Source organism: Magnolia sinica, chromosome 15, assembly GCF_029962835.1.
Source record: "Magnolia sinica isolate HGM2019 chromosome 15, MsV1, whole genome shotgun sequence".
Classification (NCBI taxonomy): Eukaryota; Viridiplantae; Streptophyta; class Magnoliopsida; order Magnoliales; family Magnoliaceae; genus Magnolia; species Magnolia sinica.
This window is the reverse complement of record NC_080587.1, coordinates 61,708,677-61,852,855: the sequence shown is the minus strand read 5'-3', so window position 1 is coordinate 61,852,855 and position 144,179 is coordinate 61,708,677. Positions and strand designations below refer to the sequence as shown.

Genomic DNA, 144,179 nt, shown 5'->3' with positions numbered 1-144,179 from the left:
AATTGAGCGAACCTAGTATGATATTTATCGAGGCAAACATTAAATTGACCCTATCTACCATGAAATTAGGCTCAGCAAACATTAAATTGAGCGATCCTAGCATGAAATTGAGCAGGGTAAACATGGAATTCAGCGAGCATAGCATTAGATCAAGTAAACCGTAACATAGAATTGGGTGAGCTTCAAATTGAATTGAGCAAGTTTGACATGGATTCAATCGATCAACGCATAAAATTAGCTAAGCCTAATGCATGAAATTGACTAAGCCTAACATATGGAATTGACCAAACTTCGCATATAATGCTATTGTACGAGTGTAGCTTTTTTTTCAAGATCTATACCTCCGACTACCGCAGTACCGATCAAATGCAGGTTGAAGAGAGGTGCTTTGGAGTGAGAGAATATTTTAAACCTTTTCAAGGAGATGCAACCAGTTCGTTGGATTTCACATAACCCTAGCAAGATGAAATATGAAAAATGTAAAATAACGATATTTAGATGGATATCTAGATACTTCACGGAGATTTCGATCAAGAAAATGAGAAGAAAACCCTTCGTACTTCACTTCTTCATTCGAAGAGAGTGTACCTGTTTTTACGTGAAGGGGAGTGCAAGCAACGCTAAAAAGCAGCAACAGTGAAAAGAGTATGCAAAAGGGAGGAGTATTTTCGTCCCAAAATTTGTAATCGGCACGTGCAGGTCTAAGTAACAAAAGAAGGTTTGTCTTCTTTGAAAAAAACAGCTGGCTAAAAGGTGGGGCCAGTCCTAAATAACTTAAACAAAAACAATTAGCCGTCAGATCAGCAGCCGCATGACCCGTGGAAAAAGGGTAGGATCGGCTCATGGGTTGGATAATAGCCTAGTGGGCGAGGCCCTGATCTAAGCCCCACCACATTCTATGTGTTGTTAATCCAAGCTGTTCATTCTTTTTATCAGCTCATTTTTAAGGCATGGTCCCAAAAGACAGGCAGATCCAAATGTCAGGTCAACCACATGGTAGGGATTGAACTCCCACCGTTAAAAACTTCTCGAAAGTCATAAAAGTTTTGGATCAAGCTGCTATTTGTCTCTTCCCTTGATTCAGATCTGCGTGACCTTATTAACAGCTTGGATGGCAAATACACATTCCAGTGGGCCCAAAAAGTTTTTATTGGTGGGTGTTCAATCACCACTGTTTTTCTGAGGTGTGGTCCACCTGAGATTTAGATATTCCTATTTTTTTAGACCATGCGCTAAAATAATCCTATAAAACGGATAGACGGAGTGGATATACAACACATACATCTAGGTGGGCCCCACGGTCGGGACCCCACCCATTAAGCCATTACCCACCTAATACACACCCTCAATATCAACGCGTGGGCCACATGTGTATTTACGGCAATGGTAAAATTCAATGCACGCAAGTGTCCCATCTGATGATTAGACCGTCTGACATGGATCTGTACGGCGAGTGGACCCGAGGCCAAACTCGTGTGTCTTGCTTCACGTGCGATGCGAGTGGACAAACCTGGTTTGGTCTTTTCCGTTATTTGACGGCTAATATCTCGATATTATCTAACATGATATTCTGAATGAAATTATCGTGAGATAATAAGAAGATAACGTCAACATCTCGGGGCTCCCGAAATATCGTCCTAATCGGGTAGCTTCTTGCGCACCACACAACCCCTCATCGGCTACAGTAAAAGTGTGCGTTTACGTTTACCAATTTCCTGGAAGCTCATGCAACCCATGCATGTGCCATAAATGCATACGGAGCCTAAAATGTCCCTGACTCATCATCTTAACCGTTCAATTCGATGGCCCACCATCTTGTGATATTGATTCTAGAAATTGTACGGTTAGGATCTTCTGATCAATGTGATCTTAAGTTTTGCGCTGTACATGATAGGGACTATAATTTGAATGGTCTAGATAGGTGCCCGCTTGTGCACCGTTTGTAAGAGAATCGTTTGCCAATGGGACGCGGTTTCTGGGCTTAGAACCTAAAATAACATGGGAAAATGGGTGGACGGTGTGGATAAAAGCCGTACATTAGGGTGGCCCTCAGATGCCATCTTGTCCCTAGATGGGGACTGGCCGTACTGACCCGTCCAGTACGGACGCGGTGCTCGGTGAGCCTCATCACGATGTTTGTGTTTTATCCACGCCGTCCATCTATTTTAAAGGCTTATTATGATCGTTTATTTTAGGGCATTGGCAGATTCAAATATCAGGTGGACCACACCATAGAAAACAGTGGTGATTGAACACCGACCATTAAAAAATTTCTTGGGAAGACATATTTTGGATCAAATGTATATGTGACCTAATCAACAAGTTGACTGGAAAATCAGCATTTTAGTGGGCCCTCAGAAGTTTTTAATGGCCATCGTTCAATCACCACTGTCTCCCTGATGCCTTCCCCTTGAGATTTGGATCTGCTGTATCTTTTGGGATCATGCCTTAATATATATGAGCTGGAAAAATAAATGCACAGCGATAAAACGCGTTGTGGTTGCTTGGAGGGCATGGTTTGCTATATTAGTATTGGGTAAATTATGTGGGTCCCACCGTGATGTTTATGTTAATGTTGATTTCTTTTTACGGATCATTTTCAGACATGATTCCAAAATTAAATCATATCCAAAGTTCAAGTGGTGCATAACACAGAAAATGGTGAAAATTAAACATTTATTGTTTAAAATAGAACCCCCGGCTCGAATCGGATTCGGTTCAAGCCACTTGGGTCACTGCTTTATTTTGATATTGATGTTGCCCATCAAGTGTTTGGCGAAATGACTCAACGAGGTGTCAGTTGGTGGCAAGGACGGTATGTATATGAAACAAATATATTTTTTTTCTTGATTTTGATGTTGCCTACAAGGTGTTACGAAATACTTGTCAAACTGTTACTACCATTTTACATACAGTGAGGTGTTGAAGGTGCGGTTAATGTATTTGTGGAAATGTTGTACTAGCAAACTCGGCTCGATGTTGGCTTGAACTGGCCCAAGCTTCTAATCGAACTGAGCTAAGCTAGCCAGTCAGGCTCGAGGATCGAGCCGAGCCGAATTCGAGTTCGAGCTAAGGTCAACTAGTGGTTGAGCCGAGTCTAAGCTGTGTCAAGCTCAAATTGGATCAACTTGTGTACACCTCTAGACATCATTAAAAGGATAGATAATAGGCAAACATCACTGTAGGCCAGGAAGGTTTCAATGGTGGACATTATTATCCCTGTTGTTTCTTGTGGTGTGGTCCATTTGAGCTTCGGATATATATATATATATATAATATGGATATGAAGCATACATCATGGGGGCCTCAAGAGAGTTTACTATGATGACCAAACTCTGTGGGGTCACTGTGGTGTCTGTCTTTCATACATGCCGTCCATCCATTTTATAAGCTCATTTTAAGCATGATTTGAAAAATCAAGCAAATTAAAGCTTACATGGACCACACCAGGAAACAATAGGGATTGAATGCCCACCATTAAAATCTTCTCAAGCCCAAGCCAATATTTATGCTTTCCTTCGTCCAGGTCTGTCGGAACTTATGAAGAGGTTGGATGAAAAATAAACATCACGGTGTGGCCTAGGAAGGTTTCAATTGGTGGACATCATTAACCCCATTATTTCCAGTGGTGTGGTTTGCTTGAGCTTTTAATCTACTTCACTTTTGGTCTCATTCCCTAAAATGAAATGGAAAAATGGATAGACGGCGTCGATGAAACACATATATCACGGTGTGCCATACAGATGGTCACAAGGATAACGTGTAGAGCCATCTATCTACCGTGAACTTGGCAAGATGATTTTTTAATCGTGACCGTCCATCTGGTGGGCCAATCATGGATGTGAAATGATTAGAAAACTATACCAATCATGCAATCCTATCCCTTACTTTTGACACTTTCCATGACGCAATGTTGACCATCAGACATTTTGTTTTTAGAAGGATTATTAGATCTGTGTGTATCTTTAACTGTTGACCGCTCATAACAGCGCCCACTGAATGGAAGGTCTGGATTGAAACATTACTTTGGTCACGTATTTTGGAAAAATAGCTCAATCGATATTTCAATTCTTCCTACCCTATTAGGGCTGTCAATGGCCCAGATTCAGGCCTGCCAAAATCAGATTTTTGAATAGGCCCAGCAGGACAGTCTGGCCCGAAGAGTTCGAAATTCGGATCGTGTCTAAACCTAGGCCTGGCCCATTGACAGCCCAATACCCTACATGTGCTAACGTATACGTTCAAGTTTCCCACGTTTCCACTGTCAATTCACACGTGTGTCCACGTATATTTACATATGCCAATTACTGGTAGGGCTATTAATGGGCTGGGCTGGGCTGGGCTTCATAAATCAGGCCCGACCCAAAATAGGTCAAAATCCAGCCGAGCCCAACCTCTAGTGTTTACCCATTCATCGCAGCTCCGTTCTGTAGTGTTTGACAAACAACATAGTGTTGAGTGGGCGTTTTCATGCATGATGGTCCCTTTTGTTTGGAAGCTCTCTAGATTAGCTTATTAAAAACACATCTTTAATGGTCACTATCCTAACCCTTGGAAAATAATGCTATTGGTAATACTATTACCATTGTCTAATTTAACGGCATTACAAAGCGAAAAGAATAGAATAAAATGCAGAGTTGACTAAGAAAAAAGATGACCACCCTTTTTACCGGAAATAGCGATATCACCATTAGGAGTATGGCGCGTGACACACATGGAGAGAGAAAGGGAGTGGGAAATCGAGGTGAAATCATCTTGAAAGGAAAGGCTAAAGGATAATGGGTGTGGGCAAGATGATAAGGGGAGAGAGTGAGAGAGGTGTTGGGGTTTGAAAGGATCACATAAAGAGAAGGGGAGAGTGAGGGAACCATATCAATTGCTTCCCTTCTCGTGGCCCACTCGAGCCTATGATCTGCCTAATTTTTTGGCTAATGTCTTAACATGAGCCAATGAAAGAAATGTATGGAGTGGATTTCACACAATTATTAGGTGAGCCCTTATAGACACTCCACCCTGTATACATATCTTAAACCAAAATACATGATTTGACCTTGGTATCTTTAGGAAGCCTACCCATCCAACCTAAATCTATAATAAGGCTTGAGGCTCCACGGAGCCATTGAACTCCATATAGGAATTTGGAAGTCAAACTCCACCTAGGTGACAATAATATCGTTGCCCAAGGCTATTTTACAGTTTGAGGACACCACAAATCATCACGGAATTGCAACAAGCACAAAGGTAGCAATAATATCACTGACCATGCCCATTTCATCAAACCCGGGTATGCAGAGGGTCACCCCAGGGTCACTGCGCCCAAAAATGCACAAGTTACAAAAGGGAGGCAAAATCTTTGCAAATCTGGAAAGATCACCCTAGATAGCTGTAGGAAAAAAAATGGTTGGGTGGCAATATTATTACCACCCATTGGTAGAGCAACTATTTTACTTTCCTAAATAGGTGAAATTATTTATTTTACCACTTATCAAAGTAAATCCATGATGTCACGTGTTCCCTAGCCAATCAGATCACTTCGCATGGTATGTTTGCCCTCCAAGTTGCTACTAATTGTCAGAAAACTAAGCCAACCTCTATGAATAGACTCTCACCCCTCTCATATCAATGTAACAAAATTAGCTAGAACTAACAGCAACAAGACAAGAAGAAAGTGGGAGTGAATGTAGAGAGAGAGAGAGAGAGAGAGAGAGAGAGTCCCATACATCCAAGCCTTTCAACCCAACTTATACCAATTTTCAAATATAGTTCAAAATCAATGAAGTAGGGTTAAGATCCAAGATATATGATTATCTCATCCTGAGAGGAGTATCCTAGCTCTCCTTTCCTCCTCTCGCATCTCTACATGCACGGGTAGCGATCTGATTGTCAATTTTCTTGTCTTTACATTTGCATATCATCCCTCTCATATAGTCCATGCTGATAGTTTGAGCAACTATTGATTATATGCTCTACACCTTATCAAACTTTCAAATTCTGGTATATCAGAAATCAAGTCTTTGCTTAAACATTCTTATTTTTATTTGATCATTAGCACATCACATTTGCCTTTCTTTTTTTCCCCTTTTGTAACTATTATATCTTCAAATCCAACCTAGGCAAGACATTAGATCTTCTTAGTGTTAGCTCGGGTGAATAGTAGCTTACTAATTGATTTTTTATGTTATCACCAACTGACTAGTCAATTAGTATAAGGCCTTTTGGAACTCCAAAAAGTTAAAATAATAATAATAATCCTAAAATGCTATAAGGTAGACACCGCATGCAAGTGCGGGCATAGAATGGTGCGTAATCCCTTCATTCTTTGTCACCAAGGTCCTTACCTAGAATTATAAGACCCGTATCCTAGCTCATATTGTTCCATAGGCTTCCGCGGTCCTCCTGATCGAATTTTGGAGATCAGAAACGCGTAGACAGCAGTTACGCGTGATCCTGAGTTGTGTCCGGTATATCAGAGTCAGCTTGACTCGAGACTTGTACCATTGCGACCACACCGTCGCCACGATTCCAATGCCGTGACTCGCGGACCGATCCGATACCTTGGCAGGGAAATGTGGACCCGTGTTCAGTTCGAGGAAAAACACCACGCGTTCCAAATCTCAAGAGAATCTCTACAACATGTCTCATCAATCAATCACTCCATCAATCAATTACATCACATCATGTCAAGTACGAGAGCAACCCATGCTTCCTTTCTCCACAAGTCAAGCAAACTCCAAAGTCAACCAATCTCTCACCTTACATCCATCACTCACATCTCTCTTACAACCACCACACCTCTCTCTCTTTCTCAACACAAATTCCAAGCAACAATTCCAAGAGAGAAGAGAGGTGGAAGTCCATGCATTTCTAAGGAGAGAAGTGATTTTTGTGGCCCACTTTCTCATCCCATAAACCTTCATCCTACCCATTCACTTCTCATCTTCCACCGTTAAAGTGAAGCACAAGGAAATCGGCTTTCCAAAGGACCAAGAAGATCGAAGGTGGGTGCTTATTAGGCTAAATTTTTCATGTTTTGATGATGGGCGAAGTGAGGTCTACCGATTGATGGTATGGATCTCACTTTGGACCCTAGGTGTGGCCGATGGCCCACCTTGATGCTCATGATCATTCCATGATGGGGCCATTCTCCATGAACCCCATCATGATGTTTTTTTCCTTGCATGAAAAGAGGTCATCTAGACCGTCCATTTTGGGGTGGAAAAGGGATCTCCACCATTGATCTTTGATTTGGTAGGCCCACATGTATGAGGACCTACTTGATGTATGATTGAATGTAAGGGAGGACTCATAGTGGCGGAGCCCTCCATCACACGTGCCTATTTCTCTCTCTCTCTCTCTCTCTCTCTCTCTCTCTCTCTCTCTCTCTCTCTCCTTTTTTATGATGATATGGTTGTGTGGCCCACTTGGAGGGACCCCACCTTATATATGTGTTGTATCTACACCATCTACCATTTGGTGGCCCACCTAAGCAGGGCCCACCTCAACGCATGTGTTATGCCCAACTGTCAGGGACGCTGGACGTGAACTGGGAAAACACAAATATTAGCTTATTTCCAAGCTTATGGGGTGGCCCAATCATATAGGCCCCACCTTGATGTATGTATTCAATCCACGTCGTCCATCCTTTTCCTCAGACCATTTTAAGCGTTGAGCCGAAAAATGGGGCCAATCTAACCTTCTGGCGGGCTATAACATAGAAAATGGTGGTTTTCACCATTAAAAATCTACATGATGTGTTCACACACCAAAATATATTGAATATTGGGCTTGTTGGGCTTGTCTTGAGATATGAGAACCAATAGGCGGGGTGGATTCTTTCGATGCGAGCCCCACACTCGAAAAACCTCAGAAAATGCGATTTCAAAAAAAAAAAAAGAAGCAGCAGACGCTACTGCTGCCAGAGGTGCGCAGGCAGCGCTTGCCGCGTGGAGGCGGGCGGACGACTAGGCAGGGACCCACAGTCCCAGCCGTGGGCCCCACCATGATGTGTATTTGTCATCCAATCCGTTCATTTGGTGGGCCCCTTCCTAAAGTGAGCCCCCTCCAAATATCGGCCTGATCTGAAACTCATATGGCCCACATCATAGAAAACAGTGGTGATTGAACGGCTGCCATTGAACCCGTTTGGGCGTCCAGAAGTTTTGGGTCAATATGAAATTTGTTTTTACTCTTCGTCCAGGTCTCTGTGACCGTATGAACAGATTGGACGGCATATAAATAGTAGGGTGGGCCCCATGTGGGACCCACAAGGATGTATGCATTTTATTTGCACCGTCCACTGCTGTGGACGGTGGAACCCACCAGACTGTATGTGTTTTATCAATGCCGTCCAGCCATATGGCTGGCTGTTGGACGGCTAGTGGCCCCCACCATGATGCATGTGCTGCATCCAAACCGTCCACCCATTTTAAAAGCTCATTATATGATATGAGCTAAAGAATGAGTCAGGTCTATAGTTCATGTGGACCCCACCATGATGCATGGGTTGCATCCAAACCATCCACCATTTGGCAAGCTTGTATTACAGGCTTGAGACTAAAAATAAGACAGATCTATAGTTCAAGCGGACCCCACCTTAGTATATGTATGAGGCCCATCTTGATTTATTTGTGGTCGCCCATTGAGGCCCACCTTGGTATATGTATGGGGCCCATTTTGATTTATTTATGGCCATCCATTGAGGCCCACCTTGGCATGTGTATGAGGCCCATCTTGATTTATTTGTGGCCGTCAATTGAGGCCCATATGATATGCATATGGCTCATGTGATTAAGCTCATTTTGACATATTTTAAGGCCCATCTTGATGTGGTTATGGCCCATCCATTGGGGCCCACCTTTGATATCTATGAGACCCATCTGTGAGGCCCACCTTTGATTTATTTATGGCCCATCTGTGAGGCCCACCTTTGATATGTTTATGGCCCGTTATTGAGGCCCACTTGATGTATATGAGGCCCATATGATGTGGCCCATTTAATGTATTTGGAGCCCATGGGTTGAGGCTCATTGTGATGTATTAAGGCCCATGGGTTAAGGCCCATTGTGATGTATTAGGGCCCGTGGGTTGAGGCCCATTTGATGTATTTGAGGCCCATTGATTGAGGCCCAATGAGATGTATACAAGGTCTATTGCATTGTGTGATTCCACCATAGGTTATGTAATTACATTTATGGCGGGCCATGCCTTGAGAGCAATGTTGGTTTGATGTCCACATTGTAAGAATAATGTTAGTTAAATGTTCGCATTATAACTCTCCCTAGGGCCCATTGATAGGCCCATACTTGTTGTGTGTAGGCCATCAAAGCCCATCTTCTTTGTGAGGATAGTTCATCACCATATAAAATGCTTAGTATAACTCCATGATTCATGCCCATAAGCATCATATGTATGCTTGATATGAGGAATGTTTGATCATAGCATACGCCATTGGGCAAACTATTTAAGGGACACCTTATGAGACGGAGCGCCCACATTATCGCGCCGTACGCGTAGGATTGCCGCATGACTAGATAGTGTGACTCATGCATCTCACATATACGTGACTTGATCATTATACACCCTAGCGATATCAGGGTCGTGGCCTCCACAGACACATCGTGGATGGCCAGATGGGACACCAAAAATGCTTGGTTCTAGCACTGTGGGTACGTAGGATGTCCTTGGGTGAAAATCCCAAAACCTCCTTGGTACCAAGAGATTCTCCAACGTTTAGACCGAGTGGAATATGAGTGCTGGTGCCTATACCATAAGGTCGTGTCTCCCACTGTGTCGTGGTGAGTTGGAATGGAGTGTGGCCTTATCCGCCTGAGTGAGTGGGCTATAAGCTAGGCTGAGTATGACCAGCTCGTAAATGGGTCTGCTATCGACGAGCCGGGCTGGATATTGGCAGGCGGATAGTGAGGTCTCTTCCACTGTGAGACCCGACTCGAGTTCGCATGTGTGCAGGTGTGTGTGAGTATGCATTCCGTCCATCTTGATCCCGCGGTCCTACCGGTCGAATCTCGGCGACCCGTGAGTTTAGTCGTGAAGACCCGACTCAGATCGAGTTGAGACCTATGCCATTATGACCGCATCGTCGTCGCGGTTCCAACGACGCGTCTTGTGCGTCCATCCGATGTGTAGATCGTAAGTTGGGTGCATTTCATTTTCTAAGCCCTTGATCATGATCATGTGGCCCACCTAGGGGTGGTGTGCATGAATTTCTAGGTAGGTCCCATCTCTTGAAACTATTTCCAACACACACACACTACCTAGGCCTTATCCCTACACCACCCATCTCTAAAACACCACCCACTAACCTAAAAAGCCTACTAACCCTACAACATTGTTTCTAACTCCCTATTGCCATGATTTCTCTTCTCTATCCAAGGTAAGAAACTCATGATTACTTAGCTTAAAAGAGATTTTTCTCTCTTTCCCTCTCATTTCTCTCTCTTCTCTTCTTCCCTAGCAACCTTCCTCTAAAAATCTCTAAATTCTCCAACGCCTTCTCTTCCTTTTTCCTCTTAATCCATCTATTGAAAACCCATCTCATCCATCTATCTTGGTTCCTTGGAGTATTTGGAGCTTGGTGATCCAAGTTTTGGTGAAGATATTTAGGTGGGTGCTTCTTTATTCCATGCAATCTCCTTTTCATAGTATAGATCTTCTTCTTCTTTCATTCGAAAAGTGTAGGACCCACCAATCAATGGTGGAGATCCTACACAATTCCTTGGATGTGGCCAAATGGTCCATCTTATGCATGCATGTCCCATGTATGGGGTTTCCTCTTGATGAACCCCATCATGGAGGGTTCTCTACATTCCATAACATGATGGGTCATCTAGACCCTTACATCATGGTTGGGATAGTATCTCATCCATTCATCTCAAGTGTAGATCATGCATGATGAAGATCCATGGTGAAATATAGATGGAAATGCAATGTATGGGTGTGATTGTGTTGGGAAAGGCTCAATAGTGACGGAGCCTTCTCCCAATGGCCGGAATATTTTTTTCTCTTTTTCCACATTTTCTATGATTGTTGATGATGTGTGTGGTCCACTTAGTGGGCCTGGATAGTCCAGAAAAATTCAGCTAGGGTGGGACATCCATACCCACCTACACTATGGTTGGGTGTCCCATTTGCTAACCTTTATTGATGCATGCAAGTGCGGTAACCTTGGGATTTGTTTTGGACATTTGTGGGGCCCACTAGGGAGGGCCATTGCACCTAGTTCTTGGAGTATTTTCCCTTTTTATTTAACTTATATAATTAATTTTATCCAAGTACATGTTGCTCTCCAGAATTTTCTGGACAATTTTTGGTTGATTTTGGACCAGATTTTGGGACTATTTGGGGGACTATTCATAACCACCAAATATACTTTTCTGAAAGGTGGGGATCTCATCTTTATGTCTTCCAAATTTTAGCCCCATCTGACATTCATTGGGGTCCCAAAGGTGTGGTCCAAGTGAGGTGGACAGTCTGAATTTTCTACACTGATTCAGCAGCAATCCACCCTGGATAGGTTAGAATTCCAAAATTTATGAAAATAGTTTTGGGTGTGTAAAAATTATAAAAAATATACAGAAAGGTGGACCACCCATGGTGGGACCCAACTACAAAATTTTGGAGCCAATGGACACCTGTACACACCATAGTGGTGGCTGGACCAGCCCATTACAACATGGTGTCCAGATCAGTCCGATTTTTAGGACAGATTAATTTCTTTAAATTAATTAAAATATTTATAGATGACCAAAAATCCTAAAATTTTATGAGAGTGTGGCCCACCTATGGGAGTATCACTCTGTAAAATTTCAGCCCCAACTGACCTCATTTGGGCATCCAAAAGAATGGGCCAAGATAGTTGGACTACCAGATTTTCTGCTGTGCAGTCCGGAAATATGCCTTGATAAAACCATAATTCAAAAATATTTCATCTGATGGTGGGCCACCTTTTTGAGTCTCCTCTCATTTTATACATGATGAGAGGCCTTGACCCTCAATTTTTAAAGTTTTAGAGGCCCTGGACCCACTCCAATGGAGTGCCCAAATTTAGGACAGCAACATGTTATAATTATACTTAGCCTTTGGGCTGAAATTTTGAGTGAGGCCCACCACATTGTGAAGATCTTAGAGGGAATAATTTATGCCTTTAATTCCTTAAAGGTTGGGCTTAATAAATGCACTTTTTAGGCCCACCATAGTTGAATTTAATTGGGTCCACGAATGTAGCTAGTTGTTGAACTCTTTAGGCTCAAATGAACTGGAACTTTCCAGATAGGCCCATTGAACTCTTGAGTCATTTTACCATACTATTGTGTTGGGTTAGTGGGCTGAATTACACAAGTAGATGGGCCCTTGGTTGCCCACCAAATTAATTTTAATACTTGTGCCGGGTTGTAGACCCAACTTACTTGACTAAGAGCATGACATTTGCCCATGTGGTTTGAGCAATGGGCTGCCCACTAGGCCACCACAATATATAGGATTAGTGGCCTTTATTTTGGGCCTTAACCTTTTCCCTATGGGCCTATAGTGGTATATATGGGTTGGGCTATGTGTGTTTCCCTTGGACCCATGTTTTGGATAGGCCTTGGGCCGCATTTCTGAAGCCCAACATGAGTGTTTATGGTATGATTATGGCTGCCCGTTTCTTATTTCTGATGTTGCGTGGGCCTTGGGCCGCATTTCTAAAGCCCAACATGAGTGTTTATGGTATGATTATGGCTGCCCGTTTCTTATTTTTAATGTTGCGTGGGCCTTGGGCCTTGATCCATGATCAATTAGAGATGGGCTACCTCTTGGAGACCAATTGTAGTTAGATGCCCACATTGGTGGCCCTAAGGTAGGCCTATAGGCTTCTATGGGTGGTTAAAGGCCCACCATAGACCCTTGCTAGGCCCGTTTCATCTATTTAGGCCCATACCATTGTTATCCTTAGTCTCGTGGGCTACCCCAAGTATATGGGCCCCCACTAGAGGTTGTATTCCTTATGAGGAATTGGTTAAATACCTAGACCCTTCATGGTTAGGTAGAGAGTTCATCTTCACCTCATTGGCACCCCTATTCATCTTCATGGCCCACTCTCATACGCATCATATGCATGCTTGGTTGAGGTGTGATTGACCATGGTTGTGCCATTGTGTAGGACAGTTGGTATCTTCCCGAGAGATGGATGCTTGGGATTGATGCATGGGTGATTGTGTGATTCATGTATCTGGCATTACATAACTTGTGGATATCAGCCCTTACTTCATCAGGGTCTTACCTCCACAGGTGTATTCGTGGATGGTCGTATGTCTGGACACCAAAAATATTAGTTGAGCATACCGGATGCATAGGATGCCCATGGGTGAAATTTCTAAAACTTCCATGGTACCAAGGATCTGCTCCAACGCCGTGACCGGGTGGAATACATGAGCGCACGAGGGCCTTATATCGTTAGGCCACGACTCTCATTCTTGTGTAGTTATTTAGATAGGAGCGTCGCCTTACCTGCCTGGTGTGAGGAGGCATTACTAGGATGAGTCTGACCAGCTCGTAAATGGGTCCGCTACCTTCAGGCCTTATTGGTGATTGGTTGTCCACAAGCGGGTAGTGAGGTCTCTTACTCTCGTTTGACTGTGCGGGGTTTGCAAAGCGGCAGTCATTCAGTAGTGTAATGGACCCCAGTGATTTTCTTATAATTGGAAATGTACTTGACTTATGGTTTGGATATGAGCACTAACATTACTTGCATCGCATTAGCATTGGCTGTACAAGCCCCCTTCATGCATTGCCTTGGTATAGCACCCATTACTCATTACATCGCGTTCATGGTAAGCCTTAGTAAGGTTAGTGATATGCTCATTGATCATGCTTCTCTCCTTATACCTCCTACTATTCTTCTGTGTACCATTGTCACACACTTACACCACCCTCTAAGCTTCTATAAGCTTATACACGATTGATGCGTGCAGGAGACTCTAAGTAGGCGCCGCAGCAGCAAAGCGTGGAGTACAGTTGAGCAGTGAGGACTCCAATGTTGTTGATTTCTCTCTCTTTTCCTTTTATTCTCATGTATGTCCTTTTGGACCTTATGGATGATTTAAAAGTTTAAATTTATAGTGGATTTTGTGATGTGTGCCTTGTCATTCTCAGATGTACTTGCTGTGATCTTGGGTATGCTCGTATTGAAAATGATTATACTATTATGAAAATCCTCCCTGTAGGATCCCAGGATCGGAACCTGCTTCAGGAGCCAAGAATGGGGTACTATGGAGGCTGTTACGGCCAAAACCGGTCATCGGGTTCCTTGTGATTCCGGTTACCGAGTCTAGGGCGTGACATCTACTCACTGGGCTGTGCAGCTAGGAAGGAGGTAGTTGGAGTGGAGTGTAATAGACCCCGGTGATTTCTCCAGAGAGCAACCATACTGATATGTAGACTTATTGAGCAGGAATTGCATATCCATTCATTCATTCATTCACTATCCACTCAGGCTGGTGGTGTGTAACTATTTATCACGTATATCTTTGCATGGCCAGGATTTCGATTAGGCACGCGACTAACCTGAGATCAGGAGTTTACCACATTGAGTCGGACTATCCAAATTTAGGTATGGGACTGGTTTGGATAAAAGTCCCTTGTGGTGAACCCTGTAGCTTGCGATACTATGTACTATCATCCCGACTTCACATTCCAGCATGGCCATTTCATTCGCACCGCATATTACATTGCATCCGCAATACTTGGCATTTTGGGTTACTATATTTTTGCATGAGGTTGATGGTGTTCGTGGCTTGTCAGGATTTGTATATTGCATTGCATCCTCAGCATCTGTTATTGTCTTATTATGTTTTGCATCGCATAGCCTTGGTACGACTAATAGCACTCATGGACTTACCAGTATATTTCTACTTACTTTGATATGTATGATTCATGTCTTATCAGTATTTCCGCTTATTCCGATGATGTATGATTTATGGATTTTATGGTATACTTGGCACTTATCTTATGCATATACTTTCACCACCATCTAAGCTTTTATAAGCTTATGCACGATAGATGCGTGCAGGTGGCGTTATGTTGCAGCAGCATTGAGCTTAGAGTATGCAGCTATCCTCTGGAGCTTTGATTTCGATATATATGTATTTCCCTTTCTCCATTGTATCAAATGATTATATTAGTGGATATGTGATGATGATGTTGCCTTTATGATTTGGGTATACTTGTGGTTATGCTTCTCATGAGACAAATGTACGTTGAAAAATCCTCCTTGTAGGATCCCAGGATCGGAACCTGGCGTATGTACGCTGGGGGCTGAGAATGGGGTACTACGGAGGCTGTCGGCACCGGGTTCGGCGATCGGGATTCTTGTGAATCCGATTTTTGGGTTTGGGGCGTGACAAGAATCTTCATCCCAAACTTTATCTAGGAGTCTTCTTAATTTAGAGAGTCTCTGATTTCCCAACTTAAGGCGATTCTACGAGTCTAACTGATTGTAAATACTATACCTTTATCGGTTAATGATGACTCCCAGTCTTTCAAAATACATTATTTTGAGCCCATACCATACACATCCAAAACCAAGTCACAATGTAAGACACATTTTAGTGCATGCAACTGCCCGTGAGACGGCGTTACAGCCCAACAAAGACTTTATATCATGTTTTATATATATATATATATAATAAACTTTTTTGTAGGATTACATGCAAAGAAGATGAGAGGTCGGTGTAGACTATATATGTTAAAATAAGTGAAAGGAAATCGGTGAAACCCATGCCATCCCTTGTGCCGTAAAATCTCCACCGTTTCATGCCAAGCAGCTATAATTTTTGCCACAAATTTACCATCCTCAACCAATGTGGTGAAGACCAATTATAAGGGTAAAAATGTTCAAAGTTATTGAAATTATAAATCGGTCACTCATTCGATGTTGAATAAATTGTAATGCTTTTATTATTCAATTTAATGCCACGTGAAATTTTCGGCAACATCTCTCCTTATCTCTCTGGAATATATTAATCCTATATTTGATTTCCATGTCAACTATATACACAAAGTGTGAATATTTGATGAGAAAATAAATGCAAGAAATATATCCAGAGAGAATAGGAGAGATGAACCGAAACAGACATATACATTTAAATTAAAATAAATGAAAACATTCTTATCTATCCAATATTGAACTGTCCAAAATGGGATAATTTGAGAATTTCTGTGCATCCAAAAACACACTAAATCTATGTCTAGCAACATAGAAATTCTCAGATAGGAAATTAATTATTCTATACTACAACAATAAAATATGTAAAATAATAACAATGCTACTAATTAAATAATAAGAAATTAACAATAACATACTTTATAATATTATATATACATATATATATATATATATGTTTATATAATATTATAAAGTATGTATTATCCATCCACCACCCATCCAATTATCCATCACATCTTTGATCCATCCATCCGATCCATTTATGATTCAACCATCCAACCAATCATCCATCCATCCATCCCTCTCATCCAATCATCCAACAATCCAACCAATCATCCATTCATCCATATATTTATGTATAATATATAAATATAACGTAGGGTTTAATGTTTGAGATTTTTATTTAATAAGTAATATATAATTAATTAATTGTGTATATTATAATATATAAATATAATATTAATAGAATTTTTTTTATTTATTAATATAGGGTTTATAGTTTACTTATTTTTTTATTTAATAAATAATATATAATATATTTTTTAATTACATAATATATAATATATATTTATATATTTATAATATATAAATAATATTAATAATTTATATCATGCAATCAAAACTGGGTTCAATTGCTTACCGACAGGCAGGGCAGACAAGGGTAGGGTGACAGTTGGATTGGCGAGTGGCGAAAGGGGTAGGGCGAGCAGTAGAGATGATCGGGCAGCCGGGCAAGACAACGGCGATGGGCGAGCACCGAGTCAAGCCGGCAGAGAGAGAGAGAGAGAGAGAGAGGCAGGCTGGGTTGTGAGAAAGAGGGGTAAGGTAGGTTTAGGGTTTAAATTTTCTGTTTTTATACTACTTGACCGAGTCAAGCCGAGTCAAACCAAGTCGAGTTGAGCTCGGGCCAGCTCGAACTCAGCTCGAAATATTTTCAATCTAAAAAATTAAACTCGACTCGGCTCAAACTTAGTTTTGAACTGAGTCAAATCGAGTTTTTTCTAGCCAAGTCGAGCGAGTTGACCGAGCTAGCTCGATTCGTGTACAGCTTTATGACTCACCTCTCTAGCTCCTCTAGTAAGCCCATTTCAATCCCTGGATTCATTTATGTAGGCATCGTTGGTACTTTCGCCAGTTGTCAGATTTGAATTGAAAATGAAGACCATTTATGTGATGGATCATAGATCCACAGTTTTTTCTATGAGATTTCTAATAACCAAGGCCTAACTAGATTCATGGCATTTCCTATGTTGTAATTTTTTGAACTTTGTTTTGAACTGCAGTTGAACTCTTTGTAAAAGGGGAGATGTTCAAAGATCACTGGAGAGACGGAGGAGGGTTGAGTCGGCACCCCATATTGAACTGCCTGTTGATTAATTAGAATATTGGAAAATAAGTTTACTATAAAAAAGATCTTTTCTGATATTTGGTGAAGAAGAAAAAACGATTAAAAATTGGGCATATTGTACTAAATCATCAAAGTATTATTGTATTACACAGTGAACCGTACGCAGAATATCCCAAATCACAAGTCAAGTGCACTTACTTCCCAAGTTCTTTGGACTCTTCTCAAACTTTGTGTTCTCATCATCATCATCATCTGAACAAGCCACTCTATCATGCCACCCTATCACAAGCTAGATGATCTTGTTCCACCATGCCAACCCTATCACAAGCCACTCCTTCAATTAAGACTGATTACACCCCCAAACACTTTGCGTTATAAGTTTTTAATTAATATCAGCATTAGAAATAAAAATTCCATTCAATTATTTGGAAAATGATGGTATAGGTTAAACTCTATTGAGGAACTGTTGGTAGCCACAAAAGTTCTATAGTTGGTGATCATCTTTCAATTTTCCTCCTTTTTTTTTGTGGAGGTGTATTTGTAGGAGATCCCTTCTAATAAGCAAGTATAAAGAAGATGTTTATATCAATAACCACACAATTGTTTGGGGTTTGTGGTGGAAGGATAGTTAATGGAGCTACAAATGCTGCAAGCAAATGATCTAAAATAGCTTCTATATAGACTTTGTTGGAATTGAGGTGGGTTCTTGTGAATGAATCTTTCTTTAAAAAATAATAATTGGATGGCCCGTTAAGAAAAGGTGGTACAATGTAAATTTACTATTTGGTGTGTGCTTGTTTATTTCTAACCATAGGCTGAAAGACATGAATTCGAACCTGGATTTGATCTCAAGAGTATTTATTCTCAAGTAGGCATGGATTTTACATCAATTTTGTTTCTACAGTTATCTGTCGATTGTTTATACAAATAGCCTTAGATCAAGATCTAAATTAATGACAATTTTTTATTTTATTTGTTGTATTTGAGTTTTTGAAATTCATTCATTTGATTTATCTTGCCTCTCAACTCGTCCTTGACTTTTTTGGAGACTAAATCCAAATCTTATTCCAGGTAATTCATTGAAAACTCAAAAGTTTGATGGCTAGTTTCGCAGCTTAGGATTCAACTCCATTAATCATTTCAAATAGTTTAATCCAAACTGCCCAAAGTTTATTTCATGATCAAACTTTGGTTTATACATTAGTTTGAATGTAATTATTATCTTCACTAAGAAAGAGAAAATTAGCTTATAGTTTGAAAGATTTACCTTATATGATTTGTGAGATTTGGTATATATATTTTTTGTTAACATAGATTTAATTGTTGTATCAAGGTTCTTTCTAAGATTGCTTTTAGATGGATTTGTCATGATCCTTCATGGCCAAGTGGCAACCTCAGATTATCATATATACAATCAATTTTTTTTATGGAAATACAAATTTTATATGTTTGGGATTTGGATGGTAGATCTGATTTTAATTTCAATTTTGATTTATTTCTTTTCTTTTGTTTTGACTTACCTTTTCAAATAAGTTAGCTAGTTTGGGGCTTTCAAGAACATGTTTCTAAAATGGGTTTGTATTTAAGCTAGCTTTAGATGTGTGCATTGATTAGGCAATCCACTTTCATTAATTTTATTTTTTCCTTTAATGAGAAACTTCAATGGTTAAAAACCGTCGGCAAATGCCTTCATAGCACGGTTATGCCGTCGAAGAAGGAAAACACTGACGGTTTTTAGCTGTCGGTGTTTCCTTATTTTTTTTGGTAGTGCTTGGTTACTAATGACTCCAATGGATCTTAACAGCTATATGTTCGATCGAACTTAAGTAGGCTCGGTACGACCAAAAATACCCAGGGATAATCTAGATTGTTGCTAGATAGAATTGCCCGATTACGATCAGACTAAAATGCAAGTTCAGTCGGACCGAATCGAGCCAATGATTTATCATGTCGGACTGAAAACTGCTAAATTTTCAGATTTGCTTGTTGGACTCTTTTGATCACTTTCGGTCGAACTAAACTTGGCCTAGGTCAAACCAAAAATCCATCAAAAGCCTCTAAAGCCTATTGAAGTTGATCGATTGGATTCCTAAGGCTATGAGATTGTCAAATAAAGTTTTCCTATTAAGAATGAATCATTTAGAGCCATGTTATTTTGGAACTTAAAGGGGTTTATGGCTAGGATTATCAACGCACTTTAATTTACATGTTTTCTTTAGGCCTTGGTACTTCAAGTCTTTGAGTCTTTGGTTTTCAATGTCTTTCATTGAAAGCTCAACCAACTCATGACACCCTAGCTTATGTTATTGACAAATAAAGACACTAACAACATAGAGTTATAAAATTTAAAATTTGATTTTTAAATATTTATATTTTTCTCTACATTTATAAAATCATAATAACCTTTAGAGGCTACATACCCCGGATGCATAATCCTCAATCAAGTTGCATATCCCTGTTTAGAATGTGAGCAATGACCCATTCACACATCTAAGCTTTGTGTAGAAATTTTGAACTAGTTAAGGGTGGTTGTCACTTTTGTATCCCAAGTGATAAGAAATTCGAGAGAACTGTACTTAATTCATAATTACTGCGCACAATCCCAAGTGATCAGCACCCCTCGGACTAGTCCACGCTCTCCTTTAAAGGAGTCTCCCACCTTTGTCAAAATACTACCCAATGCATATTTTGATTCATTTCGGGAACCTTTGCCACAAAGCTACATGGCTATATTAAACCGATGCCTCTCAAGACACATGATACATATCATTTGCCACTATCTTAATGCCCAACTGCACATAGGAGATGCCTAAATGCAAAATGCTATCACTAGTTTTCTCAACGTGATCCATGGTATAGACACTCTAAAGGTGAAGGACAATAGGTTAAGGCCTTTATTTGCATATAAATATTTTGTACCATATAACATATTATTTTTCCTAATTGTTACCTTTTAACCAATGATTTTTTAAATCAAAGATAAATAGTGTATTCTAAACTATAGCCTAGAATATATTCTCTCAGAATAAATAATAGACTCTCAATATGACATATTTGGGTGCATATTGCTTAGAGTGGAGTTAGTAACAAAATAATATCAAATAAACACAATTGTAACGAGCAATGGTGATTAAAGATTTTCCATCGGGAGAGTGCTAATGGCTTCTACTTGCATTCAAGCTTTTGTTGCATATCAACTTCTTCATAGGAAATACCTATAGCATTAGGAAGAATCGGTTACATTTGGATTTTCATACATACACTCGACAAAGTTGGCCTTGTAAAAAGGACACATTCGCTCAATCTTGAATTGAGTCAGGACTTGAGCTAAGTCAACCTTGTTTCTAATTCTTACTTATAATAAATTGGATAAGACTCGATCTGAGTCCTAGTTGAGTTAGATGAAGCTGTTAGATCTCTATAAGGTGAGCCTTATTGATCAACGGTCTAAATTGGGCTAAAGGTTGGATAATGTGATAGGGTAAACCAGTGGACCCCACTACATTGTGATGCTTCCAGAAACATCTACGTAAAAGGGTTTGGGATGCTATAGCTGTGATATGCCCAGCTATTTGACTACTACTAGGATACGAATGTGTGGAGCCGTGGGAAGAGAGTTTTGATGGGTTTCAAACTCTTCACCCGATCTATATAATGAAGCTAGGTCCCTGATCCTACACCATCATAGAAACACAAGTCCCATCTATTCTTCTATATTCGGGTGTAAGGAGAGGAAGATCCTGGTATTCTATTTCTTTAGCTATGGCCTCTCAAATAGGTATGTCATCTTCTTCTTTTGGATGTTATGTTCTATACACGGCAAGGTCTTTGGGCTAATTTCGCAAATCAGAAATTCTAATAGTTGGTATCAGAGCCATGGTGCATAGGTATGGTTGATCGCATTCAGCCATTAGAGATTCAAATTCCAAAATTCAGCCATCAGGATTTTCGAATCCCAAATCAAAGAAATTGTATATATCTGGGATTCGATTTCCAAATTAATAATCAAGAATTGTTTCTCAAATCAGAGATTGGGATTTTAAATCCAGAGATTAGGGATTCCAACTCCCTCAATCATATTAGGGATTTCGAATCCCAAATTCAAATTGGGGATTTCAAATCTATACCCGTCAAATCCAGTATTATTAGGAATTTCGAATCCCAAATTCAAATTGAGGATTTCAGATCTATAGAATCCCAAATTCATATTAGGGATTTCAGATCTATACCCCTCAAATCCAGTATTATTAGGGATTTCGAATCCCAAATTCAGATTGAGGATTTCAGATCTATACCCCTCAAATCCAGTATTATTAGGGATTTCGAATCCCATATCCCTAATTAGGAATATCAAATTCTAGTTCCCAAATTCAAATTGGGAAATTTGCATTTCGAATCTCAAGATCAGCAATTAGGGATTTTCGATTCGAATCCCAAATCAGAGGATTAGGGATTTTGAATCCCAAATCCAGAGATTAGGGATTTTGGAACTCAGATGCCGCCATTGGGGATCTCAGACTCCAAAACCCCAAATACAGATAGCATATTTTTTGAAATCCCAAATTGGACCTTTTAAGATTTCTATACCCAATTCGTGCAAATTGATTAGGGATTCGAATCCTCAAATCCTTCACATTCGATCTCAAATAGCATAAGCTTCGCACCCTTTACTTGTATCCTCAGTGGAGCAAACATGGATTTCCAGTCTACCACCAGCATCTTTTGCTTACAGCAACGCCATCAGCCGCGAAACCCTTCATCAGGGATGGTAGTGCCATCTTGATCAGCACCGTGGAAGATGTCGGCAGCCGAGCTTTCGTCTGACTGCGAATACATCTATGACAGCTGGGGATTTCATGTCCCTCTCTTCAGTTGCTGCCTATAGTAGGTTGAAAATGACCTGGTTTCTCTTGCGGCAAGCATTAGGTCGAGAACCGACCTCATATATGATCGAGTCAGCAAACTCGATTTAAGAGTATTCAGGTTCGCACTCTAAACCCGCGAACAGGATCCACTAATATCCCTTCAGTTGGGCTTGATACTTGTATTAGGCCCATTCCATGAAACAAGATCCACTTAAATCCCTCTGTCGGACCTGATATTTGTACTAGGCCCATCACCATATCCTGGGACATTAGATCAATTTTCCCATATCACCCATGGGCCTCATCAATAGATCATACGCATGGATGTTTGTTGGGCCCATCTTTTTTAGACCATATAGTTCACATTCAATTTAGATCATATGTAGGCCCACATCTGATCCATGTGTTCGGTTCTCAATGAGCACTCAATCTGGTTCATTCGCTACCTAGATAGATAATAAAGAAAATAAACCTCCAATCATGTGGATTATTAGCATTAGGTCTAAACTATCAATCTTAAAGACTCATAATGCAAGGATCTATCCAGCCACCTATATTGTTCCATGCCAATCGTCTATCATATAAATGTTAAAAGCCAGAATTATAATGCTCATTAATGGTGAACATATCATACAGAGTCTTAATTCGGTTTTATTATGGGCCCATTAACCATCTTTGAGGAGTTGATATACACATTTTAGAATGAGGAAAAGTGATATATAACCGTCTGTTACACTTTAAAGTTCCTCATTTTCAAAGGTCAATACTAACCATTCTGTGAGCCGTATCAAACTAATTTAGATATAATCCATTGAAGGAAGGATTATTATTGCGATCCTAAGTCTGTGTTCGTTGAATTGGATTCTTTTGTGTTAGCCACCATAGTGACCTCAATTGGTGAAAATTTTACGAGTACAAACTTGAGAAATCGGGATTTAGTTAGAGGATTGCATGCAGTTGCGTTCACATTTCATGCGTATGGTGATGAAAACACAGACGATTGACAAGAACATGAACAAGTGAAGTAAATGGTGCTAGTAATATAAAGCTGAAAGACTCATTTTTACCCACAGGTATTGAGTATCTCATATTTACATTATTAACATTGCTTAGCTTCATGTTCAGGAGGATCACTAACACGGGTCCTTACTCTTGCTTGGGTGGTAGACTCTCGGGAGTTTCAACACTGGGTCAAGGATTCGAGTACCCATAGGTGGTGAAATTCCACTAAGGCGTGAGTATGTGGGGTGTGTGTGCATGCGTTTAAAAAAAAAAGGAAGATCACTAACATATTATCATTACCTCCCATAGGAGGAATGATGATGATGTAACATATCCTTGCCAAGATGTGATGGTGGGGCCCATCTTCACCCTAGATAATTCAGTTAATGCCTCTCTCAACAACTAAATTGATTAGCTTTGCCTGATATTTGTTTTTATTCATAAACTGCTTTATGAAATAATGCATTAATATGAGTATATATCTCTTTTAATTTTAGTCTCACTTCTAACTCATACGCACCACGTTTCTGCCATAAATGGATCTAATTATGCTCATTAGAAGGAATCCATTGAAGTTGTTTTGGGTTGCCTGCAATTAGACCTTGCCCTGGTACAACTAGAACCGCCAAAACCATCTGATGATGCCTCTGAATCAGAAATTAACTGTTACGAGGCATGGTTTAGATCAAATGAAACGTACCTCAAAATCATAAAGTGTGTGGTTTTTAAGTCTATGAGAGGTGTCATGTCTAAAATAGATAAGGCCAAAGCTTTCCTAACCGAAATGAGAAACCGATTTAAGAAATCGGATAAAGCTAAAGCAGGTTTTCTTTTAAATAAATTAACTCGTTCATCCTACAACAAAAAAGGAAATATTCGTGAATACATTATAGAGCAAATCGAAGTTGTATCTAAGATCTACTCTGTAGGCCTTATACTTGTTGATGACCAATTGATTCACTTGATCATGAATAACTTAGCTCCACAATACGATACGTTCCTGATAAACTATAACACTTTAAAAGACATGTAGACATTGGACGAACTGATTTCTTAGTTTGTTCAAGAGGAGGATAGGATCAGGCAGTTGGGCAAAGTATAAAATATAAATATGGTGACCTCAGGACAAGGGCATGGGCATAGGCACAAGGGGAAAAGGAAAAGAAACCAAGGTTCTAATAATAGATCCTCAGGTCCTCCAGGAGGAAACCATGAGAATCAATCTGATAATGGATCGAACCGCAAACGAGCTAAAAGCAATAAATGCTTCTTTTACAACAAGCAAGGCCATAAAAAAAAAGACCGCGAAAAGTATAAAAAATGGCTCATAAAGAAAGGTAATAATTTTGTTCTTGTCTGTTTTGAATCAAATCTAACCGATGTGTCGGTGGATAGATTCGGGAACTACTATTCACATATGTACTTCTATATATGACTTACTATAGGTCAGGCCACCAACTAATGTAGAGCACCCAGTATACGTGGGCAATGGTGTCAAGGTCGACGTAGAGGCAATTGGAGTTCATAAACTTAGGTTAGAGTCGAGTCATTTATTGGATTTAATAGATTCATTTTGTGTGCCTTCTATAAGCGTAATCTAGTTTTTATTTCTCGTTTGGATAAATTAGGATATTCATTTCAATTTGAGAATAAAGGACTAAGTATTTACTTTAATTCGATTAAAGTTAGCACCGGCTCTATGTGAACAACCTATACTACTTAAACTTGATTGCCTCACACGTCTATAATGTTAATACCTTGTGTGGAAATAAAACAGGATCTAAACGAAGACTAGACTATGAGAATTACTCCATGTTGTAGCATAAACAATTGTGTCATATATCTTGCGAGAGATTAGACGGACTTATACAAGAAGGATTTCTTTATTCTCTAGACTTCTCAGACTATAAAGTATGCATTGATTACATAAAAGGATAAGAGAACAGAACTAGAAAAAAGGTGTAACAAAGAATGTAGGACTCTTAGAGGTGATACATATGGACATTTGTGGACCATTTCCTACAACTTCATGGATTATACACAAATATTTTATTACCTTTATAGATGACTACTCTCGTTTCAAGTATCTCTACCTTATCAGTGAGAAATCAGATACCCTAAATGCTTTTAAAATCTATAAAGCTGAAGTTGAAAATTAACTCGATAAAAGGATTAAAGTTGTTAGATCTAACCATGGTGGTGAATATTATGGTACATATGACGAATCAAGTTGCAATCCAAGGCCATTCACTAGGTACCTACAAGATTGTGCCACTGTCGCCCAGTACATTATGCCTGGTACTACAGATCAGAATGGTGTAGCTGAAAGGTGTAATCACGCCCTTATGGATATGGTGCGAAGCATGATTAGTAATTCGATATTGTCAAAATCTCTATAAGGTAATACGATCAAAACCGTAGTTCATATCCTTAACAAGGTCCCTAGTAAGGTAGTAAGCAAAACCCCTTTTGAGTTATGGAATGGGAGAAACCAAGTCTCTGATATCCACACATTTTGAGATGTCCTGCTGAGGCCAAAATTTATAACCCGCATGAAAGGAAGCTCGATCATATACCCATAAGCTGTTTTTTTATTGGATATTCAGAAAGGTTAAAAGGCTTTTGATTCTACTGTCCTTCCTACTCTATCAGGATTGTTGAGACTTGGAATGCCAGATTCATTGAGAACATTGAAAATAGTGGAAGCACAAACATTAGAAACTTTGTCTTTTAGGAATAAAGGATTGGGACTCTAATCATAATCACTTAAGATCACATGGATGTAAATACTACAGTTGACCCTGCAATAACTGTAGAACACCACGTTGAGCCTCAAGTACAATCCATCTATGAGGAAAACCAAAATCACACCCAAGAGGCTGAGCTATGAAGAAGATTTGAAAGAGAGAGAAGACCTATATCTCGAGACGATTACATCGTATACTTGCAGGAGCACGATTTTGACATGGGGGTGAAAAGGCATCCTGAATCCTTTGCACAAGTCAAATAAAGTGTTGATCATTCTCGTTGGTTTGATGCCATGAAAGATGAGTTGAAATTCATGAGGGATAATAAAGTATGAGATCTTGTTGAGTTACCCTCTAAATAAGGTTGATTGGTTATAAATAGATATTTAAAACCAAGTGAGACTCCAAGAGTAATATCAAAAAATATAAAGCCAGACTTGTTACCAAGGGTTTTAACCAGCATAAGGGCATTGACTTTAAGGAGACTTTCTCACCATTATCTAAGAAAGACTCATTCATGATTATAATGGCTCTTGTAGCTCATATGGACTTAAAGTTACATCAAATGGATATAAAGACAGCATTTCTCAATGGGGATCTGAATGAGAATGTATACATATTATAACTTGAAGGTTTTATAGCTGATGACTCAGAACATTTGGCTTGTAGACTAAAGAAATCCATCTATGAGTTGAAACAGGCATCGCGCCAGTGGTACCTAAAGTTTCATGAAGTAATTTTCTCGTATAGTTTTATAGAAAACACTACAAATGAATGTATCTACAGTAAAATCAATGGGAGTAAGTTCGTTATGATGATTTTGTATATTGATGACATTTTATTGGATAACAGTGATATCAAGATGTTGAACAACACTAAGAAATTCTTATCTCAAATATTTGAAATGACTGATCATGGTGACGCCTCTTATGTCATCGGCATTGAGATTCACTGTGATAAATCACGTGGATTACTCATCCTGTCATAGAGGGCCTATATTACCAGGGTACTCGAAAGGTATGGTATCCAAAATTGTGCTTCCGGACAATCACTCATTGTAAAGGGTGACAAATTTGGCTTATTTCAGTATCCAAAGAATAATTTGGAAAAGAATCAAATGAAAGAATTACCATACGCATCAGTAGTAGGGAGCATCGTGTATGCTCAAGTCTATACGCGATCGGATATTACATTTGTTGTTGGAATGTTGGGCAGATACCTATCTAATACAGGAATGCAACATTGGATAGCTCACATACAAAAAATCTGATCATTTGGAGTTGATTTGATATTCAGACGTAGATTTTACAGGCTGCATTGACACTAAGAAGTCCACCTTAGGATACATCTTCATGATGGTTGAAGGAGCTATGTCTTGGAAAAGCGTGAAATAGTTTACCATAGCCTCATCCACCATGGAAGCTGAATTCATTGCCTGTTACAAGGCATTTAATCAGGCGTTATGGTTATAGAGTTTCTTCTCGGGTTTGCGGGTACTAGAGCATATCCCGAAACCATTGAGAATATTTTGCGATAATTCAGCTGCAATTTCATCTTCTAGCAACAACAAGCATTCATCAAGGTCGAGGCATATCAACATCAAATATCTTGTTGTAGAGAAAAGAGTTCGGAATCGTCAAGTGTCTGTAGAGTTCATCAGCACTAAGCAGATGATTGCAGATCCACTCACTAAAGAGCTTCCTATCACACCATTTCAGGAGCAAGTAACATTCATGAGAGTCATTGATCTCACAAATATTTTCAATTAGTAAGAGTTGATCGTGCTTTGATTTTCATAAACATTCAAGAGATTTCATTTAATACAGTTTTGATGATTTTGATATAAAGTTTAATTTTTCCTTCTCACTTAGTATCCGCAATCTAATTTAAGTAAGTAGAATTTAAGTCATGTCTCATTGGAGACATTTGAAAGCTTCAGGACCTCTTAAGGATAGACATACATCATCACACTATGTATATAATCCTTATACCGCACTTTCTAGTTTCTGATCTATGTTGTTAAGATTGAATACATTCGTGACGGCGCTTAGCCTCACTTCACTTAGATTAAATGTTGTGATGACTACCATGATTCGATGTTAATAATCTTAAATAGACCAGATTGAATAGCATTACCCGTATTATCCTATAATTACATTGGTTAACCATTTGGATATTTTCTCAAAATCAAAACAAATTTTTCAAAAGATCAATCATTGACATTGATCAATGTTTCCCAAGTGGGAAAATGTTAGATCTCCATAAGGTGGGCCTTATTGATTAATGGTCTGGATTGGGTTAAAGGTTGGATAATGTGATAGGGTAAACCAGTGGACCCCACTACATTGTGATGCTTCCAGAAACATCTGTGCAAAAGGGTTTGGGATGCTATAACTGTGATACGCACAGCTATTTGACTACTACTAGGATATGAATGTGTGGAGCCGTGGAAAGAGAGTTTTAATGGGTTTTAAACTCTCTTCACCCCATCATCTATATAATGAGGTGATGTAGAGCGGGTCGCGGACAGTTTCATAACCAAGATGGATCAGAAAAGATCCGGTCGACGACAGAAGTGATCCGGACCGTCGGACCTTAGATCAGGCGTATCTCGCAATCCGGAATGAGTTATCTGACGTAAAATATATGATTTTGGGGTAGAATGAGCTACTTTAGCCAACCAACCCCGCTATGCTGGGTTGCGCAACCCGGAATTGCGAAAAACCCCTGGATCGACGGTCATTTCCCTGTTTTAATTTCGTTTTTACTATAAATAGTAAGTTTTAGTTTGATTATAACTCTTCATCCGTCGGACTTTAGGAGTTGCGCCCAACGTGAAAAGAGCTTAGAATAATTAGGAGAACAGTTTGGTGAAACCAAATAGGACACTTACTATTTTTGGCCAAAAACCTTATGCACTAGTAGACATCACGACCGTCTATAAATAGTAAGTTTACTATTTATAGTAAGTCGCGGATTCTAGGAGTTTGAGTTGTAGTTTGATTGTGATTTCTTTCCCATTGCTTGGTACCCCTATTTAAAGGGTTGTGAGCTCGTTTTTATTCATCAATTAATCAATTTCGAATTTATTAGAATTTATTTCTATTTTCTGCTTTCTTTCCTCGTGGATTCGAGAAGTCTCTGTGAGGAGTCCAGAGAAGCTCCGTGGATTCGAAGTAGTTATCCTCATCACGTTCATCCTTGCGTCATGAGGTTAGGTCTCCAATCCTACACCATCATAGAAACACAAGTCCCATCTATTCTTCTACATTCGGGTGTTAGGAGAGGAAGATCCTGGTGTTCTATTTCTTCAGCTATGGCCTCTCAAATAGGTATGTCCTCTTCATTTTTTGGTCGTCATATTCTATGCACAGCAAGGTCTTTGGGCTAATTCAGCAAATCAGAAATTCTAACAGAAGCGTCAATCCATGGTTTGGATGGAAGCAGATTGCATATTGAGTTACATAAGCAAACTGAGTAAACCACACCACACAAAACGGTGAGAATAATGATGTCCACCGTTGAAACCTTTCTAGGGCCCACTGTGATGTTTATTTGTTATCCAACCTATTCATAAAGCCACACAGACACGGACAAAGGGAAAATACAAATATCAGCTTGATTCAAAACTTACGTGGCGCCCAAAATGTTTTCAATGCTAAGCGTTCATTTCACACTATTTCTTGTGGTGCGGTCCACTAAGCTTTGGATATGCTTCAATTTTCTGGTCATGCATTAAAATGATCAGATAAAATGGATAAAAGATGTAATTCAGGGTAGGCCCACGGAGTTTACTCAGTACGCTTACGGGTACTAAGTTACTCAGTACGTAATTCACTTCCGATTTGAACGGCCAAAACATGGACCCCACATCCAAAGAATCTAATCTCTAGCATAGTTCTAAAACTCGGTTGTGAGTCAACTCAAAACTTGCCCGAGTCAACTTGACTAAGCCAAATTTCGAGAGTCTTAATCACCCATTTCAAATAAAGAATTGATCGAGTCGTTGAGTCTACCCAACTCGGATGGATAACAAGTTGAGTTGGACTGTCGGGTTTTTAAACTATGATGTAGGTTTGCTGATGATTTCACCTTTTATCACTTACAGACAAGTGATCATCTTTAGAGGATTTTGGATTTGTAATTTAGCCGATTGAACAAGTCCTACTCATCTAAAGATAGAAAAAAAAAGTGATTCATGCACATCTCACCTCTTCTATAGAAGGAAAAGAACCAAAACTCCAACCCCTTTAAAAAAAGAGCCATAATACTATGATGATCTGGACGGATGGTTGTACACTACTATTCAGTTTTCTACTTTTGCATAATTGAGGCCCATGGTTCAATAATTTAAACCGTTGATTTGGTGGGCCTCACCTTAGATGAAATTGTGATGAACCCAAAACCCCAGATTATCCATGTTGAATAGGTTTTTGGCTTCTATTGAAGGGTTGGGATTCTTTTGATCTGGGGGATCTTTGGGTGGATGGGTCATCCGGACTGGGGCCCATCCTATCAACCGTTTGGATTGCTGAATCATGTCCCCATTTGCCGAGCGTGAATTGAAAACTCCAACCAAGCATACAATACTCACGAAAATGCCTACAATTTCTAGAACAGTGGCTGGCAATTGCAAAAGTTCATCAAACCAATGGTGGGCCATTGATATTAACGGCCTCCCAGCTTTATTTAAAAGCGGGCCCCACTATGATGGTTTTAATCCTTAAACCAATGGTTTAGATTCATTATAAGAGGTATTATACTTAGCACAAATTTTCGAAAATCATGCTTATCCGAAGGCCATATCCATCACTTCAAAACTTTCCAGCACAAATTTTTATTTGTAACCGTTGATTCAGAGGCCACTGTTTAGATGGCTTCAAACATCTGCTGTACGTGTGTTTTGAATCAATTTCCATCCATAGTGGGTCCCAGTAGATAGACAGTCCTGATTAAATAAAAGATAAACATGCTACGTGTAAGGTAGAATATGGCTCTACCCTAGCTATTCCGGTTCTCCCGGCGATAGGGTATCATCTCCTGTGATATTTGTGTTTTCAACTTGGACAAGTGGGACCCATGGTCTGGGAATCTAGACCATTGGTCGGTGACGTCCTACCATAGATGGCTTATGTCCAAAAATTTCCTTGCCGATCGTAGCTTTAATTTAAGATTACAAATAGATGGTTGAGAAAAGATATGTCCACATTCAATTACAAAAAGTTCCACTATGAGTATTTGGAATCATCCAGTTGGGAAGATTTTGAGGCATGGCCCATCCAAGATGGGAGGCAACATATGGTTGGTCTGGATTACTAAACCGTAGGCCCCTATTTCCAAGTGGGCCCCACCTTAGATGTTCTGCACCATAAAATCCCACTGTTGGGCGGAGCGCGCCTTGACTGCGACCCGGTGCCAGCGGTGTGGGTAAGACCCTGACTGTAGGGACCACTTAGATGTTTTTATTGTATATCCATGCCGTCTATCTGTTTTTTCAGATTATTTTAGCATTTAGTCCCAAAAATCAATAAGATAAAAATTTTAGGTGGACCACAATAAAGGAAACGGTGGTCATTGAACGGCCACCATTAAAAATTTTATTGTAATGTTTATTGACCATCCAACAAGTTGATAAGGTCACACAGACCTGGATGAAAGGAAAAAACACAATATCATCTTGATCTAAAGCTTATGTAGCCCACAAAAACTTTATAATTGTCAATAACCACTATTTTCTGTGGTGTGTGTACAAACAGATGAACGGCGTGGATTACAATACATAGATCAAGGTGGGCCCCTACGATCAGGGTCTCACGCGCAATTCTGAGGACGCAGCCAAGTCGCGCTCGATAGAGCGGGCTGGCTAGTGATGCTGCCACAAGCCAGGTGGCTAGTGGTCGGTGCCATGTGGACCTCACCATGATTTATATGTTTTATCTACGCTATTCATCCATTTTGAAAGATAATTTTAGGGATTGATCCTAAAAAATAGGTAGATCTACATCTCATGTGGATCACACCATGGAAAAAAAGTAGTGATTGAATGTCCACCATTAAAAACCTCCTATGACCCACTGTAATGTTTATTTGACATCTAACCTGTTGATTAGGTCAGAAAGACTTGGATGAAAGGAAAAAATATATATCAGCTTGATCAAAAATTTTGTGGCCTTCGAGAAGGTTTTAATGGTGGGCGTTCAATCAACACTGTGCGGTCCCTTTGAGATTTGACTCAACCTCATTTTTGGGCTCATACTATAAAATGATCTGGAAGAATATCTTGACGGCATGGATGAAACGCATGCATCATGGTTGGGCCCACAGAGAACCGACCATTAGCCTTTGGGTAGTGGCACGGTCAGTAGCTAATCCGTTTCCTGTAAAATGGATGTCGAAAACGGAAGAGCGAACGGTTCACATTCAACGACCAAGAGTCCGTTAGTTAGATGGTTGGGATTTTTCTACCCAATGGGATTTCCGTAATGTGGGCCATCTGTAGTAGGATCAGCCCTCTGAACAATCCGACCACGGAGGTCGGCCCTGCGGTATGATATCAAAACATACACCACTGAGTATACCACCCTCCTCCATTGTTCTCCGTCCTTTTGACCTACTGTCCATCAATTTGATAGGCTATCTCCTCATTGTTCAAGCTCAACGGAAGCGGATTGCGTGGTGTGCCACACACCACCGACCTTGATAGTGTGTTGACACCACCAAGCTCTGTGGCCCCACCATGATGTATGTGTTGTATCCACACCGTCTGTTCATTTTGTGAGATCATTTTAAGGCATGAGAGAAAAAAATTAAAAAATAAAAGCACATCCAAATCTCAAGTGGACCACACCACAAAAAGCATAGGAGACAATGATTCCCACTACCGTGTTGTTTGTTTGCCATCCAACCTATTCATAAGGTCACGCAGATTTGGATGAAGGAAAAGGCAAATATCATTTTCATTTCAATTAAACTCCTGTAACTGTTAAGAAATTTTCAATGATAGACTATTTAATCTTTGCTATTTTTTGTTATGTGGTCCACTTGAGCTTTGGATGTGACTCATTTTCTGGACACGGACAGTTTAGGTATAACACATGCATCATGGCGGGGCCTACTGAACTTGATGATGTCAACACAATGAAATTATCATAAGCCTTATACCTATGGACAAGGAAACTACCTAATTAATATATTACAAACGTACTACCTTTTTCGAAAAGGTTTGAATAAACTACTTCATTAATTTAAGTAATTACTATTAAAATATTTTCAATTGCATTTCAACGGCTGTTAGCATAGTGAGGGTGGGTGGTGAAATTTTATAAGAAACCACGTAATTAATATAAAATTAATATCCTACTACCTTTATTAAAAAAGGTCTTAGATAAACTTTTTCTTTAATCTAAATAATTATCATTAAAGTAACTTCCTTTCCATTCTCAACAAATGATAGGCCAAATCGAGAAAATGGGTGGCTGGTTTGGGTGGGATCTGCCATTATGTTTAAGTGAAATCCATCCCAACCATCATGTGAGTCACCCTTATTAGGCTAAACGCCCAAAAATCAGCCCTATCTACTATTTAGGTGGACTAGGCTGCTAGATACGGTGTACATGCAACGCTTACCCTCCCAAAGATTTCCTTTAGTGTGGCCAGTTGAATCATGAATGAGCTTTCCTTTAAGGTGCATTTAGTGCATGGTGGTAAATAGGATTAGGTGGGATGGGATTGTGATATCCACCATTCAATCCACCAGAGTGTTTGGATCAGCAGACCCAACAATCACTGCCAAACCCACCATTTAATTCCAAATTTATAGCTATCTTTTTGGAAAGCCCACCCGATGTAGTTGTATTCCTTGAGCCCATCCCTGGATTCGAAAGAGGGATTTGAGAGAGAAAATTAAATCCATCTCTCTTCCATCAGCATATCCCTTGTACAGTCGTAGGATTGACGTCGAGTCGAGTCGATATGCCACCATCTTCATTACTCCACCGGAGATGGCATCAATTTTGCTATATAGGGATGAATGGGGCTTCCTCGCACGGTAAGACTTGAGTTCGCAACAGGGGAAAGGGTTTGTCTTCTTCGTTGCAGGCGAGCAGGTTTGCGTGGTCTCCATCCTTGTATCTGTTTCGTTTTGTTCCATTTTACTCTTTATCATATGTTTTGCATAGGGCCTGCAATTTTTTCGTAGTGAAGAATTGAGTCACATTTAAGTGTTGGGGGGAAAGGGATCTTTTTAGCTGAATCTCAGCCTAACCCGAAAGGTCAATTGTGTGGCCCAAGTTCTTCAACCCAAAATGTTAAACATGCTAAGTGTGTCACAACCCTTAGAAGTGGGAAGGTGATTAAAAAAGAGATTCAAAATAAGGCTGACAAAAAGCCAAGGAGCCCACCCAATTTAAGAGTGATAATGAACCGAGCACAACTCCACATGACAAAGAGTGGGAGAATGAATATAAACCTGTGGCCCCATTTCCTCGACAGTTGATTTAATCCAAACAATTGACCAAAAATCAGGACATCTTAGAAGTTTTTAAGCAAGTAAAAAATACCATTCTCTTATTATAGGCTATTAAACAAATTCTCTCACATGCCAAATTTTTAAAGGACCTGTGTATGGTAAGGTGAAAGCTGAACGTAGAAAAGAAGGCATTTCTCAATGAACAAGCGAGTGCAATTATTACACAAGGCACTCCCCTAAAATACAAATACCCGGGTAGCTTGACTATCTTGTGCATTATTGGCAATTACCAGATTGAAAAATTATTACTTGATTTAGGGGCGAGTGTGAAATTGATACCCTACTCGGTGTATGAGCAACTTAGGCTTAGTGAAATATTAAAACCCACAAAACAACTTTACAACTAGTTGATCACTCAATACGAATACCAAAAGGGGTAGTTAAGGACGTCTTGGTCCAAGTCGATAAATTCTACATCCCAGTATATTTTATTATTTTGGATACGCGGCCAATTATGAATGTGAGCACTCAAACTCCGGTTATTCTAGGCCAACCATTCCCAACTACTTCCAATGCAATAACCAATTGTAAGAATTGGGTTCTTAAATTATCTTTTGAGAACATGACTGTGGAGTTGAATGTGTTCAACGTGGCCAAACAACAATGGGGTATTGAGGACATTCAAGAGGTTGACATGATGGATGTTATTGTTGGAGAAGACCTCTTTGTCAACATTTGCTTTAACCCTTTAGAAGTTTGCTTTTTCTCATTTTTCTCATTCTGAAGACAAGATGATCTTAGATATCATTAATGCATTGAGAGAGCCAAAATCTAAAAATTTAACTGCCAATGTTTATATTAAAGAAATACCAAAATACGATTTGGAAATATTTGTTGTGCAGGGAAGTTGAAAGCTTAGTGTTCGATTTGCCTGAGGAGAGACTTAGTTCTAAAAGTGTAGTGGTTGATGATTCGTTTTGCCCCACATCATATTTTATGGTGGAGATGAAACCTAATGAAAAAATAAAAATAAAAATTGGAATCTCCTTTTTGGAAAACCCTGATACATGAATGCTCTTAATGATCATGCTAATAGTTGAAATTTTGGAGTATTTGGCCATTGATGCATTGGATATCGGTTGACACTAATCGGTGAAGATGGTCCCAGAGGAGTTTATACCTCTGGATTTATCTCCTAGTCTAATGGAGATCTCTCATTTTTACTGTTTTTTTAGGAATAGGTTGCTTCCTTAGGATTAGTTTGCTTTAGTAGTTTAGGTAGTGATGTATTTTTGCACCAACTTAAAGAATTCAAGAGATTTTGCATGTTGTCATCTCAGGTACTCTCTACCCTCAATTTGTTATAATTTGATTGATCTTATGTGATTTTATTGTATATCTTTTAACATTGAGGACAATGTATCATTTAGGTTAGGGGTGGGTTTTCCTTTGAAAAATTCTTCAATTGTGCATAAAATTTGTTATTTTTTTCCTAGGAAAAAAAAAAAAGAAAGTTATATTATATGAGTTTGAATGATTTGAAAGTAATCTGAGTATTAAAATGAAAAGGCGCTTGGTTTGAGAAGTTTTTTAAGCCTATAATAGTAATTTGATAGATTTCAAAGTTAAATTTGCTTTGTTAATTTTCTTATTAAAAGGTTTTAAATATTGATTGAGTCATGAATTTTCACAATTCACATCTAGCTTACACTTTCAGAGATGAAGTTTGATATTGTAGTGTTAACCTGATAATTATCAAGAGAGCTAGGAACCAAGCCTGGGGAATTTGTCCATCATGTTCAATTAAAAAAAGAAAAAAGAAAACAAAAAAAAGTTTTGAAAGATCCAGTTAAAAAAGAGTGAACATCGAAAAGGGCTACCTATTGAATGAATGAAAAAAAGAAATAAAAAGAAGAAAAAAGAAAGAAAAGAGAAATATAGTGAAAGTCGTCGATGGAAAAAAGAAAAAGAAAAATGGAAGTATATCATTGAAATGTAAGTCAAATTTTGGTTTAAGCTTTGGTTGATCTTACCATTTTGTGTGATTATCAATGTTAACATGAATGTAGAAAAATCAAACCTTTAAATGCGTTAAGTCTAGATTTCACCGTGCACCATAGAACTCAATGTTTGGGATTTTTTTAGTTGAAGAATTAATTATTTGAAATCAATTAAGTTGTTTGCTAAGTATTAGAATCTAGGTGGATAATGAATTCAAAAACTTGTGTGCCTTGGAACTCTATTATTTGGATTATTTTAAGAATTATAGGAATTTACATAATGAACTTTTCTAAATAAAAATAAATAAATTTTGATTTAGATTCGAAATTTGTTTTGCACGTTTTGCTTGGGACTAGTAAAATGTTGGTTGGGGTGTGTTGAGACTCAAATACTGCATATTTAGCGCATATTTATGCATTGCTTTTTCATGCATTTATGTATTAAGTTAATATAATTAAATATGTTTTATACGTGCTACGTGATTTTGAAGTCTAAGTGGAATATGTGCTTAAAGAGACGATTTTAAGCCTAAAAGAAATCATGATGAATAATTGGAGAATTGAATATAGAAGTTAAAGATTTTAAGTGCTAAATATCTAAGGAAACAAAGCGCCAAAAGACGAAAAGTGAAGAAGATCAGCAGTTGTTGATAGGTCTTCGATCCCATTGACAAACCTTCGATAAGACCCCGATGACCCCGACGAGATTGAGCTCAAATCGAGAAATTTCAGGATTTTCATATTGGCTGCTGGACTGTTCCTTTGATCCCATTGAAGACCCTTTCGATTCCATCGAACAACTCTAGAATTTTGAAAGTTAGTTGCTAGACAGATTCCTTTTTATACTCAATCCATCAAGTAGATCTTCGATGCCATCAATAGACGTTCGATAGGTCTCAATCCTATCGAGGCACCTATCAAAGAAGGCAGTGACTGCGTAAGTTTTGAAAAAAATTATAAGTTGGTACAAAAGTTCAAGCCTCCTATATATATAAGGAGTAGTTTTAAACGTTCTTGTGCATTCTCTAGTGTTTAAAGAGGGAGGGAGGGAGGGAGAGAGGGAAAGCTCAGGTAGAGTGTCGACAACACCTTTCTATTGATTTCCTTCTGAGTTTTAGTATATGTTTTTGTTTTTCTTTTGCTTTAGAGTTAGCTATGTCTAAGTAATCTCTTAGCTAAGGCTAAGAGGTGAAGCTTCTAATTAATTGCAATTTTTTTAAATTTGTTTTAATTCATAGATCGGACTTCATGGTGATATATTAATTGAATTAGATTTAAATTTACTTTAAAGTTTTTAAATTGTTGATTTCTAGATCTGTTGTGAACTCTGAGTACATCAGATGCTTTGAAGTGCAATCGCTTAGCGTTTTTAGATAAGGAATCAATCTGTAAAATTCATTGATTTATTATATACTTCAGGCACAGTAGATATTTTGAATTCCTTGCGATTGATGTTCGAGCTCTTCATAATAGAATCGTTCAATTAATAACATACCTTGTTGTTCACAACCCCAAGTGTAAGGTCGCGATGTCATAATAACTCGTGAGAATGAGGTCGAATCGATAATGACTAAACTTGTATGTATTCTGAAAAGAACTAGAACTAAAACTAGAAAATATCTAAATCTAAATATGGAATAAAAGAGAGAAATTGTGAAAGATTTATCAGATATCTAAAGTGAACTAGAGCGCTAAGGATCCACTTGCAGTGATCAGGGAGCCCTCTTACTTGATTCAAGTACCAAAATTGAAATTGGAGTCATATCTTATCCAATTGAAAAATATAACAATTAAGATCAAATCTAAACTTTCCTTGACCTAATTCTCAATGGAGGAGAATTATGATAATTGGAAGGGGTTCCATTACCAAACCATGCCCATAGGACGATGGCCAACAACAAGATTTACCAATCCTATAATCTCAAAATCAGGAAAAGAAGATACTCAAAGCTATTACAGATTTACTACAATTTGAGTCACAATAAATCATTAAAAACTAAAAGTATTCCTTAGATATCAAATTAGAATCAAAGAAGGTTCAACATAAACATGAATCAAAGCAAGAGAAATATCTCATCACGTTATAAGCTTCACCTCTTAGCCCTATCTAAGAGGTTTAGCAAGCTATAGACATGATTGGACCAAAGTCTCTTAAGAAAAACATGAAAATAATTAAGGAAGAAGAAGAAAAACTCTTGGCGACGGCTTCTCCACCATTTTATTCCACTCCTTAAACCCTAGAAGATGCCTAAAAACATCCTAAGAAGTATCCTAAGGAGTCCTATTTATAGTTGTGGAACTCCAACTTTCGTACCTAGTTGGAAAACTTTAGAAACCGCCTCAAATTTATGTAGTTTTCCAAAATAGACTTCAATCTATGTAATTTCACAGAATAACCCAGAGTTTCAAAATATGCTTCTTCAGGACAATTTTAGAAATATGTTTGTTTTCAGGACAATTTCAGGATTCCTTTTCTTTACTTCAAATATTTAATTCTCTTCATTCCTCACTTGATTTTCTTTGATCTTTGGCATGTGAATTCTTCAATCTTCGTCTCCTAAGATTCATCCCTTACCTTGGTGATTCTTAAGCATCAAATCTATACTTTTAGCATATTTTTCAATCCAAGCTCTTAAATTCACCTTGCAACACAAACATGAGTAAAATAGAACATTAAGCATTATTATGTTCATAAAACCAAGATATAAATGGGGGATAATATGCAATATTTGACCCTCAACACAATCCTCAACCAACATTTTGCTAGTTTTGATCAAAGTATGCGTGAAATAAATCTCAATGCTTAATGTCCAAAACCTCTCTAGGAAAACAATACTTTGTACACCCAAGTATGAATGGGTAGAACTAAGATAAGAAAGTGGAGTTTTGAAAACTTAGAGTCGAACCACATAAGTAACCAATTAAGTAAATTTTTGTACACTCATTAAATCGAGCATAATTTGCATAATAAGTTTTTCAATGTGCTCAGTGAAAATCAACTTACTTCCTATATAAATACTATTAGTTCATCATATTAGCTATACTCATCACTTCAAGATTAGTTTGAAACTCAAGTACTGATTCCGAACTTATCCCCTTTTCATTCTTTTTCCAGTCTTTGATTTTATATCGATGATTAATTTTTTATTCATTCTTTTTATTTTTGCATTCTTTTCCATATTTTTCATTCTTTTTATTCTTTTTCATGACGTCTTTGTCGATCTCTTATTTTTTAAACTGGTTCTTTTCTTCTTTTAAGGTAAATAAAATTCTCCAAACTCGATTCTCACCATCTATCAATGATTCACATACTAAAAATCAGAACTTCTAGCATGTCTTCAGAAGATAAATTAAATGTGTCTTTTGATTTAGATTAACATGATATTCAAACTATCTCTTAATCAATTGAGCGCAAGAACTTAGTTGATCAAACTCCAACAATCTAAAATTCCATCTCTATTTTTATCATACCCAACGCATTCTTAAGTACACAATTCATCACTTCCCAAACTATTTCAACTTGAAACATTAAAAATTTTCAAATTTTAAAACTGAGAAAACACTGATTAGTTCACCTAATCCCCCATCCCCAATCGAAAAATCTACATTGTCCTTAATGTAAAAGAAATAAGCATGTGATGTAAAAGAGGCAATGAAAAGAGAAGGGTAGTGATGGAAAGGTAATACCTGAAGAAGGAATTTTGAGGCTTTTCAAATGGTCTTAGTGTGAAGATCGGTTAGCATAAAAAATAAACCAACAGAAAGCAAACTATCCTAAACAGTGGAAAGCAAACTATCCTAAACAGTGGAAAGCAAATTATCCTAAACAGCGAAAAATAAACTATCTTAATTCTAAATCATATGAAAGCAAATAAATCTACCTATAACTCCATCAGACTAGGAGGTCAATCCTGGTAAACATGGTCAATCAGAGGTATCGACATGTCCTCTGAATTAAATTTTTCAATAAATGACTTTAAATGATGTCTATTTACTTTAAATTTATTATCATTATTTAGATTCTGAATCTCGACAGCCGCATGAGGATAAACATTAGTAATAGTGAAAGGACTAGTCCAACGAGATCAAAGTTTACCCGGAAAAAGGTATAACCGAGAATTATACAAAGGGACTTTCTGACCTGGTGTGAATGATTTTTGAAGAATGTGTTGGTCATGAAACACCTTCATCCTATCCTTATAAATTCTCAAGTTCTCATATGCATCATTTCGGATTTCTTCTAGTTCATTCAACTGAAGTTTGCGCAGCGAGCCAGCGTTGTCCAAACTGAAGTTCAGATTTTTAATCGCCCAGTAGGCCCCATGTTCCAACTCTATAGGCAAGTGACAAACATTCGCATAGACAAGTCTAAAGAGAGACATTTCAATAAGGGTCTTAAATGCAGTACGGTTGCCCATAAAGCATCGGTCAATTGGATTGACCAGTTCTTACGGTCAGGGTTAACCATTTTTTTCAAAATATTTTTAATTTTCCTATTAAAAATTTTAGCTTTCTCACTTGTTTGTGGGTGGTATAGAGTGCTCACTTTGTGGGAGATGTCATATTTCTTCATTAAGTTCGCAAATGGCCTGTTATAGAAATGTGAACCTCCATCACTAATGATGGCTTGAGGCCTTCCGAACCGAAAAAGGATGTTCTCTTTTAAGAATTTAATGATCGTCTGCACGGGATTACTTCGATCCATTTAGTGACACAGTTTACTGCGAGCAATATATATAAATTTCTAAAAGATTGGGAAAATGGTCTCATGAAATCAATGCCCCAACAATCTAATGCTTCAATGATCAGAATGGGGTTCGAGGGCATCATATTTCGATAGGACAATGATCCTAATTTCTGACAACGCTCACAAGCTTTACAAAACTCATGAGTATCCTCGAATATAGTAGGCCAGTAAAAGCTGCATTGCAGAATTTTGGCCGTGATCTTTTTAACAGAAAAGTGACCACTATAGGCTTGAGAATGACAGAAGGAGATGATACTTTGGTGTTCATTATCTGACACACATCTCCTTAAGATTTGGTCTGGGCAATATTTGAATAAATACGGATCATCTCAGAAGAATTTGCACACCTCGGCAAAGAATTTCTTTTTATCTTACGCAGTCCAATGTGTCAGCGTAGAACCTGTGGCAAGATAATTAGTAATATCCGCGAACCAATGTGATTGAGAGACTTTAAAAAATTGCTCGTCAGGGAACATGTCATTTATATGTGTTGTCTCAAGGGAATCAGAGAGATCAAGGCGAGAAAGGTAGTCAACCACTATATTTGCTACTCCATTTTTATCTTTTATTTCTAAATCAAACTCTTGGAGTAGAAGGATCCATCTTATCAAGCGGGGCTTAGCATCATTCTTAGAAAGAAGATACTTGAACGCCGCATGATTCGTGTAGATAATGATCTTGTATCCAATTATATAGGACCTAAATTTGTCCAAAGCGAATACTGCGGCTAGGAGTTTCTTTTCCTTAGTAGTGTAATTCATTTGGGCAGGATTTAAGGTTCTACTTGCATGATATATAACGTAAGGCCTCTTATCTTTTCTCTGACCTAATACTGCCCCAAGAGCATAGTCGGACGCATCGCACATAAGTTCAAAAGGGATGATCCAATCGGGTGGCTGCATGATAGGTGCGGTGGTTAACATACCCTTGAGCTTAAAAAAAGCTTCCTGACATTGCTCAGTCTACTCGTAGGGTACATCCTTTTGAAGTAGATTGCACAAAGGACGAGAGAGGTGACTGAAGTCCTTAACGAATCTTCTGTAAAATTCGATGTGTCCTAAGAAGGATCGCACGTCACGTATGCTTTTGGGTGGAGATAAGTTAGAGATAAGATCAATCTTAGACTTATCTCCTTAATTCCTTTAGAAGAGATGATATGTCTCAAGACAATTCCCTTATGAACCATAAAGTGGCACTTCTCCCAATTAAGTACTAAATTCTTTTCCTCACATCGCTTCAGCACATTTTTTAAAATTTTCAAACATTCACTAAAGGATAGACCCAAGACTGAGAAGTCATCCATGAAGACCTCTAAATATTACCCCACCATATTAGAAAAATACTCAACATACATCACTAAAAAGTGGCGGAGCATTACATAGTCCGAATGACATCCTTCAGTAAGCAAAGGTGCCGTAAGGACATGTAAATGTCATCTTTTCTTGATCTTTAAGGGCTATCTCGATCTGATTGTATCCCGAATATCTGTCAAGGAAATAATAATAGGAATGATCAGATAGCTTTTTTAAAATTTGATCGATGAAGGGCAAAAGAAAGTGATCTTTCCTCGTGAAGGTATTTAACTTCCTGTAGTCAGTACACATTCTCCAACCGGTAGTGATCCTAGTTGGCACGAGTTCATTGTCGGCATTGGCTATGATGGTGATTCCTGATTTTATAGGAACCACTTAAGTTGGACTCACCCATTGACTATCAGATATTGGGTATATGATACCCACATCTAATAGCTTAAGAACCTCGACCTTAACCACTTCCTTTATATTTAGATTTAGTCTATGTTGTGGTTGTCAGGAGGTCTTCACATTATCCTCTAGATAAATGCGATGAGTACAAATCAAAGGGTCAATTCCCTTGAGGTCTACAATCGACCATCTAAGGGCTCCTTTGTGCTCAATGAGAGTAGAGATAAGCATACTCTCCTGTTCTTGCTCCAGGTGAGAAGAAATCACTATCAAGTATGTCTCATCTTGACCTAAATAGACATATTTCAAATCAGAAGGTAAAGGTTTTAGGCTAAGCTTCGGTGCCTTAAGGTTAGACGGTAGAGGCACTACATTAGTTTGGGGTAATTCTTCAAATTGTGGCCTTCATCGATTAACTTCAAGTACCGACACAATATCAAGCATCGCACCCGTCTCCCTAATTATATCATCATCTAAATCATGAGAGTAGGCCAAGCATGTCTCTAGAGGGTCAGATGATAAGGTCATCAGAGTTTTATCTTCCACGAAAGAATCGATCAAGTACACATCGTGGGCATCGTCATCATCCTTTGCTTTTTTGCTTATATTAAAAAAGATATTGAGCTCCAATGTCATATTCTCAAAAGAAAAATTCATGACTTCATTCTTACAATTAATGATTGCATTTGATGTAGAAAGGAATGGGCGACCAAGGATGACAAGAATTTGAGTACTCATGTCCACGATGGGTTGAGTATCCAGGATGATAAAATCTACTGGGTAGTAGAATTTGTCAACCTGGATCAACATATCCTCAATTATCCCTCTCGGTACACGAACTGAGTGATCAGCAAGTTGTAATGTAGTCTGATTTTAATTCACTTAGACCCAGTTGTTCATAGACTGAGTGTCACGCCCCGAACTCGGAAACCAGGCTCACAAAATTCCCGATCGCCGAATCCGGCGCTGACAGCCTCCGTAGAACCCCATTCTCGGCTCCCGGCACCCATTCACCAGGTTCCGATCCTGGGTACTACAAGGAGGATTTATAATCATCAGTCTGATTCATAATAAGCATAACAAAAGCATAACCCACGAACAATAAACACAAGAACACCACCACAAAATCCACTATGATAAAAAACTTTTGAGTATAATACGTCTGAAAGGGGAAATACAATGTAACGAAAGAAACAAAACTCCAGAAGCTAGGCTGCACGCTCCAACTACGGCGAGACTATGGCTGCGACTACATCCTGGCGTCACCTACGCGCATCAATCGTGCATAAGCTTATAGAAAGCTTAAAGGGTGGTGTAAATATGTGCGCAATATAAGCGTGCTCAGAATGCAACGTCAGAGTAATGCGAAATCATAGTGATGAGTACAAGAATGCGATCAGCCGTACCAAGGCTATGCGGTGAAAGGTATGAATGCTATCGGCCATAATACGGCCATTCAATGCGAGATGCAACTCAAGCATGCCAATCCTCATCATATATCAGTAGAGTTCTTATTCTAGATAATCACCGGAGTTCAATACACTCCAAATGACACTGTCGCTCTCCTAGCCGCACAGTCCAAGTAAGCGTAAGAAACCTCACTATCCGCCTGGCCAATAGTCTGCCAATACCTATCCGGCACGTCGATAGCGGACCCATTCACGAGCTGGTCAAACTCAGCCTAGTATTAGCCCCTACCCTCGGGCGAGTAAGGCCACACTCCTTTTCAACCGACCACGACACAGTGGGAGACGCGGCCTCCTGGTATTCGGCCCTCATGTGCTCAAATATTCACTCGGTCTCGACGTTAGAGTTATCCTCTGGTACTATCGGGTTTAGGAATTTTCACCCAGGGACATCTATGGCGCCCATATGCTAGAACCAAACATTTTCGGTATCCAACCCAGCCACCCACGATGTGTCTGTGGAGGCTATGGCACTGATGTTGCTAGGGCATACAATGATTATGATCACACGAATGCAAGTGCATGAATCACCCTACCAAACATGCAATAGTCCTGCGCATACCGAGCGCTCATGTGGGGTGACTCCGCCTATCCGGGAGCCCATAAACGATCTGCCTGAAGGCATATGCTATGATCAATCACTTCTCATATCAGGCATACATATGATGCGTATGATCATGAATCATGAATCTATACTAAGCATGTTATGTGGTGATGGGCTCTGATCAAAATGAAGATGGGCCTAGACGGCCTATATACTACAGGTATGGGCCTATTAATGGGCCCTAGGGAGAGAGTGACAATGCGGACATCTAACCAACATCATCCTCACAATGTGGACATCAAACCATCATTGCTCCCAAGGTATAGCCCATTATAAAATCAATATATATATATCATGGTGGAATCACACTACAATGGGCCTTATGTACGTCCTATTGGGCCTTGACCCATGGGCCTCCAGTACATCAAATGGGCCTCATAATATGGGCCTAATACAAATCAAGGTGGGCCTCAACAAGGACCACCAATACATGAAGATGGGCCTCAACAATGGGCCTTAAATTATCTCCAAAACGGTTGGACAGTTGGATGAAACACATGCATCATGATGGAGCCCACACTAATGGAGGGTGTGGATTACAATACATACATAGGTGGGTTCTAAGTAGGACTCACCATAATGCTTATTCTCCACCCAGCCTAGGGCCCAATATAATGTTTATTTTCCACCCAACTTAGGGCCCAACATAATGTTTATTTTCCACCCAACTGTTCATAAAACCACGTGGACCAAGGTAGGGCCCACTGTAATATTCATTTGCAATCCAATCTATTCATAAGGTCACGTGGACCTTGGGAAACTGGGGCCCACCTTAACGTTTATTTGCCATGCAACCCATTAACAGGGTCACACGGTCAGGGGGGGTCCCACTGTAATGTTTATTTTTCACCCAACCTGTTGATAGGGCCACGTGGACCAGGGGGCCCACCATACTATTTATTTTCCATCCAACCCGTTGATAGGGTCGCGTGGGGTCACGTGGACCAGGCCCACAGTAATGTTTATTTGTCATTCAAACGGTTGAGGAGCCACCCAAATCTGGGGCCCACCGTGATGTGGTCCACGATCCAGCCCACCCATTATGTGTGTCCCACTGGACTAACGGTCCAGACCAAATTTCAGCAACATCCAAAACTCAGGTAGGCCCCACCAAATGATTTTATATATTTTAGGCATGTCTTCACATGATTTTAGATGGTATGGCCCGCCTGAGTTCCTTTTATGGCTGATTTTTGAGATGGACGTCCCGTGGACAAAGGGGACCCATCAAATGCAAGGTGTTGATGTTCGAAACGCATCACGATGGGGGCCCACAGTTGGAGCCCTGAGGCCCAGTCGATCGCGCGCTGGCTGCATCTTCTGACAGCAGCAGTGCTGCTTGCTGCATTAATTTTTTTTTTAAATACCGTTTTCTCACAGTTTTTCACAGGTGGGGCCCTCATCAGAGAAATCCACTCCATTCATTGGCTTCCATATCTCAAGACCAACCAAACGAGCCTGATATGTAGCATATTTTTGGCGAATAAAAACATCAAAGCGGGTTTTAACGGTACACATTACTGTTTCCCATGGTATAGCCCGTATGATTGTCAGATTGATCTCAACTTTCGGCTCAACGCCTAAAATGATCTAAGGAAGAGGATGGACGGCTTGGATTTGACTTATACATCAAGGTGGGGCTTGCATGAGAGGCCCACAACTTCTTTCTCTCTTTTTTTTTAAAGCACACACCCATGCCAGTTAACACTTCACTGTCTGCCAACGTCCAGCGTCCAGGGACGCTGGACGGCATACATAAGCATATTATTGTGGTGGGTCCCACGTAGATGTGGCCCACCAACATATATACATATAATATATATATATTATATATAATACGTATTATATTATATATATATTATATAAGATATAACATATATATATTTATAAAAGATGCATTGGGCCCATCCAAACAGTGGATGGTGTGGATCATCACCTGCAATAGGGTGGGCCACACCGTCTGATGTAGATGGACGGGGTAGATATAACACATATTGGTGGGATCCACACCATCACAATGAAAGAGAGAGAGAGAGAGAGAGAGAGGGAGAAATAAACGGTGAGATAGAGAGGAGGGACCCCGCCACTATGGCCCCTCCATTGATACAACACATACATCAAATGGGTCCCACAACAAGTGGGCCCTAAAGATCAAGATTTTAATGGTGAATCACCCACCTTATCTTCCTTCTTCTTGGTCCCTTAGACTCCAATGCTCCTTAGCTTGCCTTTTGATGGAGGTTGATGGACTTTTGATGGTTGAGATGGAAGATGAGAAGGTGGACCACACTTGGGAGGGAGAGGAAAGCTTGGACGTTTGGGGGTTCTTAGTTGCTTGGAGAGATTTTTTTTTAGAGAAATGAGGGAGAGAGAGAAGATATGGATGGGTGAGGTGTGATGGGTGATGGGTTGGGTTGAAAATTTTGTAAAAGTGGTATGGTTGTATTTGAAATTTGGAAAAAGAGGAATGGTGAGATGAAAAGAGAGTGGACTTTTGGAAAAAGAGGGAATGGGTTGATGTATTTGGGGTAAGGGATGCATTTATGGTTGATTGATGAGACTAATTGTAGAGATTCCCTCGAAATCCGCAACGCGGTGTTTCTTCAGAATAAACATAGATCGACATCTTCTAGCCTAGCTATCGGTTCGATGCGCGAGTCACGGCGTTGGAACCGCGGCGACGACGCAGTCGCTATGATACAAGTTTCGGGTCGAGCCGACGTCGGTGTGCGGGACCTGGCTTAAGATCGAGCGCAAACGTCGGATATGGGGCGAAGGTTGCCAAAATTTGACTGGAAGGACTGCGGAAGCTAACAGAGCGGTACGGATTGGGACACGGGTTTTACAGCTCTTCCCTCCAAATAAAAATTTCATCCTCGAAATTTACACAATCATTGCAACCAGACTTAACTCATTATAGAAGAGGAAACAAGGTATCATCAATAAAATTGAAGGCAGCGTACAAGATACAACATATGATCAATCATTAAAGAGATGATGATAGCGCTCTCGAATCTCAGCCTCGGGCTCCCAAGATGCCTCATCCACAGAATGGTGACCCCACTAAACCTTCACTAAGGGAATGACCTTGTTTCGGAGGACCTGCTCCTTCCGATCAAGGATACGAACTGGCTACTCGATGTAAGAAGCGTCCTCACGAACCTCCAATGGCTGCCAATCAATAACAAGAACGATATTTGACCCACACTTCCTCAACAAAGAGACGTGGAAAACGTTGTGGACGCCAGACAACTGAGATGGTAAGGCAAGCCGATAGGCCACAGCGCCAATGCGCTCAGTGATCTTAAAAGGTCCTATGAATCTCGGGGCAAGCTTGCCCTTTCCTCTAAATCGAACAACGCCCTTCATGGGCGAGACCTTGAGATACACGTGGTCCCCCACATCAAACTCCAAAGGACGACGTCGGTGATCAGCAAAACTCTTCTGCCGGCTCTGAGCTGTGCGCATCCGCTGCCTGATGATATCGATAACCTCAGATGTCTCCTGCACATGCTCGGGACCTAGGAGACGCTGCTCTCCAACCTCGGTCCAACAACTCGGAGATCTGTATGGTCTGCCATATAATGCCTCAAAAGAAGCCATGCCAATGGTCGCCTGATAGCTGTTGTTGTATGCGAACTCAGCCAATCGCAAATGCTCATCCTAGCTACCACCGAAGTCAATCACGCAGGCTCGAAGCATATCCTCAAGGATCTGGTTGACCCTCTCGGTCTGGCCATCGGTCTGCTGATGATACGCAGTACTGAGCTGCAACTCAGTGCCCATAGCTCTCTGAAAGCTCATCCAGAACTGAGACGTGAATCTCAGGTCTCGGTCAGAAACGATCGAGACTGGAACACCGTGCAGTCTCACAATCTCCTCAATGAATAGCCTCACAAGCCGATCCAAAGGCCAACTCGCACGAATCGCAAGAAAATGTGCCGACTTCGTCAGACGGTCCACGACAACCCAGATGGCGTCATGACCGCGCTGAGTCCTCGGCAAACCCATAATAAAATCTGTAGATACGTGCTCCCACTTCCACGTCGGGACACTCAACGGCTGCAATAGACCAGGGGGTCTCTGATGATCAGCTTTGACACGCTGGCATGTGTCACACTCGGCCACAAAACTGATAATCTGGCGCTTCATCCCCGTCCAAAAATACTGTCTCCTCATATCACGGTACATCTTTGTAGAGCCAGGGTGGATAGAAAACCGTGATCGATGTGCCTCGGTCATAAGATCTCTACGCAACTCAGGAATATCCGGGACACACAATCGGCCTCTAAAGCGAAGTCCACCATCAGCACCAATCTGTCAATCTGTCTGACTTTCAGATGCCGCCTCTGCTCGGTAATCCTGTAATGACTCATCTGTCCGCTGAGCCTCGATCACCCTTGCCACAAGAGAGGGTTGAATCAACAGGCTCGAAAGTTGAACGATAGAAGACTGCAGACCAAAATCGAAGTTATAATCTGTTATATCCTCGAGCATCCTCCACTCCTGATTCACATATGTGCCACCAGGCCTCGTGGCTGACGGCTAAGGGCATCCGCCACCACATTCGCCTTGCCTGGGTGGTACTGGAGATCAAAATCATAATCCTTCAGAAGCTCCATCCAGCGTCTCTTTCTCATGTTCAGCTTAGACTGAGAAAATAGATACTTCAAGCTCTTGTGGTCAGAGAAGAGCTCAAACTTGACCCCATAGAGATAGTGTCTCCACACCTTCAGTGCGAAGACGACTGCTGCCAGCTCCAAATCGTGCGTGGGGTAGTTCAACTCATGAACCTTGAGCTGATGAGACGTAAATGCTACAGGTCTGCCGTGCTGCTTCAGGACAGCACCCAATCCAATACGCGAAGCATCAGTAAATACTACGAATCCATCACTCCCAGAGGGAAGAGTGAGGACAGGAGCGGATGTCAGGCGGTCCTTCAGCTCCATAAATGCTCACTCACAGGCGTCACTCCAAATAAACTCTGCGCCCTTCCAAGTCAACCTGGTCAACGGGGCTGCAATACGGGAGAAGCCCTCAATGAAACGTCGATAGTATCCCGCTAAACTAAGGAAACTGCGGATCTCGGACGCAGTCCTGGGCTGGCCCCACTGATGCACTGCCTCAACCTTCGAGGGGTCTACTGTGACACCCTCCCTCGTCAGCACGTGATCGAGGAATCTCACCTCCTCCTGCCAGAACTTACACTTCTCCAGCTTCGCATACAGCTGGTGGGCATGGAGGGTCTGTAAGGCGATCTCCAGATGTTGCATATGGTCCTCACGGGTCCTCGAATATATCAGAATGTCGTCGATGAAGACCACAATAAACTAATTGAGATATGGACGAAAGACCTCGTTCATCAACTGCATGAAGACCGCAGGTGCATTGGTCAGTCCGAAGGACATGACCTGAAACTCAAAATGACCATAACGCGTCCTGAAAGCCGCCTTCGGGACGTCCTCCTCTCGGACACGAATCTGATGATAACCAGAACGCAAGTCAATCTTTGAAAAGAACTATGCACCCTGCAGCTGATCAAATAAATCGTCTATCATAGGGAGAGGGTACTTGTTCTTAATCGTGACCCGGTTGAGCTCGCGGTAATCTACGCAGAGCCTCAACGAGCCATCCTTCTTCTTGACGAAGAGTACCGATGCTCCCCAAGGCGAACTGCTCTGAAGAATGAATCCCAACTCACGCAACTCGTCCAACCGACGCTGCAGCTCACACAACCCCGTCAATGTCATACGGTATGGGGCCTTTGAGATAGGCGCGGTACCAGGCACAAGGTCGATCTGGAACTCAACATGATGGCGCGAAGGCAATCTCAAAATCTCATGGAACACATCGGGGAAGTCGCAGACAACCGGCCACTGATCAATACAAATGGCAACAGGCTCCTCAACGGTGCAGGACATCAAGCAAGATAACGGTTCTCCTCGGGGCTCTGCAACAAACTGAAACTGCAGCAAGCCTGGTATGCAGAATGTGATTGTCCTCGCAAAACAGTCCAAGATAGCGTGGTACTCAGCAAGCCAATCCATGCCTAAGATAACGTCAAAATCTGTCATCGGCAGCACAAATAAGTCAGCGGGCAAAAAGATATCTCCGACCAAAACAGAGCAAGATGAACAGAAACGGCCCAATACTGTGGTCCTCCCCAAGGGCGTCGATACGGTCAACTCCTCGTGAGCAGACTCTGTCGGCAATCCAGTCGATCAGCCGAACTCTTCGGACATGAATGAGTGAGAAGCACCAGAATCAAATAATACTCGGACGATGCATGAAGAGGCTGGGAAGTATACCCTCGGCGACTCCTCCGGATGACTGAGGGTCCTGAGTCACGTAAAATCTGAGCTGGCTGGGGAGGTGCTGTCCCCTCTGAGGTCCCTACAGGTGTTGCTGCTGCCTCTGCGGTGGCCTATCTGCTGCCTCTGCTGCTGCTGGGGTCTCGGCGGTGAAAATTGTTGTCACTGCTGCCAGCCACACCACCCGTCCATTCACTTGGACTGTTGGGTTAGGCTGTAAATGAGGCTGCTGTGACCCTCTCGATTGCTGCAGATGAGGGCGAGGGCACTTAGACAAGTGGTGCCCTGTCCCACCATATCCAAAACCAGTCCCTGTAAACGGCTACTGGGGTGGCTCTCAGAAGAATTTGCATACCTCGGCAAGGAATTTCTTTTTATCTTGTGTAGTCCAATGTGTCAGCGTAGAACCTGTGATAAGATAATTAGCAATATCTATGAACCAATGTGATTGAGAGACTTTGAACAATTGTTCATCAGGGAACATGTCATTTATGTGTGTCATCTCAAAGGAATCAGAGAGATCAAGGCGAGCAAGGTGGTCAACCACTATATTTATTACTCCCTTTTTTATCTTTTGTTCTAAATCAAATTCTTGAAGTAGAAGGATCCATCTTATCAAGCGGGGCTTTGCATCATTCTTAGAAAGAAGATACTTGAGTACCACATGATCCATGCAGATAATGATCTTGGATCCAATTATGTATGACCTAAATTTGTCCAAGGCGAATATTATGGCTAAGAGTTCCTTTTCCATAGTAGTGTAATTCACTTGGGCAGGATTTAAGGTTCTACTTGCATAATGTATAACGTAGGGTCTCTTATCTTTTCTCTGACTGAATACCACCCCAAGAGCATAGTCGGATGCATCGCACATAAGTTCAAAAGGTATGCTCCAATCAGGTGGTTGTATGATAGGTATGGTGGTTAACATGCTCTTGAGCTTAGAACGAGCTTCCTGGCATTGCACAGTCCACTCCTATGGTATATCCTTTTGAACTAGATTGCATAAAGGACAAGAAAGGTGACTAAAGTCCTTTATGAATCTTCTGTAAAATCCGGCGTGTCCTAAGAAAGATCGCATGTCACGTATGTTTTTGGGTGGAGGTAAGTTAGAGATAAGATCAATCTTAACCTTATCTCCTTAATTCCTTTAGAAGAGATGATATGTCTCAAGACAATTCCCTTATGAACCATGAAGTGACACTTCTCCCAATTAAGTAACAAATTCTTTTCCTCACATCGCTTCAGAACATTTTTCAAAAATTTCAAACATTCACTGAAGGGTAGACCAAAGACCGAGAAGTCATCCATGAAGACCTCCAAATATTGCCCCACTATATTAGAAAAAATACTCAACATACATCACTGAAAAGTGGCGGGAGCATTACATAGTCCGAATGACATCCTTCGGTAAGCAAATGTGCCGTAAGGGCATGTAAATGTCGTCTTTTCCTGATCTTCAACGGCTATCTCTATCTGATTATAGCCCTAATATTTATCAAGGAAATAGTAATAGGAATGATCAGCTAGCCTTTTCAAAATTTGATCGATGAAGGGTAAAGGAAAGTGGTTTTTCCTCGTGACGGTATTCAACTTCCTGTAGTCAATTCACATTCTCCAACCGATAGCGATCCTAGTTGGCATGAGTTCATTATTAGCATTGGCTATGATGGTGATTCCTGACTTTTTAGGAACCACCCGGTTGGACTCACCTATTGACTATCGGATATTGGGTATATGATACCCACATCTAATAGCTTAAGAACCTCGACCTTAACCACTTCCTTCATGTTTGGATTTAGTCTACGTTGTGGTTGCCAGGAGGTCTTCACATTATCCTCGAGATGAATTCAGTGAGTACAAATCAAAGGGTCAATTCCCTTGAGGTCCGCAATCGACCATCCAAGGGCTCCTTTGTGCTCAATGAGAGTAGAGATAAGCATACTCTCCTGTTCTTGCTCAAGGTGGGAAGAAATCACCACCGGGTATGTCTCATCTTGACCTAAATAGACATATTTCAAATCAGAGAGTAAAGGTTTTAGGTCAAGCTTCGGTGCCTTGAGGTTAGACGGTAGAGGCACTACATCAGTTTGGGGTAATTCTTCAAATTATGGCCTCCACCGGTTAACTTCAAGTACCGACACAGTATCAAGCATGACACTTGTTTCCCTAATTATATCATCATCTAAATCATGAGAGTGGGCCAATCATATCTCTAAAGGGTCAAAGGATAAGGTCATCAGAGTTCTATCCTCCATGAAAGCATCAATCAAGTTCACCCCCCCCCCCCCCCCCCCACCCCCCCCCCCCCCCCCCCCCCCCCCCCTCCCCCCCCCCCCCCCCCCCCCCCCCCCCCCCCCCCCCCCCCCCCCCCCCCCCCCCCCCCACCCCCCCCCCCCCCCCCCCCCCCCCCCCCCCCCCCCCCCCCCCCCCCCCCCCCCCCCCCCCCCCCCCCCCCCCCCCCCCCCCCCCCCCCCCCCCCCCCCCCCCCATGTTCTTCTATCTCCGATGCTCCCTAAGGCGAACTGCTCGGACGAATGAATCCTAACTCATGCAACTCGTCCAATTGATGCTGCACCTCACGCAACACCATCGATGCCATAAGGTACGGGGCCTTCGAGATAGGCGCGGTATCGGGCACAAGATCGATCTGGAACTCAATATGACGGTGCGGAGGCAATCTCAAAATCTCCTGGAACACGTCGGGGAAGTCGCAAACAACCGGCCACTGATCAATACAAATGGCAACAGGCTCCTCAACGGCGCAGGACATCAAGCAAGATAACGGCTCTCCTCGGGGCTCTGCAACGAACTGAAACTGCGGCAAGCCTGGTATGCAGAATGTGACTGTCCTCGCAGAACAGTCCAAGATAGCGTGGTACTCGGCAAGCCAATCCATGCCCAAGATAACGTCGAAATCTGTCATCGGCAGCACAAACAAGTCAGCGGGCAAAAAGATATCACCGACAAGAACCGGGCAAGATGAACAGAAACGGCCCAATACTGTGGTCCTCCCCAAGGGCGTCGATACGGTCAACTCCTCGTGAGCAGACTCTGTCGGCAATCCAGTCGATCAGCCGAACTCTTCGGACATGAATGAGTGAGAAGCACCAGAATCAAATAATACTCGGGCGATGCATGAAGAGACAGGAAGTATACCCTCGACGACTCCTCCGGATGACTGCGGGTCCTGCTGAGCCGCGTAAAATCTAGCCTGAGCTGGCTGGGGAGGTGCCTGTCCCCTCTGAGGTCCCTGGTGCTGCTGCTGCCTCTGCGGTGGCCTATACTGCTGCCTCTGCTGCTGCTGGGGTCTCGGCGGCTGAGGTGGCTGTGGTCGCTGCTGATGGGGTCGCTGCTGTGCTGGAGGCTGCTGCTGAGGTCGCTGCTGTGCTGGAGGCTGCTGTGGTGCTCTCGGCGGCTGTAGATGAGGCTGCTGTGACCCTCTCGACTGCTGCAGATGAGGGCGAGGGCACTCAGACAAGCGGTGCCCTGTCCCACCACATCCAAAACAAGTCCCTGTAAACGGCTGCTGGGGTGGCGCTGGAGGTGCTGCTGGTACTCTGGCAAGTGGGTAACTCCTATACCTCTGTGGTCGTCGCTGCTGCTGATGGGAGCTACTAGAGGGGGTCTGCCTCTTCTGACCCCTCCTCTGATCTCTGTCGGCCTGCGCGCCAGCCCACTGTCTCATAAATCTGAGCCCTCCGCACTACTGCCTGGAAAGTCGGGAGCTCGTGCCCCATCACATGGCCTCGAAGGCCGTAACGTAAGCCGTTCTCGAAACGGCGGGCCTTCCGCCCCTCATCATCAACCATATACGGCGCGAACCTCGATAGCGCCATGAAACGGGCTGCGTACTGCGCCACAGTCATGTCCCCCTGCACCAGAGTCTCGAACTCCAGTGCCCTCTGGCGTCGAATATGGTCAGGGAAATACTGCTCCTCGAACCGGTCGATAAAGTCCTCCCATGTCCAGACATAGTCAGGTCCTGCGACGCTGGTAACGGAGGTCCACCAGTGCTCGGTCTCACCCTGAAAAAGAAACACTGCCAACCGGACTCGCTGCTCAGTCATACATGACATGGTATCAAAAATCTTCTGTACATCAGAGCGCCACCTCTCAGCTATAGTCGGATCTGGCTCACCCTGAAAATGCAAAGGATCAAGCTGTCGAAACTCTTGAAGTAGGGCACTCGCGCGCTCTTGCTCTGCCTGGGCCGGTGAAACAACCGGGCGCCTGCTCTACCCCTGAAGTGCAACCATCACAGCCTGCAGCATCTGCTGTAACTAGGAAGCACTCACGGATACAGTCGGATCCACACCGGTCTCTGGTGGAGGAGCAGCATCCTCAGGATGGGCGGTATGAATCTCTGGTAGAGGAACGACATCCTCAGGCTGGGCAGTAGGAATCTCTGGTGGTGGAGCAGGGATCGTAGGTGGTAGTGCGAGAGCCGCAGGTGGTGGAGCCGGAGTCTCAGGTGGTGGTGCGGGAGTCGATCGGGTCACTCTCCTGCGCGCCATGTCCTACAGGAAAGAGCGAAGGTGCCTATCAACTTAAAGGCTCGCAAAAGCACGCATGTTAAGGATCTGTAATAAAAGATCGCTAGGCTATCCGAACTTAGGACTTAAATCATTTATAGTAGACATGTAATGTTGTTCTTAGTTATTCCCGAGTTATGCTCTGATACCAACTTTTGTCACGCCCCGAACTTGAAAACCGGGCTCACAAAATTTCTGATCGCCGAATTCGGCACCGAATTTGGTGATCAAAAATTTTGTGAGCCCGGTTTCCAAGTTCGGGGCATGACACTAAGTATGGGATCAGATTTACACTTGCTCCTAAGTCAAAAAGTGCATGCTCAATGTGGTAATTCCCAATTACGTAAGCAATGGTTGGGCTACCAGGATCTTTGTATTTTTGTGGTACATCTTGCTTTAAGATGGCACTCACTTTCTCTGTCAAAAATATTTTCTTTTGGATATTTTGTCGTCTTTTGGTCCTATATAAGTATTTCAAAATTTTGGCATATGAAGGTATTTATTTTACAGCATCCAATGGAGGAATGTTGACCTTCACTTGTTTCAGTACCTCTAGAATGTCCTGAGAGTTAGAAAGAGGTTTTGGTGCAATCAACCTTGGGGGAATGGAGCAACTAGTTTGCTTTGAAGTTCCGGTTCTACCTCATGTGGAGCATCTCTTAGTTTATCATTCTCATCTACATCCGGGTCCTTAGACTCTTCAGCCCTTACCGAAATAAATTTGTCAATTATCTTCTCACTCCTAAGAGTGGTGATGGACTTAGCTTGCTCCATTGAATTTGAAGAGCTTGGTTAACTAACTTCGTATTATGGTTTAGGATTGAGAATAGGTTGGGCTGGAAGCATCCCTTTCTCCATAATCGTAACGCGTAAGTCTATCTTTTGTATAGCCTTTGTGAGTTCTTGTAAGACTTGAAGAGTACTTTGCTGGATGAGCTCTCGAAAATTTTGAACCAATTCCTCTTGAGGTTTCCCTTAATTTAAGAATTGATTAGGGATTCCTTGAGGTATAACAGATTATCTATACCTCCAACTGAAATTCGGATAATTTCTCCAGCTAGAGTTGTATGTGTTCGAAGTGAGTCCCTTGAAAGGTCTTTATTAGTTGTTTACTGCATTTGATTGTTCATTCAATATTTCTTGAAACGCAGGTATTGTTGGAAAATTTTCAGTTGTATGAATGTTACAAGCACAAATACCACAGACAATTTTCTTATCCTTATCCTTCCTAAGTTCAATGGCCTCAAGTTTCCTTGTGAGACTGGCTACTTTAGCTTTGATATCATCTTCCTCTTTCAAAAGATATATTTCACCTCTCTCCTTTGATTGAGTATGCTTAGACATGATGCTCATTCTTGGGGAGATGTCTCACGATTGTGCGGTTTCAGCAAGTTTATTAAAGTAATATCACACTTCATCAACATCTTTGTTCAGGAATTCCCCATTGCACATTGTCTCAATGAATTAGTGTATGGAAGATGTCAGTTCTTCATGAAAGAAATTTATTATGCTCCACGTTTCAAGACCGTGTTGTGGGCATGAACTGACAAGATCCTTGAACCGCACCCAACATTGGAAGAATGTTTCATCTTTCCCTTAGGCAAAGTTCATGATCGACTTTTTTATGGTGTTTATTTTATGATATGTGAAGAATTTCTTTATGAACTCCCTTGTTGTGTCATTCCATTTGTCAATAGATCATGGATGTAGTGAATGTAACTACATCTTAGCCTTTTCTTTCAGGGAGAAAGGGAAAAGTTTCCGTCGGATTATATCCTCAGACACATTAAGAAAGTATAAAGTGGTTATGATCTCATCAAACTCTTTCAAGTGTAAATATGGATTTTTATATTCAAGCCTAAGGAACTTTGGAATGAGTTGGATCACTCCTAGCATGATGTCTATGTTTCCTATATTTTCTGGAAAAATCATATAAGAAGGGGTGCTCACCCACACCGGTTGTAAATAGTCTCGTAAAGTACAAGGCGGGGGTGCTCGATGTACCTCGTTCTCATCTTGGATTTCCTCCGCCCTAAGTTGGGGTGGATTTAGAGGTTGATTTACAGCCATAACTTCGTTTAACTTTATGGATCTCGAGTGGTGTTTAATCCTGTAATGGATAGATAACCCCTCAACCAATCCTCCTTCACTCAAGAGACGTCAAGTGTTATCACGAACTCACTTAGACATGAAACACTCTTAGCCCTCAATTTCAGAATCAAACCTAAACCTAAAAAGAAAAGGGGAAATAGAAATCTAGAAATAGAAAGAGATAAAATTAGAAAAAAGTTACCATATTAGAAGTTTCTATGTTAGGATCCTGTAAAAGAAAAAGGAAAGTAAATTAGTTTTTTCTAAAAAGTGAAATAGAAAGTTTCTAAAAATAGAAAGATGAGTTAGTTTCTAAAAACAAATTAGGAAAATTTCTAAACTTAAAAAAAGGAAAGTAAGTTTCTAAAAAAAAGAACTAAGAAAACAACCTAGTTTCTAAAAAAATAAAAAGGAAAGTTTCTAAAAATAAAAAGTAAGTTTCTAAAAAAGAAAAAAGGAAAGTAAACTAGTTTCTAAAAAAGAAATAAGAAAGTTCTAAAAATAGAAATAAAAAGATGAGTTAGTGTCTAAAATTAAAAAGGAAAGTTTCTAAAAAAAAAAACTAGTTTCTAAAAACGAAAAAAGAAAGTTTCTAAAAATGAAAAAAGAAAGTTTCTAATAATAAATTAGGAAAGTTTCTATATTAAAAAAAAAAAGTAACCTAGTTTTTAAAAACAAAAAAGGAAAGTTTCCAAAAATGAAAAAAGTAAGTTTCTAAACCTAGAAATGGAAAGCTAAGTTGGTTTCTAAAAACAAATTAAGAGAAACCTTAATCTAAAAATAGAAAGTAAATAAATCTTAATCTTAACCTAATTATAAGACTAATTAAATTTAAAAAATGCAGCCGTCAATCCCCGGCAATGGCGCAAAAAACTTGTTCATAACCCCAAATGTAGGGTCGCGATGTAGTAATAACTCGTGAGAACGAAGTCGAATCCACAAGGACTAAACTTATATGTATTATGAAAAGAACTAGAACTAGAACTAGAAAAATATCTAAATCTAAATTTGGAATAAAGGGGAGCAACTGTGAAGGATTTATCAGATATCAAAAGTGACCTAGAGTGCCAAGGATCCACTTGCAGTGATCAGGGAGCCCTCTTACTTGATTCAAGTATCACAATTGGAATTGGAGTCCTATCCTATCCAATTGAAAGATATAACAATTAAGATCAAATCTGAACTTTCCTTGACCTAATTCTCAATGGAGGAGAATTATGATAATTGGAAGGGATTTCATCACTAAACCATACCCATGTGACGATGGCCAACAATAGGATTTACTAATCCCACAATCTCAAAATCAGGAAAAGAAGATACTCAAAGCTATTGCAGATTTACTGTAATTTGAGTCACAATAAACCATTAAAAACTAAAAGTATTCTTTAAATATTAAATTAGAATCAAAGAAGGTTCAACATAAATATGAATCAAAGCAAGAGAAACATCCCATCACGATACAAGCTTCGTTTAGCCAGCTATAGACATGATTGGACCAAAGTCTCATAAGAAAAACATGAAAACAACTAAGGAAGAAGAAGAAAAACTCTTGGCGACAGCTTCTCCACCCTTTTGCTTCACTCTTTAAACCCTAAAAGATGCCTAGGAACATCTTAGGGAGTCCTATTTATAGTTGTGAAATTTTAACTTTCGCACCTAATTGGAAAACTCTGGAAACCGCCTCAAATTTACGTAGTTTTTCAAAATAGACTTCATTCTGCACAATTTCACAGAATGACCCAGAATTTCAGAATATGTTTCTTCAGGACAATTTTAGGAATATATTTATTTTCAGGACAATTTTAAGATTCTTTTTCTTCACTTCAAATATTTGAATCTCTTCATTCCTCACTTGATTTTCTTAGATCTTTGGCATGTGAATTCTTTAATCTTGGTCTCCTAAGAACATCCCTTGCCTTGATGATTCTTGAACATCAAATCCATGCTTTTAACACCCTTTTTAATCCAAGCTCTTAAATTCATCTAGCAACACAAACATGAGCAAAATAGAACATTAAGCATTATCATATTCATAAAACCAAAATATAAATGGGGGATAATATGCAATATTTAACCCTCAACACTTGTTAGATGTTTGTGATTAATTTAACTATTTAATCTTCTAATTATAATGGATTGGAATCCGATTATAGTTTAGTTATAAAAGATGAGTCGATGAATTAGATATTGTGATTGTTAGAAGTGAATCCACTGGATCCTAATGTTTTTAATTATTATTTTTACCTTACATAAATATGCTGAATTTCTTAGATCTTAATCTTAACTTTAAACTAGTTCTAATTGTCTTTCACATTCCCTATGCATCGACCTCGGTCTTATTGAATTATCACTACTTTGCAACCCTGCACTTGGGGTATGCAACCCCTAGGTTATAACAGTTGGTGATGAGAAAGCTATAATGGAGACGATTAGAGATGGAGCTTGGAGCTATAGTTCATGATGATTAAAGCTATAATGGAGATTATCGTCTAGATGTCTTGAATCTGTACTGAAATAAGGAATATCGATCGATCGAACAGCCTGATCGATTAATCGGGAGCACTTGACAGAGAGGCTGATTAGTCGGGACTACGATTGCATAGGCCTGGAAGTAGGGTCAGGGCAGCAGGATGACACGAGTAGAGCCAGCGCGAGCTTCTCGATGTTTGGATACCTGGTCTCACCGAGACCAAAGCTTTATTGACATTGTACACTGATAGTTGTTTTCCTTTTTACTCTTGAATAAGGGCCGAGCTTACAGCTGCTGTTGAGATTGCTAAGTATAGCAGTAGTGGCTCTCCTTGCTCGGGTTTTGAAAGTAGCGGGGTAAACCTAAGTACTATTTGAGCTTTTGGAAGGCGAGCTTGCATTCCTTGGTCCACTCCACCTTTTATTTTTCTTTAACTGTTTGAAGAATGGGACACACTTGTCAGTGGATTGGGAGACAAAACGGTTGAGAGTGGCTACTATTTCAATAAGGCACTGAATTTCCTTCGTCATTTTGGGCGAACTCATGTCTAATTGGGCTTAGATCTTGTCAGGATTTGCCTCTATTCCCCTTTGGTTGACCAGGAAGCCCAAGAATTTTCTCGAACTGACACCAAAGGCGCATTTACTTGGATTCAGTTTCATCTAGTATTTCCATAAGATTGCGAACATCTCCTCGAGATCGCCAATATGGTTTGAGTCTTTGATGCTCTTAACAAGCATGTCGTCGACATAGACCTCATTGGAGCGTCCGATCTGCTGAGTGAACATTCTGTTAACGAGTTGTTGGTACGTGGCCCTAGTGTTCTTCAGCCCAAAGGGCATGACTTTGTAGCAGTAGAGTCCTTTGTCAGTGACAAAGGTAGCTTTTTACTTTGTCGTGGGGATGCATGGCAATCTGATTGTATCCCAAGTAAGCATCCATAAAGCCTAGGAGCTTATGCCCTGTTGTACTATCAACCAGCCGGTCGATTCGTGGAAGAAGGAAACTATCCTTAGGGCAGGCTTTGTTTCCGTTGGTGTAATTAACACAGACCTGCCACTTCCCATTGGACTTTTTTACTAGGATGACGTTAGCGATCCATGACTGGATAGTAGATCTCTTTGATAAAGCCTACTTCGATGAGCTTGCTGGCCTCTTCACTGATGATGGCATACCATTATAGTTCGAAGGTCTGTCGCTTTTGCCTCACTAGTTTGTAGTCAGGGTCGACATTTAGTGTGTAAACCATTACTTTTGGGTCAATTCCAAGAATGTCCTAATGAGACTAGGCGAATACGTCAACGTGTCGTCGGAGGAGTTCCATGATCTCGTCCCACCGAGTTGGGGCTAGTGATGAACTGATTTGTACCGTCCGGGTCGGGTTAGATTCATTGAGCGGAATGGTTACGAGGTCCTCCATTGGACACTCTCTTTCAATCGAGTCCTCCTGAGGATTGAGGGAGATGATGGCCATCGCGTAGTGCTGTATTCTTAGTGCCATGGAGTAACACTGTCGAGCTTCTTGTTGATCTCCTCTAACCTACCCAACTCCGTGCTTGGTCAAGAACTTCATCGTAAGATGGTATGTCGATACCACTACTCATAGGTCTAGTGAAGTGCCCATGGTCACGGTTAAAGTGGCAGTACTTTCATTTGTCCCGCTTGTCGGCGTCGGACTTCATCTGGTTCAACCATTTGAGGAGTTGTTTGTCTTAGACTTCCATAAGAACCTGCTCAGGCGTCGCATTGAGGGGAGTGTAACAACCGAATTTTCTTTCAGATCGTCTGCTCGGACGCTAACCTCTAGTCGAATTGTCGCCCTTTCTTTGCTGCTTGTTGGGGGCCGATGCTTGTTCTTCCTTAGGTCGCTTCTCCTTGGTTGAGCTTCTCCTATTCTGAGTGAATTTTCATGAACTAAAAAGCTCCTCGGCGTTGGAGTATTTTTTAGCTCGGTTGAGGAGATCGGCCAATGTTATAGGCGAGTTCCTGTCGAATGAGAAGAGGAACCTTCCCTCCCTTAGGCCGACCATCATGGAGGCCAGGGCGATCTAATCCGAATAGCCCTCAATTTGCATCACTTCCAAGTTGAAGCGTTTAATGTAATCTTTCAGCATCTCGTGTTCTTTCTAGATAATGGTGAGGAGGTGAGTTGTTGGTTTGAGCCTTTTCTTTCATCCGATGAAGTTAGTAATAAAGGCGTTGATAAGTTGTATACACGAGCTGATAAACTGTGGCTTCAATTGCTGAAACCACTTCCGAGCTGCTCCTATTAGGGTTAAGGAGAACGCCCGGCACATAACCTCAATTGATGCGCCATGAAGCTTCATCCAAGCCCTAAAAGATTTCAAGTGCTCGGCCAAATCAGTGGTCGCAAAATAAGGAGCGATTCACGGCATCCAAAATCTGGGTGGGAGCTGGGTATGCATGATATCGACGGTAAACGGTGGCTCAGTTTCTTCCAGCATTACTTCTATCGAGGTCGAAGCATGTGCGCAATAGGCCTGTTGCATATCGTTGATCTGACCTCGTAGTTCATTGAGCTCGGCCTCCAAGGGATCTTCGTTTTTGCCTATCGCCTTGGCCTTGGTCTCAGGAGCCTCGCCACACCTCCTCCTACAACTTATGACGTAAGTCGGAGGTAGCTAACATGGCAATGCCCGAAGCATGGGAAGGTGATGCGCCGATCTGTTTGCTCCTCCGGTAGTCAGCGGATGCTCGAGATGGTGCAGAGACTTCTATGTTTGCTCGAGCAACAACTTCCTCAGCCCCCTCGTTGGGGGGAGGGATTTGTCGCTCCAACATTCGTCTTATCTGATCAATGTTGCTAGTCAAAGCTTCGACTTGATGTTCAAGAGAGACAAGTCGACCTCCCCGATTCCGGGATCGCTGCGCTGAGCCCACGGGGGCAAAGTCAACCTGAGGTTGGGAAGATGAGTCCCGATGATCCACAGATTATTCTGGCAGCACGGGGTTGGACACATCGGTGATGGTCTGGGCTTTCTTTCTCCCTTTCATCATTGTCAAACTCTTGTGGGTGATGAGAACAGCTTTCGATGTTGTTCTCACAAACGGCGCCAAACTGTTGATGTAGAAATTTGGTTAACCCTCCGTAAACCATTGAATGCTTGCACAAAGAGAAGACAAATGAGACCCTGGCTGCAGTAGGGGATCCTTCGATGCCTAATTCAGGTAAGAAATCTGAGTCTAGTAGAAAGAATTGGTTTTTGAACTAGGATTGTGCGTACCTTTCACCATTAGAGATGCTTTTATTTATAGGTGGGGAGAGGCGGTAGCATAGAGGGATATTCCATATTTAGTAAGAACGTATTATAGTAGGATTTGGATCCCAAGAGGGATTTGTTTCCGAGAATGCTACAGATATCTCCCGAGATCCTTGGCTGAGATCTAAGGGAGATCCGTATTACAATCGTCTTCCAAGATCCTCGACTGGGATCTCGGGTAGAGTCAGTTAGGGTCAGGTTGAAACAAGCAGAAGTGAGCAGTAAGAGGCCGGGGTGACTCATATGATTGTTTCATAGAGCGATTTGCCCACGTGAATACTAAGGTGAACCGTGGTCTAGCTTTCCTTCGTTAAGTAGCAGGTTGGCTTACCGAACTGCTTCTGTCCGAATGCTTAAACCAAAGCTTCTCGCGGGCGAGCTCCAGGACAATCTCTATCCCAGCAAGAGTTGACGTTCTTTGGTCATTGAGGGGCTCTTGGTCGCAACAGGGTTAACCAACCTCATGTCATCGCGCGCAGCCGTCAGACCTGGCCTTTTCTATTTGGTCAGTCCATTTTTACCCGCAACAAACTGTCATAATTCGAATTTGGACCGCTCACCATGCCACGTACATACATTTTCTTGCAATTAGTTAGATGGTTGGGATTACTTGATCAGCGAGACTTTGGAGAGATATTACATCCACAGTGGGACTCACAAGATTAATGGTTGGATGGTTGTGCATCATTGCCACCTGTGATAAGATGAATCACCACCATTTTCAGAATGGCGGTGAACAAACACAGGAATCTACTCTGATTTTTGAGGTCGCTGTAGACCGGACCACTAATTGCCACCTGTGATAAGATGAATCACCACCATTTTCAGAATGGCGCTGAACAAACACAGGAATCTACTCTGATTTTTGAGGTCGCTGTAGACCGGACCACTAACTGGACATTTTCACTGGAAGCGGATTGGGCATAAGGACGTGGATTTCCTGGGAAAGCCTGTATCAGTAAGTTCAAGGTCCTGCTCTGCAAACCTAGGTGGAGCCACTGTGACGTTTGTGAGAAATCTATCCTGTCCGTACGATTTTTGAGCTCATTTTAAGAATTGTTACAAAAAATGAGATCCAAGACTCAAGTGGGCCACACTAAAGGAAAATATGAGTAGGGAAATTCCCACCATTGAAACTTCCCTGGGATCGGCAGTGATGTTTACATGCCATACATACCGTTTCATATCGTCATTTCCACTGAGATGAACTGAAAACAAAAATATTAACATTCAAAACTTACATGGCCCCACTAATATTTAAGCCGTGGACATTAAATTCTCATATTTTCGGCCCAGTTTAGTATTAGATTTGATTCATTTTTGGCCCAATACCCTGTAATGATATCAAAAAAAGGATGAACGGAATGAATTTCTTAGAAATATCATGGTGGGTTTCCAGCGCAGAAACTTCCTGCAAAAGGAAATCCTTCCTGCGAAAGGAAATCCACTTCTGGGTAGTAATCCCACCGGGACCTGGCTAGAGACGAGTGTCCTTGCGAGGGCTCCGTGGGACTACTGTGATGTGTGTATTTTATCTACGGCGTCCATCCATTTTTAAAAAATCATGTTAGGGTATGAGCCCAATAATGAGTCAGGCTTATGATCCAGACCGTTCAATCGTAAGGTCCCATTCTTATGAGCCATAAGGAAAATTTTCACTGATCAAAGGCGTTCACCATCCATGCAAAGGTGAGATGAGATGTGGTTTCTTAGACGGTGGTCCACGAATACCCTCATCCATCCAAGGCTAAGATGGAAACTACTCCCTTTCGGTGTGGTTTGCAAACCACGTGCAATATCCAAGCCGTTCATTAGGTGGGTCCTACTGTGTTGATTTTCTCATCCAGAAATCAAAATAATCCACTCATCAGGTGGGCTACGCTATTAGAAACAGGTTGATGGGTTAGAAAAGCTCAGTCAAGCTTCTTCCCTACCGTGCATTTGACTCAGAAACTGTGCCCCACCTTAAAATTAGACCGTTCTGATTCTTCGGTCAGAGAACCTTCATATCCATAACTCTCTGATGGAAGGACAGGATCCGTGCTTATATGTCATCTTGTCTCAGATGGTGGCATGTACATAATCTGCCTTCTACACGCACCTCGGATTAGCAGATCTATTTTTCCTGAGTAAGAACCGCGGCATCGTACCTGGCGCTAGGTCACTCGCTAGGTTTACTTTTGTTAACCGAGAGCCACGTGAGGGTAACTATCATAAGATCCAACCCGTTCATCAGGTACGTTGTCCAATGTTCACCATTCAACCCAAAAATCGTGATGAAAAACCACTCGGGTGGGCCACACTACAGGGGAAATAAACGAGGATGGGACTTCCACTGTTAGTTCTGTGTAGTATCCACCGTGGTGTTTAATTGTTATATGTCATCTGATTGCCTCATTTAGGAGAAAATAATTATCCAAATTTCAGAGTATTCTAAAACTCTGGTGGGCCATAAAACGTGAATTTATAGGTTTTAAGCTGGGCTACTGACCCCAACACCACAAGCTAGCTTGTGTGATGTCAAAGCTTTGTGGGCCCACTATGATGTATGTGTTTTTATCCGACGCGGATTAGATACTGACAGGTTGAGCGGCAAGACTGGCTACTGAAGTGACGTCACCAAGTTCTGTTGGACCCACCATGATCTATGGGTTGTATCCACACCATCCATCCATTTGGAGAGATCATTTTAAGGCATGAGGCAAAGAATGAGTCAGATCCAAATCTGGATTGGACCCACCACGGAAAACTGTGGAAAGAGTGACGCCCACCATTGAAACCTTCCTAACGTCTTCTGTGACATATATCTGAGATCCAACATGTTCATAAGTTAAGACAGTCATGAAAGAAGCTAAAACACAAATTTCAGCTTGATCGAAAACTTTTGTGGCCATTAGAAATTTTTAATGGTGGACGTCACTCTCTGCACTGTTTTCTGTGGTGGGGTCCACTCAAGCTTTGGATCTGACTCATTCTTTGGCTCATACCTTAAAATGATCTTTCTAAATAGATGGACGGTGTGGATACAATACATACATCATGGTGGGTCTCACAAAACATGGTGATGTAATTTCAGCAGTGAGTCTCGCTGCACAACGTGTGAGCAGCTAATTCGCATCCGTTTTTATCCATGATATTTATCCATTTTGTCAGCTTATTTTAGAGCATGAGCTAATTTGCATCCGTTTTTATCATGATATTTATCCATTTTGTCAGCTTAATTTAGAGCATGAGCCTAAAAATTAGGTGGATCCAATCTTAGGTGGGCTACACCATAGAAATGTAGGGATTGAATACTTATTGTTGAAAATCTTTTGAGGGCCAGGGAAGTTTTGGGCTGAGCTGATATTTGTGTTTTTCTTTCATCCAAGTTTGTGTAATCTCATCAAATGGTTGGATGGCAAATATATATTGTAATGGATATGAAGAAGTTTTTTTTTATAACAGAAACATTCAATCAACACTGGTTTGCATGAGATTTAAATCTATCTCATTTTTAGACTCATAGCCTAAAATGAGTTGTCAAAATGGATGAATGCAACATGATGGGCCCACATAGCTTCGAAACCAACTAGCTGGTTGAGGTTGGGGTTGCTAGCCAAACTCCGAACATTTGAATTAAGCTAGCCTGATTTTTTTAATCAAACCTCGCAAATAGGGTGGTTCCGTGCATCCTATGTCATTTTCCCAAATTAGGGAAAACGTAACCCCATATGTGGTAGATACCTAAGCGAGCAGGGTCTTCCCCTTTTAATTTGAGTCATGCACATTTCAAAGTCTTCGAGTATATCCCCGGGTTTAATGTGACTATTGTCATTTCGGCCAACATGCATGACGAGACTTTACGAACACCAGTTACAAGTGATGTGGTGGACATCTATCGGAGATGGTATTTATCCAAATAACTTTCCAATATGCTTTGCGTGTGCCAAATTTTAACAAAATGTTCTGACTAATCAAATTTCTCTATGTCGCATCTATCACATGCTGCACGCCTACTAAATTGTGGACCCCACTATCGAAATGCCATGTAGAACAATCCTGACCTCTGAATCCGTTTGTTTGTGGAAATAGGACAATTAGATATTTTTCAGTTTTAACCATCCAATAAATGTCAACCAATCTAATAGTGGGTTAATAAATTGAGTGTAAGTTTTTGAAGAGTAACATATAAACCAAGATCTCTGATTTGGACGGTTTGATTTGATTTAATTGTGTTTTACATTAATTTCTTAGTAATATTTAGGTGCCTGCCTATCACTCAAAACTCTAATCCAAAAATTCTTCAGCTTGTGGCGAAAAAGCAATGGTACTTCACAGCCACGGTGGTTAATCATGCAGGGTCACACACCGAAGATGTGTTGTGGCTGAAAAGGCTGGACTGGGATGGCATACCAGTCCTTATGTAGTTATTATTTGGTGCTATGTGGGTCTCACTATGATGCATCTTTTCCACACCGTTCATCTATTTTGTCAACTCATTTAAGGAGCATGAGCCAACGAGGTAAATCTAAATCTTAGGTGGACCACATTATTAATGGGGTTTTCTTCCTCAGTTCAGAGGAGAGGTAGTGCAGCATGAATGTCTTAAATCTTGTTTCACCACGCTGCTCGACTGGTCGAGTGGGCAGCTCGACCGGTCAAAGGAAGCGGCTCAATCAGTCGAAGGGAGCTATTCGACTCAAAGTCCAACAAGCTAGATTTTTTGGCCTCGACCAGTTGAGAGTCAGGCTCGACCGGTCGAAGGAGTCCTTTGACCAGTCGAGGACTCGGCTCGAGTAGTCGAGGATAACACAGATTCTGCGCGGATTTTTTGCGGACTGCATAAATTTGAGGCAGTTACCCATAGGTGCGGAAAGCGAGTTTCCTAAACTATAAATAGGGGTCCCTAAGGTTATTCTAAGGTATGCCAAGGCATTTTCATGACTAAGGAAGAGAGAGAGAGAGAGAGAAAGCTTATGGAATGAAGTATTCTGCTCGTAGAGGTGATCTACAGCGCAGTCGACTTTTCAACGCTTCTACGTCCTCGTGATAGGTGAGATCTCTCCATTTTCTTTATTCTCTTATTGTTCATCCATTCCTACGAGAGTGAAAAAGGTTTAATCTAAGCGGTGTATGCTTGTGATCGGTTGTAACGTTTTACTTCATAGTGAATTGTTGCTCTGGACTAGGTCCCGTAGTTTTTTACCTCTTCAAGGGTTTTCCACGTAAAATCTCTTATGTCGTATAATTTGTGTTTTAATTTATTTCATTGCTTTATTATATCCCATAATTCTAGTGTTTTGGGAGGCGAGATCCTAAGGTTTTTTGTGTAACGCTCCCAACGGGCCCCACATATTTAGTGGATATGATAAAATAGATGCCTAACGTGGGCGCCACATATTTAGTGGATTTTGAATTCCATTGGAAATCTCGTCGTATCTTTGGTGGGGACTAGATGATATGATACATAGATTAATCCAGCCCTTACCAACAATTCAAAGACAAAGGATATGTCAGATGATGATTGGAAAATTTTGAACAGGAAGGCGGTGGGGTATATTAGACAATGGCTGAATGATTCTATATTCCACCATGTGCCTAGAGAGACCTCAGCCACTAGCATATGGCTGAAAATGCAAGGGTTGTATGAGAGAAGGACAACCGGCAATAAGATTTTTCTGATAAGACGACTTGTGAATCTCATGTTCAAAGATGGTAGTTATGTGGCTTAGCACATGAATGAAGTTAGCAATATATTGAATCGGCTCTTCGCTATAAAGATGGTCATGAACAATGAACTACAGGTTTTGTTATTGCTTAGCTCATTGCCTGTCAGTTGAGAGACATTGGTGGTGTTTATGAGTAACTTCGCGCCAGACGGAAAGGTGTCCATATAATAGGTAACTAATTGTCTCTTCAATGAGGAGACAGATATATATTGCATAAGTGATGTTTTGGAACTCGGGAGCTGAGTTATGCTCGACCCCTGAATTTCAGGGCGTTACAACAGAGGAAGTCTCAGGGGTCTACTCAATAAGATGCCCTTGTGACACAAGATCGGGGGAGAGAAAAGAACAGAAATGGTGAAAAGGCCCGAGATAAATCAAGAGGCAAGTCGAGTGTCAGGAAGGATGTTGAATGCTGGAATTGTGGTAAGAAGGGTCACTACAAGCATGAATGTCATAAGAAGAAGAATGACAAGAAAGGAAAGGGAAAGGAGAAGGAAGATGAATCAAACTCCACTACGATTGCTTCAAATGGTGACGTTGTAGTTATTCTTTCAGCATATCATAATGTTTGCCTCATGGCTACTAGTCAGGACACTGACTGGGTGATAGACTTAGGAGCCTCATTTCATGCGACATGATTTCTTCACAAGCTGCAAGTCAGATGACTTTGGGACCCCGAAGATGGAAAATTCTGGCGTATCGAATATCATAGGGATCGGTGATATTTGTGTGAAGACCAATGTGGGCTGCACATTGGTTCTCAGAGATGTGAGACACATTCCAGACATTCGCTTCAACTTGATGTCGACGGGAAGGTTGGATGGAGATGGCTATGAAAGCCGATTTATTGGTGGGTGTTGGAAGCTCATCAAGGGTTTGTTGATTGCAGCCAAATGAAAGAAGTGTTGCACCCTTTACAAGGTAAGTGTCAATGTGTACAAAGGTGGATTGAACATAGCTGAAGATTCAGCTACTGACATGTGGCACAAGCGTCTACGCCAAATGAGTGAAAAAAGGGCTTCAACTACTAGCGAAGAAATGGCTCCTTACATAAGTGACGAGTATGCCTCTTAAAACCTGTATTGATTGTTTATCAATGAAGCAATATAAAGTTTCATTTGTTAAATCTGCTTCCCATGTTAATAAAATGCATGTATTAGATTTGGTTTATTCTGAAGTTTGTGGTCCTATGAGGACAAAAACCTTAGGTGGGGCACTGTATTTTATCACTTTTATAGATGATGCATCTAGGAGGGTTTGAGTTTATGCTTTGAAATCTAAGGACGAGGTCTTTTGTATGTTTAAAATGTTTCATGCTTTGGTCGAGATAGAGACAGGTAGATCATTAAAGTGCATCTGCACTCACAATGGTGGTGAATACATTAGTGACTTTCATGAGTATTTTAAGTTCCTGGGTATACGGCATGAACAGACGGTTCCCAAGACCCCTCAGCATAATGGTGTAGCTGAGCGAATAAATCACACCATTGTAGAGAGAATCAGATGCATGTTATCCCTTACAAAGTTGCCCAAGATGTTCTAGGCAGAAGCAATGCACACGGTAGTGTATTTGATAAAAAGGTCTCCATCAGCCCCATTGAATGGATAAGTACTTGGAAAAGTGTGGACTGGACAAGATCCATCATACAGTTATCTCAGGGTGTTTGGATGCAGGGCATCCGTTCACGTACCAAAGGACGAGATGTCCAAACTCGATATGAAGATCAGCCAATGTGTGTTCTTGGGGTACGGTGATGAAAATTTTGGCTACAGATTATGGGATCCGACCGAGAAGAAGCTCGTTAGGAGCAGAGATGTGGTCTTCTTTGAAGATCAATGTATAGAAGACATTTGTAAGCCAAAGAAGACCCGACCTAATTCAGGTGAGCTAGAGGACATGGATTCAGTTACTCCTATGGTGCCTGATGACGGGGGAGTACAGCAACATGCAGAGGATGAGGGAGTTCCTACAGAAGATGGACCGGGGGAGCAGCCCCCACTTGATCCACCTATTAAGCCACAAGTGAGAAGGACATCTAAGGACAGACACCCGTTTAAGAAGTACTCGACGCATGAGTAATTATGTTCACTGATGGGGAAAAGCCAGAAGATTATTTTGAGGCCCTAACTGACGAGCATAAGGGGGAGTGGTTGAAAGCTATGCAAGAAGAGATGAAATCTTTATATAAAAACCACATCTATGATATGGTGAAGTTGCTTAAGGGCAAGAAAGTTCTGAGCAACAAGTGGGTGTTCAGAAAGAAGGTTGAGCAAAAGAATTCACAAATGAGGTTCAAGGCCAGACTTGTGGTGAAAGGGTTTAGTCAGAGGAAATGTATAGATTTTAAGGAAATATTCTCACCAGTGGTGAAGATGACATCCATACGGATGTTACTTGGGTTGGAGGCTAGTATGGATATGGAGATAGAGCAGTTAGATGTTAAAACTGTCATTCTCCATGGTGACCTGGAAGAAGAGATCTACATGCACCAACCAGAGGGGTTCAAAGTCAAGGGAAAAAAGCATATGGTGTGTGGGCTTAGGAAGAGTTTGTATGGGCTGAAACAAGCTCCAAGGCAATGATACTAGAAGTTCAACTCGTTCATGTTAAAGCATAGATATGACAGAACAAAGTCGGACCACTGTGTATTCATGCACAAGTTCTCAGATGGTGATTTCTTAGTTCTGCTGTTATACGTTGATGACATGCTCATCATGGGTAAAGACATCAAGAAGATTGATAGGCTAAAACAGGAGTTGGGCAAGTCATTTGCGATGAAAGACTTGGGCCCGACTAAACAGATCTTAGGAATGGAGATAACCCTGACAGAAGCAGCAGAAAGCTTTAATTGTCACAAGAGCAATATATTGAGAAAGTCCTAGAGCGGTTCAATATGAATGCAGCGAAGCCGGTTAGTACTTCACGGGATGATCACTTCAAATTGAGTGACAAGCAGTGTTCAAAGATGAAGGCAGAAGTAGATGAGATGAGGAAGATACCCTACGCGTCAACGGTATAAAGTTTGATGTATGGTATGGCGTGTACGCGCCCAGATATAGCTTATGCGGTTGGTGTTGCCAGCCGATATCTTGTTAATCCTGGCAAAGAACATTGGGCAACAGTGAAATGGACACTGCGGTATCTAAGAGGCTCATCTAGGTTGAGCCTATGCTATGGTGACGGAAAACCTGTGTTAGAAGGCTACACAGATGTAGATATCACAGGTAACATCGACTCTAGGAAGTCTACACCAGGGTTCATATTCACGTTTGCAAGGGGAGCGGTTTCTTAGCAGAGCAAGCTACATAAGGTCGTAGCATTGTCGACGACAGATCCCAAGTATATTGCGGTCACTGATGTATGTAAAGAAATGTTTTAGATAAAGATGTTCCTACAAGAACTTAGCCTGAAGCAGGAGCAGCACGTGGTCTATTGTGATGGTCAAAGTGTTATACACTTGAGCAAGAATCTAAGTCAGCACTCGAAGTCAAAGTACATAGAGATTCGGTATCACTAGATCAGGGATACTTTGGAACAGAAGGTGTTACAGCTTGAGAAGGTTCACACGGGCGATAATGGGTCAAACATGATGACCAAGGCATTGCTTAAGGGCAAGTTTGAGGTTTGTAGAAACCAGGCTGGCTTGAAGAAGGCGAATTCCTCCTGAGTCAGAAAGGGAAAATTTTGATAGGGTTTTCCTCCCAAATTCAGAGGAGAGGTAGTGCAGCACGGATGTCTTAAATCTTATTTCACAACGTTGCTCGACTAGTCGAGTGGGCGGCTCGACGGGTCGAAGGGAGCTGCTCGACTAGTTGAGTACTGCTCGACTTAAAGTCTAGCAAGCTAGATTTTTTGGCCTTCACCAATCGAGGGTCAGGCTCGACTAGTCGAGGGTTACGCAAATTCTGCGCGGATTTTGTGCGGACTGAATAAATTTGTGGCGGTTTCGCAGAGGTGTGGAAAGGGAGTTTCCTAAACTATAAATAAGGGTCCCTAGGGCTATTTTAGGGTATGCGAAGGCATTTTCACGAGCAAGGAAGAGAGAGAGAGAGAGGAAGCTTGTGGAAGGGAGGATTCTGCTTGTAGAGGTGATCTACAGCGCAATCGACGTCTCAGTGCTTCTATGTCCTCGTGATCAGTGAGATCTCCTGTTTTCATTATTCTCTTATTGTTCATCCACTCCTACGTGAGTGAAGAAGGTTTGATCCAAGCGGTGTGTGCTTGTGATCGGTTATAACGTTCTACTTCATAGTGAATTGTTGCTCTGGACTAGGTCCCGTGGTTTTTTACCTCTTCGAGGGTTTTCTACGTAAAATCTCTTATGTCATGTGGTTTGTGATTTGATTTATTTCATTGCTTTATTATATCCCATAATTTTAGTGTTTTGGGAAGCGAGATCCTAAGGTATTTTGTGCAACGCTCCCAACAACCACAAGAAAACATTGGTGATTAAATGCCCACTATCAAATACTTCTTAAGGCCTACTTCAATGCAGGTTTGCCATTGGACTTGTTGATTTGGTCACAATGACTCGATGAAGGAAAAGCACAAATATAAACTTGATCCAAAACTTTTGTGGCCCATTAAGTTTTCAATGGTGAGCATTCAATCACCATTATTTCTTACTCGATAGTCGACTTGAGTTCTATTTAACTCTTTTTTTTTGTCTCATGCCCTAAAATGATGGGATGGATGGATGGGGTGGATAAAGCACATACATCATAGTGAGCCAGCTAGTGGGCCCACCATGATGTTTGTGGGAAATACACTCCATCCATCCGTTTTGCAAGCTAATTTTAGGACATGGGATTGAAAATGAGCTGGATCCAAAACTCAAGTGGGCTGCATGACAGAAAATAACGAGGTTTCAGTAACTACCGTACATGGTTTTTACGTTTTCACCTCATCCTAATGGGAATGACCTTATAAACGATTCTGTATGGATTAGTACGAAATGCTTTCACGTTTTTACTCTTCCGTCACATGTCCTAAAATGAGCTCTCAGAACAGATGAACAGAAGGATTTCTCAAACATCATGGTGCCACCTAACGTCTCATTGCAGTAACTTCCCGCGAGAAAAGCTTTTGTAGGAAATTTGTGTCCCAGCGCGTAATACGCGTCCAGAAATCCTTCACGATCGATTTATGAAGGGTATTCTAAAAAGGGAAGTGAATTGGCTACTCCCCCTGCCACCTACCAATGGCTATGATCGGTGCTCTGTGGGCCCCACCATGATGTATGTGTTTCATCCATGCCGTCCATTTATATTTTTAGATCATTTTATGGTATGAGACCAAAAATGAGGTATATCCCAATCTTAAGTGGACCACATTATAGGAAACAATTTTGAATGAACGTCCACCATTAAAAACTTTTTGGGGTCCATAAAAGTTTTGGATCAATCTGATCTTTGTTTTTTTCCCTTTCATCTGGGTCTGTATGACTTAATCAACAGATTGGATGTCAAATAAATAGTATAGTGGGACTTAGGAGGATTTTAATGATGGATATCCAATCGGTATTATTTTCGATTGTTCGAAGACCTGTTCGATGACATCGAAAGCAGTTTGATGACATTGAGATTTTTGCAAATTTCTGGAGTAACTCGTTGGAACACTCTGGACACATTCTCGATAACTCGAAGGACTGTCCGATGACATCGAAGGACCGTTTGATGACATCGAAGGTATGTTTGACGACATGAAGAGTTACGTAGTGTGAAAGGCATCACGCAGTGTGAAAAGACACGACTTTCTAATTCGATTTATGTTCGATGACATCGAAGGCATTACGCAGTATACGTAAATTTGAGGTAGTTTTCAAAGATGGTCGGACAAAGGCTATAAATATGGGTTCTTTGAGGAGTTTTAAACATGAATTAGGTTTTCAATATAAATTAGGTTTTCAGGAGTAGAGCCAAAGGGTGGAGTAGCCTCCCAAGAATTTTTCTTCTTTCCTTAATTAATTTTAATATTTTCTTTATAAGATTTAGTTTCAATCATATCTATGGTTGGCTAAACCTCTTAGTTAGGGCTAAGTGGTGAAGCTTGTAGTATGTTTGAATTATTTTCTTACTTTGATTCTTGTTTTTCTTGAACCTCATTGATTTCTAGTTTGAATTTAAGGAATATTTTTAGTTTTTTATGATTTATCATGACTCAAATTACAATAGATGTTATGATAGCTTTGAATATCTTCTTTTCCATTATGAGATTATGAGATTGGTAAATCCTGTTGTTCACCATCGTCTCTTGGGCATGGTAGGATGATGGAATCCCTTCCAATCATCATAATACTCATTCATGTGTGACTGGGTCAATGAAAAGTTCAAATTTAGTTTAATTGCTTCATCTTCCAATTGGATAGGATAAGACTCCAATTCCAATTATGTTTCTTGAATCAAGTGATATAACATCTTGATAGGTATAAGTGGATCCTTGGCGCTCTAGTTTCCTTCTGATTATTGAAATTCCATTCACAATTACTCTCTTTTATTCCATATTTAGGTCTAGATCTTATTCTAGTTTTAGTTTTAGTTATTTTCAGAATACGTACAAGTTTAATCCCTGTGGATTCGACTTCGGTCTCACCGAGTTATTACTACATTACGAACCTGCGCTTGGGGTTGTGAAGCACCCTTTGCACCCTTTGCACTCAACGAGGAGCACGACCAGATGCCTCAGGATGGACGAGGACGAGGTCCCCCCTATATTAGCATCATCAGGAGCCGAGCTCTGGTGCTCAGAAGCACCCTTTTCACCCAAAGTCTCATAAGCTCAGGCCCACTCATCCCTCATGGAAGGCATATCTAGATCAATCGCCTCAGTCGAGTAGAGGGGCAACGACAATAGTGACAACCCTCGCCATTACTAGATCAATTGTAGGGGCAGCAACAACGGCAACCTCGACCGTAGTCAAATAAACTGTGGGGGTAGCAGCCATGACCAAAGGGGCATTGGGAAAAGGAGTCGCGAGGGTAGGTGATGTTTTCTTTATGACAACTCTCATCCTATATAGCTCCACCTCGACCAGAGCCCTCTGCTTTCTCAGTTGAGGGTGATTAGACATCCATGTAAAAAAAAGTAAATAATAAGTCAAGATGCGTGGAGATGCGATTAGAAGAACTATCGACTGGTGACAAAGCTATCGAGCTAAGAGACTTATCGCCTGGAGTAGGGCTGAATTAACGCAGAAGCTCGGCAGTGACCAACCTTTTATAATCTAGCTGCTCAACAGGTCGTAATCGAGCGATCCTGACCTATTACATCCGATAGTAAGATAAGTTGGGCTGCGACCTGCGAAATATGACGTCAACATCAAAATGAATTAAATAAGATGCAAGATTAGGATCTTGGTATGTGATTTGACCTAACAAGGCCTGGAAAGTTGGGACCCGAGTTGATAATCTCTCCAGCTCAGCCACCGGAGCCTCAAATCCTTTAGACATAAAAAACAACTTGTCATTTCAGCCCTTGCTGGAGGATGGACTATTGGTAATAATGGCTTGGCCCTTACTTGACTAAGAAGTAAAATATTATTAGCCATGAGAGCGGGGAATGTTCTTAGTCTGTTATAAGTAGATGAGCTTGTCCACTATGAGTACAGAGTTCCCGACTAGTTGTCAGAGGACGTAGCAACCAAAGATAACTTGCCACACATTAGGGTTCAGTTGTCTTGGGGCGACTCTAAGACAACAAAGTACCTCTCTCGCCAAAGGGAAGAGAGGTAGATGAAGGTCGTATGTAAAAAAAAGCGGGATACAACACGAACCTCATAGGAGGTCAGCTCGGGGAAGGTGAAGACCCACCAAGTTGGGAATACTGTAAACCGACTTAAGAAATTTCAAATCAACCATAGTCAATTGTGACACAAAGGTGTTAATAGTGAGGACCGGCTCACCAGATGTAGAGGTCGACTCCTTAGCACGCGATTCCTCATCACGCGGTTCCATCTCATATGGGGGACGACCCTCGATGACTAGACTTAACAGATGGTAAGGATTTGGAATTAGAAGTGCCACTCTCTGACTCATTCGAGACACGTTTAGACACGGTGGCTGCACCGGAATCCTCCTCAGAAGACATTGAGAGAGGATGAGGCAAAAGGAAAGAAAGCGGAAGAAAAAAAGAGAGAAGAGCTATGGGAAAGCGTACCGGCAGTACTCTGGCACGAGGACTGCAAGGGTAAGAACATGCCAGATATTGGGAAGATGATGGAAGGAAGAGTGGCAACAGGTTGGCAAAGCTCTGACACCTCATTTAGCGAATGAGCAAAAACAAATGAATACTCGGGATATTTATATAATTTCCGTATGTTGCAACTATCCCCGTACAATGCCACGTGCTGGCATGAGATTTCAAGGCGATGCCTTGACTGACGCGCCTCTCCACGTGGCATCATAAGGTTCACACATGACTAATAGGTTGGCAATTATCACCACTTGATTTGCTCAGAATCCGAGGCGATGTTTGCAATAATGGCACACTTCTCCATTTTTTGCACCATTGACAATACCTTTTCAACTTTCGCGCTTGTTGCCAACCTTTCAGCTCTTGTCTATGCCAGTTGGTGAAAAATTCGAGTTGAGTTCAAAATTCAAAAAGTACGGGCTGTTCAAAAATTGAATTTGAAATTCCCACATATCTAGACTAGTATGATATCTCACTTCCGAGCTCGTACATGCTGAGCTCGGAAATTGGGGGAGGGGGGACTATTGTGGGGAAAACCGATTTGGTCCCTTAAACGGGAAGAACCATAATTATCTAACAAGGGATATGCCTCCGAGCCGAGGTAACCTTGAGCTCAAGTAACCGAAGTCCAAGTACAAGGGCCATCGACACACGATGGGTAGTTCCTCCGACTCAAAGATGAGCCACAGAGATGAATTGGCTAAAGGATAAATATTAGTGGGAGAGGACTCGCCTCACCAGGAATGTCTACATCACGAGTAAAAGACTCATGGGGAAGGAGCTCGAACCCCAAGCTCCCCAACACCCCCAGCTGACCAAGTCGACCACCGCCAGAGACGGTACGAGGAATTCAGAAGGGATCTCACCCCATACTCAGAAGAGGACCTGGCCTAATCTCGGTCGAAGATTATACCAATGGATACAAGCTCGACGACATATTTGGAGGCAGTTTCCCATAAAAAAAAGATACTCTCCAAGGTATTACATTAATACATGGCGGTTTCATAATAGCCTCCGGAATCCTTTATATATAACTATCCCAAACTAGAAGGAGATAAAAAGGGTAAGATTCAAATCCTAATCTACGGCCTAGGTGATAACCTGGGAGCCTAACTTAGGCATTAGAGGGTCTACCGCCGCCACGGCACTCCTGCTGTCCATGTCTTCTCCAATCGCTGTGTGTCCATCAGATTTGAACTTCCACATGGATGGCATCCGTTGTTGGCAAAAATACAAAGATAACATATATCACGGTGGGCCCGCATATCTCCCACCCCTCCGTCCCTCCAATTCTTGGTAGGTAGCACCCAATCTGCGCACAACCAAGATAGGCAATACCTCATTCAATTACAGGTTTGTTTGTGTGGGCCAACACGGCATGTATTTTCATCAAATCCATTAATCAGGTGTAAATCAACAGGATTAAGACAATATACAAATATAAGCCTATGAAAGAACTGAGTTGGGCCAAACCCTGTGAAATTAAAGATATTTGGAGCAATCTTACACTGTCCCCTTTAGTGCGGCGTCGTGTGAGTGTTTTAAACATATTTTTTTTTAACATACGGTTCAAATATTGGTCCTCACCTGATGGACGGATTGGATTTGACAAATACAACACGATGGACCCAGAGAGCATGTATTCTTTATGTGCCGTGCAAAACAGGCGTTGTAGAAGATTCCGGTCCAATTGCAGTAGCGTTTCCGTAGATATCCGAATCCAGCACCCCTAGCGTATCCTGCGGGAGCACCGTTCAAGCTCAACCCACAAGCTAACTATCCATTCACAGTCTCGGCTCGGTCCTTGAGCTTTGCAACCAGGCCATGGTCCAGGAGGCACGCCTGCCCGGCCCACTTTGACATCCCACTTTGAATACCGGCTTTGCTGATTTTCTTTCCAACCGTCTATTTTCTTGTACAAGTGTGCCCCACCTAATGACTGGCGGCATAAGCAGCACCTGTCACATTTTCAATCTCTCACATCATATCCAACGGTTGGGATCATTTGTGTAGAGAGGAATGCTTCCCCAGGGCCTAACAACTTGCGGGACTTCCCTATTAAACGGTTCCGATCATTCACGCACGTGGCATTACCTCGTGAAATTGGTTGTCCCGCGGTGCACGTTTCTTTTCCTGGAGAACAAAGAACCGTCGACGAGACGACCCCCAACGGCGAACGCAACGACGTTATTAACCCAATGCCAGTCTGAAGAAATGAAAGTGAGAGAGCGAAGAGGGTGAGGGGCATTTTTGTCACTAAAATATAGTGGCATTTCCGCAAATAACCAAACTCCGCTCTCACCTCGATCGGTCGCCGTGACGACGAACGGTAAACGCAGAGACGATATAAATACCCAAAAAGAGAGAGAGAGAGAGGAAAAACCAAGGGTTTTTTCTTCTTCCTAGGGTTTTTTCTTCCTGCGATTTTCTTTTCTAGTTGCGATCTCGATCGTGAAAATGCAGATTAGGGATTCTTGAATCCCCTCATTCGATGCTCGAGATGATCAAGAATCTCTTCATGTTCCGATTCGAAGCAGAGAAGGTCAGGAAACGACGAATCTCGATCCTCCTAATTTGATTTTCCTCCCTCGATTTTATTCATCTGTTGTGATGGCTGATGCTCTTTCAATTATCCCGGCGTCTGTTCTTCGGAACCTTGCCGACAAGCTTTATGAGAAACGCAAGAATGCTGCCCTCGAGGTACGTTGATATTTTTCTTTTTTCTTTTTCTTTTCTAATTGTGATTTTGATTATGCTTTTGCTTGGTTTTTGAATTGTTTGTTTTGGATTCTCAAAAAAAAAAGGTTGAAGGGATTGTGAAGCAATTGGCGGCAGCAGGGGACCATGATAGGATAACGGCGGTCATCAATCTGTTGACTACAGAGTTCACATACTCCCCACAAGCGAATCACCGGAAGGTTTTATCCTTTAATTTCAGATTTTTTGTTGATTTTTATTTTTATTTTATAATTATAATTATAATTATTTTTGCGGGACTAATGAAAATTGGCAAGGAATGTAAATTTTAAGTAAAAAAGTGTTTTTTCTTTCATTTCTTTTGGGTAGGGTGGATTAATAGGACTTGCTGCAGCGACGGTTGGTTTGACGACTGAAGCTGCTCAGCATCTTGAGGTAAGGAGTTTATGACAAAGATCTATAGACATAGAAATCCATGTGCACTTTTCTAAAGTTCTAGATTCTTTTTTATTGTAGTAAAAGATATGTTGAAGAAAACTGAAGTTGTATCATAAAATAGGAGAGACGTCATATACTAAGACTTAGTCTACGGTTATATCATTCGCTTCCCTATCGACATGTTTGAATGGGATGCTTAATGACGTGGATGAATGAGTTGCATTTTTCTTTTTAGATCCTCTGTTTTCAACCAGTTCTATGAGAAACAATAAGTACATTACAAGTGCTCATCTTTCCCAAAAAAAAAAAAAAAAAAAGAAGTTACAAGTGCAGCTGAAAACTTGCTATAACAGCCAACATGGGGGAAGCCTATGAAAGACAATGAAAAAAAATGCCATTCCTTGTTCAAACTTGTTATCTGAAAAACTACAAGTGCAGCAGAAAACTTGCTATAACAGCCAACATGGGGGAAGCCTATGAAAGACAATGAAAAAAAATGTCATTCCTTGTTCAAACTTGTTATCTAAAAAACTACAAGTGCAGCTGAAAACTTGCTATAACAGCCAACATGGGGGAAGCCTATGAAAGACAATGAAAAACAAAATGTCATTCCTTGTTCAAACTCGTTATCTGAAAAATCTGTGATTTTTTGCAAGGGTCCATGATGGCGTATCCTTTGACATGAATTTTAGTCCTCTAGTTGCAATTCAGAGATGAATTTGATGTAGAAAATAGTCCACAGACTGTTATGCACTGCAATCGCATAACAGCCACACGGGGGAAGCCTATGAAAGACAATGAAAAAATGTCATTCCTTGTTCAAACTCTTTATTGGGAAATCCATGATTTTTGCAAAGGTCCACGATGGCGTAGGCTTTGACATGAATTTGTAGTCCTGTTGGTGTGATTCGTACATGAATTTATTGGAAGACTGTCTTTTCATCCGATTCCTCGACATTGCCATCTTCTCGCTGATGAGGATGCACTCCTTGATGTTGTGTGGATGTTGTCAAATTATCCAATTGACTGAAAATCTCATGGAGTATTCTCCATATAGAATCACATCTCCTCACTATTTCTTTCTTCTTTTTTTTTTAAAGAGTAATCTCCTCACTATTTCTTCCATGATATTCATCTTGTTGCTTGCCATTAAATTGATGTAAGTCCATGAATGAATTTGCTTTGAGACCAATTTGACGTTGGCTGGATGAGAAACAAGAAAGGGGAAGGGGATGGATTTTTGCACAACAAAAAGAAAAACTTGATCTTTTAGAGTGTTCTCACTTTACGAGAGAATGCTCTCTCTTAGTCTTTGTTTAGATTGATGCAATCCAAATAGTAACCATGGAAAAGAAAATGTTTTCCATAGATGTTACATTTTCTGTCGATTGCAACCATGAAGTCACTTGGGAAAACGGTTTTTGCTTTCCATGATTTTCCTAAAAGGGGGCCTTTTTCCTTGTAAAAACTTGATATCTCATTTACATCCCTTTTTGAGAAGCAGATTCACTTTTTGACCATTGACAATCCCACATTTCCTTGGATATGATGGAAACTAAACAAACAACCTTCTAAGGATTTTTTTTCCATGGATTTCCTTATCCACGTTTTTCCTTGGATGTGAGGTTTCCATTCCAAATCTACTTTTTGCATTCCATCAATCCAAATAGGCTGCAAACTCATGCTTCTTTGTATTCCAATCTCATTCATCAACTCTTTCATCACTTGTGGCCTTAGAGGTCTTATATAGACCAAAATAGAAAAGATGAAGATCCAAATAAGATCTTACAAATCTAGACTTTACTAACTTTAAATCTAAATCATATCCTAATGTTGAAATCTAATGAAAGATCTTCCCAAAGTAGGAATTCACTGTAATATCCTATTAAAGATGCTCTAAGGAGGTGTTTGTTTTTTCAATTACAAGTGTAAATGGGAGTAAATAGGTAATAATGACATTGAAGGGTGTTTGTTTGAGAGGAAAATACCCATGTAATTACAACTCGAAAACCACGTCCAAATGCATGAAATCAAAGAGGAATTGGGCACCGTTATAATCCATGGGTCCAACCATGATGTATGTGTGTGATCCATGCTTTCTATCCATTTTACCATCTGATGTTAGGGCACGAGCCCAAAAATGAGGCTTGGAAGCTCAAGTGGACCACACCATACGAAACAGGGGGGTTAATGACGTCCATTGTTCAAAATTGAAACCTTCCTAGGACCCACAGGGATGTGTATCTATCATCCAACTTGTTCATAAGATCACACCGACATGTATGAAGGGTATACACAAATATCAGCTTGATCCAAAACTTTCGTGGCCCCCAAGAAATGTTTAATGTTAGGCGTTCAATTCCCACCATTTCCTAGGTGTGGTCCACTTGACCTTCGGATCCTCCTCATTTTTTGGCTCATGCCCTAAAAGGAGTTGGTGGAATGGATGGATGGCGTGGATAAGATACAAACATCACGGTGGGCCCCACAATTTTTACATGCGGAAATTATATGGACTCTGAAGCTTTGCAAACAAGCTCCCTGCCAACCTTAACATTGGGAATGCTGCTGTAAATACACCAGTAAATTATCATGACTTATTTACATTGAATTTCAATTGTAAATAAAAGATCAAACACCCCCCTACCCCTAAGGCAAAAATATCCCAAAATAGAAAATAATTACTCAATGTCCCAGAAGATCCTATTAAAAATAGAATATTTGTTAAATAAAGACTCGAATGAATCAAGCTACAACGTTGGGGATCTGTATCTCAAAAAATCTACACAATTCCATGTGTGGGGCCCACTGATTGGACGGTAAACTGAGATTTTGGGCCCACATGTTCATTGCATGCTTATTGCAATCGTTCCATCTTGCATTAGGGTGCCTAAATTGATTCTGATGGTAGTTTACTAGAGCTCTTTAGGGTATTCAAGCTGCAATTGCAGGAAGTATGAACAAAAGTCGCAATAGTTTTGTTTGTGGGCAAGGTATTCAATAACAATAATGATGGCCATAATTGCTATCCTTATGGCCATTACGATACTGGCTGTAACGGCTGTTATGATCCTGTAACGATCACTTTTTTTTTTTTTTTTTTAAAATTGTTTGAAGGAAGAAAATGTATCAGGTCCATATCCGCTGTTACTGGCTAGTTACAGGCCATTTTTTTTTTCAAAATGGGCAATACAACATTGTATCGCATAATGGCCCACCATTGCCAATTTGTAATGGTCATTACGTAACCATTTTTTCAATACCATGGGTGGGGGAGCATGGAAGCATATGTTTTAAAATGCTAGCAAATACAATAGCTAAGGTGCAGGAGGTGGAGTGCAAGTTTGAAGTGTGATCATACATCATTAAGATTTTTGGAAGATCAGATACAAGGATGAATAACCTTTAGAACTCCCCATTGTTTTAAATTTTTTTCTTCCATGGCGGAGTGAGTATGAGATCTGTAGTAAAATTAATGGTTCATTGAAGAGAGACCAGCACCGGGGCAAAAAGTTCATTAAACAAATGTTGGGGGAGAGGTGTTGGCATATGCAGGTTTATTGGCATTAAAGGCATCAAATGATGCTGAGGTGTGTGTGCATGTGTGTTTTTTTTTTTTTTTGGTTGATTATGTATTTATTTTCTTCTCCATTGTGGTCCTTTGGTTGTAGAATGTGATGCATCAAGTACAATCCAATTGTTGAGTTCTGTTAAACCTTTCATCTGAAGGCCAGATACTCATTTGGAGGAGGTTTGTGATCTTAGGTAGCTGATGAAGTTCTGTTTTCATTATATTCAGAGAGAGGTGGATGAGGGTTGTAGATTAGTTTGCAGGGTGCTCTTACTATCTTTAGGGCCTCCTTGGATGTATGATGTATCCAAAATGAGGAATATGGATTGTGCATTCCCTCCCATGCGCATTTTGCAGAAGCAGGAGTGCAGGACTGTGTCTCATCCCCCAAAATGCATGTTGCAGGATACCTCCTGTTTTCTCTTCTGCATTTTGGGTGCTAATCCATGTTGTTTCAAGCAACTTGCCTTTTTATCCAATATGAGAAATTTGTGGTTTATGGCTGTCTCACTGCATCTGTTGGGTTTTCTAACAGGCCCTTATTGTATTTTGGGAACTCCATCAATGTCCTGTTTCTTGTTTTCTTCCAATAGGATTCCTGTATGAACAGTCCTCTAAGTGTACACCTGTGAATTGTGATGGACCACAAGCTTATAGCCTGAAATAGGTCTAGGAATTGGAGTCATGTCATTAAGTAATCATCTCAGTGCCAGCACACAGCCTAAACGGCATCTTGGTGGGTTCTGTTCTGTACCTGGCTTGATGTCCTATCTGACCTTCACATTTTTGTCCTTAACACATGAAACTTCTAAGTAACAGCTTCATGGATAGGCCTAAACTATTGCTTCTTTGTACAGACCTTATTTAACTCCTTGAGACTGGATGACCTAATCAACTTATCTCTCTCAGGTCCAGACACATCCTCCATGCTAAGCAACTGGTGGATGGTTTTTTAAGTTATCATAGCTTAACTTCATTTGCTTATTTTTGTTTCTCTTTTTGCAATTCTTGTAAATGCTTAAGAATATATTCAGCTGGTTACTTGCCAATAGTCAAACTAAGTCAACTTCTCCGACTCACTGAAAAGAGGAAATAATGGTAAAAATTCAAGAGGGAACTAGTGAGACTTTTAGTTGTGTTGCTGGCTGAAGTCTTTGATGAGTCTTGAGTTGAGTTGATTGTAAATTGCATGTGGAGCCAAGTTGATGTAGTAAGTCAAGGTTAAAGCATTTATTTTTAAACTGATGGTAGTTGAAGGTATTCTATAACAGTCTGTATGTGCATTCTGATTTTGAAATCACACTAATTTCCTGATTTGTATGTTTGGTTATATTCTAATCTCAATGTTTTCATGTGAATTGCTTTATTCTGGATCAATTGTCTTTCTTTATTTCTTTTCTTCGGTGTTCTATCAGTAATTTCTTTTGGATGTAACCTGCCAGCAAATTGTACCACCTGTACTCAACTCCTTTGCTGACCAAGATAGCAGGGTGCGTTATTATGCTTGTGAAGCGCTATATAACATAGCAAAGGTGAGAGCGGATGGGGTGCTTTTATTTATATTTCTAGATACCCTATCAATAACTGTTCTGTGTTATCTAGCCTAACCTATACTCTAGCTGTTTTGCAGGTTGCAAGGGGGGATTTCATTGTATTCTTTAATCAGATATTCGATGCACTTTGTAAGCTTTCGGCAGATTCAGATGCGAATGTGCAGAGCGCTGCTCATCTTTTAGACCGGCTTGTGAAGGTATGCCATCAGTGCATTTTCAGTTTAACTCTTATGTTGGGTTGTGCCAATCAATGATATCTACTTGCATAATTTAATATTTTCAACTAATAACCAGGATATTGTTACTGAAAGTGATCAGTTCAGGTGCACCATCTATCCTTATAATTTCTATATTGAATTTATAGATAAAGTATTCAGCATAAAGAAAAAAGAAATTGGAGAAATATGGCTGTAGGACTTCATATACTGTCTTCGTGTTTTTTTTTTCAGCATCGAAGAATTTATACCACTGCTAAGGGAGCGCATGAATGTTCTGAATCCCTACGTCCGCCAATTTTTGGTGGGATGGATCACTGTACTGGATAGTGTTCCTGATATTGATATGCTTGGTTTTCTTCCAGATTTTCTTGATGGTAACTGTGCCTTAGTGACATTTAACAAACTCCTTTAAGCTACATCTTGTATTGCCACTTGAATTTACATGCTAACTCATAGGGCTTCAAATGTTCAGGTTTGTTCAACATGTTAAGTGATTCCAGCCATGAAATACGGCAACAGGCTGATTCCGCACTTTCTGAATTTCTCCAGGAGATAAAAAACTCTCCAGTAAGTCTTCAATTCCAACGCCCCCCCCCCCCCTTTGGATTCTTTTCTGTAATTAATAATTATATAAGAAACTTGCTGATTTTTCTTCCTTACAAGACATTATCAAAACATTCCCACCCACCCCTTTTTTTTTGGTTTCCCCTAGTTTATGGCTTAATCTAGACAAGAAAATGCTGTTAGATAGTTCTTTTTATGAGCAGAATGGTGGTAGAGATCCATATTTATTTGACCAAGCATTTTAAAAGAGAAAAGATTTCCTTTTAAATCGGTATGGTTCATTTGTCTTGTAATTTTTCTGACTAAACAGTGCTACTCTGAAGTCTGTAGATTATGGTCGTATGGCTGAAATATTGGTACAAAGGGCAGCTTCTTCCGATGAATTTACCCGTCTGTGTGCTGTCACTTGGGTAAGGAGATAGGCTTAACATAAAATTCATTGAGCAATCTGTCATGTTATAGCGTCTCTATTTCATTTCACTTTCCTAGTATATTGTTCTGCTTTATGTTCTGTTGTGAAAGGATGAATGTTTCTTTGTTTGATGAATGATGGCTAATTATTTGAAATAGACCAAGTACCTGCTGCTGGTTATAATTCAGTCAGATAGCTAATTTCTCTTCTGCTACTTTGCTGTATAGATAAATGAATTTGTAAAACTTGGTGGAGACCAGCTTGTTCCTTATTATGCTGATATTCTGGGAGCCATTTTGCCTTGCATATCTGATAAAGAGGATAAAATAAGAGGGGTAAAAAATTCTTCATTTGTTTAATGATTGCATCTCATGCAAATGCCTGCTCATGTTATTTTTATTTATTTTTTCTTTCTTCCCTATCATCTTGCACTCTCCACTCTTTTTATTCCCCAGGTTGCTCGTGAAACCAATGAAGAGCTTCGTGCTATTAGGGCTGATCCAGCTGAGGAGTTTGATATTGGAGCCATCCTCTCAATTGCAAAGAGGTACAGTCTTTGTCACCTGAACAACCAGCTTGATTTAAAGGTTACTTGAGGTCTCAATAATTTTCGGTCAACATGCCTATTGTACTTCAAGGAGAAAGCATGACAGAAAAGTTTCTTTATTTCATGCTATAAGTTAGTTGATGGGACAATGCTTCTCTTATCACTTTGTATTATGATCAGATGGTGATTTTCTGTGTACTGGTTTTTTCCAGACAATTATCTAGTGAATGGGATGCTACTCGAATTGAGGCATTGCATTGGATTGCAACACTTCTGGCCAGGCATCGTGCAGAGGTAGCCATTGATCATCCCTCCTTTATAATGCAGTGAGTGCATGTGCACTCAGAGGTTGATCTCGTGTTGGAAATTTGCTTACCTGATCTCTAATGTTGTTTTCACTGCCACCGTTCATTTGAGCTAATGCCATTTTCTGGATTTAACAAGTTTACAATTAAAGAATATTAGTTTTTTATAGTTAACAATTGCAAAAGGTGTAACATTTTCTCCAAATTGTTGGCTAGGATGTTCATTAAAAGGTAGAGATTGATTTGAGATTTGTATATTGATGCACATGTTTCTGAAGAAACTTCTTCTATATCTACTTAGCGATTGTTCTTTATCTTTATTTTTTTATTTTTGAGAGATAATGCAGAGGATTGTATTAATAAAAGGAGCAGAAAAGAACAAAAGGAAAACTGATCTGCTGAGATAGCAGAACAGTTAGGCATATCAAAATGCAAAGTTACAGACTAGAGGTTTAACAGAATAGGCGGCCCACTCGACCAGACAGTGAATCGCCCTAAAGAAAGTGGCGTCCACAGGGCTGGCTCTGTCATTAAAACATTGATTATTCCATTCAATCCAAACAGCCCACCAGACAGCAAGGAGGGCCATCGATTATTCTGTTCAAGTGTTCAACCCAAACAGCCCATCATTCTTTATCTTTGGGCAGTTATTTGATACTCTGGCTATGTATGCTGCTTGATACTCAGGCATGTAGAAATTGTACATGTGCCATGTGCCATATGTTTACTCAAATTAAACTGACTAAATTATGGAACCCACTGTCAATAAGTTTCAATCTAAAAATCAAATATTGGTTGAACAATCCAAACTCTGATTAGTGTACACTTGCTTTTTGAAATGATTTTTTCATTTTTGACTGCCCAACACATGTCCAGCAATCTAATAAATTATATAACCAGATAATAGTAATATTTTGTTCAAGATACATCGAAACTGGTACCCATAATTTGGAACGGTTTAATTTGAATTACTTACATGCGTGCTTGCAATTTCTCAGTAATTTATAACTGCCTGCCTGTCATCCATCACGCCCTGCCATTGTATCAAAGTATATCTCTGTCTTATTGCTGTTGGCCATAATTTTCAAAATCCTATGATTCATGATTTGAGTCAAATCTTAAGCAACATGTTTTGAACCCCACCTTGAATCCTTTTTTATATGAATCCTATGATTCTATGATTTGAATCCTATGATTTAGGATTCAAATTATACTTGTTGCTCTCTTCCATTTTGAGCTTCACTTGGCTTTCATTTTATATTTTTAATTTGTTGGGGGATTTAAGAATCCTTTAGAAACGTTTCAAAAGAAAAAAGGAAAAAGGAAAAAAAAAAAGAATCCTGTCTAATCACCACTTGTTCTAAAAGCTCGAGCCGTCAAAGGAATGTGTATCAATGTATATCAAGGGACTTTAACACTCCCCCGCACGTGCGGGGTGGAACTCCGCGTGAGAACATACTGGGCAAGCCTCCCCCCCCGTGGGAGAATACATTAGGGAGACATATTTTATGCTTCTAGGATTCAAACACTTGACCATCTGCTTTGATACCATGTCAAATCACCACTTTATCTAAAAGCTCGAGCAGTCAGAGGATGGTGTATCAATGTATATCAAGGGGCTTTAACAAATCCTTTAGAGAAGGTAAATTATTTTATTTTGTTCTTTACAAGAGATTAAATGATACATATTCTCTAACTTTCAATCATACAGTTTTTTTTTTTTTTTTTTTTTTTTAAATATTTTTAATGACTTCTTAATTGATCAAAACACCAAATAGATATATGACTTATCTGGAATATTTTTATGGATGGTTATGATCAGGTTGACCTATATGTATTGCGGAATGATGGTTGGAAATCAAAATATCTTTTTTCGTTGGCTTATAGAATCAAATACTCTTTTTCCAACTTGATTCTACATTCAAGAAAAGTAGGAAGAACAGAAATTATTAAAGGATCCTTGCATGTTTTTCTAGGGAAATTTCTTGAAAGACCAAAAAAAAGAAAAAAGAAACATAAGAATCCTTTAACACTATCATCATATGGTATTACTTGGTGCATGTTGATTGCAAAAGGATGATTGATGAGTTTTTAATTTATTTCTGATTTTTTTTTTCAATTTTTAAGAAAATCATAAAAAAAATCTTAATTTCAATTCAATATGATTCAATCCCTATTACGATTTGTGATATGATAGCATTGCTCTTCAAAAAAAAAAAAAAAAAAAGAGAAAAAGATCTTGACAACATTGCTCTTCAAAAAAGAAAAAGAAAAAGAAAGATCTTGATAACATTGCGATTGCCATCTGATCCTATGTTTCGAGTTTGGAACTTTCTTTTATGTTTAATGTAATGCTTATTTTGAATACAACTGACCCAAGTTCATGCCTGTATCTGGAACAGGTATTATCTTTCCTGAATGAGATCTTTGATACTCTTCTCAAAACATTATCGGATCCTTCTGATGAGGTAATTTGCATTTCCATGCTTTGTACTTTTTAACAAACACACACACACACACACACCCATGTATGCATATATTTGTATGTATGTATATATATCATTTTGAATGGTGACAAAATTTTATTCAAAGAAAAAGCTAGGAGACATTTGTGGTGACCCTCTTGCCACTCTCTTGCGAGTGGAGGCTATCAGTGACTTTATTGGCAACTTTTGGAGAGAAGGAACAAGAAGCACCCAAAGAAGCGTCGAGAGCTATAACATACCAAAGACAAAATTAATCTCCAAGGCCCCAGAGATTTCCCCGAAACTCACCAATAAATCACTAGACAACTCTGTTCAATAATGAACTTCCCTGAGATAGAGTGACTAATCAAATGCAGTCCCTCTCTAAGTGCAATTAACTTTGTTTTTGTCAGCCCCATCTCGTCACTAGGACTGGAAATCCATCAGCACTTCTTATTTATTGTTTCTCAAAATGCAACTGTTCGTTGAGGGATCATAACTGCCCACTACTCTCCCATCAAAATTGAGCTTCATGAATCCAACCTGGGGCAGCTCTGATGGCAATTCTCTACACTGTACCTTTCCAGTTCATTCTCGAGTTTGTATATATTGATCTTGGAAGCATGATTATTCAAGATTTACATAATTGATTCAAAGTTAATTAGCAAAAGAACGAGAACGAAGAGAGACAGTTTTGAACTTTTTGTGAAATGGTTAAATTTCAAGATTAAGGTTGTCCACTGGCTTGCCTAAACATGTTGAGCTCTCTCTCTCTCTCTCTCTCTCTCTCTCTCATTTTTCCCAAAAGATTCTTTTACGTGTTTAGTTGGAAGACAATTTATTTTTTTTTTTAATTTTTAGTTTGACCGAACAACTCCAAATCATCTTCAATTTGAAGACTATTCTGAACTCTTGAACTGACATATTTGTGTTTTTAATGTCTCAGACAGCTTTCCATATAATAAGCTTAATTTCTTTTTCCTGTTTCAAACATATATGCACTTGCTAGCTGAAGACAAGGATACGTTCGTCTGCGTGCCTATGGATACAAACACCTTATACAGTCTCATTTAGTTTGTGTATCTCGCACATACTGTTCCATTTGTACGTATTTGAGCATGGAAAGGCTAGTTTTGGATCTGATTTCCTTTTAGATCAAGATGCTGGAATAAATTCCAAAGAGATTTAATCCTCACAGAGTGTGGTTCTTAATGCACTTGTTTGTGTGGTCAAAAGAATCAGTGTCGTTACTATTTGCTGGCAACCTAATTTGATAATCATGGTTTTTAATGTTTCAGGTTGTATCTGTAACAATATATGGCAGGAAAGACGACACTCCTGAGTGTTGGGTGTTCAACATGTTACTTTTGTCAATTGTATAAATTTAAAGGACTGAAGATAGGGAGTGCAGGTGGTGGGCTAAGTAGTCTTCTCTATATAGTGCTTTGGTGATTTGGAGGGCAATTGCAAAATCGAGAGTGAGGTTCAAGGAGGGGGTAGGTTTCTCCTTGGGGGATGGGATGAGAATCAGGTTTTGGGAAGATGTATGGTTAGGAGATATTGCTCGTCATGTGGGTTTCCCAAGGATATCTAGTCTATGACTCTATCATTGATAGCGGAAGTCCCCGAGGCTCTATGTTACTCCTTTTTGGGTAATGAAGTGGTTTGGACTCCGCTGTGTCACAGACTCACAGGAACCTATTGGAAGAAGAGGAATCTGATTTTATCCCTCTTTAATCGGTTAAGCAGCGCGCAACCTTTGCTAGATGCTAAGGATTTGCTGGTCTGGCTGAAGTGAAGTTGGGGAGATTCTCGGTGCGCTCTTTCTACAGGTTGTTATGTGACATCCATCTCGAAGGGGCATGGGGGATGCGGAATGCCCGTGAAAGCCTTTCATAGGAACTTCCTGCGACATGAAGCTAGGTGGGGCCCACCATGATGTTTGTGAGAAATCCACCTCGTTCATCTGTTTTGCCAGATCATTTTAGGACATGAGCCCAAAAATGAGGTAGATCCATAACTCACGTGGGCTGCATGATAGGAAAAAGTGGGTAGGGAGATTTCTATTGTTGAAATCTCCCTGGGGTCCACCGTGATGTTTATATCCCATCCATGTTGTTTGTAAGGTCATTCCTACTAGGATGAACTAAAAACACAAAAATATTAGCCTGATCCAAAACTTGTGGCCCCATGAATGTTTCAACAGTGGACATTCAATCCTCACATTTTCTTGTTGAGCGGACCACTTGAGTTTTGGATCTACCTCATTTTTGGGCCCATGTCCTAACATGATCTGGAAAAATGGATGGACGGAGTGGATTTCTCACAAACATCACGGTGGGCCCCACCTAGCTTCCTGTCACAAGAAGTGTCTGTGAAAGGCTTTCTTAGGCAATCTGCATAACACAAGGGGCACACATCTTTTGTGTGGCATTATGGGGTCCCTCCTAAGGTTGTTGTGTGTTGGCTTGGCTAATTGGCAAGGGCAAAGTGCTCATGATGGATAACCTTCAGAAGAGGAATATGATAGTGATCAATGCTTGTTTTCTATGCTTCCAATTTGAAGAGTTGGTTAATCATTTGTTTATGCGCTGCCCCTTCTCTAATGAGATTTAGAAAATATTTTTGGGATTTCTTGGGTGATGCCTGAGTTTTTCTCTCGTGGCATGGTGGAGTTAGAAAGAAAGGGAGTGGGTTCTAGGGGAGGTTGGTGTTGCAAGCAGGTCTTTGGGCAATATGGGGGGAGCGAAATGTTTGGTGTTTTCGCAATTATAGGAAGGAGGTAGGGGAGGTTTTTCATTTGGCGAAAAGAGATGTAATAGTGAGTTCTAGAGGTTGGCGTTGCAAGCAGGTCGTTGGGCAATATGGGGAAGCGAAACATTCGTTGTTTTTGCAATTGTAGGAAGGAGGTGGGGGAGGTTCTTCAGTGGGCAAAAAAAGATGTAAGAGATTGGGCATTCTGTTTCAGGGGAGGGGGAGAGAGCGCTCTTCCCGCTTTGCTTTTGGCTGCTTTGTAGCTTTATTCTTTGTCCGTTCTGGCCCTTTATAATAAAAGCATCACCTTTCTCAAAGAAAAAAAAAAAGTGAAGAAGAGAAAATAGGTAGAGGGAATACCTTGGAGAGGGAGAAGAGGTGGTGAGGGTCAAGGATAGAAATGCCCTCAAGCACTTAAAACTAAAACATCTCCATAAAACCCTCTAATCCTCATGATGGTGCATAGATGTCACAAGCGTCCAGCATGTCCGATAAGTGGAGCAAGAGCCTGCCAGCAGTTTTAATGAACTTATCAGCAACTCGATCTAAAAGCTAAAACATCATCATAAACCCCTCTAATCCTCATGATGGTGCATGGATGTCACAAGCACCCAGCTTGTCCAATAAACAAAGGATCTGACATATGGAACTTGGAACAAGTGAAGGCGCAAGAACTTGCAAACAGTTTTGTGAACATATCAGCACCTTGATGATCTAACCTGGCACATGGAACTCAGATTTGATTACGACGATTTTCTGAAGAACCAAATGACAGTCTATTACACTATGCTTAGTTCTTTTAGAAATAATGAATTAAAAGCAATATGACTAGCTGCTTGATTATCACAAAACAAGGTCATGAGAGAAGAAGATCAGAAATCAAGCTCTATCATTAATGACTGAAATGAAATAAGGTCTCCTATAACATGGTAGTCTGCTTCAACACTTGATCTAGCCACAACATACTACTCCAAGCAACCAAGCTCCCCCCGCCAAAAGTGCAACATGTAGATGTCGATCACCAAGTCGCTATTTGAACCAACCCAGTTGGCATCAGAGTATACAGAGATAAAAAGATGACCACGAGAAGCATGGATAATACTATAATTGAATGAGCTGTGAAGCAAAGTGGCAACAGATTGTTTGGAGTGGGGAAGCATCTGTTTTAAAACATTTGCAAGTATAAACAACCAGGAAGCAGGAGCGCGAGTGTGAAGCGTGATTTGAAGTGGGAGTAGCACCTAAGTAAGGTAGAAGGTCTATGTAACCAAGCACAATACCATGACATGGAGAAAATTTTCAATATTAAGAATCCAACAAGTAAATTCTATAAGAGAGACATAAAGATTATGTATAATCGGGCTAATAATGTTTTTGTCTTAAGATATGGGGTGGAAATCGTCAGTTAAATTTGTTTACAAACCAATTTCTGATAGGCAGACACGTCCTCAGCAAGCTCTACCTTAATAAAAAGGAAAACGTCAATAAAAAAATTCCATAAATGGTAACCAGCTGGTTAGTGCTAAGAAACCAGCCTCATGTAGTAAATCCTAGGATATATATATATATATATATATATATGTATATATATATATATATGTATATATATATATATATATATATATATATATATATTTGAAGAGAGAGATTGATCTCTCTTTTGACTTTGTTGCTTTAATACCCAATAAAAGTTGCAGTGCATCCAAGTCCCGATGGAAAATATTTGACCTAGGGACCATTTTGCTTCGATTTGTTGAACCCCACTCAAAATTTGTATTTTGATCCTCAAAACAGGCCTAGATCCAGTCTAGTATTAGTTTCTAAACTTCCTCCATGGTTGAAATGTAGAAAGAGAAGAAAATGAGAGAGAAAAATGAAAATAAAAATTGAAAATGGGAACCCATATCGGCTGATACGAGTTGATACAATTCATTTTTCGTAGAGGACCTGTTCACCCCTGTAAAGTTGATGTGGCCATATCATAACCAATATTTAAAACCATGATTGCATCACTAGAACATGTTATCTTATGAGTTTGTTGTATTCTTTAATTGGAACTTGAATTATCTTGGAGTGATGTCCAGTAGTTGTTTCATGGTAAAAACATCCCTAGGCGAGCACTCAACGTCATGAGTTGCCTGACCTTTTTTAATTTACTTCGAACATTGCCCTTGAATATCCAACACCTGTCCTTTGTGTGGTTATTCTTGAATTGGAGCTTTATTTGTCCCGGAATGAGACCTAATAGTGGTTTCATAGTCAAGATCCATAGATAGCTAGGGGCACTCTCAACACCAGGAGTTGCCGGACATTTGCTTTGACTTTGAAGGTTGCTCAAAAAGATCCAATGCCTGTCCATTGAGAAGTTATTACGTCTGCAGTTGGCACATTCTTTCTTTCTTTTGTCTTTCTTTTTTGGTGAGTAAACAATGATTTTTTCAACACGTAACCCCTCAAAAACAAAATAATATTTTTTTTCAACAAGTATCCTTGATATAATGTCTGGCCACAACGTGTACACTTCATTTCCACACATATTCTTTTACTGATCATATTGTTTCATAAATTTGAAGTGTTAGCCACTATCACTGCCCTTTCTAGATAAATCAACACTTGCGGAACTTTTGATAGCCTTCTGCCGATCTTCTTCAGTTGGTAGAATTGTAAGTGCAGTGGCTGGTGTTTTTATTGTTCCATTTCCAAGAATGGTATTTTATTGATTTAAAAAATTCTTTTGTAAGTTAGCAAGGAGTTGGAACTATTGTTGCTCATTAGCACATTCATATGATTTATGGTGAGACCCAAAAGTGCAAGGACACGAACATTGTTGTTCTGGTTCTAGATTTTTAAATTTCAACTCGAGCTAAAACTCATCCCTAGGTTTTCGTTGAGAACAGAACAATTCGAAGTGCTTCCAGATCTCCTTGGCAATTGTAATGAACATCACCATTGCAGATATAGTGGGTTCCTTGAATTTAATGATCATGAAATAACTAACTGATTCATACTGTGCCAAGCTATCTATTTCTCGACATGGGTTATCTCTAGTAATAGGTTGAACTTCAACAAGTATTCCATCTATATACCCAGACAGACCTACCTCCAAGTTATAGTTCCACTGACCTTGACCATTGAAGATAATTTACTTATTTCAATTTCTGTGAGACTATAACTGGCCTGTGGTTCTCCATAGTACTTGATGGTGAACCAAATTCATCCAGATGTATTCTGGAATGTGTCCATGAACCAAATGCGTTCTGGAATATGTCCAATCAGACAAGATTTCTTCAGTTCATCCACTGGTTGTGCTATTACTTGTAGTCTGAGAAGAACACTAAATGAAATGAGTACCAATCTACATAATTGGATCCATGAACTGCTGATATCATTATAGATCCCTACTTAAAGATATCTATGATAGATCTACTCTCATCCTGTACATGGACCCAAAATGAAATGAAAAGAAGAACATAACAATGGCCGCAAATTTTTATTTTTATTTTCCAATTCAGCAAACCTCCAACTCTACATTTTCCTTTCTATGTAGTGGGTTGGTACTGGTTTTTTGGATCTAGCCTCAATATCAACTGCTGCTGTTTTTCTGTATCTAGTGCATTGTTTCAAAAATAAAAAAATAAAAAAATCCAGATCTAGTGTCTGGATTTACATGGATCTCTTTTCTAGATAGAGCATTGTGTGCTTGCTTTTACAACCACCCCCCCCCCCCCCCCCCCCCTCCCCACAAGATTTTCATAAAAATGGGTGATATCTACTGAACCACACTAGAATGGAACTTGGTCCTTAATCACATCAAGCCTGCACAGTGCTGTATTCTTGCTTATTTTACAGCCTTTTAAATGTCCCACAATTTGTCAATCAGTTGTATGACTGTTGGTTTCTTACTGGGTTTAAAAAGAAAAGAAAAGAAGAATTTTAGGATGATGAAAAGCAAAGGTATCAATATAAATGTGAAGGAATGAAGAAGAAAAGAGAACATAGAAAAAGAGGGAAAATGTGCAAGAGGGACAACAGGTGATTACTATCTTAGTCCTAATCCCAGCTTTATTAATAAAAAGTTAACAGATAAAAGTGTCCTTAAGCAGTGAAAACTTACTAAAACACCACAATGTACATGTGCATGTTCATGTATACACGTGCACACTTGCACATACAAACCCTCTGTACATCTCTAGGCGTCAGCTATATTGTCTCTAAAACCTCATAGGAGGACTTCTAGGGACTTGGTTCATGAAGATCTGTCTTATGTTGTTTATTGTTAGGATGAAGGATGATGAGGGTAAAGGGATGAAAAAGCCAGTGTTCGAAGATCTTGCTTTGATAACATTGATTAAGTGCAAGAAGAAAGGCATGTGATGGTATAGAGTGAGGGTCAATACCAACTTAGACTTAACTGTAAACCCCCTCCCAACAATTTGGGACATTTTAAAAAAAAATTGTTTTTAAAGTTGTTTCAAGTATTGAATGTCCTACTAGCTGACAGATACTTCCTGTTGCCACTAATCCTTTTAGGAACTTGTCCTATTGTTGATATGTGGTAAAACAAGCATCTTGAGAGCTTTTCAAAAATCGTGGATAATGCATTTGATTATTAACCCTGTGTTAGCTTCAGTTTTCCTAGAAGTCTGCATTTCACCCTTTCTAGACACCCTTAATTGACGAAAAGAAAATGAATGCCCTAGAGGTACTTAATTCTTTGATTTCCCATTTAGTGACACTATGCCATCAAGATGTGTGTGGGCTTTCTTGCAGTCAGATCATCACATCACATCACATCACACCGCCATCACCATCACCAGCACCATCACCATCACCATCACCGGCACCATCACCAGCATCACAGTCTTGTTCCCAACTGTTTGGTGCTAGCTTTACGGATCCTATTTTGCCAACCATTGCTATCTAAGGTCCTATTCTCAGCAAGTGAAAAAGCTTTCATATGCCTTCTCATGATTTGATCCAAGTCCTTTTAGGTCGTTTCCTCATCCACATTTCAGGCCCTTCAGTCACAGTCAATTCCCCCTGTGGAGCCATCTCTGACCTTTGTTGCACATGACCAAATCATCTCAATCTGCTTTCCATCATTTTATCTCTTATTGGGCTACTCTGGGCTGCTTCGAATGATCTCATTGTTAATTTTGTTCTTCGTAGTCATCTATAACAAGAGCGAAAAAGGTTAGGGCTTAATGTCTACCCTCGATGAAGGTCAACTGCTACTTGGAACTCATCAGCCACCATAACCCGCTCTCACTCTTGTAAAAGCACCCTCATGCATGCATCTAGTAATATCAATATATCCTCTTGGTACCCCAGTCCTCCCTATCACCTACCACATCTGCTCCCTCCGCACTTGTATGCTTTCTCTAGTTCTTTGAAAACCTCGTGTGGATCTTTCCTCTTAGCTTCAGCTATTAATCTCCCTGGCAAAAAGCCAAGCTAATCTTCTGATATTATTTTCTTGTCTATCCCTTTGCTCCCCTACTCTGTTCTAAAGCTTCATGAGATAAACTTATCAAGTTGAATAAGTCTGTATCTATTTTCTTACCGTTACCTAAGAGCAATATATTGTAGGATGTTCCTCCCAAATTATCACCAAAATTGCAGGAAATCGTCGACGCAATTTCCCCTTTACGAACTGATCACCTTAATATCTTCAGGTATATAGACTATAGTACAAGCTACATGAAGGAGTTGCTCTAGCTTCTAAGCAAGGATTATGGCCTCCATAAATATGGAAAGGATGGAGTGCTACAACTGGCGCATGTATGATGTTATAGTATGTGAATCTACCACAGGGTTCAAAAGACCTGATAGCTTCGCCTTTGCAACCAGAGGAAGGGACCAGAAAATCCCCAAGCTTATTTTAGGGCAATGAATTCATCTAATGACATGACTAGAGAAACAATCTTGGGTGGTGGGCACCAATCATCTGAGACCCTTCTGGTCCAAATAATTATGGTACTTAGTGCTAGGGTTAAGAGCTTATTTCAGAGATTCCATAAATAGGCAGAACGTGCTACGGTTAAAAGCTTATTTCAGAGATTCCATAAATAGGCAGAAAGAGCAGAGTTACCACAATAAAAGTCCAACTGAGATTCTTTAAAAGAAAAAGAAAAAAATCATCTCTGAGCATGATATTCTCAATCCATTTCTGGATGTTGGAATATTGTATCCGACCATTCTGCATTGTGGATCGTAAAGAAGAAACAGAATTTGGCATGTTAGGTAGAACCTTCAAGCACCAAGAAAAAAAGTTCTTCATCCTAGTTCTGTGAACTTCTTATTTCTATTTTTTTGATATACTGCTATTCAGTCCCTTTGGTTTTCTGCATTAATTGGGAACCAATGAAATTGAGGATACATTAGCTACTGTGTGCTGTGAGTTTCTTTAGCCAAATTTATATCTAAAAAGCCTTTTTATAGCTTTGTTGCTCAGTGCCTTTTGCTACTGTGTAGTCTGGAGGTTCTCAGGGATGCCAATGCATTTCTACCATGGCAGAATCAGAGGATCCATAGATGCCTTTGAGCTGGCATTGTTTCAAAATGTCCTACAGCTAGTTGATTTTTTCCTGTTTAACCCTATGTCTCAGTGGTAGATTCACAAGAGTTTCAACATGAGGTCATGGGTTTGAGCACCCATTGTGGTGTGAATGTGCGGGTGTATGTGGGGTGTGTGAGTGCATGGGTGTATGTGGGCTGTGTGAGTGCATGTGAGAAAAGAAAGAGAAAAAAGAATTAACTCTTTTCTGTACAAAAGTTAAACATTAAGATATCTTCGTGATTTATTAAGATCTCGTCCTGGCATTGTTTCAAAATGTCCTACATCTAGTTGATTTTTTCCTATTTAAGAATTCAATCTTTTCTGTACAAAAGTTAAATATTAAGGTCTCTTCCTGATTTATTTGAACATTTTATTTCTCATGGTTTGTCTACAGGTGGTTCTTTTGGTGCTAGAGGTGCATGCATGTATTGCAAGAGATGAATCGCATTTCCGCCATCTTGTCGTTTTTCTAGTGCACAACTTTCGGACTGACCATATGCTTCTTGAGAAGTGAGTTTTTCTTATCTTTGAATTAGAAGAGCATATTTCCTTTTAAGTATTTGGACATGCGCTTCTTGTAACTTTTTAACAAGTTTTTGGTCTGTTTATTCAGGCGTGGTGCCCTGATTATTCGTCGGCTATGTGTTCTTTTGGATGCTCAAAGGGTGTACCGAGAACTTTCTACAATCCTAGAGGGGGAAGCTGACTTGGATTTTGCATCCATCATGGTTCAGGTTTTATTGTTTCTAAGGTGTATAATTACTGATAACTTCATTGAAGCAGAAATGCAGTTTCTTATTGACCTATCTTCGGAATCGTTCTTCATATGTTCCAGGCTCTGAATTTGATTTTACTCACATCCTCTGAATTGGCCGAGCTACGGGTACTCCTAAAACAATCATTGGTAAATGCTGCTGGCAGAGACTTGTTTGTTTCTCTGTATTCATCCTGGTGCCACTCGCCAATGGCAACAATAAGCCTCTGCCTACTAGCTCAGGTAGGGTATCTTGTCATGGTAATTTACTGCACCTTGTTCTAGTCTGTTTTTTTTTTCCAATGATAATCTCTGATCTTTCCTGACAGGCTTACCAACATGCAAGTTCCGTGATTCAATCACTAGTGGAGGAAGACATCAATGTGAAATTCTTGGTCCAGCTGGACAAGTTGATCCGCCTACTGGAGACTCCAATATTTGCTTACCTTAGATTGCAAGTATATATTCCAACTCGTTTTTCTATGTTTTCATTGCGTTAAATTCATAAATTTGACTTGGCAAATTTTGTTACTAGTTTGTCTTCATTGTAAGTTGCAATCTGTATCATTAAAACAGAACTATAGAGAACATGTGTAATTCCCATTCATAGAAAAGCTAATAAGATCATTTCTACAAGTGCAAACGGCCCTCTTGCATGCAAGTGATACTTCATCTTTATGAGAAGACAGGTACCTGTTGTTGCAATCAGTCTGTTGATGCCTTATCGGGTCTACCTATTCCGGAAATAGTGCTCAATTTTTTTTGAGAAGTCACGATATTATATAAAAAAGGAAGAAAAAGAAAACAAAGCAGGGGAGAGGAGAGAGATCGCCAAGGAGGCAATCAACAACTAGACTCCAAGAAAAAGAAAATCAACATCCTTAAGACCCACAACGAAAATAGCCCATTCGATCAGGAGCCGTTTAGCCTTGCTGGCTATAACTGCTTCCGAATTTGAAAGGTCCCTAAAACATCTGTCGTTTCTTTCTTCCCAGACTGACCACCATATAGCAATGATTGCCATTCTCCATAGACACGATTTCTGCTAGCTCAAACTGACCCCGTGCCAGGCTTTAAGGAGAAGGCTAACAGAACTAGGGAAGCACCAGCTAAGATTGAATCGATTGAGAAATTCTGACCAGATTAAAGAGATGAAAGGGCAGGAGAGCAGCAGGTGATCGATGGATTCTTCATTTTTCATGCAGCAGAGACAGATATTGACGATGGGCATTCCCCTTTTCCTCAGGTTATCCACCGTGAGGATTCTTTTGTTCGTCACCAATCAGGCAAAAGCAGCGTGTTTAGGGGGGACCGAGTATTTCCAGAAATGGAAGGATGGGTGCTCGTCTATGGAAACCGGCTCATGGCCCAGCATGGAGTATAGAGAACTAACTGAAAAGTTGCTGGACTTATCTGCCTTCTAGGATAATTTGTCTGGGTCGAGAATGTCTGGCGTGCTCCTGCAGATGCGCTCTAGCAGGCCCACTTACTCTTCGATCTCCCAATCCTGAAGATTCCTCCTACATACCACATTCCATTCGATTTTGTTATTCGAGAAGGAGAAACAGCTTGAGACATGAATGGCGGGGTTGAGGGCGATGCAAAAAATGTTTGGGAAATTGATTTTAAGAGGAGCATCTCCCGCCCATGTGTCTTCCCAGAACCGGATCTTGGCGCCATTGCTTAAGATGAAATTGATGCTAGTGAGAACTTCCTTCTTTAGCGATTGGATCCCCTTCCAGAGGGCCGAGGCTCTATAGCGAGTAGAGTCTTTGGTCCACCAGCCACCGATGGACCTGCCATATTTTCCTTTAATTATCTTGTTCCAAAGGCTACCGTCCTCGGTCCCAAGTCTCCAAATCCATTTCCCTATAAGGGCCTTGTTCATCCTCTTGAGATCTTTAATCCCCACTCCTCCATCCTTGAACTGTTTGTAGACTTGATGCCATCGGACAAGATGAAACTTTTTCTTCTCTTCTTTGCCATTCCAGAGGAAGTCACATCTTAGACTTTCTAGCTTTGCCAGAATAGAGGGAGGGCATTTGAAGAGGGACATGAAGTAAATAGGCAGGTTAGAGAGAGCTGCCTTAATGAGAGTAATTTGGCCTCCCAAAGAGAGGTATCTACATTTCCATCTGGCCAGGTAGTTTTCAAACTTGTTTATGATCTTGTCCTAGGGGGATTTAGGAGGCGGTCCTAGACATAGCGGAAGGCCAATGAAGAAGGTCGGAAGCGAAACCGAGGAGCACCCAAAAGATTCAACGAATATAGAAACTTCCTCATCCCTTAAATTGACTCCGAACATTTTTGATTTGGCCAAATTGATCCTTAGGCCTGATACAGCCTCGAAACAGAGGATGGTGGTGCGAACATTATCTACCTTGATAGGGTCAGCTACGCTAAAGATGAGAGTATCATCAGCGTATTGAATGTGGGAGATTGGATTTGATATACCTCTCATTTTGATGCTGCGTAAGATGCCTGCTTCTTGTCCTAACTGTAACATTCTAGAAAGGGCTTCTCCCACGATGAGAAAGAGAAAGGAGGAAAGAGGATCCCCTTGGCGGATGCCTCTGGAACTCTTAAAAAAGCCTTTCGGGGTCCCGTTAATGAGGTTGGAGAAATGGGCTGACCCTAAACATTCGCTGATCCAATCACGCCATTTGTCGCCAAAGCCCACACGCTTCATCATATATTGGAGGAAGTTCTAATCCACGTGGTCGTAGGCCTTTTCGATATCCAGCTTACAGAAGATAGCTCTCGAACCGTCTTTATGGCACGAATCCAAGCATTCATTGGCAATAAGCGCGCAGTCGATAATCTGTCTCCCAGGGATAAACGCGCTTTGATGGCTGGATATAATCTTCCCGATAATAGACTTCAAACGAGAGGCCATGACTTTTGCCAGAATTTTGTAGGGACCTCCAATTAGGCTAATAGGTCTGAGGTCTTTGAGCGAGCTTGCACCGTGAACTTTGGGAATGAGCGCAATGAACTAGGCTCCCAAACCTTTAGACAATTTACCTCTTTTGTAAAATTTTTTGAAGAAGAGCATGATGTCTTCTTTGATCACCTCCCAGAAATGGTTAAAGAAGCAGATGGGGAAACTGTCGGGGCTAGGGGCCTTGTCGCTGCCTAAGGACACCAGCGCCCTCCGCACTTCTTCCACCATGAACGGAGCCTCAAGGGCGTTAGCGTCTGAGGATTGCAGACAGTCCATCCAAAGGTGATCGAGGCGCGGTCTGTCCCATTCCTCTTTGCTGAGTAAGGAACTGAAATGAGCTATAGCTTCCTCAGCAATTTCATCTTTATCTTCGATACGACGGCCATCAACAATGACGCTGCTGATTCGATTTGTTCTAGCATGCATACTAGCTATGTTGTGGAAAAATTTTGAGTTTCCGTCTCCCTCTTTGAGCCATTTGGCGCGGGACCTTTGTTTCCAATCGATTTCATCCTCAAACACCCTGGCAGACAAATTTTGGATAAGTTGAATTCTTTTGTGGAGGATTTCAGTAGACATGATTCCGTCTTCAGCTTTGATGTCAATCGCTGGCAGATCTGCCTTGATTAGGTCCGTTTTCGAGTCCCTTTTAGAAGGAACTTCATCTTTCCATTGTCTCAGTTTGTCTTTGAGCAATCTGAGTTTTCTGCATAACCCGTGACTAGCAAAACCTGCAACCTGAAAACCACCCCACCAATTTGAGACCATCTGAAAGAAGCCCTTTATATTAAGCCAGGAGGATTCGAATCTGAAGGGTTTCGGGCCCGAGTTATAATCGTCGGATGACAGCATGATCGGGCTATGGTCTGGGGTTGTTCTCGGGAGAACGATCTGAGAGGCCAGAGGGGATCCTTCCAGCCAATCTAAGGAGACAAGAAATCTGTCTAATCTAGCCAGAGAGGGGGATAATCTACCATTGGACCAGGTGAATCTAGAGCTGAGAAGAGGGAGATTGACTAACGCCTGATCATCTATCTAGTTTGAGAAGGACTGCATTGCAGGAGATCGTTATGCCGTGAGATTTTTCTTCAGCGTATCTGGTGATATTAAAGTCTCTAGCGAAGCAGCAAGGGCCCGAAAATTTCAGTCTTGAAGCAGTCAGTTCATCCCAAAATTCTGCCCTTTTGGCATCCAAAGTGGGACCATAGACGGACGAGATGAGACACTTCTTGTTAGAGGAGATATCTAATAGAACAGCAGAAACCGAGAAAGAGCCAGACTAGTAATCGACCAGATTCCAATTGGAGGATCTCCATGTGATCAAAATGCCACTAGCACTTCCGATAGCGTTCAACACCACCCATTTGACATCAGATGCCTTCCACAAAGAGCCCATTATCCTCTCACTAAAATTCTGGATTTTTGTTTCTTGGAGACAGATGATGTCGGGATTGTGGGACCCGCATGATTCTTTTATCAATCTCCTTTTCTGCTTCGACCCTACCCCACAAACATTCCAAGAGATGATCTTCATTGGGGGACCATGCTATGCCGAGAAGCTTGACGGTCTGCAACCTGAGGAATGTCCAGAGATGATCCGGTGGAGGAGGCAAGGCGTTGCAGTTCTCTGTTGCTGCATGATTTGGATAATCGAGATTTGGGGATTTAGAAACTAACAGGGTTCTGCCACGAGCTTCCATGCATTGAAACAGAGCGATGTAGTCTTCAGAGCGATCCTCAAAGGATAGACCGATGACCCTTCCAACATGACTAATCGTGTCTTTGATCCACTTTTTCTTTTGGATAGTGCTGAAGAGGGTCGTTTTACTTTCATTGTCTATCAGCTTCTTTTCCATAAGGATCCCTTGCTCGGTAGAATCGCCGATTCGAATATGGAGTAGCTAAGCTTCTATAATCCGATCTCCCAAATCATCCTGCAAAAGGGTGATAAGAGCATGCTCAGAAAACGAAGTATTAGAGACAGAAGGGGAAGGGGGAGATGAGTTGAGAGTAGATGGATTCTCCGAATTGTAAGACTGCTGATCGAATTCCCCTGTATCAATGCTATCTAGAAGGTGAAGAGTAAGATCGGGGAGGCAGGTCCGACTTGTTGAATCGGAGTGGCCCATGGAAGATGTGGGCCCTAGTTTCGAAGCTAGTCGATTGGGAGGAGAGTTCCGAGTCTTTGAAAAATTAAGAGGGAGAACAAAGGATGTAGCGGCGGACGCAGAAAAATGTGTTGGAATTAATCTATGGTCCCAGAGAGAGTCGGGTCTGGGGGATAGATTTAGATTGAAGCTCGGATCCGACTCTTGAGGTGTGTCTGACTCGATAGGCGCGGAAGGGGCCGAATCCGATCCGGGCCTGAGAGTTGGATCCAAGATGGTGAGCCTGTCAGCGTTATCTGGCGGAGCCAAGTCTAATGATCCGACACGTGACGTCAATGGACGAGAGCGATCACTGAAGTCGTCCGTCGTTGATATCGAGGCGGGTCTAAGGAGACGTGGTGGAATCTCTTTCCGCCGTGTGGGCGAAAGGGATGGTGAGGAGGCTTCTTGACTCGGGGGGGCAACGACAGCGATGGCGCCATGTTCCTCAAGATGTGACGGGATTCTGACAGGGGGTGGAGGGCTGTAGCTTTCGGTGAGGAGAGAGGCACGCATCTCTGATGGGGGCTCTCCACGTATAGAGCGATCTGACGGATGATAGGCAGGGCCATCATGAGAGCTAGCTGTCATGGTTTCGAGGTTACGTACTCCGCGGGAGCACGAAGTCCGTGGAGCCGCACTTTCTTCTCCGATTCCGGGTATGGCAGGATGGATTCCCTGTTCCCTCAACCTCCACAGGTCCCCCCATCTGGGCAAAGGGACACTAGATTCCTCTCTTTGGACTGGAAGAAAGATTTTTCTGTTGTCCGCAAACACTTCGACGTGGGGAGGCAATGGATCTCCTTTGCTTCTTCTGACTCGAGCTCTGAGAATACCCATTTCTTCACCGATTTTTGTTTTGGGGTCCAGTTCTATGAAGGAGCCCACCACAGATGCTGCAGAGATTAGAAATTCATCGTACCATAATTCTAGTGGGATCGCCTAGATGAGAATCCAGACCTCCTCCATACCAAAGAGGGAGAAATCATCCCACCTTTTTGGACTTTAAGGACAGGACCGCCTTTGTGCAGAGCCCCTGCCATGAGTAGGATGTCCGATCTGATACTCGGGCCTGGCCTGATCCATAGCTTGTTATAACCGATAGGTTTGATGATATAGGCAGATGGCTGAATGTTGTAGCATGCATCTATCCATCTTCAGACTTGAGGAATCGAGGCGCCCTCTTTAGTTGTAATGACGACAGTGTCTTCCAGATCCTTTTTAGTACGAGAGAAGGATTCTTCGTTGATCCGCAGGACGTTTTCCTGACATATGGTCGGAGAGATGGGTGTGGGGGGTTGTATGATCCCTTATCTCCGGGATGCTAATACTTATGTTGTTGAGTTCTTTGAAAAGAAGACAAACCGAGGAGTATGTCTTTAACGAAGAGCCTTCGTTATACTGGGAGGAACTGAGACGGCGGCTGTCGCTGGTCTTTTTCCTTTGGGGCCGTCGACTTGCCGTGAGAGACTATCTTCTGTTCTGGGCCGAATCTTGCCCTTTGAACCAGTAAGGGGTGTTCTTCGAAACTTTCTGCACGTAACATCTGGACTGCCCGAGCCAACTCCTCTTCTGAACCCATTTGCGAATCCTTTGTAATGGCCGCTTGTTTTGTCTCTGGGCATAACAGCATCCAAGATAACACCAGCCCGTCCGAACACCCTGCAGAGGTTGATGGGGTACCATCCATCCGGGAAGCCCTTAACAAACAAGGTTGGGTAGCTCGTTACTGCCCTGGATTTCCGAAGCCATTCCTTTCGTCTCCCCTTTCTACTTGCAAGATGCCAGGATGCTGAACTCTCAATTTCTTTTGCTAGCGGTGCACTGTTGTCGGAGATGAGCTCGTCCCCATGTCTTGCCTGATCCTGGCGATTGTAGGCAGTTTTGCGATCAGTCGAAATTCTTTTTTCGCGATTAGGCAGCATCGGTGAAATACCTTTACCAAAAGCCCTTCTTTTTTCTCGATTTCCGAAGCCCTTCTTTTTTCCAGAAATAGTGCTCAATTAAAATTTCCAAGCTACCTTCTGTTTCCTTTTGCCATGTGATTATCTGGGGCAATGTTACCCAAATCAACAACTTCTGTTCTGAATCTTGCAATCCATATTATCGGTCACGTACCAGATTGCTATTTTTATGGATGGTAGTAAGAAAAGACTTGAGAGGACCTATGGATTAACTGAGGATATGGTCCGTGATAAGATGGAATTGTAGAACCAGATTTGTGTAGCTGACTGCAATTAATTGGGAATTGGGATAAGGTATGTTCTCGATCTAGGAGAGAGAGAGAGAGAGAGAGAGAGAGAGAGAGAGGAGAACTCTCATGCTCACATGTCCCCACCCCTCTGGTTTTATTAGTAGGGCTTCACTTAAAAAGGGAAAATTACAAAAATACCCTTACACCAAGAAACATAAATAAGCACGCTATCATAAACTCAAAAGCTCATGTACTCAACCCGTGCACAAAGACTGGACCCAAACATGATGGTCACGTGTGATCATGTCACGCGTGTGGACACATCACATGTGTCCACATGTGTGATTACATCATACGTGTGACCATTCTAACACTATCCCTCAAGCTGGAGCTTATATATCATAAGTGCCCACCTTGTCAAAAACCTGTCTAGATGAGCCCAACTTAAAAGCCTTTGTGAACATATCAACAACTTGGTCTTCGGATTTGATGAACGGGGTGGATATTTCCTTGTCTACAACCTTCTTTCTGATGAAGTGGCAGTCTACTTCAATATGCTTTGTCCTCTCACGATAAACTAGATTATTGGCGATATGTGACGCAACTTGATTATTACAATATAGGTTCATAGGAGTATCAGCCACAAAACCCAACTCATACATCAACGTCTTCAACCACACAATTCCACACATGGTATGAGCCATGGCTTTATGCTCTGCTTTTGCACTAGAACAGGCAACGACTTGTTGCTTCTTGCTTTTCCAGGTAACACGATTACCTCCTACAAAGGTACATTAACCTGTGGTGGATCGTCTATTTGAAGGAGTTTGCATCAGAGAATCCTTCTACTCGAAGATGTTCGTTTCTCTTGTAGAGAATTCCATGACCCGAGGCACCCTTCAAATATTTAATTATGTGGACCACAACTTCCATATGAGAGATGCGAGGGGCTTGCTTAAACTGACTAACTACACTGACTGTATAAGTAATATCAGGCCATGTAATAGTTAAATAGATCAATTTTCCAACCAACTGACATCTGCTTGGGTCATCAAAAAGGTCTCCTTCATCTATATTTGGAGTTTGCATCTATGGGAGTTGTAACCGGCTTAGCCCCCATTAAACTTGTCTCTTTTAACAAGTCCATAACATATTTTCTTTGTGATAAATTAATTCCCAAATTTGATCGAGCTACATCAATACCTAGAAAGTATTGAAGATAGCCTAAATCTTTTGTATAGAAATGTTGCTGCAGAAACTTCTTCAACTTAGATATGCCTTTACTATCATTTCTAGTAATGATGATGTCGTCCACGTAAACAACAAGAACCAGAGTGCCAGTCTCACTCTGCCTAACAAAGACCGAGTGATCAGCCTGACTGCGTTTTATCCCAAACTGCATCATCACTTCACTAAATTTGTCAAACCACGCATGTGAAGACTGCTTTAACCCATAAATCGAGTTTATTTACCGACAGACTCAAAACTTCCCTTGAGCGACAAAGCTAGACCATTGCTCCATGTATACTTCTTCAAGTAAATCATCATGAAGAAATGCGTTCTTTTACATTCGGTTGATATAAGGGCCAATCCAAATTTGCAATAATAAAGATCACCACACGAATTGAATGGCCACTGGGGAAAATGTTTCAGAGTAGTCAATTCCAAACGTTTGTGTATATTCTTTTGCCACCAGACGAGCCTTTAAATGATCCACAATGCCATCAGACTTGTACTTCATGGTATATACCCATTTGCACCCTACTGCACGCTTTCCTGCAGGTTATTTAGCCAAAGTCCAAGTTTGATTTTGATGAAGTGCAACAATTTCTTCTTCCATAGCTCATTTCCATCCATCAGAATGTAAAGCATCTAGAAACGATCGAGGGACAAACACAGACGACAAGGACAAAACAAACTGCCGAAATGAAGGTGATAAACCATTCAATGAAACAAAATTGGAAATTGGATGTAGAGTACAATAACGTAAATCTTTTTGAACAACAATAGGTCAATCAACTTCATTTAGCAAGTCTGGTGAATACTAAAGAGGATGATCTTCAGATGGATTGGTAGAATTGGCAGAGGGCACATCACTAGGTGCTTTAACACTTCTCTTGGAATGTCTAGAGTAAACCTGCAACGACGGAGGATTGGGATGTGACTTTGTGGCTTTGCTTTTCTGGTAAATTTGTGTTTGTCACCACAGGAAGGGTGGTAGAGTTTTTGGAATACTACAACGTTTGTCCACCATCGGAGAAATATGGAGTGGTTTAAGAAAAGGTGACATCCATGGACACATCGTCTTCGGGTAATAGGATTATAGCATTTGTAGCCATGCTGAGTATTTAAGTACCCTAGAAAAAAACACTTTATAGCTTTGGGTTCAAACTTATCGGAGACATGATCAAATTAATGTACAAAACATATGCATCCAAAAATTTTAAGAGGAAGAGAAAATGAAGGATACTAGGGATGCAAGATAGACAAAGGAGTTTGACCTCCTAATACTGATGAGGGCATCCGATTTATAAGATAACATGCAGTTAAAATGCAATCATCCCAAAAACTCTTTGAAACCTTGTCTAGTAATAATGCCCTCGCTACTTGAAGAAAATGACGAATTTTACGTTCAACAACTTCATTTTGCTACAGTGCGTGTGCACAAGATGTTTGATGAATAATGCCATGAGATAAAAAAATATGAGTGAAAAATATTTGATTTGTACTCCTCGGCATTATCTGATCTTAGAACACACTTTGGCATCAAATTGAGTTTGGATTGAGCCTGAAATTCTTTGAAACACATAAACACCTCAGAACAATATTTCATCAAATATAACCATGTCATTCTATAGTAATCATCCACAAAAATGACAAAATATGAACGGGTCCCTAACCATTTGAATGAATCAAATAAAATGCTTTATCACTAACTTTATCTTCACGAGAAAGAAGAGACACTCTGTGATGCTTGCTTAACTCACAAGCTTAGCATTCTGATTTAGACGCATAGGACAAAGACAAGACAAGACAAGACACTTCAAATTAGCTATGGGTGCCCAAGCCTGGAATGCCATTGATGTGGAGAGATGTTAGCTTGCAATGCAGCTCCAGCTTTAGTTGTTTCATTCTTGAGATAGTAGAGTCCATTAGATTCATGTCCTCCACCAATCATCCTCCCCGTCTTTAAATCCTGAAACTCACAATAAGAAGGGAAAAATTTGATGGAACAATTCATGGATTTTGTTAGTTTACTTACAAATAATAAGCTCAATGGGAACTTTGGAATACATAAAACTTGCGACAATGAAAGATATGATGTAGGACATACAAAACCTTTACCAAATACTCTAGTAGAAGTGCCATCGACCAGGGTAACAGATGAAATGGATGAAGACTGGACTAATTTGGACAACAAATTATGCTCACTGGTCATATGATCAGAAGCGCCGGAATCAATAATCCATGGAGTATACTCTTCTGTGACCGTAACGGCTGTTAGGGGCCGTTACGGGCGTAACGGCCGTTACGGAACCGTAACGGCTGTAACGGGCCCTAAAAAAAAAAAAACTCACCTTTTTTTCCTTTGTTTTCTTGTTCTTCTTCTCTTTGGTCTTCTTCTTGTTTTTGTTCTTCTTCTCGAGCAGCTGCGGCTGCGCCCGGCTGCGGCTGCGGCTGCTTCTTCCTCTTCTTCTTCTTCTTCTTCCTCTCTCTCTCTCTCACTCTCTCGCTCTCTCTCTCTCAATCTCTTCCTCCCCCTTTCCCTCTTTTTTTCTTTTCTCTTCCTTCCCTCTTTTTTTCTTTTCGTTTCCCTCTCTGCCCTTTTTTTTTTTTAATACTGATGTAGGTACGTGTCACGCAAAGACGCGCGCTGACACTCCTCGAGCTCCGAGTTGTACGAACGGTTAAAAGGAGATCAAAGTTATATGGGCTCCACAGTGATGTATTTATTACATCTACACCGTTCGTCTATTTTCAGAGATCATTTTAGAGCACCGCCCAAAAAATGACTTATATCCAGATATCATCTGGACCACATCAAAAATAGCAACAAAGATAATGATTTTCACGTTAAATAATTCGTACGCGCACGGTAGCGTTTATTTTCCATCCAATGTGATCAGACCCAAGTGGGGCCCACTATGATGTATATTTTCTATCCATATCGTCCATCCATTTTGCCACGTCATTTTATGTTAGGATTCAAAAAATTAGTAATATTCAAATCTTAGGTGGACCACACCATAGGAAAAAATGGTTATAGAATGCTCACTATTAAAATTTTCTTAAAGTCCACTGTAACGTTTATTTTCAATCTAACTTATTAAGTGGGTCACATTGACGTGGATGAAGGGAAAACACACATGTCAGCTTGATCTAAAACTTTTCTAGCCCTCAATAAATTTTTAACGGTGAACATTTAATTATTGTTGTTTTTTATGGTGCAATCCACCTGAGCTTTGGATGTGCCTCATTTTTGGGCTCATGCCCTAAAATTATTTGGCAAAATGAATGGACGTTATGGATATAACACATTCATCACGGGTGGGGCCCAAAAAACTTTGACACGTGTTGCACTTTACATCTGAGTCCCTCCTAATTCAAGCCTTAAAAAATTGTACACGAGACATATATTAACTTAAAATTTGACAATTAAATTATGGACTCTGCAATTGCTAACTCACAATGCCAAAATCAAATTACTTAAATAGTTTTAATTATTAATTTGTGAGTTTTTATTTTTTAAAATAGGACCTTTTGATTTTATTTTATTTTTTTATGATTCACTATCCAATAAATGTCCACCAATTTATAAGTGGGATAATGACAATAAATAACATGAATTTGAGGCTGATTTGGAGAATAGATTGGTCCTCCAAGTCAGCCCCAAATTGGTAACGCCATCTACCTAAATTTAATTTCATTTTTTTTTAAAGAACTATAGGGAGAAATAATATCAAGTTGTTAAGTATATAAATTACATATTTAAAAAAAAAAATTAAATATATGAATTTTGTAGTCAAATTCAAGTTACCTGGTTAAAAAATTAATCAGACAGTCCGATACAACTTCTCACCAAATAGTGGACCGTTACACCACCATAAACATGTTCCAATTTATAAATGAATGCATATTTGGAATGCTTAGAATATTTCGGATTTAATCAATATTTTTTCATATTTTTTTGGCAAAAAAAAAAATTTGCGCCGTTACGGGCCGTTACGCCTCCGTATCGCCGTTACGCCCCCGTATCCGTATCGGTTTCGGAGGGTACCGTTACGCCAACCGATACCGATACGGGACACCTTGATGTGAGTATGACTATGAGTGTATGACCTATATGCTCACTGGTCATATGATCAGAAGCGCCGGAATCAATAATCCATGGAGTATACTCAGAAAATGTAAGACAAGATGTACCTGACTGAGCAATGGTAGCAGTGAAAGAAGACGCATGAGTGGCATGATTTTTTCATAAGCTTGGCGTACTCTTCCTTGGACATAGTGACTGGGTCATTTGAAGTACTCGGCTCAGCAAGAGTGACAGGATTGGATATGTAACTTTTGAACTATCCTCCAGAGAGTTGACTTGATTAGCCCACACAGGCTTTCTATGGAGATCCTAGCATGAGTCAATATTATGATTGTTGAGGCCACAATGGGTGCAATGGCGATCACCACGACCACGACCACGACCACCTCGATCATGGCTACCTTCAAATCTACTGCCTTGACCACATTCACCTCGAAATCCCTCATCACCTTTGCCTGCTGTAGAAATAAAAGCTGAACGATATGATGAAGTGGAACTTTGAGTAGACATGCTAGCCATCATCCGTATTCTGGTGAATGCTTCTGTCATTGAGAGAATTTCACTACCTAAAAGAATATGGAACCTCATAGGCTCAAACTCAGTAGACGGGCAGAGAGAAATTTAGCAACACAAAATTCCCCCTTAGCCTAGGCATAACTTCAAAATCTGTTGATAACGGTTGATAAACATTCAACTCTTCCCACATGCCGTGTAGGGCAGAATAATATTCTCCCACACTTCTCCCTGCTGAAATGTAAATATATTCTGTAGGAGTTCATAAATATGGAATGCTTTTTTCACCAGAATACATCTTCCTTCAAGGTATCCCGGACGTCTTTGACGGTCTTGAGAAAGATAACATTGGCACTGATATGTGATTCCATGCTATTCCACAACAATGTCCTAAGTTGGGCATCCTCTGCCACCCAATCATCATAATCTGTCGCAGTGGTATTAGGCTCGGGGGATGTCAAATATTTAGCTTTTCTCTTTCCAGACAAAAACTTCTACACATGTGGCCCACTGTAGATAGTTTGTGCCATTCAATTTCATTGATGTTATTTGGAGGGGCACCAAATCCGATGAGGGTAAAATATTGCTTTTGGGATAATTTTTGGAATCCATATGAATAATAATAACAATTTTCCTTCAACACAAATTCTCCAACAAACTGATGTACTAAATCAATGCCTGATTTCGACCTTCAACTTGTATCGATCAACAAAATAAAGGAGGGTCTTCACGAACATTTGAATTTTCAGCCCTCAAATCTGATTTCATGCTTAAAGAAACTTAATGTAGACCACACACTGGATGAACGATGGCTTACTTTGTCCCATCACGCGGGTATAATGCAAAAGTGGGCCTTACATATACTCGTTAAACACGATTTCACCACCCATCACGTGGGGGTACAACACCCGGAAGAGATTATGTTAGATCAGCCCCAAACACTTTAGGGTTTCCCACTAGAGAGAATGAAAAAAGAATAAGAAGAGAGGAAATAAGGTAAAGAAGGGAGATCAAGAAACAAAACCTGGATCAAAGTCGCTTTGATACCATGTTCTCAATTTAGAAGAAAGAGTGTAAGAAGGAGAAGAGAGAGAAAACGTGAGAGAGAGTGGAGAGCTTCATGCTCACATGTTCCCACCCCTCTTGTTTTATTAGTAGGGCCTCACTTAAAAATGAGAAATTACAGAAATACCCTTGCACTAAGAAACATAAATAAGCACACTACCATAGACTCAAAAGCTCATGTACTCAACCCATGCACAAAGACTGGACCCAAACATTGATGATCGCATGTGTGGACACGTCACATGTGGCCATTCTAACAGGGTAGATGATGATGATGATAATTACCTCCTCCTTTTTTGAGAGAGAACTAAATTTTATTAGAAGCATGCCAAAAGGTGAGAAATGTATACAAACCAACTCTACAACTCAAAAAAAGAGCACAGATTGACAGAATTAACTGCCTTTACATAAGAAGCCCAACCCAAAACACCACTTGACTTTACAAATAATTTCCTCCACCTAGGAGCTCCCTATTTCGAAAGCAACAACTATTTCAATCTCTCCAAATATCCAAAAAATAGGCATAATAATTATTCTCTACACCACTTTCCTAAACCACAACCACCGGCGCTAGGCGGCTCACATATTAGTCTGAAGTAGGAATGGACCAAAAAACTACCCTACCTATGAGCACGTCACACCATCGAAGGAACAACTCTTCAACTGGTCCAATAAACTCACCAGCTCCTCTTATCTCCTCATCCATCAAATATGGCAAGAGGGAGATCGCACCACGGAGCCACTGCTTATAACATTGGCCCACAGCAATGCTCCTATCTGTAGCAAGGCAAGCCACCCTAAGAAAATCTTCCTGAAGTGCCCTGTCACCACCCCAAACATCCACCTAGAAACGGTTGCAGTTTCCGACATCGAGTGAAAAAGAGATCCCTCTACGATACGTATACTCTGTCGATGTAACTGCTTTCCACAGACTGGAAGCTCAGTGAAGGGAGGAGCTCTTCACACCCCAAAGAGCGACATGAAGTACAATAGCATATTAGAGAAGGCTTCTTTAGTGAGAGTTAAATGACCTCCCAAAGACAAATAGCGATGTTTCCAACTCAACAGCTTCATAATCACTGTTTTTACCAACCTGAAATTATGATTTAGATTCTTATTTCTTTTATTACGTTGTAATTTACATTTATATTTAGAAGGTATCAAATCCAACCTGTTGGACCATAAGTTTCTGCCCACCCAATGGATGACTTCAATATATGCATGCCACATCCAATGATTCTAATAGGTTGCCCCACCACAAGAATCACCTTGTGCAAAAATCAACCTAAAAAATCTATCATATGGATGCCACATCCAACTCATTAAGTGGGCTGCACCTTAGAAAACAGTGTCTGGCCATTGATAAATGACAAAATACATGCGTGGTCCACCTGATGAGTGGATGTGGCTGATGTTTGAACAAGGTGATCCTCATGATGCGGACAATGTATTAGCCAGGTTGGAAGTTTTTGGTCAGGTGGACAGTAACTTATGGTCCAAGCAGTTGGACTTGAAACATCCTCTATATTTAAAACGTGGTGATTTATTCTTTGATTTATGTAATCTCAGGCATATGCAATGTAATACTAGTTATGTAGGATTTAGAGTAATAAGATTCATCATTTCATATATGAATTACAATATCAAATATGACTCTATTTTGTATAATTAATGGTATGTATTGGAGCAACCCACATGATCCTACCTCTAGTGCATCACATACCAGAGGCAGTAGTGCACGCTATACCTGTTCCCCGACTTACCATACCATGTATTGGAACGATCCACGTATAACCTTGAGATCTGGGAAGGAGAGAAAATGACTAGGGCAATTCCACTATCGTTGGGTGTATTTGGCTCTCTGGGTATACCCTTAGCAGGCTTGGTCTCGGGGACTCCGGTGCTCTGCATGAGACCTCTGGTTCTGTTAGGACTGTGGACCCTTCCGGTTCTCATCCCATGCTGCCTTGTTCAATTGTGTCCAAAATGGTTCCTGACCCATTTTAGATGGGTTCATGATTGTGGTTAGATGCAAAATACTTATCAATTGTCTTTACTTGCAGTGAAAATGCTTAGAAAAACCCAAATAAAATAATAATAATAATAAAAATGATGATGCAATAAGGCTCTCTTCATGTACGTATTGAAACAAAACAAGGGTGGGACCCACTTGATCACACATGCAGGTCTCCCATTATCACATGTTGGAGAGAATATGTTTAGCTGTTTTGTTTTTTGTCGCTTTGTTTATTGCTTGTAAATGAAGTGGAAGGGCAAATTACACCCACCCAGTTAACATCTTACCAAGGACTAGTGTTTAAATGCAATCTAGACCTTCCATGTTGCAAGTAGGGTTTCTTTACACTTGTGTGGCCTCTGTTGACTTGTGAACTTACTATGCATGGAGAGAAGAAAAAGAAAAATCAGCTTTGAGCCTTTGGGTCTGTGTCATTTATTTATGTCCACACTACCATGTTTTTTGCTTCTTTTTCTCATTCTGTGATTGTCGGAATTTTATAAGATGCCAAACTATTGAGCAAATCATGACGTATTCAATTTGATATGCCTGGTGTTAATTATTTGAGCAAACTGTAGACTGACATGCAACTCTAAAACAATGTCCATGTTCTTTAGTTTGGTGGCCTGTTAGCTTATTAGACCATGTTCTTCTTAATCTCTGCATTACTCCATCTATTTGCCTGACTAAGGTGTGATTGATGATGCCTTAATTTATTACAAGTACTCACCATTTTTGCTTGGTATATGGTCTCATATTGACTAAAATTTGTGGATGGCTGGAAATTGCAGCTTCTTGAACCTGGGAATTATGTATGGCTGTTGAAATCTCTGTATGGTCTTCTTATGTTACTGCCACAGGTATATTTATCCATACCCTCTGTGTACATGCATGCATAAGTGTGTAAGTGCGTACATGTGCATTTGTTTAGTTTTTAATTTTAACTTGCAAAACATTCAATGTTAGACTTGTTTTGCCCTTAGGTGGGAAAAGTGACATTTTTGGCTATTTTGACTGCTTGTTTTCAAGAAAATATAAGTCTCAACTGATTTGACCAGCCATAGATCTTTTCTTCTAAAAGTCTTGCACCCCTTTGGGAGGATCATTGGTGTGGGGATAGACCACTGAGTATTTGCCTTTGAATCTCTCTGTAGGTTAATAATCTGCAAAGGTGTCAGGGTTGTTAATTTTTTTAGTGTGATTGGCTCAAAAAGGGGAAGAACGGGTTAGAAATGTTGGGATTGCTGGAGTCATTGGCTTTAAACTGGTTTTCGGGCGGTGGCAAGGTGTGATGATTGGTAGGTCTCTGAAGTTGAAAAAGGAGTGAATGATTGGATTATGTGCTTGAGGGAAGCTGAGATTGTGAACATCTTCTCTTCCTGTGTTTTATTCGTCTCCAACATTTGGTGTTGGTGTTTCAGCCAGTTGGCCATGCTTCTTGAGGTGTATTCGGCTCGCCCAGGAGGTTGCAAGGGTAGATTTCTATGGAATGTATGCTTCTTTCCTACCATTTGGTCTGTGAGGAAAGAAAGAAAAACAGAAGTTTAAAAACTATCACAAGACTTGTCTGAGTGACTGACGACTATCTTAACAGTTCGGAGATGTCCTTAAAAGAATTCTTGGGATTTGGGAGAGAGGACTTCTTTATGGGTTGGGGTGGGTGTTTTATGTATTGTGGGTGTGTTGAGTTGTTTGGTCCCCTCACGGGTTGTATTCTTTGCCTTATGTTTTCTGTTTCCCCTTTTCTTTAATAAAATCTCCTTACTGATTAAAAGAAGAATTTTTAAATCCTTGAACCCATATTTTGTGCATAGTCTGTAGTTGCCTTCTCATTGTGAACAGCTGAGCTTTTCCGGTGAGTCCACACTTTATTGTCAATTTGGCTGATGACAATGTTTCATTTCAGTTGAAACACTTTAAAATCTTTTGAAAAGGAATGGTGAAAAGAAGAAGAAGCGAACAAATCCAATAAGAAATAAAAAACTATTGCATGTTTACATATAAAACACAACGATTCATTAATGTTAGATCTAAAATGCATACAGTCGACACATAAATTGCAGTATATAAACCGGCTTTAGATTCTTTGATATGAAGTAAAGGATCACTGTTACCTGTAAATCACTGTAGTAGCAGTCTCTCAATGGGAGAATATCATTGAAAAAATACTGTTGTATCTTGAAGAGAGGAATTGGGAAACAGAGGAAAGTTTTTGAATCTTATAAACCCTAAAATATTTGTTTTTTTTTTCTTTTGGGGGGCGGGCGCGGAACCCATGGCAGGGAACTTCTTTTTCTATATAATTTTATTTTTTATTGGTAACTAGAGCTTTATTAAAACCAGAAAAAAGGAAACAACCAAACAAAGCAGCAGGATGGATGGAGAAAAACCAGCCCTCAAACTGCACGCCACCAAATTACAACATTAAAACCTAAATTGCATTAGAAGGTCATTTCATATAGTGGACATTGGAAATCTGTGATTCTTGTCTATAGGATTTAAAACTTGCACGACTCTCCAATGACGAATTTTGTCGGTGAAATTGTCCATATCTACTCTCATTATATATATAGAAGAGATGATCAGGCTTATCAGAATGGATGTACATTTGTTAAGAGGCTAATATTCAGATCTGAGATATAAAGCTTCTCCAAACATTTTCAGCATGCGTTCTTAATTTGTTAGTTTTTACCCCCTTCTCATTCTAAGTACATTTGTATGCAGCAAAGCGCAGCCTTCAAGATATTACGGACTCGATTGAAAACTGTCCCTTCATACACTTTCAGCAGCGAGCAATTGAAGCGAACGTCTTCAGGGAATCCATACATGCAGATTTTGCATCACATGCCTAGTATGCAAATATTGGAGGATGGTGACAGGAACCACGATGCAGGGAATGTGCACAATGGTATTAACTTCGCTTTGCGGCTGCAACAGTTTGAGCACATGCAACGCCAACACCGCTTGCATGCAAGATCGCAGTTGCAGCCCCGCATCTCCACATCTTCCAACTTATCTCAGGTTTTCTGAACTGCCCATCTTTTCCATACCGTGTAGTCTACTTGGTTTATGCTTTAACCTGCAATATATTTCTTTTGAGGAAAAGAAAAATTAAGTGACGATACCTTATGGGTGAATCAACTCAACACAATGTACAAGTATTGTGGATGCCGATCTGAATCATCTAAATCTTGCTCCAGTGTAGATGGTAAAATCAGTGATGGGATGATCATAACAGTCCAATTGGTGATTGGTGACCATCAACTGGACACCTAAAAAGAGATTGACCAGTGTTCCAACTTTAACACGCAAAATCAGCTGGTTTATCCTTTTGGACTGTTCCATCCACAATGGGGCATGCAGTCTGCATGGTCCACAATTTAACTGCAGTTATGCCTGTGCAGTGGACTAGTGGGACCTTATTGCGATGCTGGTTGCCTTGCAGCACCTGCATCCTTTAATCACCCATTAGGCTTCCAGAGTATGGTTAATCTCACACATGCTTCCACACAAGACCACCTGTGGCAACCAGTCACATGTTTGTTTGAGCTTTTACCACGTGAGACTCCACCATGCAGGATTGCCTGATCCAAGAAGTAGGCTGGTCCACTAATTGGAGTGCCTGGTGAGTGTATGGCTGATCAATAAATAAATAAATAAACCATCACCGTCACTATCATCTAATCTAAGCCTTATCCCTACTAATTGGGGTCAGTTACACAAATCATGTTCAGCCATTCCACTCCAAGGGCCATAACTTCAGTTAGACAATAGGTCATCACACATTGTTTCTGGGGAACACCCTGCCAAACCTTGCCCATTTTTCACTACACTGGGTTCCAATGCAGAGGCATTGTGTACAGGGAATGCCCTAGCATGAGATTGGAATGTCGTATTGTCAGGATTCATGATGAAAGTTAGGGCAAGCGGGCTGCTGACCTGACACAACCAGTCTCCTTTACCAGGCTTGAGACTAGCAATGAGAGCACAAAACTACCACATGCAGCATGTAATTATCAAGTCACAGAGTCTGGCAAAATAAGTAAAATAAATAAAAGAATGGACCACACATGTAAAAGAATGGACTGTTTATTTATTTATGGCAAAATAAAAAAGTATGGACCACGCATGTAAAAGAATGGACTGTTTATTTATTTATGGCAAAATAAAAAGAATGGACCACACATGTAAAAGAATGGACTGTTTATTTTTTTATGGCAAAATAAAAAAACATTCCATTCTTTTACATGTGCGGTTCACCAAATGAGTTGGTTGGCCTGATCTTTGGTCAATGTTGTATTTTGTACAAGGTGGGGCCCGCCTATCCGCAGCCTGGAATGTCTGCCCACTTGTCAGCTTTCCAAACATTAGATCTTTCAAGGAGAACATTTTGATACTTGATGATGCTACTGAAGTTAATTAGCCTCTTGTAGACCTTAGTGTGGGAGTGGTGAGATTGACAGCTTTAATATGCAGGAGTCACAAAGACCAGAAGAATTATGCCGTCCCTCAACTGTGCCAGACATAAGCCGGACCACTTCCAGATCTTCGAGGAGAGGTTCGGGTCAATGACAACATTGACGTAGGGGTGTGCTTATTCCGGTCTCTGTTTTGGGCTACTTGCCACTGGTTTCAGCACCTATAAAGGGGTACGTACGTGATCAATATAAAATGCACACTATAAGAGATTCGGTGTATGTAAAATTGTAAATCTTAGTGGTTGGTTTGTGCTACACTTTTTTTTTTTTTTGGTTTTTGTTTTATTCTGGTGGTGGGGGGAGAGGTAGGGGCTGATGGGATTTTTTAGCTGAAGCAATTGGTAAGCTATTCATTTTTCTTTCACACAAGAGACATGGTTTGCTCATGTGGTTTTTGTTTTTTATTTGTAAACCATATGAGCATACAAGGGGAAAGAGGGGATTCAGTTGGGTTCAGTTTTTTCTCTTTCTTTTCATTTTCATCGTTTAGCTGTTTTTAACAATCTTAATAAGGCAGCGAGAGCAGGGAATGAATGATATTATGTGTACATTTTGTAAACTGTCCAAATTCTGTTTTGCATAGCTAATTGCAATTTGGTCATTGTTTCTCTGTTACATTCATTTGTGATAATGATTGCTTTCTATTGCAATTGCCACTAATTGTCAGATGTGCTGGATATGGGGAAGACTGGAGAAAACGACCGTCTTTTGGGCTGCTTGATCCATATCGATTTATAACATTTTTGCAGTGTCAGATTCCATCCTAATTGATTATCTGGCTTTTCTCTTTGCGTTTTATGAAGAAGAAAAGTTTCATGATAATCAAAGCTCTTAAACCCTGCAAATGCTGCAAAATCATGCTAAAATGCAATTCACATCGCCTGTGTAAGAAGCCCAATGTTGGGGTTCAGTGATTTGGACTTTGTTTTGTTGGCCAATGATTGGATGGTTGTGATGATCCTTAAGATGCAGGGGGGATCATAGGTGAGCCTCAATGAGGGATGTGGTCTAGATACATGATCAATCCTTTACGTCAGATGAAAGTGATTCCAGAATAAGTGCTGGGGCCCACATAATGGGTGGTTTATATCCATTATCGAAATTTTCTTGCCATATCTTGATCGTCCATTTTGTTGGCTATTGATTGCATGGTTAGGATCATGAGATCAGATTCTTGGAGGAATGGGCGATTTAGATCCATGATCAGACTTTACTGTATGTGATCTAGAATGTTCATTTTACTAGATTAATTGAATCGGATGGCTAGTCTTTTGCTAATTTTCATAGAGTATTTATAAGAGGTGGGGCCTACTAGATATTCCCATCCATTACAGGCCGTTTTTACTATAAATTATTTCAGGCAGGTCATTTTGTTGGCCTTGATCATACGACTAGCGTCGTGGGATCAAAGTCAATTCTTGGAGGAACATGGGAATAGAGGTGGGTTGTAGAAGATGTTTGGTCCAGATCCATGATTAGATGGTTTTTGTCGAAAAATGATTTGGACAGTTTGGCCATTGGTAGATTCTCACTAAGAGCATTAAATTAAAGTGACTTCACAAGAAACGGGGAACCAAGGGTAGTGCCTTCATGTTGGATGGTCTAGATCCATAATCAGACAGTGTTGTTAATCATCTGGACCATCCATTTTGGTGAAAATTGTTAGAATGGTTAGGATCATCATATGAAAATGATTCCTGAGATGAGCGAGGAAATAAAAGCAGGAGGCCCCTGACTAGATGCTCCACATACATTGTTAGGTGGTCCTATTAAAAAAAGAAAAATTAATAAGGTAGTCGAGGCTGGGATTGGGCCGGGCCGCTGCCCTGACACTTAGGACCCAAGGCCCGAGCTTGTCTCAAGCCTGACATGGGCCGCGAATAGCGGGCTAGGTTGCCCAGCTTCTGACCAGACCTGCCTGGCCTCTTGAATTCTTCTAATATGTCTGTTACATGCACAAAACAATAGACATTTCAAAGGAATGCAACTAAGGGTGTACGGTCGAGATAAATTGGGTAGCCTAACCAAGGATTTGGATGGCATATTTGTGGAATAAAACATGTGTAAGTATATATAAAGTCAGGTCAGGTCGGGCGAAAATGGCTTGAGCCCAAAGCCGACCTAAAAAATAATTCAGCCATGCACGTTAGGACCAAGCCCAACCCACAAGCTAACCTAGTGGGTCGAAGCTTGGTCAAAAGCTAGGTTGGGGTCATTGGTTCGGATGAGCTGTCGGGCCACCTAAGTACCTCATTTCAAATAATTTAAAAACATAAGCATACAACGTTGTATCATATTATTAAGATTCAACTTCAACGGGCTCTCAAGTGCATATTCCTTTTCCAAAGACACGTTCTTTAGGGATATTATAATTTAGTCAGATTCAAATCTCAGGTGGACCACACCTTAGGAAGCAGTGGTGATTCCCACCATCAAAAACTTCCTATGGCGCACGTTAATGCCCACCGTAATGTTTACTTGCCAATTGCCATCCAACCTGTTGACAAGGTCACATGGACCTGGATGAAGGGAGAAAAACAACCATCAGCTCGATCCAAAGGTACTTTTGTAGCTCGCAAGAAGTTTTTAATGGTCAATCACCACTGTTAACTGTGGTGTGGTCCTGAGATTTGAATCTGCTTCATTTTTCGCTCATTCCCTAAAATAAGCTGGCAAAACAGATGAACAGTGTGGGTATACAGTAGAGAGTCTTTGAGAAAGTTACTTTAAAATGTGAAGATAAGGAGATGTTCATCTATTGTAAATTTATAGAAGAATATATAATGATATAAATGAAAACAAATATTACAAACAAATTTAATTTCTTTTTACATACCTTACCCAACATGACCCACCCAGAACCCAAAGTATAATAATAAATGAGAAGTAGGGAAACACAAGTGACAAGCGCCCCATTTGCATCCACTAATTAGATAAGGTGCATTTCAACATTGAGGCCGCCATTTCAATAGGAGTTCATGGGTTCAAGTACCCATTGTGGGAAATCCCACTGTGGTGTGAGTGCATGGGTGTGTGTGGGGTGTGAGCGCGTGTGTTAAAAAAAATAAATACCCACACATATTGCAATGGGTACTTGAACTCATGACCATAGTGTTGAAACTCTTGTGAGTCTATGACTAAGCCATGAGTAGGGACCCAAATTTAATATAATTTGGTGGGGCTGACCAACATGTTTCATTTTTTAATCTAACTTGGGTAGACCATGTTGGTTTCTTTTTTCTTTTTTCCTCACACACGCTCACGCCCACACACATCACATGGGCACTCGAACCCATGACCTCAATGTTGAAATGTACCTTATCTATCATGAGCCATGAGTAGGGACCCAACATGCCATGTTGGGTTAGATTGGGACAGAATACTGAATACCCAATTAAAACCTGCCAATGCAAAGTAATATTGGCTAGGAATTCTGTAAGGTTAATGAAAAAATCCAGTCTGTTAGGCTAGAAAGGCAAGTGATTTTAGGTTTAGAAAATAATAATAGTAGTGCATTGGCTTGGGCAGGGCTCTTAGGGTTAAGGAATCAGAGGCAAGGGCAACTTAGCAAGCAAGTGCAATTGGGCCAATTGAGCACGGCCTGGTTGCGAGTAAATGGGCCAGATCAGGTCAGACCCGTCGCTAGGTGAAATTTAAGGGGGTCAGGGTTGGACCATGGGGTAATGGGTCATGGGTTAGATATAGGGTAGAATTCTTGGAACATTTATGAGCACATGCCGCACAATTTTTCCTTCATGTATAGTTACCTGATGCCGTTACCTGATGCCATGGGGGGGCCGCTCTTATTTAGGCTCTTATATATGTAGGGGGAATTTTTCTTATCACTTGGTTTCTCCTCCTTTTCACAGTCATATCTTATATAATGAATCTAGTTTATTTTATTAGATATAATAACGGTACTATTAAGAGCTGCTTTATATCTTTTAATTTTTACTAGCTTATTTAGATGGTGAATTACAATTGCAATGAACTGTAAAAGTACACTGATTATAAATTACAATACTTGTTTCCAGCAGAAAAAAAAAAAAAACACTAATTTTTGTGTTTGAATAAGAGATTTTTACTGCAATGTATTATAAATTTATAATGATTAAAAATACATTTTGTTATCACTAGATTCTACCCAACAAATATAGGTTAAAGAAGAACCGTGCCCTCCAATGGATCTGCAAATGACAAGGAAAGAATGGACAGTTGGGGAGGGGGTGCTGTGATGCCCAAGTCAAGCCTGCTGATGATCTGAATCGATGAAGACCATGATTTTCGATCTTACCTCCTTTTCGTTTAGGGTAGTTGTATATATAGAGTTTTAGGTAGGGGTGAACATTGAGTCAAGCTGGCCTCAGCTCGACTTGGCTCGGCCACTAGCCAACCACAGTTCGAATTCGGCTTGGCTTGGTCTTCGAGCCTAATTGGCCAGCTCGACTCGGTTCAGTCAGTAGCCCGAGTCAATTCGAGCTGAGTTAGAGCCAAAATCGAGCCTTTGTGGCATTTTCACAAACACGTGCTGTGCACTTTCAATTTCTCATTGTATGTAAAACAGCAGTAGCTGTTTATAAGTATTTCATCAAACACCTTCTAGACAACATCAAAATCAAGAAAAAATGATATTTGTTTCATATACATACCTTCCTTGCCACTAGCCGACACTTCATTAAGTCATTTCATCAAACACTTGGTGGGTAGCATTAATATCAAAGTAACTGAATCACCGAACTAGTTTGATTCGAGTTGGGGTTTGATCCGAGTCAAGTTGAGCTTGGGCAAGCTCAAACTCGGTTTGAAAAGTTTTTTGAGCTCAAAAAAATCAGCTTGAACTCAGCTTTGAACTGAGTCAAATCGAGCTTTTTCTAGTTGAGTTGAGCGAGCAAACTGAGCTAACTTGGTTAGTGGACACCCCTAGTTTTAGGGGGTTGCATATTTTAATGTGATACGCTAGAGAGTCTCATTCTAACGGGATTCTTGTTCCAGATATGTCGGAGTGATTTTCACCCGAGATCAGGCCAAATGCTTCTCTGTGAGATTCCCTCTAGATTTCTCATACTACCTTTCTGGCAATGGTCGACCTAGTCAGCTTGGGATGCTGGAGAGCTCAGGGCTCGAGTTCCGTCCTCTCAGGTTTCTTACCCATGTTGTAGACATGTTTAATAGGGTGAATCCTCTCCTATCGTGCTTCACACTTTGACAGCTTAGCTCAGCGGCTCCTCTCAAAGTTAAAGGAGTTGCTCGTCCCATCTTTGAATCCTGTCCTCTAATAGCCCAGCTCATCGGCTTGTCAATGGCCCTTTGGCTTGGACTTCGGTCACCCCAGCTCGGGGTTTACCTCAGCTTGGAGGCATAATACTTGTAGTTAGATAGTCGTTCTTTCTGTGTGAGAGACCAATTTGAATTTTTTCACAATAGTTTTATTTGTCTTCTATTACATATGCATTTGACCATTGAATTTACGTATCGAATTACTTATTTAAACAGGCATTATAAATTCCTAATTATAGCACTTTTGCATTATAACATTGTCGTAATTCACTATGCAATTAGGCCCCAACATTTCCATGTCCATTCAAATTGAAAATTAAGTAATTTGAATTGTACGATCCATAGTTAAGTCCTATATGCATCATAAAGTAGCACAAATACTTATAAGAATCAGAATTTAAGATTCAACATGATATAGCATTTATTCATCTATTTCTTGATTTCAAGCACTACAAAATTTTCTTAAGGTGATTCGCCCCCTAGTAGTGGCATGTGTCCCTCCCCTCCTTTAGTGGAATAGAAGTGCATCCAATAGAAAGGTTTGCGCCTCTCTTGATGCTGGTGCAAAATCCACTCCATCCATCATGACATATAAAACCAGTTACTCAGGTGGGCCACACTCTAGGGAATTGGAAAACCTACTAGTGCAACTTTTCTAAGGCTCAACTTGATGTTTATATGATGCCCTACCCCTTATAAGGGGATAAGGGGAGTACATCGAAGATGAAGAGATGAACCAAATATCAGCCTAATCCAAAACTCCATGTGGTCCCTTGGGGGTTATAAATGGGGTGTGTCCTATCCTCATTCTCACTCTTTCTTAAGTGTGGCCCACCTAAGTTTTGGATTAACTTGATCTTTGAGATGACATCCTAACATGAGCCGGCACAACCGATGTATAAAATGAATTTTATACAAATATCACGGAGGGTCAATAGGATTATTATTATTATTTTTTTTTTAATTTTTTTTCTGCTGCATACAATTTTCTATCCCATCAAATATGGAAGAGTGAAGATAGGCATGGCTATTTGTGGGCCACTCACTGAATGGCTTTCAAGAGAATTGCTGTAGCGCTGCTTACAAGTAACCACAGTACAAAATGTGAGTCGTAGGTTGCATTTGGTGGTGCCAAATATCATGATATTTCATAAAATTTGGTGCAACCAAGCGCCGAGCCCCCTAGCCTTCTTTGGATATATTGGCCTTAAAGTAACTCGTTTGGCCAAATTTTGTAAAAAATAGAACAAATCACTTAACAGGCTGCAAGACATTACGGTCTGGGTTCCTAATCATACCTTAGCGGTAGACTCTGCCAGCTTTTAACACCGAGGTTATGGACTTGAGTGCCCATGTGAGGGGGTAAAATATAAAAGAATAAAAAAGCCGCCTGACAGGGACGCAGATTGAGCCACTCACAGGTTGAGTAGCAGCATCTGTGGCCCCACCATGATGTATGTTTTGTAGCCACGCCGTCCAACCATTCGGAGAGATCATTTTAGGGTAAGATTCAAAGAATGAGTCACATCCAAAGCTCCAATGGACCGACCACAGAAAACAGTGGGGAGAATGATGCCACCGTTAAAAACTTCTAAATGCCAGAAAAGTTTTCGATGAGCCTATATTTGTGTGGGCATCAATATTCCGCTGTTTTCTGTGGTGGAGTCCAGTAAAGCTTTGGATCTGCTTCATTCTTTGATTCATGCGTTAAAATAATATCTCCAAATGGATGGACGTTGTGAATACCACAAATATATGTGGTCCACAGAATTTGGTGACCTCACTTCAGTAGCAAGTCTCTCTACTCAGTATCAAATCTGCGTCCACCAGGTTCTAAGATTCCGAGTTAAAAAAATGAAATGATCAAATGCTTAAAATAATCAGAACTTTTGAAGCTTTCTCTTCCATCCATTCATGTTGAGTATAATCGTATAAATAATTCTGATCATTGAAATATAAGATACATTCATGCTGGATGGAACTGCTCACAAGTATCTCTCAATCGTCTATTTCAATTGTTTATCAGTAACCCAATTGATGACGGGTCCTTGCTCTTGCCCGGGTGGTAGACTCCCAGGGGTTTCAACTTCCGGTCAAGGGTTCGAGGACCCATAGCTGGTAAAATTCCACCCACGTGAGTCTGTGGGGGTGTGTGTGCGTGTGTTAAAAAAAAAAAAAACCCAATTGATGACTGGGGGACCTGATTCTAGCCGGGTCTGCCGGTGCTGGGCCTTTCCTCAGACCAATATAGGTAAGCCCTAGCCACACAGGGCTATTCTTGTGAGTTGTATAATCCAACATGGGCCTCACATTATAAATGGTCCGAATTTTTGTTGGACCATTTTCATTATAACTGATCTAGACCGTTCGTTTTTATTATCCACACATTGATCACACAGTTTGAAAAAAAGGATCATAACCATAGCCGTAGATAGAGCAGACAGGCCAGCATGGTCCACTTGGTGTGATCACCTACACGATAGGGCTCCGGCTCACGTTTTCTTCAGTCATCACATGTGCTGAGTCCAGAAAGTGTGTGGTCCTGATTAGTATAGAGACGTGGAAGAGGACTCCACCCATTATCTTGGGAGCGCGGATTAGATAGTGAGAGGTCGAGTAGCCAAACTGGCCAATGAAGTGACGTCACCAAATTCCGTAGGCCCCCACCCTGATGTATGTTTTGTATCAACGCCCTCCATCCATTTGGAGAGATCATTTCAGGGCAATATCTAAAGAATGAGTTAAATCCAAAGCTCCAGTGGACCCCAGCACAGGAAACAGTATGGACAGTGACACCCACTATTAAAAACTTCCAAAGGCCTGTTTGGCCAGTTGCATTAGAAGGGATGAGAAGGGATAGGATGGTAAAATCTAGGGATATGCCAAACATGCCAAACAGACCCGGTGTACTTGTCCCGGATATAGCAAACCCACGGATGTTAAACTAATCCACTGACATCACCATCGTTGCCTTAAAATTGATTTCATCCTTCCTAATCCCGTTCAATTAGGCCTGGAGCGTGGAAGGAATTGGAAGGTAAAATCCTGGGATATGATATGCCAACCGTGCCAAACAAACCCGGTGAACTTGTCCCGAGACATAGCAAACCCATGGATCTTAAACCAATCCACTTACGTCACCATCATTACCTTAGGGCATGTTTGGCACAAGGAATTGAATAGTATTGAATTGTATTAGATAGGATTAACATCATTATTGCACAATGATTGCATGTATAGAAATATCGTGGTATTGTAACCATCAAATTTCATGTTTGGGATAAAATTTTTACTATGAGAACTAAGCAAAATCATGTTTGGTGGACTGTGGAATTGTAATAAATAAACCCAATTCAAAACAGATGTTATTCCCTTGTATACATTTATAGCCCGAATGTCACATATAAATGGTATATATGGATGGATGGTATGGATAAATACATGCATCAATGTGGGGCCCACATTTACCGTGGATTTTAAAATCCACGGAAATTTGGCACGGGACTAAATGTAATTCTATGGGACTAAATGAAATTCCATCCCACCTAATCCCAGCCTTTCCAAATGATGGATGGAATTGCATAGACCAAATGCAATTCTATCCTACCCAATTCCATCTAATACCGTGCGCCAAACACCCCTTTGAAATTGATTCCATCCATCTTAATCCCATTCAATCCAGTCGGCCAAACAAGCCCTAAAGGACACAAAAGTTTCAGATCAAGCTGATATTTATGTTTTCCCTTATTTCATGTCTTTTTAAACTTTTGAACAGGTTGGATTTCAAATAAACATTATGGTGGGCCTTAGGATAGTTTCAACGGTGGGAATCACTCTCCCTATTGTTTTCCATGGTGGGGTCCACTATAGATTTTTATCTGCCTCATTCTTTGGCTCCCGCCCTAAAATGATATCTCCAAATGTATGGGCGGAGTGGATACAACACATACATCATAGTGGGGCCCACATAACTTAGTGACGTCACTTCAGCAGCGGACTCGCTACACAACCTGTCAATATCTAATCCGCGTTCTTATTTTGGTCCCCAAGCTTCTTTGTCAGCGGTCGCGATCCAACCAGATTCTCAGATTTCAATCAAAGATAAAATTACATTGTATTAATCTGATTAGAGTATTTTTGCCATGGTATGCCCCATGGTAAGGGTGGGGCCCACCTCTTGATCTTTGAACCATGGAACATTTACTCGTTTTTCTTTTTCAAAATCGAACCGTACGTTTGAATGCCTCTAATTGGGTTTTCAGTATCATATATACGCGTAATTGTTAAACTACCGCCAATCCAACGGTTCGTACAACATATGAACGTGGTCCGGATCATTCGACCGTGCAGTCATGTGGGCCACGTCCAGCGACGACGTATTAGACAAGACGTGTCGCGACTGACCCGATGTGCGCTTTTTCTTCCACTGGTTTAGGAGTGACAGCTGAGTCAGGGTGGATTGAGAATGGCGCATTTCCCACTACCGTCTGGTCATTCTTAAGTGGGCCACGAGATATTGTCTGACTGCTGCTTGATCATGTCTGCCTCTAACATCCCTTTTTCATGCATGGATTGGTGTCCCACGATGATGTATACGTATCATCCACTCCGTCCATTGGTTGTGCCAGCTCATGATAGGAGGTAATACCAAAGGTCAGACAGATCCGAAGTTCAAGTGGGCCACGCCATAATGATCACTATCATGACCTTCCATTAGGACACCGTGATGTTTATATGCCATCCAATCCGTTCTCAACGTGGGTCCCACCATGATGAAGGGAAAATACAAATATCATCTATATCCAAAACTTTAGTGGGCCACGGTGTATGCTCTTCTCTGTTCCAAGGTGTGGGCTCCTTTGCATCCTTTGAGCTGGGTGGGCCCGAAAAGGTTTCAGTTGTGGGCCATCCATCTCCAATTTTTCTTGTGGTGTGGTCCACTTAAGTTTTTACCTGGCTGATTTTTTTTTAGCTCACGCCCTGACATGATCTGGAGCTGATGGACGGAGTGGATGCCATGCAGACATCACGGTGGGTCCTACAGACCCTTTTCGTTTCATAGGCTCTCTACAACAATTATGGTAGGCAATTCTGCATCCAGGATAAAAGACCTGACTCGGATTCATCTCGCTTCAGGACAATAAACCTCAGCTGTACATCATGGCCCACTTCGGGCATAGCGCAAACTGATTGGACATTCTCAACCATCCGAATTGTCCATTGAGTTTTGATCGAGACCACTTTTTTTTTTTTTTTTATTCACCATTCATGCCAGTAATTGGATGGTTAGGATCATATATTCTGTATTAAAAAATGGGGCCTAAGATATGAACGGCGTGTGCCCCTTGGTGAGATCAGCAAAAGTGGATTAGTATTCGTGAAATGACGATTGGTGTTTAAACTAAAAGACAGAAGAACGCGGATTTCATGTTCCTGCGCTGGAAACCTAAGTGGGCTCCACCCTGATGTTTGCGAGAAATCTATCCCGTTCATCCGTTTTGTGAGTTTAATTTAGGCCTTGAGACAAAAATTGATCAGGATCCATGACTCAACTGGACCGCATTAAAGGAAAAGGTGGGTAAGGAAATTCCAACCGTTGAAACTTTCCTGGGGTCAACAGTTATGTTTACATGCCATCCATACCGTTCATAACGTCATTCCGATTGGGATGAACTGAAAACAAAAATATTACCATGATTCAACACTTATGTGGCCCCATGAGTATTTCAACTGTGGACGTTCAATCCTACTTAGATCCGGCTAACTTTTGGCTCCACGCCCTAAAATGAGCTCAAAAAGCGGATGGACGGGGTTGATTTCTCACAAACATCACCGCGGGCCCACCTAAGTTTCGAGCGCAAGAACTTCCCGTGAGTGGCTTTAGCAGGAAATCCGCGTCCGTACGCAGCTCACGATGCAGTGGTGTCCACGCAAATTCGCAATACACAACTGTTTGGGACGCGGATTTCGAAACTTATATGGGCCCACCGTGATGATTGTGAGAAATCCACACCGTTCATCTGTTTTTTTTTTAAAAACTCATTTTAGGTATGAAGCCAAAAATGAGACGGATCTAAGACTCAAGTGAGCAGAAAACGTGAGGATTGAACGTCTATTGTTTAAATATTCGTGGGGCCACAGAAGTTTTGAATGAGTCTTATATTTATGTTTTCAATTCATCTCAGTAGGAACGACGTTATGAACGGTATGGATGGCATGTCAACATAACTGTTGACGCCAGGGAGGTTTCAACGGTAGAGATTTCCTTACCTTTTCCTTTACTTCGGCCCACTTAGTCTTGTACACTACTCACTTTTGGTCTCAAGTACTAAATATGCGATGTATGTGTCTTATCCACGCGGTCCATCCATTTTTCCATCTCATTTAGGGTATGGGACCAAAATTGAAGCATATCGAATGCTAAGATAGACCACACCACCGGAAACAGTGGATATAATGATATCTACCGTTGAAACCTTCCTAGAGTCTATAGTGATTTTTATTTATCATCTACCCGTTCATAAGGTCACACGTACATGGATGAAGGGAAAGCAAAAATATCATCTTGATCCAAAACTTCTGTGGCCTCAAGAAGTTTTCAATGGTGGTCACTCATTTCTCAGTTTTTTTTTTTTTTGTTTTGTCTGGTGTGGTCTACTTGAGCTTTGCATATGCTTTAATTTTGATCTTGTACTCTAAATAAGCTGGAAAAATAGATTGACAGTGTGGATAAGACACAAACATCATAGTGGGCCCCACAGAGCATACTAGTTACCTCCCATGTGTCTCCCTCAATTATGGTCAGCTGTAAATGCACGTAAGCCATTGTAAATAGGTAATTATGGTGAGTGCTCCATGTTTGGCTTATCATAATAATTTTTTCTTAAAAATTGAGCAAAGCTCAGCTTTATATCAGGGAGATCCACCATGATATAATTTTGCTATATCCATCCACATTGTTTATTCTTTTTTTAATTTTATTTTTATATTTTTTTTCATATTTTTTAAGGGTACGGGCCTTTCAAATCTCTTGCGGACCACCTTGCGGAGAATAACGAGGATTGAAGGTTTATCATTGGAAACTTCCTGGGAGATATGAAAGTTTTGGGACCTACCTCATAATTTAGCCCATGCCCTGAAATGATTTGAAAAAAATGAATAGATGACGCCAATGAAATACATACATTATAGTAGGGCTCACATAGTTAACAAACTTTTCAAAATCCGAACAAGTCAACATCTTTTGCTCTTGCAAGTTTAGTGAGCCGTCATTATTTATTTATCATACTTTTTATACATTTACAGCTAACCAGCGAAGTCTTAAATTTTTGGGACCTATTGACGCTGGAGTGAAGATTTCCCAATGATAGGAGATCGATTCTCTCTTTCACTGGTTGCCTCATTTGAAGGCTTTCGTTTGAGGATAAAAATAGTGTTACATTTGATCAGAGTCGCCACTAACCAATTATTACGATCCCATAGTCAATTAAACCCTGTAGAAATGATTAGGATTAAGAACCCAAAGATTCTTAACCCTAAGATGATTCGTAAGTTTGTGTTCTAAATATTTCGAGTAAGGGACCACAATTACAAATATGGAAGTTGTTAGGCACCCACTTTACCCGTACAGATGTATGGTCTTTACTTCACAAGATCCTCCTCATTTATGAGAAATAAGATTATTTCTCGCATGAAAAAAATGTAATGGCAATGATGAGTGATTAATCCGAATTTCTGATGGATATGATCTAATTATATCAGCAAGTCACAAAACATACATTCGAAACGATCGAGTGTAGGGTACAAAGTATGTAGAAATGGCATGTATGTGATGCTTAATGATTTATTGATGTTTGTGATAAAATGATGACTAACTGGCTAAAGTTTCTGGTGAACCTGCTCCGATTTTATCGGCAAGCCGTAGAGTATGCGTTCGCCAAATAAATGAGAGAAAACAAAGAAATGTAATGTAATGGTAATGTATATATTGAGCAAAGGGTTTGAGAAAGGGAATGCGTATTGCACGATGATAATGCTCTGCTTTGAAGAAATTGATTGAAGCTTACACGGTAGTATCACAAAGCTCGATCGAGTGGGTAAGATTTGAAGTTAGATGACTTAGGAGCTTTAGACTTTGGCTAGGCTAGGCTAGACCGGGGCTGGACTCTCTTTTTCTCTCACTCTTATTCTCCTTGGTGGAGGGATGATTAGGCTTAAGGCCATAAGGGATGAGGAGGGATGCTCAATCCCCACCTGAAATGAGATAGGGTGGGGCCTATTTATAGCCTCCGAACCTAGTTTTTTGGTAATTACTGTTAATCCTATGAGGGTAAAATGTGGTTGAAGGGCTAGTATTGAAGATTGTCACATGACATCATCTCATCGGTTGGATAATGTGGTAAAATGGTAATTTTAGATAAGGAGATGTGTATCGGAGTAAATACACATTAACTATACGCTTAGAGTATGAAAAATAGAAATTTCACATGCTTGAGTGATGCCACCCCAAAGAGGAGGAGTGCCACGTGGCTGACGGTAAGCTAGTTACCGTCGGTCCCCATTTAAACTCCCTACTTTGGCAAGCAACCTTTTCTAAGTGTATGGAAGCTCTGCCATAAAGGTTGTTGTTTTGAAGTTTTGCATATTTTCACAATTAAGTTTATTTTTAAGATTGGGTTCGAACTTGGTTTTAGACTTAACTAGGTGAGTTGACTTAGTTATTGTATTGGGTAGACTGACTGGGTGATTTCACTAGTGAGTTGACTAGTAAGTTGACGTATCAAGCTAACTCAAGATTTTAATGTTTTAGGTTCCTAAGATTTAAGGTCAAGCTAACTAAATTAAATTTAGAGATTTAGGATTAGGGTTTTTAGAATTTAAACCCGGATCAGAGTTTGGTAGACCATCCACCGTTTCAAAATCAATTAGCTTATCAGCCTTGAGTTAGAGTTAAGTGGCTACAAGATCACGTGCTAAAATGAGCTTGAAGTAGGGATGAACGGCATAACGGCATGGATATACAGCACATCATCAAGGTGGCCCCGTGGTAATGGTAACTCCCACCTAATCCTCTCCCTGAAACCTAACCTGTGACGAACCGGATGCCACTCCGATTTGTGAGCGCACGTGGGTGTACAAGCCATCCCCACGTGGGTGTACAAGCCATTCCCTCTACACGACCTCACCTGGCACGTGGCTTAGCATAGCACCTGGCTACGTGATTCAAGCCATCCATCAGGTGGGCCCCACTTTATAGACGCCCAAAAAAAAGAAGAAAAGAAGGCCAGTATATTTATTAGGTAGGTGACGGTCTTCTAAATATACAAGTGGGTAAAAGGAAACTTATCGAGTTTTTAAAGTCCGTGGCCTGTTTCGAAAATTGTGGCCCACCTAATGCATGATCCACTTCAAATTTTTTGGCTCAGATCATCTGTATGGTTGGGCCCACCTAACGGATGGATTGGATATTGTACCCGTGTGCACAGATGGCACATGAAGTGTTCTGTAGAGGGGATAAGTTATCCACGGGACGGGGTTTGCTAACTTTGCAGGATACTAACATCGGTGTAATGATGCAGAGAGCGCGCGCATACACACATGAGATTCACAGGCTATATATCTCGAATCCAAACCGTCCAAATTGTGGGATCCATTACATTTAGCCATCTACTCGAAGTCAGAATGTTTAGGCAATCCAAAATCTCTGATTCATGAACCTATTTCTGTTGAATCTCAACCGTTCACCACTTCTTCTTTTACAAAAGATTATAAATAAACCAGTTTATGTTATGATTTAAGTGTGATTTTCTATAAGTAACCTATCTGCAGTGGGTCCTACCACTTAAATGGTTTGGATTTCAGGTGCATGACACGTGTATGTGGTAAAGCCTTCTGCGTGTGACAGCTACAGTAGCACTTGCGTGCGCCACATCCATAGGCAAGATGCCACATCACATCTCCACCAAATACGAATGTACATCACACGTGCCAACTTGTACAAGTATGTGGGATATGGGATAAAAAGGTAGTCCCTGTGGTGGTAGATGTTCCTTAGCCCAAAAGCGTACCCTGTCCCTCTACTAGGTGGGCCACGAATGTAGAAGAAGTGGATAAATTGACAGATGGGTGCCAATGGTCTGCATTCACCATGCATGTGTTCCTGACCTGCTAAGTGGGCCGGCCTGATTTTCAGGATAGGATTTGAATACCGACCGTCTGATGAACGCCTTGGATCCCGTACACACACGTTCCACTTCCACACGTGTGGTGCGTTTTGTTTAGCTCACTCATATATATATATATATATATATATATATATATATATATATATTTCATTTTCTCTTAACCATCCATTTCTCTCATACACGTGCACCAGATCTGGTTAGGTTTCCTGCCTTGCCACTGTGGGCCCCACCCGATGAATGGTCCATATCTTACACAGGTGTGCCACATTGCCCCCTTCTACGCAGGTCCACGTCCGCATTTGGCACGTGCATTGCACGTGCAGTTTATAGTGGTTTTTAAAGGAATGAAGATTCAAAGAGCTTTCTACCATACATGCTACTTGTATTGTGAGCATATGTTCTTTGCAATGATGCTAGCATCAATGGGTCATGAGTGGTCCCCACTCCCCACCTGTCAGGGCTGTGATGATGCTAAATAGCCTATGGTCAGTGGGCCTACGTAGAATTGATGGCTAGGATAACGATCTTGCCGATCATACCAGGTTGTGGCCCAAGTTTAGTAGAGCATGCAATCCACCTGTGCCATGACACTTGAGAGATCTGTTGCTTGGGCCCAGAAAGGCCCGTCTTCATATGTAGAGCTCCAACTAGAGCTGGGCATCTAGTTGAGTTGGACCGAGTTAGGGCTGACCCAACTTGATCTGGTTTTATAATAGGGCCTGACCCAAACTTGACTCAACTCCGTACCGAGTCCAGCATGCCTGAACCGATCCAAATCCGGGTTTGGCTTGGACTAATCCGAACTAAGTCCGACCTGGTAAAAAGCAATGAGTTGGTTTGAGTTCGCACCAATTCGGATCAAGACTTGAAGGAGGGAGGGAGTGGAGAGGAGAGAGAGGGAGAGAGGAGGGTGGTGATGGTGATGGGTGGTTCCTGGGCTTGGAAGAGGAGGATGAGGGAGGAAGAGACAATTTGGGATCGGGTCGGGTGAGGCGTATATACTTAGAGATACTTATAAATTTGATTTTTTTAAAAAAAAATTATATATGTACTTAGAATCCAAGTCTAGTTAATTTCGGATCGAGCCAAGTTCGACTGGTCGAGTTGGGTTGAGTTACTAGGTAACTCGAACTCGAATCGGTTTGAGTGTGGATTGGGCGAAGCCTACTCGGTTCGGACCAACTCACCTATTCAGTTCGAATTGAGTCAGGTCCGAATTAGTCGTACGAGTCGAGTTAGGAGAGTCGAGTCGTCCGGTGCCCAGCTCTAGCTCCAAAGAGTTGGAAACCATCATTACCACTATATATCACATCAAAGATGTGCACCACTAATTGGACGGTTCGGATAGATTGGCACGTGAACCAACCAAACAATTGCTAGGGACAATTGCCATCCCTCTCGCCATTACCCAGTAAGTATCCGATGGATCGCCTTCAGATAAGCCAACGACAGCAACTCATGACCAAAGATGCATGGCCCACCTCAAGGGTAGCATGTTGCTAGGATGAGTGGCCCAAGTTTGCCATATCTGATGAGGCTACTGGATTCGATTCCTGATATGGTTTGTATGGTGCCGCGAATCCAGGTTGGAGTAAGTTGAGATATGTAAGTAAAAAAACCAAAGACCGTTAGGTTGAGGTTAGGAATTTTAAAACGACGGTTGCATCCTGTGATGTCATTGGCCCATGGCATGGAAATGTGATGGTGAAGGAGCCCCGCATCAGAAATTGACTTTTTTTGCCTTTAATAATAATTCATATACATTATTTGTTCATGGATAAAGATGGGCCACAAACACTAACTTGTAAGTGTACATGGCATACATGTAGGTTGATCTGCACCATCTAAATCGTGGGCCCACCAATGGAGGATAGAGAAAAAAACACACTTACACTTTAAAAACTCTAAAATCTCAGGTTGGTCTCTCTTGAGTCAACTCAAGACGGCCAGATCTCACAAGGACTGAGGAAACTCAATCCGGTCACATCTTAGTTAAAACTAAAAAGACTCGAGTGGACTCGAAGCCTCCATAAAACTTGATAATTGGATGGAAGTTGCTAATACTCAGCTCGCATGAGGCAAGTGCGGATCCTCTGTTTCATGGAAATAGTGAGCAGCCGAATCCGCTATTATTATTGGGCCACTAACTCTAAGTGCCACATCACCAGTTTTTTTTAATATATTAAAAAAATTTTACATTTCGGAAAAAGTCTAACGCCGTTTGACGGTTTTATCTAGAAGTCGGATAGTACAGTTTCCTCTTGCTCTTACCGTACTGACTCAGTTAGACCCACCTTGTTTGTATGTGGTCTATCCACGCTGTCCATCCATTTTTCCATCTAATTTAAGGGGTTGAGCCCAAAATTGAAATTTATCCAGATATCAAGTGGATCATACTACTGTAAACAGTGGGGAAAATGATTTCCACAGTTGAAACCTTGCTAGGCTCCACAGCGATGTTTATTTGTTATCCAACTTGTTCATAAGATCATACAGACATGGATGAAGAGAAAACACAAATATAAGCTTGATCCAAAACTTTTGTAACCCCGAGAAATTTTTAATGGTAAATGTTCAATTCAACTGTTTTCTATGGTGTGGTCCATTTGAACAATGTATATGCTTTATTTTTGGTCTCAAGGCTTAAAATTATCTGGTATAATTGATGGACGGAGAGGTTAAAATACATAAATCATGGTGGACCCCACAAAGTTTACTCAGAACATTAACGTAGCCAGTTACTCACTAAGCAATCGGCTTCCTTCCATCCGAGGATTCCGCACACTGGCGGAGTAGCGAGAGTCGCTACTAAAGTTACGTCACCAGTTACGTGGGTCACACCATGATATATGTTTTGTATCCACACTGTTCATCCATTTGGAGAGATCATTTTAGGGCATGAGCCATAGAATGTATTAGATCTAAAACTCGAGTGAACCCCACCACAAAAAATAGTGGAGAGATTCGTGCCCACCATTAAAAACTTCTAAGGGTCACAAAAGTTTTCGATCAAGCTAATATTTGTGTTTTCCCTTCTCCAATGTCTATGTTAACTTAAGGTCCATACTGATTTTTATTTAAGTTTTCATTTGGGGATTTGACACACATGTTGAGTAGCAAGACTCGCTACTAAAGTGACGTCATGTAGTTATGTCGGTCCCACCATGATGTATGTTTTGTATCCACACCGTCCATCCATTTGGAGAGATCATTTTAGGGCATGAGCCAAAGAATGAATCAGATCCAAAACTCGAGTGGACCCCACCACAGAAATCAGTGAAGAGAGTACGCTCACCATTAAAAACTTCTAAGGGCTAAAAAAGTTTTCAATCAAGCTGATATTTGTGTTTCCGCTTCTCTAATATCTGTGTTAACTTATGAATATGTTAGATCTCAAATAAAATTCACGGTGGACCTTAAGAAGGATTCAACGGTGGATGTCACTCTCCTCACTATTTTTTGTGGGGGGGTTTACTTCATCTTTGGATCTACCTCATTCTTTTGATCATGCCCTAAAATGATCTCTCCAAATGGATGGAATGTGTGGATACAACACATATATTATGGTGGGCCCCATAGAACTTGTTGGCGTCACTTCAGTAGCAAGTGTAGCTACTCAACGTGTCGGTAGCTAATCCGCCTCCAATTTCTTTTTTCTAAAATTTAATTAGGCCATGTCATCTCACGAAAATTTTATAAGATAAAAAATATTTACAAAATCTGCTTGATTAGCAAGAAATATTAGCTACGAGCCAGGTTGAGCAATGTCTGTAGGATCCTCACCGTGGGCCCACCTTGATCTATGCATTGTATATCTACTCCATCCATCCGTTTTCTCATATTATTTTAATACTCGACCCGAATCGCTACTTGTGATTGGGTCAGATTTAGCCCGGATTAGTCCAGGCCAGACCCGGACTCGAATTGGGTTAGGCATGCTGGACTTGATACCTAGACAAGTTGAGTTCGGGTTAGGCCTATATCAAAAATGAATCGAGTCGGGTCAGCCCTAACTCGATTTGAATCGAATCAATGCCCACCTCTAACCATGATAAATTTTTTTTTTTTAATCTACACTGTTTATTCATTTTGCCCACTTACATTAGGGCATGAGTCTAAAGATATATAGATCGATATCTCAAGTGGATCATGCCATAGAAAAAGTGGTGATTGAACACATACTATTATAAACTTCGTAGAGCCCAATGTAATATTTATTTTCCATCCAACCAACTGATAACGTTACAAAGACATGGATGAAGAGAAAATACAAATATCAGTTTGATCCAAAATTTTTATAGCTCCTAATAAGATTTTTATCTTCTAAACTTTGATGTGGTCGAGCTCATGGGAACTTCCAATGAGGTCGAGCTGTGTGGGCTCCACCATGATGCATGTCGAACATCCACCCCATCAATCAGATATAACATTCCATGAGTTCCTTATGGCTGATTTGTGGCATATACCATCATTTAAAGGGGACCCATCAAATGCACAGTGTTGATGTTCGACACGCATCACGGTGGGGCCCACACAGCTCGACCTCATGAGAAGTTCCCATTAGCTCGACCACATAGAACCATTTCCCTATATATATATAAACTCTCTTTACAATTCGAGAAGTATGAGGATTGAATTTTTGGCAGGGGTCAACCATGATGTGTATGCAAAATCCATTTTGATAATTAAATGCGTAATCATTTAGTCTCGAATCCAAAAAAATTAGGTTAACATGAGATTTATGTAAGCTACACCAAAGAAAATATTTGATAAAGAGACATCCACCCTTAAAATTTATATGACCCACTATGGTGATTATATAAAATGGATACATTAGTTTATCTAATGGAACCTCATCATTTTGTCTAATAGAACCCTATCACTTTGTCAAATAAACCTATCACTTTGTCTATTGAAACCCATCATTTTATTTGACAAGCAACTACTTTATCTAGTGAAATCCTGTGACTTTGCGGAATAACATCGTCACTTTATTTAGTAGAAGTAAGTCACTTTATTTGAAAACTCGTCATTTTATCAAGCAAAACCTTATCAATTTGTTTGACAACTCCATTACTTTATGTAGTGGAACATCGTTACTTTGTCTAATGGAACCCCTTTACTTTGTATCAACTTGTACAAGTATGTGGCATCTGGGATAAAAAGGTGGTCCCTGTGGTGGTAGATGTTCCTTAGCCCAAAAGCGTATCCTGTCCCTCTAACAGGTGGGCCACGAATGTACAAGAAGTGGATAAATTGATAGACGGGTACCAATGGTCTGCATTCAACATGCATGTGTTCCTGACCTGATAAGTTGGCCGGCCTGATTTTCAGGATAGGATTTGAATACCGACCGTCTGATGAACGCCTTGGATCCCGTGCACACACGTTCCACTTCCACACGTGTGGTGCGTTTTGTTTAGGTCACTCATTTTTTTTTTTTCATTTTCTCTTAACCATCCATTTCTCTCATACACGTGCACCAGATCTGGTTAGTTTTCCTGCCTTGCCACTGTGGGCCCCACCCGATGAATGGTCCAGATCTTACACAGGTGTGCCACATTGCCCCTTTCTACGCAGGTCCACGTCCGCATTTGGCACGTGCATTGCATGTGCAGTTTATAGTGGTTTTTAAAGGAATGAAGATTCAAAGAGCTTTCTACCATACATGCTACTTGTATTGAGCATATGTTCTTTGCAATGATGCTAGCATCAATGGGTCATGAGTGGTCCCCACTCCCCACCCGTCAAGGCTGTGATGATGCCAAATAGCCCATGGTCAGTGGGCCCACATAGAATTGATGGCTAGGACAACGATCTTGCCGAGCATACCAGGTTGTGGCCCAGGTTTAGTAGAGCATGCAATCCACCTGTGCCATGACACTTGAGAGATCTGTTGCTTGGGCCCAGAAAGGCCTGTCTTCATCCGTAGAGCTCCAACTAGAGCTGGGCATCTATTCGAGTTGGACCGAGTTAGGGTTGACCCAACTCGATCCGCTTTTGAAATATGCCTAACCCGAACTTGACTCGACTCAGTACCAAGTCCAGCATGCTTGAATTGATCCGAATCCGGGTTTGGTTTGGACTAATCCGAACTGAGTCCAACCTATAAAAAGTAACGAGTTGGTTTGAGTTCGCACCGATTCAGATCGAGAGATGAGGGAGGGAGGGAGTGAAGAGGAGGAGGATGGTGATTGGTTGTCGGGCGGCTGCCCAGCTTGGAAGAGGAGGGTGGGAGGGAGTGGAGAAGAGAGAGAGAGATGAGGGTGGTGATTGTGGTGGGTGTTTGCTGGGCTTGGAAGAGGAGGATGACGGAGGAAGAGAGAGTTCGGGATCAGGTCAGGGTGGGTTGGGTGCGGCGTATGTGCTTAGAGATACTTCAAAATTATGGTTTTTTTTTTTTTAAAAAAAATTATATATATATACTCGAATTCAAGTTGAGTTAGTTTCGGATCAAGTCAAGTCTAACCGGATCGGGTTTCGGGTCGAGTCTAGTCGAGTTACTAGGTAACTTGAACTCGACTTGGTTTGAGTTCGGATTGGGTGAAGCCTACTCGATTTGGACCAACTCACCCATTCAGTTCAGGTCGAGTTGGGATCGAACGAGTCCAGTTAGGCGAGTCGAGTCGTCCCATGCCCAGCTCTATCTCCAACTAGCGTTGGAAACCATCATTACCACTATATATTACATCCAAGATGTGGTCCACTAATTGGACGGTTTGGATAGATTGGCACGTGCACCAACCAAACAATTGGTAGGGACAATTGCCATCCCTCTCACCATTACCCAAGTATCCGATGGATCGCCTTCAGATAAGCCAATGACAGCAACTGACCAAAGATGCATGGCCCACCTCAAGGGTAGCATGTTGCTAGGATGAGTGGCCCAAGTTGGCCATATCTGATGAGGCTACTGGATTCGATTCCTGAAGTGGTTTGTTTGGGGTGGTGAATCCAGGTTGGAGTTAGTTGAGATATGTAAGTAAAAAACCAACGACTGTTAGGTTGAGGTTAGGAAATTTAAAACGACGGTTGCATCTAATGACGTCATGGGCCCATGGCATGGAAATGTGATGGTGAAGGAGCCCTGCATCAGAAATTGTCCTTTTTGTCTTTAATAATAATTCATATACATTATTTGTTTATGGATAAATGTGGGCCACAAACACTAACTTGTAAGTGCACATGGCATTCATGTAGGTTGATCTGCACCACCCAAATCGTGGGCCCACCAATGGAGGATAGAGAAAAAAATCACACTCATACTTTAAAAACTCCAGAATCTCAGGTTGGTCTCTCTTGAGTCAACTCAAGACGACCAGATCTCACCAGGACTGAGGAAACTCAAATCTGGTCACATCTTGGTTAAAACTAAAAAGACTCACTCGACTCGAAGAGAGTGCGGATCCTCTGTTTCCTGGAAACAGTGAGCAGCTGAATCCACTATT

General features: G+C 40.8%; 1 protein-coding gene across 2 annotated transcripts; it reads left to right on the top strand.

Moving 5' to 3' along the window:
* Nucleotides 1-79,930: 79,930 nt before the first annotated feature.
* Nucleotides 79,931-121,885, top strand: LOC131228155 (protein VAC14 homolog). Of its 2 annotated transcripts, none has more exons than XM_058223986.1 (20): nt 79,931-80,458; nt 80,563-80,676; nt 80,825-80,890; nt 85,907-85,996; nt 86,095-86,214; nt 86,312-86,340; nt 86,467-86,609; nt 86,708-86,802; nt 87,123-87,209; nt 87,439-87,546; nt 87,667-87,758; nt 87,971-88,052; nt 90,466-90,531; nt 100,236-100,351; nt 100,455-100,575; nt 100,677-100,838; nt 100,925-101,053; nt 117,584-117,652; nt 119,517-119,813; nt 121,103-121,262. In XM_058223986.1, exons 1-20 carry the CDS (start codon nt 80,369-80,371, stop codon nt 121,184-121,186), a joined length of 2,160 nt encoding a protein of 719 aa, XP_058079969.1. In that variant the 5' UTR covers nt 79,931-80,368; the 3' UTR covers nt 121,187-121,262. The 2 variants fall into 2 exon arrangements, with proteins under 2 accessions (XP_058079969.1, XP_058079968.1); XM_058223985.1 differs by lacking the exon at nt 121,103-121,262 and adding an exon at nt 121,269-121,885 and having other exon boundaries at nt 79,934-80,458.
* Nucleotides 121,886-144,179: the final 22,294 nt, after the last annotated feature.

Bases quoted from the DNA above. Each gene is read 5' to 3' on its own strand.
- LOC131228155 (XM_058223985.1), top strand. From the start codon at position 80,369: ATGGCTGATGCTCTTTCAATTATCCCGGCGTCTGTTCTTCGGAACCTT. The intron at 87,759-87,970 runs GTACAGTCTTTG...GGTTTTTTCCAG, and splicing joins ATCCTCTCAATTGCAAAGAG to ACAATTATCTAGTGAATGGG. The intron at 90,532-100,235 runs GTAATTTGCATT...GTTTGTCTACAG, and splicing joins TATCGGATCCTTCTGATGAG to GTGGTTCTTTTGGTGCTAGA.